This window comes from Pipistrellus kuhlii, unplaced genomic scaffold, assembly GCF_014108245.1.
Source record: "Pipistrellus kuhlii isolate mPipKuh1 unplaced genomic scaffold, mPipKuh1.p scaffold_m20_p_2, whole genome shotgun sequence".
NCBI classification, from domain to species: Eukaryota; Metazoa; Chordata; class Mammalia; order Chiroptera; family Vespertilionidae; genus Pipistrellus; species Pipistrellus kuhlii.
This window is the reverse complement of record NW_023425515.1, coordinates 149,145,994-149,290,172: the sequence shown is the minus strand read 5'-3', so window position 1 is coordinate 149,290,172 and position 144,179 is coordinate 149,145,994. Positions and strand designations below refer to the sequence as shown.

Sequence of the window (144,179 nt, the reverse complement as noted above, 5' to 3'; positions counted from 1 at the left end):
GCTGATTAGTACTCAGCTGAAGATGCAAGGGGCATCCTTTGCAGCTTCCTGGAGCTCCCTTCTGTGTGGCTCTCTTCCCCTTGGTACTCAATCCAGAAATTTTAGCTGCTTGGGCCACCCAGAGCTCCACACATTGTGTATTCAAATATCTGGGATCCGTTTGGTTCCTCCTCCCTCTGGTGCAGCCTTGAAACACTGCTGATAGTGTGCTGGAACATCCTAGGATTCACCTCTTTGTTTACCTTCTTGTAGGAATCACTGTCCTGATCTGCCTGTTGCTGAATGTCTAAAACTATTGTTTCACACATTTAGTAAATGTCTTAGTTGTTTTTTTTTCTTTTCCTCCATCATGGATGTAAGTAAAAGTCCTGCTTTATGAACCACACACAACTCTACTGCTCAGGAAACTCCAGGATCCACTGACTCTAAGCAAGTTACATAACCTCCTGATCTTTAATTCCTTCAGCTATCAAATGGAATGCTTAGGAGGTAGGGGTGAGGAAAGGGGCCGCATATACCAGGCCATACAAGGGTCTTCTCTGGAAGAGCTTGGGGTTCATGAGGTCATCCTAGACCAAACCTTCCTTGGGCCTTAACTGATCTCTTCATTTTGTTTAATAATAATAAAAAAAAATCCACTAAACAAGTGAATGTATTATAGAGTAGAATATAACATTCATACAAATTTTCATGCTAAAACATGAGACTTTAAAGAAATTTCTCATTTGATTTACACCAGTTGTTGGCAAACTCATTAGTCAACAGAGCCAAATATCAACAGTACAACGATTGAAATTTCTTTTGAGAGCCAATTTTTTTAAACTTAAACTTTTTCTAATGCCACTTCTTCAAAATAAACTCAGGCCATGATATTTTGTGGAAGAGCAGCACTCAAGAAGTCAAAGGGCCGCACGTGGCTTGTGAACCGCAGTTTGCTGAGCACAGATCCCAAGGGGAATGGCCTGCGGGATCGGGCTGAAACCAGCTCTCCAACAACCCCAGGTTGCAAGAGGGTACAGGCTAGGCTGAGGGACCCCACTGGTGCACAATCAGGCTATGGAGGGACTGGGAAAGGGCTCCAGGGCATGTCCCACTTATCTTGCTCAGTCCCAATTGGTAGGACCCCAGCAGCAAGCCAACCTACTAGACAGAGCGTCTGCCCCCTATTGGTCAGCGCAAGTCATAGTGGCCTGTCAACCAATTGACTGTTTGCCTCTGGTGGTCAGTTCATGTCATAGCTAGTGGTTGAACAGCCTTAGCATATCATTAGCATATTATGCTTTTGTTGTTCGATTGTTCTGCTGTTCAGTCTATTTGCACATTACCCTTTTATTATATAGGATTTTCCCACAATACAAAAGTAACAGTGGTAATAAAGTTTCATTTTAGAAAATTAGAAACTACAGAGGGTTATAAAGAAGAAAATAATCACTTGAATTTTTATCACTAGGGATAAAGGCTAAGAGTTTATTTATTGATCTTGTCCTTTTATGCAAGTGTACAAATTTTTAATGACTATGAAATCATGCTGTTTTGTGTTTTTATAATCAGGGATGGAAATGAACATTGACCTCTTCTATGTGCCACTGTCATTTTCAGAAAAACACTGTGAAATGAATAGGTTTTATATCTTCATCATATGGATGAGGAAACTTCGAAAAAAATTTTAGGGTCATGTAAATGGCAAGAACAGGATTTAAAGTAAGTCTGTGTGCTCACCAAGCCCATATTCTTTTCAGGATTCTATACTGCCTGTAGCATTGAGAGGCAGATCAAGTTGTTTAGAATTTACAAAGGAGAAAAGTGAGGATTGGAGAAATTATAGTGAGTTGTCCACACATTTAGACATTGCAAGTGCAAATTCAAAATTTATACATGTATTTCATGGGGCATGAGATACAATTTCTAAAAAAGCCAGGTTTCTCAGATTCTTCAGAGGGTGCCCCTGTGTTGGTTGGCATTACCTGTAGCTCTTTACAGGGACATCTACCATATGATAGACAGGCTGGAGAGATGTTAGCTGGGACCTCTCTCAGAATCCTAGTCCCTCCATTAAGCTTGAAGCAAGTCAAATATCTCCTTTGCACAAAAGCACTGGAGACCTTTGCTTCTCTTTCTCCTTTCACCTTCTAATAAGGCTGCACTCCAGGATCTTGGCTTCTACCAGGTAGGAATTTTATTTGTTTTGGTCCAAAGTCCCCAAGGCAAGTCCTTGTAGGGATGGGGAGTGGCCAACCAACCATGTAGCAATCCTGCCAGCTAGTGGCCATTCAAAGTATGGGCCTAAACCAAGGACACTTCAGCCTAGGTGCTAACTACTACCCAGGTTGACTCAGAGTCAGAGGGCATGGGCATCACCACTTTCCTTTAAACATGGTGGAGGCCTAGAGATGGATGAAAGGATGTGACCAAGGTGTTGATAGAGTGGGGATTAAAATCTGGTCTCTCTTGGATCCTTCTCATCTTAGACATTTATTAAGTACATTCTGCAACAATGACAAACAGGCTACCATATGCAAGATGATTTTTTTTTTCTCTCTCACAGCAATTCTTCAGAGAAGACATCTTTTGACCTATATTATTGATGATAAACTGAGACCAGAGAGATTACTTGTCCAAGATTTCACAGCTATTTGGTAATAAAGTTAGCATCTACCAATAATAAGTTGGATTCTCTGAGGCCAAAGTATCAAGTCCTTACAATATATTAGCAGATGCAAATTATTTTTATTCTTTGTCACAGTTTATTCCAAATACTAGATAGAAAATAAATATTTTTTAATAAATACATATTTATAAAACTATTGTTTTGACTATAACTAAGACCAACATAAGTTAAAAAAAAAGAGTCATCATGGTAGAGGTGATATTGGAGATGGACCTTGAAGGACTGATAGGTTTTCAAAAGGCTAATGGTCTGGTAATAAAAGGCATTTGGGGTATGGTACTTTTCATGTAAGACAGAAGAAGTAGAATGAACCAGAAGACAAAAAAGTTGGTTATCTATGTTAACATAAAAACATTCAAACCTGAAAAGAATTTTTGTGAGTTTATTTGAGCCAAACTGTCCACAATTGCTGGGAATCAGAACTTCAAAGGATTGAGATAATGCTCCCGGAGAATGGCAGGTTCTCCTCTATTTTTATACAGTGCACTCAAAGGAGGAATGTATGTGGGTTACATAAAATCCATTGGTGATAGACTTAGAGAGGTGGGAGAAAGCAAAGCCGGGGAAGGGAAACTTCTGGGATTGGATAAAAAGTAAAATGATAGACACATATATAGGTGGGTACAGGAACAATTAACATGATAACAATGAAGAAATTTGTGGTCTCTGTCCTGGGGTCCAAGCACATTAGGTTGTGCCCCAAGGGGTCTGGGAAAAAGGAAGTTACAAGTTACCCAGACATTTCAAGGATATGATATTATAGATGCAAAAAGACAGATAGGCTCAGTTAAGGTACAGGTTGACCTTGTTAGTGAAGATACCTGGCCTAGGACAGAACTACCCACCATAACTGCTTTTAGTTAAAGTTTAATTTCAGACCATTCTTTGTGGTTACTTTTATGTTTTCAAGACCACCATGCAGGCCTTCCCTGAGCTTGTCAGGTGAGCATGTGGCCCCTTTCATCCACACCTACAAGGGATTGTGGGAGGTAGGGATCTATGAGTTAGAAGGACTATAGAAGGGTATGACACTTTGCTGAGTATATCTTTTTGTATTGTCCTGATTTTTGTAAGCATTTTAAGACTCTAAAACAAATCATTAAGAAAGGGGAGGACTAAACTTGAAAGCAAATGGGAACATATTAAACAAATTATATTTTAAGTGAATGATGTAAGTCTTCTAGAAAGGAAATAAGAAAAGGAAAAGAAAAAAAAGAAAGAGGAGATTCAAGTTAATTAATGAACACAGTATTTGACCATATAACCTTAAGTGTGGACAGGGTAGGGTGTGTATGAATGTATGTGCTGGGGTGAGTGGGAGGGGGTGAGAACTGGAAATAAATCCTAAACTCTTTTTAGTGGTTTTGTTTGTTGTAGTAGTATTGATAAAGACATTCTGAGACTATTTTAGATATAAGACTGGGCAAATGAATAAATATGATATTTTTGGGAACCAGGATTTTCTCTTTGGGAGAAGGGACATAAAAACATGGAATATAAAAAAGCAAGAAAAAGCTCTGTAGGTGTGAGTTGGAAGTGGAAGAATGGCTTGATTTCTTAAAAATGCGTGTGTCCATTTTATATGCCCATGTGTTTTAATTTTTATATGTTTATGTACAATATATATACATATTTGTATGCAAGTACATCTATAGATTTCCTAGCTCTGCCAGAAAGAGGCAAGAAGCAAAGACCTCTCCCCTGACCATAGGAGTGAACATACATATAACTCAGATCTTGATCTCTACTACCATTCCCCTAAAAAGAAAGTAGGGCTCATTAGAAAAATGGCTGATTTCAGAATTGAAGCAGGGTAGGTAAAAAATGGACCTGCAACATCATGTTATATACATAGTAAGGAAATGCTTCAAAAAAATGTTACAAGGACACGGGAGCTAGATTTGAAGGGTTTTCACTTGTCAAATCTGGAGAATTTAAACAACAAAAGAATTAAATAGAGGAATAAATTCTAACCCATTGAAAATCATATTAATTTACCAGTCCATACTGATGATACTGGAGGTGGGGGAAGGAAGGATTCTTGCTTACAGTAGAATGCCAAAGACAGACTGTTCTGGAATTTTTAAAAAATCACAAATTTTGCAGCCATCTTAGTGAAGATTGGATTAGGCAAGTATCATCAATAGCTGCTAATCTTGAGGGAAATTTTGCTTAGGAGCAGGATGTATTTGTATGGTCTTTTAGTGTGTTCTTACAGATTGCTTATGAGTTGCAAAGAGGAATAAAAAGCAATAAAAACACAGAGGAGAATTCAGATAACACCCTGTCCAAGTGATGAAAGCTAACATCTCTCCAATGAGGGACAGACAGAAGTTATGGGGGTCAAAATATGATACCCTGAGGACATAACATCACCTATGCATATGCTGGCTGAGAATAAATTTAATCACACAGAAACATAAAAAAATCATAAAATGACAAACTTTCCGGTTTTTTTTTTTTTTTTTTTTTTTTTTTTTTAAGGGAGGTAGTACTGTTTTCTTCAAAAATGTTAATGTCATAAAACTATTCCAGAGTAAAGGAGGCTGAGGAGGCATGACGTCTAAATACAGTATGTGAACTTATACTGGATCCTGTATGGAGGGGGAAATGCTATAAAGACATTAGTAGATCAACTGATAATATTGAATATGGACAATAGATTATATAATTATTTGAGACACTATCTTTCTTTTCAAGTAAAACACATTGAAGCATTTAGGGGTAAAGGATTGTGCTGTATAGTTATAGACAACAAGGTAAAATGGTAACAATGGGCAGATCTGGTTAAAGACTATCTGAGTATTGATTTGTACTATTTTTTATTTTTGCAAATTTGAAATTATTTCTAAATAGAAAGTCAATTCAAAGTAGCATATTTTATACAAGTGTTAAAAGTAACAGAAGATGATTTAAAACAATATTATTTAGGGATGAAACAATGAATGCAAATTAGTATGGCAGTTAGAGAAATATTTCTATAATTTAGTAAGTAAATAGAAAACAAGCTTTTAGTGCTGTACACTAGTTGTTTAAAGACACAGCTTAAATGTCTTCTCTTCCTAGTCCATCTGTTTCTAATGCCACAGGAAAAGTTATAAATATTTTAAAATGAATTAACTTGAAAAAAAACAATTTAAAAGTTCTCAGTCTTAAATACAAATAGCACTGCTTATTCAATCAGTTATAATGTGGCATTTTTTTTGGCAAAAGTAAACAAGACTAATGCAGAAATTAATAACAAAACTAATTCCTTAGATGACTAGCAAGTCTAATGGAATCTATTTTCAAATACGAAATACCTAAAAATATACACAAGTAATTGTCTTAAGTTGGAAGTGATAATTAATGTTTAGTGTGAAGGGCAAACATCCTCCACCATTATGCCTTTGACAAGATATTTTTTCCCCTCTCAGTTGTGCATTGTTTGAGTGTTGTTCATGGCATCAGATGACTTTTGTGTGCTTCTTTCTCACTTGTTTCTGAAGCCTTTGGCCACTTGCTCCAGCCCCAGGTGCTGAGCTACCAGCTGTGCAAGAACTGGGACCAGTTCCAGAGCACAACCTGACATCACTTTGCCTTGTACCCTCTCTGCATAGTCTCACCTTCTATTATTAGATGCTAATAGGAGACCCCAAAGGCATGCTTAGTGTTCACACAGTGCAACTCAGACGGATGGAAAGATTTAATAACCTGCTGAGTGAAATTTGGACAATGGAAGATGGAGCCAATCTAGATGAACTGTTCTCAGAAAGAGCTTTTTACATGGCTTTTTGGTGGAAGGTACTATAAGATCTAGGAACTAATTAATTGCAAAAGGTGACCTGCTCAGCAATGCATCTTCTTGGATTGGCTCTCATGGTTTCCCTGCCTTCTTTTTATTTTTCCCCATTCTTGCTCCCTGGGATTACAGTCCATAATAAAGAGATAGCATGGGAGCCTCGCTTCAGGCTCTGATTTCTGGGGAATCCACGTTAATATACTTATTAGTTGCTCAATGAATATTTAAAAGTATGGAAAAATCCAAAGTACTTGGTTTATATTTTTATTTTGAGGCTTAGCACCCTCTAGTGGAAAGTATTTTTCAGTTTCAATCATACCAAGACAGCCCCCAAAAGGTTTTATTGTGTAGGGTTCAGCATTACAAGGAAGAAATACATCTGGCTGATACAAGAAATGAAGAATTGCATTGCTGCATTGGTCCATTCTAGTGCCAGGTTCTTTATTTCTATTGATACTTGGAATAGCACTTATACAATGGAAATAGTTAAGACTTACTGAACCCATATCACATGATGTGAATTAAATCTTTACCAAAAAATAGATTCTTTTGAAATTATCTTATGTTGCCTTTGTCCTATGTGGTCTGTGTTTTTGTATCAAGCCTGTTGTTACTGAAAGCCCATAGGCTTGACCTCCACCAACGTTCAGAACTAATTTTAAGTACCCTTTCTTTGCGAAACTTTGATTTTCTTAAATGTTTACCACATTCTTCATGTCATTAATCTCAGAAATTTTGTTCACCTGTAAGAGATAGTTATAATTTGTTTTCAGTCCCTTGTCCACTTATCCTTTTTTTGTGGCATGAAACATGATTTTATTTTTGGAATTAGTAATTCTCCTCCATTTTCAGCCATGAACTTTTTGAAGATGACTTAAGCCTTAGACTCCAGGATATAATTAGCATATTTTAGTAACAGCAATTGGTCCAGGATTGGGCATGTGCCCAAACCAAGTCCCATAAAGGCTAACGAGATTTAATTTTGAATTTTTTGTTGCATTTTGGGAAAAAAAATTTCTGTTGTATTGAACTAGTATTGTGATGGTATGAGCCTGAAGCCACCATGCAAAGTCTGAGAATATAGCCAATCCAGAGAAAGAGGAATTGAGAGATGGATCCTGGTGATATCATCTGGTTCTTAAATGAGGCCAGTGGTGAAGTCAGGCCTTCTTATAGATTTTACAATTATGCAAGCCAATATCTTCTCTCCTTTGTTTAAGCTAGATTAATTGGGCTTTTTAATTACTTAAAACAAAAAGATTCTTAATTGGTAAACGATTTAATTCTGAACTTACAGCCTGACCCTCCAACTTGATTCTCTTAATATTCATTATTCTAGCAAATGCCATTGTCATTCATCCAGTTGTGCTAGCTAGAAACTGGGGAGTCATCTTGACACCTTTCTCTTTCTCAAGCCCCATATCTAATTCATTAATGAGTTTTGGGTATTTTTCCATTTAAATATATTGTCTCTATTACTCTTTATTCAAGTTAGCCTTTGACTTGGGCTACTAAACAAATAAAAAAATAAAACAAACTCCTAAATATTTCATACATCCTTAAATCAGCTCTCCATACTTTATCCAGGGGGAATTTTTTTCCAAACTATGAATATGAACATATCACCCTCCTCCCATTCCAATCCTCTGATTAAGACGCTACTGTTACTGTTAGGATAATGAAAACTTATGGGAGAAAGTCTGGCTTTCACCCACCTGTTTAGTCTCATCCTATACCCCTACCTCAGGGCCACACTGTACATGTTGATTCGTCTGCCTGATGTTCTCTCCTCTTTTCAGTTCTTAATTCTGATCTATTTGTGCAAATTAACCTCCTCTGGTCCCTTTGATTAAGTTCTATAATACTATTATAGCCTTTCATATCACTATGTGTTTGAGGTCTGTCTCAAATTAGGGGTGATTCTTCTTTCTTGAGCACATTATTATTATTATTTTAAAAAATATTTTTATTGATGAGAGAGAGAGAGAGAGAGAGAGAGAGAGAGAGAGAGAGAGAGAGAGAGAGAGAGAGAGAGAGAGAGAGAGAGAGAGAGAGAGAGAGAGAGAGAGAGACAGATTCATTTGTTGGCTGCCTTCTGTATAGCCCTGCTGGGGATGAAGCCTGAAACTCGTGCATGTGTCATGATATCTTTTTTTTTTTTTAATATATTTTATTGATTTTATACAGAGAAGTAGGGAGAGAGATAGAGAGTTAGAAACATCGATGAGAGAGTGTCATTGATCAGCTGCCTCTTGCACACCCCTCACCAGGGATATGCCCGCAACCAAGGTACATGCCCTTGACCGGAATCGAACCCAGGACCCTTTAGTCCCCAAGCCAATGCTCTATCCATTGAGCCAAACTGGTCCCGGCCGAACTGTGACATCTTGATTCATAGGTTGACCTGGTTCATAGGTCACCAGCCAAGCTATTATTATTGTTGTTGTTTTTATTTTTAACAAGAATGAGATGTTAAGACAGAAACCAGTCAAAATTTTTTCCACATCCTTTTTATGAAGTATGAAAAGCTGTGTTCAAACTATTCTTAAATAGTACCTGTACTGTCATTTGTTTGAAGGTGGTCCTGATCCAGAGCAGGTACTGATAGGACAGACATATGGTTGAACTGTGAGAGGAAGCAGTGAGGTGGGAGAAGGTAAATGTGAAAAAGAGTTGGTGTAGATCAGATAGACCAGGTGTCCTAGTTGTTGAGTGTTTTTGTCTTTTTTTTTTTTTTTTTTAATGTAACCTGCAGAATTGGAAGAGGTTGATCTGATTAACCCTGGCTTGAAGCAAAAGCTTTGTGATTTCTCTCTAATGCCCAAGTATCACACCATCATTCTAGAACATACTTAATAGATCTTGTAGCAGCTAATGGAACGTGTTGCTCATATCTTCCTTAAAGTGAGAACACGATGCAAAGAGAATAGTTAACTGGAAGCCTCCAGATGCTGTACTTTTGGGATCCATTGATGTGTCCTTGAGAAAGAGGCTGTGAGCTCCCTGGGCTGCTCTAAGCCAATAACTGAGCATAGGAGATATACTTGAGTTGAGCCATGCTTGTCCAGCACAGGACTCTCCTAATGGGAATACTTTGCTCCCAGGTGCTCCATTGGCCTGGGATCTGATGAGATCTGCATGCAGTCTAGGGGGCCTCTGTCTACCCACTGATCCTTCCTTCCTCTCCTTCCAAGAGCACCATGGTCTGAATGCTTTTTCTATCTACTCTGGATCCTTCTCCTTCAGTTTTTACAGTTGTTACTTCTCAGTTAAACATTTGCATCTTTAATTCTATTTGGTCATGTGCTTCTTAGAAGATCTGTACTGACATACACATTCAGTTGGGAGCTGCTTGTACAAGAAGGGTGTGGAATGTTTTCCTCTCTCCTTTTACCATATCTGGAGGGAATAGAAAAGGAAAAATGTTGGGGGAGCAGATCCTTTCTCGACCATCTGGATGTTGGTGATGGCTGTATACTTCCCAATTGATCATCACTATTTATTACATTAATTCCAAATCTCCTGATGAGGGACACCAGTAGATCTAGATGGTGATGGACTTATCTCCGAGCAGCTGCCCAGGCAGCTGTGGTGTCTGTGAAGTTTTTGGCTGCGTTTTCTATCTGACAGCCATCTAACCAACAACTCTGAGTACGTGGTCCATTTGGCAAAAGCCTTTACTTCCATTCCTATCCATCTTTTGATGTCCCTGTCTTCCTGATCCTAAGATTGGTGGATATGGTTTTGATCCAGTTATTCATACCTTTCAGGAAACATGGTGGGTGTGTGTGGGGGGGAGGGGGGGGCACGCGAGGGCAGGTGGGAAAGTAGTATTGGGGCCTGAACCTTGCTCCCTTCTGCCTGACTTTGTCAATACTCATTCCTTCCTCCCAAAACTTCTTTCCCGAAGTTTTGGTAGCAAACCCTGAGTGAAGCTCAGCAGTCAAGGACTAAGTAAGCATGGTGAGCCTCCTCCTGTTGCAGTTCCACAACAACTATAAATCTCATAGAGCCCCAAGCCAGGAATGAGGAGTGGGAATTCACATAACAAACTCTAACACCCAGGAACTTGAATGTCACCAAAAAAACAAACAAAAACTTTTCCTATACTTTAGCTCGTTTTTTTTTTGTTTGTTTGTTTTTTTTCTCTCTCTCTCTCTTCCACTAGCAAAAATTTGCTCAGACATTTTTTTTTGGTTCACATGGTAAATTCTTCTTTGAGCTTAATCTCTTAATCTAGGACATTTTGGAGTGAGGATAGGAAGAGCCAGGAGAGGAAAGTACAATTGCTGTCTTAAGTGCCTGACACAGGTTAAATGTATGTCTTGCAAATTACATACAGTGCCAACTTTAGTTGAATTATGAGGATTAAATAAGATAATACATGTAGAGTGTTTAGAATAGTATCTACAAAGAATAAATAATCAGTAATATTACTTTTCATTGATAAGAAATTTAGCTGAAAATAGAAAATAATTTAATTGCGCTAGCCAGTTTTGCTCAGTGGATAGAGCATCAGCCCATGGACTGAAGGGTCCCAGGTTCAATTCTGGTCAAGGGCACCTTGGGGTTAGCAAATCACAGCCTACCACCTGTTATGGCAAGTAAAGTTTCATTGGAATACAGCCATTGTGATTGGTTCATTTATGCATTATCCATAGCTGCTTTTGCCTTACAGTGACAGAGTTTAGTAGTTGTGATACCAACCATATGGCCTTCAAGTTGAAAATATTTCTTATCAGGGCATTAATCTCGCTGAAACAACCCATTTCTTTAATTTTTTTTCATTTTGTACAACTCCTCAGAGAGCCACTCCTGTTGTTAGATGGGATGCTATCCAATTCAGGAATCACTTAATGAAGCCAATTGGATCTTAAAAAACAAAAACAAAGAAGTAAACAAATAAAATATTTTTTATCTGGCCCTTTACTGAAAAAAAGTTGTCTACTTCGTTCTTTAGTGTAATTATTTCTGCACAGGAATGTTCCCAACCAAAACACACAGGTGAACTTCTCAGACCTTCTCTTAGAAACTGATCTCTGGCCACTTCTGAAGCAAACGAATGGGGCATACATTTATTTTCTAGATTATTCTAGTTGGTTATAGAAGCAGGGAGAATGAGCAACAATCAACGCTGCTGCCCAAGAATCTACCATCTCCTATCCCTTCAGCCAACTACAAGTTTATTTGTAAATATGTGGGCTTTAGGACCCAGTTTCTATCTTCTTTTGAGAATCTTGCGAACCACAGGTTGAGAACCACTGCTGTTGAGCCTAAGGCCATCGGAAAACACAGATATTTACATTACGATTCATTAACAGTAGCAAAATTATAGTTATGAAGTAGCAACAAAAATAATTTTATGGTTGGAGGTCACCACAACATGAGGAACTGTATTAAAGGGTCGTGGCATTCAAAATGTTGAGAACCACTGGATTATATTAATGTGATACTACCAATTTGACCAGAAAGGAAGAGAAGGATGGTCAGATTTTTTCTTTCATCTATTTTTTTTAATTCCATTTGGTAGCTTTTTCTCTCAGCTTTGGGATTCAGCACTTTCTATGCTCCTTTAATATTAATACTCTACACAGCAGGGGGCATCTTTTGAAGTCTGCCTGAAATTTTGCAATTGCTACTGCTCACATTTGCTTCAGAGTTTCTTACCAGTGGATTGAGTATGACAGACTTTCTTACTGTCTCCCTCATAGGTCTTATTTTCAACTTCATATTTTCCTTTTGTCCTCTTAGCAGTGTTTTGTAAATTTCTAAAATCTCTATTTTCCAGTTCACTAAATCTCTCCAATGTGGAACCTAATCTGTTGCTTTTTAATTTGTTTCTTTTTTTCATGAATTTTTATTTGACTCTGTTATATTTCTAGGTGGCAAGTTCTAAGCTTATTGAGTATTTTTAATATTTTCAATATGCTATTTTTGAAGTATTTTAAATATAATTATTTAATACTTTGGGTCTGATTATCCCAATATCTATTCTTTGTTGTCTTATTCTGCTATTTATTCTATCTGCCAGCTTTTATTCATCGTGCTTTATTTCCTTCTCAGTTGTATCATTTTTATTCTAAATTTCATATCTTAGAAAATTATCTCTGAGAATATTCTTTGATTATGTGAGTAAAATTAATTCCTCTAGAGTGAATTTGATTTTTCTGCCAGGTTTCTGGAAGTACTCAAAATACCCTTGGCCTAGGTTTTTTAAATACATGGGTAGTCTGGCTTTTGGTTCTCAAATCATGAGAATGCAGATTTGTATGAGGACTTCTCTCTCTCTCTCCCTTTTGGTTAAGGTATTACTCTCTCCCTTTTGGTTAAGGTATTACATATGTGTCCTATCCTCCAATGCCCACCCACCCTCCCACTGGTGCTCTCACACCCCTGGTATCTGTGTTCATTGGTTAGGCTTATATGCATGTATGTTAAGTTTTGGGTTGAAAATATATCTTTTTTTTTTTTTTTTTTTTTTTTAATGCAGGTGCTGGTTCTGCAGGTCTAGGGTAGGGCCTGAGATTCCACTTTTTTTTTTTTTATAATATATTTTTTATTGATTTCAGAGAGGGAGAGAGAGAGAAACATCAATGATGAGATAGAATCATTGATTGGCTACCTCCTGCATGCCCCTACTGGGAATCAAGCCTGCAACCCAAGCTTGTGCCCTTGACTAGAATCGAGCCTGGGACCCTTCAGTCCGCAGGTTAATGCTCTATCCACTGAATCAAGCCAGATAGCACCAGGACTTCTCTCTAGAGATATTTATTTTTCTTCTGTTCTTCATATTTTTCCTTTTCATGCAAAGCTAAGGTTGAAAGTGTCTCTATATGTAGATGTAGTTTCTAGTTTAACCAGTGAGGCTATTCCCTTTAGTGGTCCTGACTTCCCAAAGAGGTCTTTGATCCAACCTCCCACTTTGCTTAGGCTCCTGTTTACTAAGACTAAACCCCTTTAAATTCAGGTTTTAGGCCCAGCCAGCATGTCTCAGTAGTTGAGCAGCGACCTGTTAACCAGGAGGTTATGGTTCAATTCCCAGTCAGGGCATATGCCCGGGTTGCGGGATTGATTCCTAGTAGAGGATTTGCAGGAATCAGCTGATCAACAAGTCTCTCTTATCATTGATGTTTCTATCTCTCTCTCCGTCTTCCTTCCTCACTGAAATCAATAAAAATATATTTAATTCAGATTTTAAACCACCAGGAGTCAGTAAGAATTTCCAAGGAAAATGTTGGCTCTGGCACTAACTTAAATTTTTGTGTATTGTGGGAGTCCTCTGAACAATTATGTTCCTTCCACCAGCTGTTATATATCCAAAATATTATTACATTAAGAATTTTTTTTTAGCATTTTCTGTTGTGCTGTGTGGAAGGAATTTCACTGTTCAGATTTATATAGACATATTGCCAGAAATGCTCATTTATTTAAAAAGACTCTTTTTATCTAATCTCATATGTTTATATCTTTCACCCTTCTCCCCCTACAACATCTCTTAATTTTTCCTTCAATAATTATGTTTTCTATTCTTATCCTCTTTCAAATCCTCTACATCTCATGCACAGACTGTTGCAAGGACCTCCAATAGAGATCCCAGCTCTGACATCACTTTCAAGTTTATGCTGCATGTCATAGCCAGAAAAATCTACTTATATAAACAAAATGCAAAATAACAACAGCATTTTATTTCAGCATCTTGGAAAACAGCTCAGAATAGATCATCAGCAATCCAAGAAAAGGAGATTATGCTGTTGGAGGAAACCTACAAGTGTGTGTGTGTGTGTGTGTGTGTGTGTGTGTGTGTGTGGCAATCAGATAAGTCAAGAGGCTGCCTCTAGGATCAGAGAGAAAGAAGAGATATAAGCTGACTGGATAAAGGAGTGGGATTCTCAATTGCTTTACAAAAAAAGATGATTTCTCAGTCAAGTCTTAAAATAGTTGTTATCCAGATGAAAAGGGGCAAGAGAAGGTATTATGGGAGCAGAAACAATATGTGCAAAGACACCACAACTTATGGTTTATTTGGAGACAGGAAAGTTGAATAAAGTGTTGAATAGAGGACACTCCAATGGTAGGAGATTTATTGCAATTTGGATTTCTATTCTGCAGAAATATAAAACAAGGATAACACTTCTCCAGTTCTTTACTATATTTTGTCATAATTCACCAACCCAACAGATTGATAGAGAGGTAGTCATTTAACATTAAAGAAAGTTAAATTGTCTTTACTGTATCTTTCTAGATGGGTTTTGAGTTTCTCCTTGAATGCCTTTAGTAATAGACATCATGGAGCAAATTGTCTGGGTTGAAATGCTAGCTCACTGCTATAGTAGACTGAGGCAGACCCATGGCTCTCATGACTCAAATGGGCACACTGGTCAAGCAAGAACCAACATATGGAACCAATTACATTCGGTAACAGTGGCTCAACCAGAAATTATGAATCTGGAACCTCCATACAAGGGCCTAAACAATATGATTCCTTGCCAACAGAAAAAAAGAAATAAAGGCCAAGTATGGGTTTGTAAATTCTTCCAAAGGGGAAGATTTGCACAACACATGATGTGCTGAAACTACTCTACTTTTTAAAAAATACATATTTTTTTATTGATTTCAGAAAGGAAGGGAGAGGGAGAGAGAGAGAGAGAGAAATATCAATGATGAGAGAATTGTTGATTGGCTGCCTCCTGCAAGTTCCACACTGGGGATTGAGCTCGCAAACTGGGAATGTGCCTTGACTGGGAATTGAGTCATGACCTCCTGGTTCATAGGTCAATGCTCAACCACTGAGCCAGGCCAGCTGGGTGAAACTATTCTACTTTTGGGATGCTTCCTGGAAAGTTTGCACTAGAGAGACTATTTCCTTCCAATTTTGTTCATAGGTATATTTTTTTGCATTGCTTACTAGTTGAAGCAATAGTAAAACAATAAGAAAGCTAACCCTAGTTCACTCAGGATAATCAGTCTCGTTAATCTGAACTCAAACTAGCCTTTGCATAGCTTAATCACTTACAAATTATGATGTGCTCATCTATAAAATGGGACCGATTTGTGGATTAAATGAGATAATGATTGCAAAGTGCCTGGATCATAGAGAATATGAACTAAGGCTGATATTATTATTAAGTCGCTATTTCACATGGTTACCCCTTCCATCTGCACCTGTTCTTTTTTTATCCAGAATCAGATAGCCATATCTATAAACTCTACAGCTTGGTTATGGTTTCAAGATTTTGTAGAATGAATCAAATTCATCCTTCACAGCTATTCTATTTTCCCATTGTATCATTCAATTTATGTATCTAAAATCTACTCCCTCAGTTTTCCACATGTTAGTCCCTGGCCCTCTAAATACATTTGTCACAAATGGGAGATACTACTAGCATCTAGTGGACAGAGGACATGGATACTGCTAAGCATCATACAATACACATAATAGCCTCCTATAACAAAAAATTATTAGGTCCAATATGTGCTGAGATTGAGAAACCCTCCTTTAGAATTTAGCTTTATTGATTTACGATCAGTTAAGAGAAGGTCTAAAAATGTACCAAAGCAAGCTGATTGTCTTTTCTCTCTGCTTTTTGTTGTTGTTGTTGTTTTGTTAATGGACCCAGCTTTTAAATAAAAGAGCACTTGAGCTGAAAACAACAACAACAACAACCCATGCACAAATAAAACCTTATAGCCCATCTCCTTTTAGTACCTGAGTTCCTTATACTTTTATTGACAGGTATTAGCCACCCTCCTCCTTAACTGGGATAAAGTTGTACTCATTACATATTCATGCCTGCAATGTCATTCTTCACTGAAGAAATTCAGGGCACATCATTAATTAAAGCAATGAATTCCCCAGAAACAACACTAATTAAACCTCACAATCAAAACAGCATAAAAAGCAGACCTCATTTTTCCATCCTATTTGAATAACTGAGAAAAATCATATGGCTTTATTAAGCCAAGTGGGGTATGGTAGGGTTTATCACAAAGGCAGACCAGTCACCTTCATTTATTATTTCTTCTTCTTGGTTCTTGCTCCTATTTCCAAAAATAAACTATAAGCAAACTGCCAAGAAGCAAATAGCTGGTTGATAGTGGCAGTGCTGTCATTTATATGGTATGTTTTATCTTCTGTGAAGAAGTGGTGGAATTCCAGAGCAGCAGGAGGGTTAGAGATTAAGGAAACAGAGATCCACTCTGCGAACCTAGACTACCTTGGGCCTCTGCTTTTCTATTCCATATTTGGTACTTGGGCAACCTCATAGTTTAACTCCCACATATTTGCTGATTACTTTCATGTCTGTATTTTTTTTCATTATGGGAACTGTGCTGAAAGCTCTGCATGCCTTACCTTTTTTAATCCTTCAATAGCCCAACATATTCATATTCACATTTTCTAGATTATGAAATGAATGTTTTGAGAAGTAAGTAATTTATCCAAGATTATATGTATAGTTGGTGCATTCTCAATCACACTGATTCAGGTTCCCATTGTTTCTTATCTGAATTATTGACCCAGTTTCCTAACTAGACTCCCTGGTCTTGTTTCCTTTCATGCCATCCTACACTCTGCAACCAAAATAATCTTTCTAAAATCCAGACCTAGTAACTCCCTTAGTCTAACTAAATGGTTGATGGTTCCCTGAATTCATCAGGATTCATGTCCTTACCATGTTGTTTCCCTAACTGACATTTATTTGCCGTACAAATTAACTGAAAGGGTTGGCTATATTGACTAGAAAGGTAGCCATACCTTTCTTAAAATGCAGAGTAAGTTACTCGCCTTAATAATATCTGTAAAAATAGAGGGAGAGAGAAAATTTAGATTTCTGAATAATCCAGGCATGTTTGTGAAATAATTTTCCATCCACAACATTGAAATACTGTTTTTACTTTTATCAATTATGCCATTAAGAGGACTTTACTAGGCCTTTCCACTTTAGCAATGGACTGTAATGAAGTTTACCACTTTTCCATTTACCTTGTCTCTAAGATGTCAAAATTTTAATTTTTTTAGTGTTCTGAAGGCACCTCAAAATCATATTTCATTCATCTTCTTTACCCTGAGAAATTAAACACATCTTCAGAGTACATGGATATCTGTCGGTATTCCAGTTGGTACCTCTCTCTTGTCTTCTCATTAGGTGGTATAAGTCCACTAACATTTTTACCTATTTAGTTTAATCCTTTGGGAGATGCTGCACTCAGGAAAGTCTAGCCCTTTTCAATCTGTCTTACTTGCCTCTCTTAAATGACAGACATCAGAGTGGAAAGTATATTCCATGGCAACTCATAAAATCCCTGTCTAACTTTCTGTAGTTCCCATAACCTTCCTCTAGTCTTTGCCATTCCATCCCTACACTCCCTGCTAATAGCCTCCTCAATTCTTTTTGCTCCCTGACCTCCTCTCCAGCCACATATTTCATCAGTTTGCAGGTCTCTCCAGATAATAACCCAGGCAGCTGTTGTACTTTCTTTACCTCCCATCTTCTGGGGACTCCATACATGAACTCAAAGTATTAGCCTGGAATATTGTGAGAACAGGAGGACAGGAGACAAAGAGGGCAAAACCAGGTCAATTAATATTTTAATAGCTCAATCCATCCCAATGACAATATTTTGCTTCTACTTGGTAATTATGACTTTGGTAATGTGAGGAACCTCAGACATCAGATTGCACACTTTTCTAATATATAGATGAGGAAACAACAGATACTCAAATAGGTGTAGCTTGCCCATGGTCACACCACAGGTTAATATCATAGATAAGCCAGATCTTCTGACTTGGAGGTGAGGATAGCTTCTAGTATTCTATGCTGTTTAAACGCCTCACTTAGTGCTAAGTGCAGTACCTTTTGCAAAATATGTACTAGGTGAATGTGGGAGCAAACGAAAAAGATACAATTTAATGACAGCAATTAAAGGAGGATCCTCCTCTTCAATGCACCAGGGCTGAGGAACCAGGTAGAGAAGCAAAATCAGGTCTGCCTGCCAGTCTGTTTAGGCTGTTTTAATTACAATATGTCATTATGGATTACCTGGGGGTTCTGCTATTGTATTTTAAAAATGTAGTGAGCCTTTAAAATGAAGGTAAACACATCCCACCTTACCCCAAATGTCCTTTTTAGTTTTCATTGGGTACGTTTTAATGTAATAAAAATTGTAACAACAATACTTAGTACCATTATTGATTGCATACTACATTCCAGGGCTCCCATTAAATATGTATATTCTCCCATTTAAGTTAATTTTCAAAATGACTCCATAAAGTATGAATATATGTATCTACAGATTAGGAAACTGAGGCCCAGAGAAATAAGGTAAGTTATATCACTCAGTAAATAGCAGAGCCAAAGTTTAAACCCAGGCCATCTGGTCTCCAGTAGTCTTCTCTTTTACTCCCTGCCAGACAGGCAGAAGATGACTCTACTGCCCTCATTTGCCTTGTCCTAGTGTAGTTCATCCTTTCATTCAAGGAGCTTTTATTTGTGAGCACTGGGACAGGTGATAGGAACACAAAGTTGAACAAAACACCTTTCTGCTTTAAAGGAGACTGTACAAGTCAGCAACTGAAGTGCAGCATAAGGAAGTGCTTTCCTAGAGGTACAGATGTGATACTCAGGGCACCAGGGGGACATCAAAACCAGAGGGAACAGGGATGGCCAGGCAGTGCTTGCAGGGAGAAGGCCTTTGGGCTAAATATTTCAGGAGAAAAATGTGTGAATTAGGGACCAGTGTGTGTGAGGACATGGAACATGGTGAACTTAAGGAGTGGTGAGTAATTCAGACTGGAGGAAGGAGGCCAAGTGGGGCTCAGCAGAGAGAGATGGAGAGGCAGTCTGGGTTGGTCCTGCACAGCTGTTTGAAGCATGTTGAGTGGTTTGGAATTGGTCCTGAGTATGACGAGAAGCCACAGCCAAGCTTTTATCAGAGAAATGAAGTAGGCAGAGATGGTGTAGGGAATGTATTTGTAATTGGGTGGGGTTGTGGAAGATAAAACCCTGGGATAAAGTGTTAGGTGGGGATGGGAGACTGGGGACTGGGCCACTATAGGAGATACTGCTGTAATCCAGGTTAAGGGGGAGGAGGCCCATGGAAAGGAAAATAAAAAGGAGAAAATGGGTTCCCAAGATCTGAAACAGCTTCTTTTGGCTGCCATGGAGACTGACCAGGTGTCCAAAGTTATTTGCTTCACTGACATTTGACCCTGCCCCTTGCTCAGGGAGACTTCCCTGCATGTGCTGTCTATTGAAAAAGAAGAAACAAGCCCAAATGTGAAATGAAGCACAAAAAACTATGACTAAAAAAGAGTCAGCCAAAGGACCCGAAGGAGCTCAGTCTTTTTCTTTTCACCATAAGCCTTGTGTCCCTGTTCCCTCTCCAGTCTTTCCCTTTGTCTCCTCACTCTTTACCTGCCTCCGTGAATTTAACACACAGTGCCCATGGTTAAAGATCTCAGGAGGGCAAGTAGCTGAAAGTACAGCCCAGCTTAACTCCAGAATGTGGGTATTGCAAAGCTTGGCCTTTGTAGAAGAGCTGCTGCTTGATCCAAATACACTGCGTGGGGGGAGGGGTGAATTAAGGGAAGCTCAGCTTTTGCTGCCATAATTTTCCTTCAACAAGCCTAAGTACCGCTTGAGAATACTATCTATGTTTTTCTATTGATATATGGCTATTAGTCTGGACCCAGGCCCGTGAAGTTGCTGGATACTAATGACCTTTTGTTTAGAAAACATCTAAAATAAGGTTCTCAAATTATGCAATCCCCATTGCCAAGAAGCTTTCTGTGGCCTTTTGAGCAAAATGAAGAAAAATGGCACATAAATTCACATCCATTTTTCAATGTAAATCTCCATTTTATTAAGAATGGAATCTACAACAAGGCAATCATAATTTAAATTAATGAACCATCAAGTAATGCTTGATGTTGCCAATTATTTTTTCATATAATATGAAATCTCTGGGTTCATAAATAACATTCTTTCCCTATTCAGGAAAAACCATGCTCAGCAATGTGTTATTCATGACTTAATTATTCTATAGATGCTTCATTCATATGCATGCAGATATATCTGGCAGCACTGCATTTTAATGAAGATGCTGAAAGGCAGCAGGCTATAATTTCTAACAGAGAATTCTGTCAGGATTGAACAATAGCAGCGCCTGGAGAGGGCTGGGAAGTAGCATGGTCCAGGAAGAAAATTAAAAACCCATTTAAATATTGTAATTATAATCTTCATTAGTGAAATTTTGAAATCCATTTGCAAATCCAGAGCTTCTATAGTTTAGGAGCTATTTTTGTTGGAGGAGAATAATTCTGAGGAAGAAAAATATTTTCAAGATTCCATGGATTGAGGTACAATCACTTCGTTGGGAGCACAGGACTAGGACCCTGCCTCTATCCCCTGTACCTCCTTAGTCTGACTTATTTTTATTGAAGTACTGGGGTTAAAATAACCAATTAGGTCAACCTCGCAAGGGACAATGAGAAGAAAAAAAAAAGGGGGGGGGTTATATCAGTGTGTGTGTGTGTGTGTGTGTGTGTGTGTGTGTGTGTGTGCTGAATACACATATATGAGGTGTAGTATTTTAGCACTAGTTAGATGCCCCTCAAATTCCCATTCTTTGACCCTTCATAAAGCTCAGTTTGACTAGAAACAATTAAGCCTTACTTCAATTATGAGGATTGCCAGAGTTTTTTGTTGTTGTTGCTGCTGTTATTGTTTTTTAATCCTCACTCCAGGATATTTTTTCCATTGATTTTTATTTTTATTTATTTATTTATTTATTTATTTTTAGAGAGAGTGGAAGTGGGGTGGGAGAGCAATAGAGAGAGAGAATTCTATTTTTCCCACTGACTTTTATTTATTTATTTATTTTTTTTAATAGTCTTTTTTAAATTATTTTTTAATATATTTTATTGATTTTTTTTGCCCCCCTCCTTCCCTCCCACACATCCCCTCCCTCCCCAGAGTTTTGTGTCCATTGGTTGTACTTATATGCATGTATAAAAGTCCTTTGGTTGATCTATTATCTCTCCCAGATCTTCCTCCCCTCCCTTCCCACTGACTTTTAGAGAGAGTGGAAGGGAGGGAGGAGAGAGAGAGAAAACCACTGCTGTGAGAGAGATGACTTAATTATTCTATAGATGCTTTGAATCCATTGATTGCCTCCCACCTATGCCCTGGCACATACTTGCAGATAAGTGCCCTTGACTTGGAATTGAATCCCCGACTCTTTGGTTTGTGGGCTGATGCTTTAACCAGTGAGTCACAATGGCCAGGGTAAGGATTGCCACAGTTTTGTTATGGTTTCTCTCTCTTTTTTCATAGGAATAAATATCAGAGAAAATGATAGCATTGTTAGAAGCACAGGAAAAAAACAGCTAAGTAAATTGTGAAATAGGTCATAATTCTACTTTTTCTTTTATAGACTAAAAGCAAAATAGAAACCTATCACTACCATGTTCAGGTATTTTAGGAGAACTATAAATATGCAAGTGACAGGGTATTTGGGGCATTTAGGAAGGTGTGGCATTTTCTAGGAGGGTGATGAATAAGAGGAGCAGTTGTCTATGCAATATGTGGGTTTCCTCCCACTCATTTGAAACTGCTCTTGTTCTGGTCACTAGTGTTCTTTATGTAGTCAAATCCAGTGCACACTTTGCTGTCTTCCTTCGACTTTACTTCTCTCCATCTAATTCAATATAAACGATAGCTTCCTTTCTTCAAACATGCTTCTCTTGACTATTGATGCAATGCATTTCTACTTTTTAGCCTCTACTAGTATTCCCCCCTCCTTTTTTCTCCCTTTTTTTATTGTTAACCTTTGGTAAATAGAATTTAACATTTCTTACATGCTTGAATTTTTCATCTTTTTTCTATAATTTTCATCTTTGATAAAGGAATTCCTTACATTTATAAGTTTCTATTTGCTTGTCATATTTTGAGGTAGAAACCCAACCTCTTTCCCCCCTATATGTATGACCAATTGTTCTAGAATTATTAATTGAATAGATCCTCTTTTCACCAATGGTCTATAAAGCCAGCTCTATTGTATATTGTATACCAACAATTTATGTAAGTATGGATCTATTTGTTTCCTATTGCTGTGTAACAAATGACCACAAATTTGCATTTTAAAACAACACCATTACTTACACCCAGTAGATCAGAAGTCTGGGCAGGCTTTATACCACTGTAAGGAGCTAGGTATTTATAATAGGAAAGGAGCAAAGAGGAAAGGCCAGACATTATAGGCATGTCATTTGGCCAGCTCAAATTTCATACTCCCCAGGGTACACCGGCCTATTCCATGCAAAAAGTTGGGGGGAAGGGACTCAACAAAGGGAAGATAGGTAGACACATGCCAAGTAAAGTTGGGGTGACATAGGGAAGATACTTGTATGTCAATCCCACTTGGGGACAGAAATGTTTGGCCAGAATGGGTGTAACCACTGCAAGCTCATGAAAATTTGGGAATACATAATCCCCTAAACACAGAACTTTGCTCTCTTAGTTCTCTTGGTTAGCTCCCTACTTCTGTTGTTTGTGTGACTTTTGGCTCTTGGTTCTCTTGCACTTATTTGTCCAATGACCCATGGCCATGTAGACTTCACATGTGATGATCTAATAGACTACAGTGAGAAACAGAAGTTAATCTAACCTGATGCTGGACTGAACCTGGTTCCAACATGGAATGGAAACTCTAAATACTGGCTTGGATTCTACTAGTAGCTTTACGGAAGCCCCAGTTACACTTATTTTATGGCTAGACAAAGGGAAATGGGACTTTGGAAACCCAGGGGCGCAATGCCATGGAAATAAAGCTTTCTACTATATCTCATCCTCCTGTGGGGAAATGCCTATTCCAGCAGAATCCCAATAATCACAACCCACCGGGGAGATGATTCCTTCTTCTCCCCTATAACAGGCTCATCTGGATTCTCATAAGTGTTGAAACTGGTGTTGGCTGGGCCATGCTTTCATCTGCAGGTTTTGGGGCATAACCTGCTTTCAAGTTCATCAGGAAGTTGGAAGAATTCAGTTCCTGGAGGCTATAAGATTGAGGTCCCTGATTCTTTGACTATGAACCTGGGGCTACTCTCAGCAACTCAAGGCCACCCATATTCCCTATGGCCCCTCCCATCTTCAAAGCCAGCGACGACTGTCAAATACTTCTCAAGCTTCCAATCTCTGAGTTCCTTTTCTTCCACCAATCAGAGAAAGATCTGTTTTTGAAGAGCTTATATGAATATATTAGCTATATTCAGGTAATCCTCATTTTTCCACATAGTGTAACATAATCATGGAAAGGATATTTTTTTTTATCATATTCTACCTTAATCAAAGGGGAGAGGATATTATACAAGGCAAGAATCATTGGGAGTAATTCTTAGAATTTTACCTATCACAATCTGTTTGTGGGCTTTCTCACCATTGGTTCATCCCTGTGCCAGTATCCACATTGTCTAATCAAGTTATATCAAGAATCCCACTGATATTTTAACTATGATTAGATTGGATTTATATGGTTCTGTCTTTTTGATATTGAATCTTTTTTCTTAAAAAGACTAGTGGCCTTGTGCATGAAATTTGTGCACATTAAAAGGGAATTAATTGGAAGATATATTTTAATATTGCTGTTTGCCCTTTCTCTATAATAGAAGTGTCAGAGATGAGAGAAAATTAGTAAAATGTATATGAAAATCTTCCTTTTGTCAGAGTCTGGGGCATGCCATGGGACCTAGAGTTAAGTCCCCACCCACCACCCACAGGCACTTTGAAAATGCAGGAGGCCCAGACCCGGCCAGCCCCACCCCCATCAAGCCCCTCAGGGCACGGGCGCAGCCTCAGATCCCTGGTCTAGCACCAGGTGGGGGGCGTGGCCTGAGGTCCCCCATCAAGCCCCACTGGGTGAGGAGTATGATCTGAGGTCCCCTGTCAAGCCCAGGCCCCACAACAGTGTCATGTCAGAGCTGAATTGGAATGCACACAGGCAGTGTCATGTCCCTAGCCTGGGATGCAGGCTGGCAGCTTCACCTCAGGGTTGGGCTGGGCTGGGACACACACAGGCAGCCTGATGTTAGTGCTGGGGGTGGAAGTCCCAGCCCCCATCCCTGTCCCCGCCCACAGACTGGTCATGACTGGGACACTGTAATAGACAAATTAGCATATTACCCTTTTATATGTATAGATATGATATATCCTGTTATTTATAATTTTGTCCATAAATCGTGCATACCTCCCTTTTTATATGTCATAATGAAACATTACATTGATTTCTGGCCCAAACAAAAATTTTGATTTGAAGTAGGACTTTTGGAATGGTTGAGTGAAGAGGTACACAAATCCTCTCCCTGCAAAACCAACTTCAAAACCAGACAAAACTCAAAAACAACCACTTTGGGGTTTTAGAAATTGGCCAAAGGCATCCATCTAATTGGCAAGAAATTATTCAAGTAAAATGAAGCATCAGTAATTACAGTGGGAGCCTGTGGCATTTTATCCCCAGGCTTCTGCCATTCCTGACCCCAACTCTGCTGTTCAGTCATTTTCCTAGGGCAGGGCAAGCTCTGAGCACTGAAAGCCTTTTTATCAGACATTTGTTTTATAGCACAGTTAGCCTAGGGCATTTTCAAAAATGATAGAAAAATCTAGGAAAAATCACAAACAATTTAAGAAAGCTGATATTCCTTCTTTGTGAGGTCACAATACTACTTGGGCAAGCAACAGACTGACAGATGCGCCAGGAAAATGAAAGGTAAATCCAGAGATTGACCTAGTGATAGGTCTTCATATGTGTTCACTTAGCCCTGGTAATTTAGAAGAGGATATGCTTGCTTAAAAATATGCTCACACAGAGGAAAGATCAAATATGGCTCGGCTATCTACTTTTCCCTGACAAATGGGAAATCTTGAGTAGGCAGAAAGAATAAGCTAGAGCAGACCTGTAAACTGCTTGAACTTTGATTATATTCCTTAAAAACACACAGCTCCATTGGCAAACAGTGGAAGTCTTCCTAGTTCAAAATGTTTTTCACAACATCTCATCAATCATTGGCTGACCATTAAGCTATGCTGACCTCTAGGGAACAGGCTTAAAAAGAAACCACAAATACATTTTAAAAATCCTGAGCAGAGATATGGCTGACTGTACAATGCTGGGAAGACAGGCTCTACAGAGTTAATCCAATAAAGTTATTAAAACAAAAATATTAGCAAAAACAACTACCCCTTGAGGAGATAAGAATCCAGAGTTGCTAATATAGTATATTATTTAAACTTTCCAATTTAAAAAATTACATGGAAAAATTAATACTCAGGAAAGTATGACCAGACACAGGAAGAAAACTGAAGGGATTCAGGACATGTCACCCCAAAATATGCCACCTTGGCATATTGATAATTTGAATTAAAGGCACTTAAATAACAGCAGATGCAAGAAAGGCACTTAACTCACTCTTTTCTTCCTAAAAAACTCCCTTGTGACAGCTTCCCTCCCTATACCAGGAGGAAGGGAACATTCTTATCACCAGATATGGGAGTCAAGGCCAAGAAATTTAGTTACATTTCCAAAATTACCACTCTTTGTTCAACATAGCATATAAGTATCTAGGTTCTATCACTTTTTGGATCTTCATTTCCTTATGAAGGCTCCCATGTCATATAAAGCTAATATGAAATAAATTTGTTTGCTTTTCTTGTTATTGTGTCTTAGATCAATTTAATTCTCAGGCCCAACTAGATTCTTTAAGAAGGTAGAGATAAGGGATTTGCCTCTCCTACAAAAGCAATCAGTAGAAACTATCTCTGAGGGGGCCACATATTAGATGTGGCAGAGGAATAAATCAAAGGAATTATTATAAACTAGAGGCCCGGTGAATGAAATTCATCCACAGGGTGGGGGGTTGTCCCTCAGCCCAGTCTGAACCATCTCCAATCTGGGCAGACCTTTCACAATCCAGGACTACTGGCTCCCAACCACTCACTTGCCTGATTGCCCCTAACTGCTTCTGCCTGCCAGCCTGATCAACCCCTAATCACTTCCCTGCTAGCCTGATCAATGCCTAACTGCTCCCCTGCTGGCCCGATTGCCCCTAGCTGCCCTCCCATGCTGGCCTGGTCACCCCTAACTGTCCTCTTCTGTAGGCCTGGTCACTCCAACTGTCCTCCCCTGCTGGCCTGGTCATCCCTAACTGCCCTCCCCTGCTGGCCTGGTCATCCCTAACTGCCCTCCCCTGCTGGCCTGGTTGCCCTTAACTGTCATACCCTGCAGGCCTGGTCACCCCCAACTTCCCTCCTCTGCTGACCTGATCACCCCCAACTGCCCCCCCCCCTTACAGGCCTGGTCACCCCTTACTGTCCTCCCCTACAGGCCTGGTTGCCCTTAACTGTCATACCCTACGGGCCTAATCACCCCCAATTGCCCTCCCCTGTTGGCCTGGTTACCCCTAACTGCTCTTTCCTACTGGCCTGATTGCCCACAACTACCCTCCCCTGCTGGCCATCTTGTGTGTTGGAGTGACGGTCAATTTACATATTACCTCTTTATTATATAGGATGCATTTAAATAAAAGTAGCAATATTTAAAGAGGTAAAGGAATTATAACAGCAACTCATTAAATAGAGAACATGGATATAGAGATAGATATTATTTTAAAAATCAAATAGAAATTTTAAAGATTGAAAGTAGAATAATTGAAATGAGAAATTTGCTACAGGAACTCAGAACAGATTTCAGCTGGCAGATTAAAATAAATCAGTGAAATTGAGGATGGATAAAAAGCTTTAAGAAATTATGAAAAAAGAAAAGAAAAGAAAAGAAAAGAAAAGAAAAAAGAAAAGAAAAGGAGAGCAAAGTCTGAGAGACCTGAGGAACACCATGAAATGACCAAACACAAGTGTTCCAGAATTAGAGGAGAAAAAGGAAGGGGAAGAAAAAAATATTCTAGAAATTGTGCTCTCCAAAATAAGTAAAATATAGATAGTAAATAGCATCTGCATTATTTTGTTTTGGTGACTTTGCATCTTCAGAAGGCTCCAGAGCCAGTGCACCCAGTGGACAGCTTCAGACCATGACAGGTTACAACTCTACACATCCATGAGTGACACCGCCAGGGAGCAGACTCAGTGAGCACCAAAGCCCCACTGAAGCAAGTCCTGCTCCATTAGGTGGTGTCCCCTGCACAACAGCTCTTCCACTATAGTCACAGCTGGTCCTCACAGCCAGTGGGTTTGGAGGTCAGTTCCTCCCAGAGATGCCAACAGCAATCAAGGCTCAAGTAAAACAAAACTGTGCAAACAACCCACACAGAGGCACACCTAGAGTGCCTAGCTCAAGTGACTGGGGAAGCTAAGCCAGTGGGCCACAAGGTGAGAAATATGAGTGACTCTTGAACTGAGACTGACCCTTGGCCAGTTACCCACAATAAGAAAATGGAGATCTTAGTCCTATAACCACATAAGAACTATTTCTGCCAGTAATCTAAATGGGCTTGGAAGCAGATTCTTCCTCAGAACCTCCTGATGAGAACATAGCTCAACTGATATCTTTATATTTTTCAACCTTTGAGATTCTCAACAGAGGACATAGGTAAAGTATATTGGACCCTTGGAAATGATGAGATAATAAATTTGTGTTGTTTACAGTTGTAAGTTTGTGTTAATCTGTTGTACAGCAATAGAAAATGTTTGTGTATGCATGTGTGTTTATAATTCAAAAAATTCCCCTTAAGCAAAAGAGATCACATTTTTTGTCAATAAAATAGGAAAAAAAAGAGATATAGAGTTTTTACTAAAACACATAAAAGCAGTCTAGCTAGACGTTTTAAAAATATGTAGGTCAGTGATTAAATGAATTTTATGGTACACATAGGATTCTAATATTTTTTTAAAAGCCCTTAATCAAGAGTGTTAGCTCTAGGTTCCAATAATTTTTTATAAGCCCTTAATCAATAGTGTTAGCTCTAGGTTTAAGCTTCTTATTGCTTTACCCTTTTCCAGGATTCTGCGAGTATAAACACCTATGTAGCATGTGCTCTTTGAGAGTTGAGATCTCGTTCAAACAAAATCACTTCAGCAAATAATCACTGAGCACCTTGTATGCACTACTAAACACTGGGCTTAGCCCTGGGGAATGAATTGTAAATATTTCTTGTTTCCTAGTGGCTTTATATTGGATAGGAGAAATAGTCAAGTAAATATACAATGGCAGTATAGTAAGTTTGTTAACTACTATAATTAGCTACTACAGGAGCACTTATAAAAATAAACTGAGTCAAGCTTGAGAGGGATGGTGATAGGAAAGTCCAAGATTTGAGGAGGAAGAAGGTGATAACCAAGTTGGCAGTATGTTGTGCATTAATGTACAGATGTGCAGGAGTGGTGTGTGTGTGTGTGTGTGTGTGTGTGTGTGTGTATATGTGTGTATGTGTGTGTGTGTGTGTGTGTACAAAGAGTGCTTTGAGCATAGGAAATCATATGAAACATGTCTGAAGCTTTGAGAGGATTTGACAGGTCTATAAATATTTCATTGTATCTAGAACTAGAATGCAAGGGGCAAGTGGCCAGAGGAAGATGAACAGGTAAATAGGAACCAGATATGAAGGGTCTTCCATGCTAATTTGAACTTTATCCTGAGGATAATAAGAAAAAAAAAACATGAAAAGCATTAAGAATAGGAGGGATTAACATTATCAAGCTATACCTTTAGAAAAATCTGTGTGCCTTTTGGTGGTGAACTCTAGGGAACAAGATTAAATGGCAAAGAGATTAAACCAAACTCTTCCAGATTAAAAATAGCTGACTGAGTGATGGAAGGAATGGGGAGGAAAGAAGGGTATATGGACTTGAGAGATAATAGGAATGAGATCAACATGTTTTTGTTTTGACCTGGGCTATGAAAAAGGGGAAGAAGAAAGGCTAATGTCCATGTTTCAGGCTTGTGAGTCTGGGTAACTGCAACAATCAAAAGATGGAAACTCAGAGGAGGGAAAGTTTGGGGTAAGAGATGAGCTTAGTTTTGAACATACTGGTTTGAGATGTATGTGGGATAGCCAAGGGGAAGTGTAAAGTAGAAGGTTGTTCTAAAAGTCAGAAGATAAATCTGGAGCAGATAAAGGTTTTGACAGATGGGTGCTATGAACTATTGAGGAAGGGAGTTGAAATTGTTGGCAAGGTAATGGCAAGTGATAAAATAGATGCTATTTATCTGTAAATGGGGATAATTTATCTGGACTAATCATGAAGACAGCATGGCCAGAGGCTTGGAAAACTTTGACACATAAATGTGTAGACATGTAAGAGCATTGGATACATTATAAGCAAAGGACATCCAGATTTCTCACCTAAGATATGTGAATTGAGTGTTGATTCTTAGGCTCCCCTATCTCTTCATAGAACAACTGCTATATTGGTGGTGATGGTGTTTCACCTGTGAGGATGAGGTCCTGCAAAGTTGATGGAAGCCTGAGTAGAAGCTGACCAAATCTCTTATATCCCCAAAGATGCCAAAGCCATATTCTAGGATAATTCCTTTATAAGTCTGAGAAAACTTCCTTTAGCAAGCTCCATTAACTGAGTCTAATCAGTATAAGTTCCAGGTACAACTCCTTACTAAGCCACTAGTTCCTTCTTGCTACATTGCCCTAAGTTTTAGAATGAGGATTAGGCATCTTGAGTATGCACTATAAAGGACTTAGCCTTAACTAAGACCCTCAGCATTTAGTTTACATAGTAGTCCCAAGAATTAAATAATGGAAGGCATAACAATGCTTAATACAGTGCTTGACATAAACTAAGAATATAGTAAACTAGAGGCCTGGTGCATGACATTTGTGCAGGGTGGGGGGGCTCAGCCTGACCTGGGCTCTTTTGCAGTCTGGGCACCCTCAGGGGATGACTGTTGGATGGCTTAAGCCCACTCCCCATGGGTCTAAACCCGTGGTTGGCACACTGCTGCTCTCAAGCCACATGCGGCTCTTTGGCCTCTTGAGTGTGGCTCTTTTACAAAATACCACAGCCTTGGTGAGTCATTTTGAAGAAGTGGCATTAAAAGAAGTTTAAGTTTAAAAAATTTGGCTCTCAAAAGAAATTTCAATCATTATACTGTTGATATTTGGCTCTGTTGACTGATGAGTTTGCCGACCACTGGCTTAAGCAATCTTGGAGGCAGGAGAGGCTCCTGCCAGCACTGCTGTGGGTTCAGGGCTTCTGGCTGAGCAGTGCACTTCCACAGTGCACTCCTGCAATGAGCATCTGCCCCCTGGTGGTCAGTGCGTGTCATAGTGACTGGTCACCATTCGGTAGATTTGCATATTAGCCTTTTATTATATAGGATGTTAGCTGCTATTGCAGTTAATTCCTAGTATTTGCTATGCTTTACCACTGCTATACAGTAGTAGCTATTATTGTCAAAGAAGTAAAGACATTGGGGAGAGAGAAGGTATCTGGAAGTAATGATGAGGTTGAAGAAATAATAGAGTGGCAGGAAGCTTGCAGAGAGAGAAGTGTTTGACTATAAGCTTTAATAGAGGGAATAGTTCTGAGTAATGACAGGACTATCACACTCTCGGATGCACATAGTAGTATGAGTGATGTGAAATGAGAGATAGGAAAGGGAGATGTGAGATGACAGTCATTAGACTAAGGAGGTCAAAGAAATCAGAGTTTAGGAAGTTGATTAAGTCATCCATGGGATTATGGAGCTCTCCCATGATGACAGTATGACTTGAATTAGAAGAGTCAATTGTGAATAAATGCTAACATCTTTAATAAAAGAATGAAATACCTGAACTTCGTTGGTAGGATTCCCATTCCTCAGAGTGTCTCTGGATCCCATGGGTTCAACAGAGTCATTATGTGCCCTATTTATACTTTTGGCAGATTCTCCTCCTCTTCTAACTTCAGCAAGTGACTCTCCGAGGCCAGTCACCAGAGACCTACTAGGTATTCAGGCCTTACCTGGCTGTTCGGAATATATCCAGTGTACTGTGTACCCATTCTTCCAGTTCAGGCAAACTGCTCTGGTTCCAGGAAGAAAGATCCCTTAGAGCTATTTGACTGAACATCACGAAATCTGTTCTCATTCTAATTTAGAATGCAGAGACTTGTGTGGTGACTCACACATTTGAAAAGCTCAAATTAAGTAGTGGTGATCTCAACCATGATTCACTGATGAAAACTAGAAAGTGATTCATCTCTATATGCATGTCCTTGGAGTCATGGGGCTTAGAGGTCTTTTTCTGAACACACTGAAGTCAAGGAAAGATGGTGGGCCCTCCTGTGGTGATATTTTAGTAATTGCACAGAATCAGTCACTATGTTTTCTTACAAGGCCATTCTCTTTAGCCCATTTTATTCCCATCTGTAATCTGTAAGATGCTCTAGGGCTATCATGACTCATTGCTAATAAATCAGGGAAAGCAATGATGCTCTCAGGTCAGGGTGGGGATACACTTGGTAAATTTTTGGTGCAGATTCACAATTCTGTGATCTGTAGGGACCACTGCATCTTTCTTAGTATATACTAGTATTAGTTACAAGGAATAACTTATTTTCTTAGAAGAATAGTTAGGCTTAAATTAATTCATAAGATTCTAAGAGGAAATAAAAAGTACTAAAAAGTGAAGATGACTTATACCATAACAAATAAACTCAGAGATTAAAGGCTCTTGTATACCAGTAATAGCATTGTTCAGAATTAAAAATCAGTGTCCAAAAGATCCATTTGAAAAGGAAAGACCATATGATTTGACCACAATAAGCATTTATTTGTGCACTGCTCTGTGCCCAGTCCCTGTGCTGATGTCCCAGGACTAGGTAGGAGCTCCTCCTGGGAGCTTCCCTTGCACCTTACACCAATGCTCACTTATCAACGATCAATTCCAGTGTCATCTGATGTACCTGTGACCTCTTCTCTGGCCTATAATGTTTATAGTTAACACTTTCCTAAACTTATTTTGAGTCTGTTACTGAGTCTAAGCACTAAAAATGTCTTAACTTATTTAGTATTTATAGAAACCCAATCTTTATGTAGAAAGAAACTAAAGCACAGAGACATGAAGTATTTCCCAAGGTCACAGAGCATAAGATGGCTGACCCAGGGTCTGAAGCCAGGTAGAATTATTTGAGTTCATGTTGTTCATCTCTCTCCTGTATGCCTCTCTTTAAGTCTCTTTCTTACACATTGTCACAAGAAAGACAATGATGCTAGTACTGGGCGTCATCATATCTGGCCACTCAGCTTTCCTGCTTATGTCCCTTTGTTTTTGTTTTTGTTTTTTTAGAGAGAGAGAGGAAGGGAGGAAGGAAGAAGGGAGGGAGAGAGGGAGAAAGGGAGGATGAGAGAGAGAGAGAGAGAGAGAGAGAGAGAGAGAGAGAGAGAGAGAGAGAGAGAGAGATTGGCTGCCTCTGGTATGCATCCTGATAGGGGATTCAACGTGAAACCTGGTATGTGTCATAACCAGAAATCTGTGACCCTTTGGTGTGTGGGGCAACCAACTGAGCCACACTGGCCAGGGCCCACAGTAATATTTAAAAACCATTAGATCAAGTTACTATCTGTGCCAAACCCCCCAGTGGTTCCCCATCTCACTTAGAATAAAATTCAAACTCCTATGAGGTCCTACATAATCTGTCCACTGCCTGCATAATAACCTCATCTTTACCATTTACTTTCTTGTTCACACCACTCTACCTACATCATTCTTCTTGCTGTCCCTGGGAGAGAGCAACTCCTTCCTGCCTCAGGGGATGGAAAATTGCTCTTGTCTCTACCAGTGAAATTGTTTCCCTAGCATTTCTTTTGTTTCATTGGTGTCTCTTCCTAAACATGATCTTTTCAAAAAAGCCTTTTCTGACCACGCTGTCTAGTACAGTTCAGCCATTCCCAGTCTCTGACTTGCCCCTACTTCACTTCATAGCAATTAATCATTAGCTGAAATTTTAGGTGGCAATGCCACCTTCATGATGATGGGCAATTTATTGTCTTGTTCACAGCTGTATCTTGAACACTGAGAACAAGTGCCTGGTTCCTAGTAGGCACTCAATAAATATATGTTGAATGAATACCTATCTAGTTATAGATCTAAACTTTTTTTAAATGAGTGAATAAATGTATGCAGTCTTATAGATGAAACACAGATCATTTTAACATAGTGTGAAATGTTTGTGAGTGCATTGAAGAGGAATTATTAAGTATTTCAAAGTACAAAGAGTAATAAAAATTAAAAGTAAATGAAAAGTACGACAGTAGAGTTAGGGTAAGGGCATAAAAAAGAATCAGCAATGAGGCTATAAAAGACACATACAACAGTATATTGATATAGTTCCAATCACTGAGACACAAACCTGATTCTAACCTTCCTAACTGCCAGCAGCAAAATGAACTTCAATCAATTTTATAAGTCATATTAGAGAAAAATAGTCCAATTGTTTAAGGAAAGGTCAGTCCAGGTAGAATTGTTTTCTTGATGGAAAATATGTACAAAATATGCAATAGGTATGTAAGAATAAAATTACTTGATAATATATGGACTTAGATTTTCATCTGTAATCTGATGTTTTGAATTTTATTTTTTTTGTGCTCAGACTCTAATTTGTTTCTAGTTAGAGTCGTCTTAGTGTTGACTATTTTGTGTCTACTGAAGAGGAAGCCTACAGCCAGGTAAAAAACATTTTTCTCACATTAAATGATGGATATCAACCTGTGGAATATGATGATCCTTTATGTAGCCCAGAAAAAAGCTAAGTGGACAATTTCCTCAAGATTTTGCGTCTCATCTAGATGTTAAGTTGATAAGAGAGAAAAAAAGTAAATTTGTTTCTAAATGGATTGCAGTCATTTCCACTAAAAATTGTGATGCATTTATGCCAAGTATTTAGATGAATTATAAAATGTGGCAACAGAAGTTAGCATTTAGCAATAGAGAATAATTATCCTTTTTATAAAGACATGATATAAATAAATTTTTATTCTTGACTAATCAACTGGAGACTAACGTGAATTATAAGTCAGATGCATTTTCAAGCTCATTATAACTTCAGGAAATTTGATGACTCCTGTGGAAATGTGATTTTTGTCTTCAAACTCGGTTAGTACATTTTAAATACCCGGACAAAAGAAAATGTTAGAAAGTTTTGAGGATCTGAGACTGCGAAGCCCCACAATCTTATGGAAGTAGAGAAATAATTAATGTCAAGAAAGAGATCTATGAATTATAGAAGTTCTGAAAGGGCTTTCAAGCATGGATGAATTATTTTGAAACAGAAAAGCCATGGTGATCATAAAATAGCCTCTGGAGTTCAGTGGATCCTGACTTTGGATCCCCTTTCAACTTCTTGTAACCATGTGACCTTCAGCAAGTTATTTACTCTCCATGCCTGTTTCTTTATCAATAAAATGAGTACAATGATAGCAATCTATTTCATAAGGTTATTGTAAGAATTTAACCAACTGTTCATGTGAATGGTCTGGCACATGATGAAAAATGATTGCTATTATGATTAGTGCTTATGTAGGTGCCAAAACTTTTGGCAGGCAAAGAATTGCTATTGTTTGATAAAACAAGAAAGCAAATGGACTGGCCATTAGGTTAATGTTTTACCAAGATTTGTATCTTTTAGATTGACTAGCACATATTTATTGAATGAATAAATGAATAAATATCTAGATACAATCTGTTTTTAAGCTCCTCATTCATTTACTAATTTATTCAGCAAATAATCATTGAGTACCAACTATAGAGAAGGATGTAATATGAATATTAATCCCATTCCCAGTGGCTGAGAGGGTGCTGCAGAGATAAATTTGTTTCAGTATCCAAATCTTCAGCAGCTCAAAGTGAAGTGTAGACTGAACTGAATGCTCTGCTATTTGCTTTAAAATACTTTGCCTATGCCAGGCAAATTAATTTCTCTGGGGAAGGCTCATTGTTTAGTGCATGAGTTAAAATTTTTCATGGTAATTAAAAAGAAAATTATACTGTATCATGTATCATCACAGATATTTAATGAATATCTGCTGGGTATGATTACATGTGTTGGGCACGTCATGAATTTTGAGTGTATATATATATATATATATATATATATATATATATATATAATTGATGTTTTTTTTTTTTTACAGAGAGAAAGAGAGAGGGATAGAGAGTTAGAAACATAGATGAGAAAGAATCATAGATCAGCTGCCTCTTGCATACCCCCTACTGGGGATGTGCCCTCAATCAAGGTACAGAATCGAACCCAGGACCTTTTAGTCTGCAGGCCGATGCTCTGTCCGCTGAGCCAAACTGGTTTCAGCGAATTTTGAGTTTCTAGAGATGTGTGACAACAACTAGCTTACTAAATCCAGTGTTCTTATTAAATCTTTTATTGGGAGGGATACAAAAAAGATGGCGGCTTGTCCCTGTTTCGCCACAGTTCCCAGCTTGTGAGCCTGATCTCCTTATGCTGGTAAGACTGGAACAGGAGGCCTGGAAAAACCACCGCAGAGGAGACCATCGAGCAGCTGAGACACCCCAATTGGCGCAAACGTGTGGATTCAAGGGAGATCTTCAATCATCCATGGAAAGGTCAGAGTTTGCGGGGATAGCGTGAGGGATCCGGGCCCTGCTCCGCCGGCAGCAACTGCAGCCACTGCGCCCCCCGCCCAGCGGCGCCGAAAGAAGGCTTGGCTGCAGCGAATATCCTGCCTGGGGAGACCCAGTGCCGGGTCTGGGTCTGGTGTAATCTTCCCCAGAAGCGGGACTCTTTTAAAACGCCAAGGGACGCGGAACAGATTGTTAAGAATCAGGGCAGTCCGACCTGAGTGGACAGGCGGATTCCACAGAAAGATTGGATTTTGCAGGGACAGCGCGGGGTGTCTGTGTCGCGAAAACGAAAGTGAAAGCAGCAGCAGCTGCAGCACCCACAACAGAGGCAGCCACTGGGGCGGCAGAGAAAAAAAAAAGCGCGTGCTGGGACCCCGGAAATCTGCGTCCACAGAAGCCCCCCACTGTTGGGGCTGGCGTGATTCGAGAGAGTGGATGGGGGTCCCCAAGGTTGCTACTAGTGGGGTTCTCTAGGGAGCAACCCATTCTGATCCCACACGGAGGGAGAACATAGGAGTTGGAAAGCAGTCTGTTTGTAAGTGCGCACAGACTCGCCCATCACGCACCTGGGCTGGTTCCCCTGCAACACTTTGCTTCTGATTACAAAGGAGAGATCACCCAGATTGGCTGACCCTAAGAGACAGCAGGTGGAATCTGCTTTTCTGGAAACTGAGAAGCAGAGCAGGGAGAAATCACCCAGGATTCAGCTCCGAGGCAAAAAATAAATAAATAAATAAATAAATAAATAAATAAAAATAAACAAATAAAATAAAAAAAACTGGTATTGAGGGCCACAGAAAAAGAAAGCTAAAGCAACCAAAAAGAAGGGACATCAATCCACATACACTGCCACCTAGGGTCTGGAGTACAATCTGACTGTGTTTATTATTAGTTTTATTTGATCAAAAACCAAGAAACTAAGGAATCGCCACTGAGGTGCAGTAGAACACAGGGAACTGCAATACGGGCTGGACTAAGAAACAGGCATGTCAAATAGAATAACAGAAGTGAATGGCCTTCACAACTGGACATTTTTTTTTTTCTAATTTTTTTTCTTCATTTTTTGCATCTTTTACTTAAGAAACAATTTTTTTTCCTTTTTTCCTCACTAGATTTTAACTTTTTAATTATTACATTTTTAGGCTCAATAAGCATTTTTAACACTGCTATTTTAATTTTTTTAAGTGCCATTTTATTTTCTCTTTATTTTACAATTGGAATTAGCGTTCTTCATTTTATTTTCATTTCTCCTTTAACATTGTTTAACCCTAACTCAACACAACCTTTACACCATCATTCTCTTTCTACCCCTCCCCCTTTTTTGTTATCCTGTTTATCTTAACCCTTTCCTGCTTTAGATTTCTTTACTCTCTCTGTATCCCCCCTGCTAAAATTTTTACCCTACTTATATATCTTATCTCCCATTCCTAGTGCCAAGTGCATACAGACCCCTCTCTGAGCTATATTAACTAGCAAAAAAAAAAAAAAAAAAAAAAAAAAAAAAAAATTGTTTTCCTCACGGTTCTTTCAATGCTGCTTGGGGGAATGATGATTATATTATATTTTTATGCTTTTTAAGTGAGAATATTTTGCTTAATCTTTTGTTGTTGCTGGTGCTCAGTATTTTCTTATTTGATTGGTTTTTGTTAGTTGTTATTTTATTACTTCTGTTTTCCCTTACTGTGTTGGAAATTAGGGGATGTTGTAGATTGTATTATTCTCCAGGTACTGCTGACACCATTTGTTGGGGTTAGTGGTTGTTCAATTGAAATTCTCTCCCCCTATATATAGTTTGTTCCCCTTCTCCCTCTCTCTCTCTCTCTCTCTCTCTCTCTCTCTCTCTCTCTCTCTCTCTCTCTCTCTCCTCCCTGTTTCCCAAATTCATTTTGACACTCTTTTTCCTATCTTTTTCTTTTGCTCCCTCCCTCCTCTCTTTTTACTCTTCCTCTTTCTCCCCTATTCCCTAATTTGCCTTTCCCTAGTGGTTACCTTTATTGGAAGTTATTAATATTGCAAACACATTTCTGTTTTGTGCCTTGTGTATTGTACCTGGTTGTGTTGTATTTTGTGCCTTTAAATCAACGCAGGAGAGATAAATCAACACAGGAGAGAGACATCCTGAAGAGAGACCATGGGGAGACAAAGAAACAGCCCACAAATGAAAGAAAAGCAGGCATCACCAGAAAAGGAAGTAAACGAGTTAGAGGCAAGCAACCTATCTGAGCAAGAATTCAGAGTAACGATCTTAAGATGGCTAAAAAGCAGGGGTCCTCAAACTTTTTAAAGCGGGGGCCAGATCACGGTCCCTCAGAGAGCTGGAGGGCCAGACTATATGAACTACTAATTCCTACTGTAACACCTCGGCTGCGCTCACTGCCCAAAAAACCTGGCGGGCCAGATCAGACTCCTCTGCGGGCCGCATGTGGCCCGCGGGCCGTAGTTTGAAGACCCCTGCTAAAAAGAATGGAAGACAAATTTGACAATATGAGTAAGACCCAAGAGGAAATGAAAAAAAAAAAAAAAAAACAAGAGGAAATGAAGATGACTCAAGATGAAATGAAAAATGACATCGCTACTATGAAGAACTCAATAGAAAGCATCAAGAGCAGACTAGAAGAAGCAGAGGATCGCATCAGTGAGCTAGAAGACAAGATGGAAAAAAAAATACCCAATTAGAGCAGCTTCTAGAAAAAAAAAAAATTAAAAAGCAGGAGGAGAGCCTACGGGAGCTTTGGGACAATGCAAAACAAAACAATATTCGAATAATAGGGGTTCTGGAAGGAAAGAAAACCGAGGTAGACATGGAAAACGTATTTCAAGAAATAATGACAGAAAACTTTCCTGAGATAGAGAAGAAAAAACCCACACAAATCCAAGATGCTCGCAGAGTCCCAAGCAAAATGGATCCCAGAAGACTGACACCAAGACATATTATAATTAAATTGGCAAACACCAATGACAAAGTAAGAATCTTAAAAGCAGCCAGAGAAAGACAGAAAGTTACATATAAAGGAACCCCCATCAGACTAACAACTGATTTCTCAGCAGAAACTTATCAGGCCAGAAGGGAATGGGATGAAATATACAAAGTCATGCAAAGAAAGGGTCTGAATCCAAGAATACTGTACCCAGCAAGACTATCAATCAAAATTGAAGGGGAAATCAGGAGCTTCACAGACAAAAAAAGACTGAAGGAATTTATCTCCACGAAACCAGCAATGCAAGAAATGCTAAAGGGTCTACTGTAAAAATAAAGAAATAGGAAGCGAAGAAAAAACACAGGGGTATAGAATAAAAATGGCATCAAATGAGTACCTATCATTAATAACATTAAATGTAAATGGTTTAAATGCTCCAATCAAAATACATAGGGTAACAGATTGGGTAAGAAAACAAGACACATACATCTGTTGTCTACAAGAAACCCACCTCAGAAAAAGAGATGCACACAGACTGAGGGTGAAGGGATGGAAAAAGGTTTTCCAGGCAAATGGAAATGAAAAGAAAGCTGGGGTAGCAATACTCATATCTGACAAATTAGATCTCAGAGTGAAGGACATAACAAGAGATAATGAAGGCCACTTCATAATACTAAAGGGAGCAATCAAACAAGAAGAAATAACCCTGGTAAATATATATGCACCCAATACGGGAGCACCCAAATACATAAAAAAACTACTGGAGGACATTAAGGGAGAGATTAATAGCAATACAATCATAGTAGGAGATTTTAATACCCCACTGTCACCCTTCGACAAATCATCTAAACAAAAAATCAGCAAAGAAATATCAATCCTAAATGACTCACTAGACCAGATGGAATTAACTGACATCTTCAGAACATTCCACCCCAAAGCCACAGAATATACATTCTTCTCAAATGCACATGGGACATTCTCAAAGATAGACCACATTTTGGGACATAGGCAAAGTCTCTTCAAATTCAAGAAGATAGAAATCATATCAAGCATTTTCTCAGACCATAATGGCATAAAACTGGAAATTAACTACAATAAAAATAATCCAAAGAAATCATACACATGGAGACTAAACAGCATGCTATTAAACAAGGACTGGGTTACCAGAGAAATCAAGGAAGAAATTAAAAACATCCTGGAAACAAATGACAATGAAAACACAACAATCCAAAATCTATGGGACACAGCAAAAGCAGTTTTGAGAGGGAAGTTCATATCCTTACAAGCCTATTGCAAAAAACTAGAAAAAAAGGGTAACAAATGATCTAACTCTACAACTCAAAGAGTTAGAAAAAGAGCATCAAGAAAAGCCCAGTGTAAACAGAAGGAAGGAAATAACAAAAATCAGAGCACAGATAAACGACATAGAGACCAAAGAAACAATACATAAGATCAACAAAACCAAGAGCTGGTTCTTTGAAAGGATAAACAAGATAGATGGACCTCTAGCTAGGCTAACCAAGAAACAAAGAGAGAGGACCCAAATAAACAAAATCAGAAATGAAAGAGGTGAAATAACAACAGACCCCACCGAAATACAACGGATTGTTACAAAATACTACGAACAACTCTATTCCAGCAAACTGAACAACCTGGAGGAAATGGACATATTCCTAGAAAAATACAAACTTCCAAAACTCAATCAGGAAGAATCTAAAAATCTCAATAAACCAGTGACTAGGGAAGAAATTGAAACAGTTATCAAAAAGCTTCCAGCAAACAAAAGCCCAGGGCCAGATGGCTTCACAGGAGAGTTTTACCAAACATTCAAGGAAGAACTAACACCTATCCTCCTCAGACTATTCCAAAAAATCCAAGAGGAAGGAACACTTCCAAACTCCTTCTTTGAAGCCAGCATCACCCTAATACCAAAGCCAGATAAAGACAACTCAATGAAAGAGAATTACAGGCCAATATCCCTCATGAACATATTGATAGATGCCAAAATCCTCAACAAAATTCTAGCAAATAGAATCCAGAAGAACATCACAAAGATCATACACCACGATCAAGTAAGATTTATTCCAGGAATTCAAGGATGGTACAATATCCACAAATCAATAAACGTGATACATCACATTAACAAATTGAAAGATAAAAATCATATAGTCATATCAATTGATGCAGAAAAAGCATTCGATAAAATCCAACACCCTTTTCTGATAAAAACTCTTAACAAGGTGGGAGTACAAGGATCATACCTCAACATAATAAAAGCTATATATGATAAACCCTCAGCCAACATTATACTCAATGGGCAAAAACTAAAACCATTCCCTCTAAGAACAGGAACAAGACAGGGATGCCCACTCTCACCACTCCTGTTTGACATAGTACTGGAAGTACTAGCCATTGCAATTAGAAAAGAGGAGAAAATAAAAGGCATCCAAATTGGAAAAGAAGAAGTAAAGTTATCCTTATTTGCAGATGACATGATATTGTACATAAAAAACCCAAAAGACTCCATTAAAAAACTAATTGACTTAATAAATAAATTTGGCAATGTAGCAGGATACAAAATTAATGCCAAGAAATCCATGGCATTTCTATACACCAACAGTGAAACTGCAGAAACAGAGACTACAAAAGCAATTCCATTTACCATTGCACCAAAAAAATTAAGATACCTAGGAATAAATTTAACTAAGCAAGTAAAGGACCTATATGGAGAAAACTACACGACACTGAAAAAAGAGATAGAGGAAGATGTAAGGAGATGGAAGAACATACCATGTTCATGGATTGGTAGAATCAACATCATCAAAATGTCCATACTTCCTAAAGCAATCTATATGTTCAATGCACTCCGCATTAATATACCAATGACATATTTCACCGTCCTAGAAAGAACTCTCCAAAAGTTCATTTGGAACAATAAAAGAACACGAATAGCCACAGCAATCCTGAGAAAGAAGAGTAAAGTAGGAGGGATCTCAATACCAGACTTCAAACTATATTACAAAGCCACTGTTCTCAAAACAGCCTGGTACTGGCACAAGAACAGACATATAGATCAATGGAATAGAATCGAGAACCCAGATATCAACCCAAATCACTATGCTCAATTAATATTCGACAAAGGAGGCACGAATATACAATGGAGTCAAGACAGTTTCTTCAATAAATGGTGTTGGGAAAATTGGACAGACACATGCAAAAGAATGAAACTAGATCACCAACTTACACCATTCACAAAAATAAACTCAAAATGGATACAGGACTTAAACATCAGACGGGAAACCATAAAAATACTAGAAGCATCCACAGGCAGCAAAATCTCAGACGTATGCCAAAAGAACTTTTTCACTGATACTACCCCTAGGGCAATGGAAGCTAAAGAGAAAATAAACAAATGGGACTACTTCAAAATAAAAAGCTTTTTTACAGCAAAAGAAACCATCAATAAAACAACAAGAAAGCCCACTGTGTGGGAGAACATATTTGCAAATGATACCACTGATAAAGGTTTAATCTCCAACATCTACAGACAGCTTATACAACTAAATAAAAGGAAGATGAATAATCCAATTAAAAAATGGGCAATGGACCTAAATAGAATATTTTCAAAAGAAGACAGAAGGAAGGCCAAAAGGCACATGAAAACATGCTTGAAGTCACTAATTGTCCGAGAGAGCAAATCAAAACAACAATTCGGTACCATCTCACACCTGTCAGAATGGCCAACATCAACAAGTCAACAAACGACAAGTGCTGGCGAGGTTGCGGAGAAAAAGGAACCCTTGTGCACTGCTGGTGGGAATGCAGACTAGTGCAACCACTGTGGAGAACAGTGTGGAGTTTCCTCAAAAAACTGAAAATGGAACTCCCATTTGACCCAGTAATCCCACTAGAAACACCAATCAGAAAGGATATATGCACCCCTATGTTCATAGCAGCACAATCTACAATAGCCAGAATTTGGAAACAGCCTAGGTGCCCGTCAGCAGATGATTGGATCAAAAAACCATGGTACATCTACACAATGGAATACTATGCTGCCATAAAAAAGAAGGAATTCTCATCATTTGCAGCAACCTGGATGGAATTGGAGAACATCATGCTGAGTGAAATAAGCCAATCAATGAAAGAGAAACACCACATGACCTCACTCATTTGTGGATGATAAAGAACATTATAAACTGATGAACCAAAAGATAGATATAGAGACAGTATATCAACAAGTAGACTGTCAAATTACAGCAGGGAGGGGAGTATGATCTGGGGGAGATAATAGATCAACCGAAGGACTTTTATACATGCATGTAAGTACAACCAATTGACACAAAACTCTGGGGAGGGAGGGGATGTGTGGGAGGGAGGGGGGCAAAAAAATCAATAAAATATATTAAAAAGTAAATGAAAAAAAAATCTTTCATTGGTTTTATCATTTTGGAGTAACACCTGAGCCTGTTGGATCAGGAACCAATGGTTCTCCTTAATCAAGTGTTTTCAGAAACAGTTGAAACAGAAGCTATTAAAATAAACTACAAACTTTAGGTGACTATATGAATTGCCCCAATAAAGCTGAGATAGTAACAAAATACCATATTTTGAGCTCTTATATTGTGCCAGGACCTGTTTTAAATGATTTACATATATTACTTTATATAACAATCAGAATAATCCTATGAAGTAGATACCATAACCACCCTAATTTTACAGAATAGTTAAGAAACCCTGCTGATCAGTACTAGTAAGTGGTGATACTGGACTATACACATGGACAATCTGCCCTCAGAAACTGTCCTCTTGACCAGTATGATGTAATAGTACTAGCAGAATAAATTAGCAGTAGAATTAGTAATGTAGTAGCAGCATCTTAATACTGAGAAGAGTGTGGCTGATGGTTGAGTGTAAAGATCCGGAGCCTTACTGCCTTGGTTCAAATCCTAGCTCCAATTCTAATAATAAGTGAGACCTTGGGCAAGTCACATAATCTCTTTGGGCCTCAGGTTTCTCATTTATGAAATAGGTATTGGGGAAGAATTAGATGATATAATACATGTACTCAGAATAGATCCTGGTACATGATAAGTGCTCAATAAGTGTTAGCTGTTAATATTTATATTATTGCTATCTGTTCCGCACCCTTAAGGAGATTAGGAAAGACCTGCATGAGGAGTCCCTTTTAATTTTTCTCTTCACCCATCTTTAACATCCTCTATATTATCCTTTGTTTGTTTTTCATGTTTCGTGGACAACTCAGAAGAACAGGATTAAGTCTCCAGCAAAGAGAGTGGCGTTGGGGTTGTGCGTTGATCCTTGAGAAAAAAGGGTGGGGGTCGAGAGAAGAGATACTGGTGAAAGCAGGTAATATGCTTGTTGAGATTGGGTTGCCTTGCTTATAAAAAAAGCCAATGAAAAACTCAGTTCCTCAGTTACACTAACCCCACTTAAAGCGTTCAATAGGCACATGTGGGTAGTAATTACAGTATTGGACAATACAGTGTAGAACATTCCATCTTCACAGAAGGTTCTACTAGTCCAGACAGTACTTGGAATACAGTGGTTGCTCAATAAATATTAGCTGACTGGAAGAGTTGATGGAACAAAAGCTCTTCTCAGTTGGTGAGTGATCTGGGTTTATTGGAGAGCTTCCATTTTCATGATGGCTTCTAAACAAATACTTCTGTGGAGGACCATTTGTTCTAAGGGTGCACAATGCATTTTTATTGTTGGTCATGTTATAGGAATTTGTGTTTCCTAGTGGCCACTGTTCCTGCAATTAAGTAAATTTTTATTTTTGACCACAGCAAATAGTGTGAACTTTATATAACTCTATGGACCTGTTTGTTCTTCTTTCTTTTTCCAACAGGCACCTCAACTTTTAATATTTTTTTTAAAAAGTATATTTTATTGATTTTTTACAGAGAAGAAGGGAGAGAGATAGAGAACCAGAAACGTCGATGAGAGAGAAACATCGACCAGCTGCCTCCTGCACACCCACCACCAGCTGCCTCCTGCACACCCCCTACCAGCTGCCTCCTGCACACCCCCCACCGGGGATGTGCCGCAACTGTACATGCCCTTGACCGGAATTGAACCCAGGACCTTTCAGTCCGCAAACCAACGCTCTACCACTGAGCCAAACCGGTGTCGGCCAGGCCCCTCAACTTTTAATTTCCTATCCAAAACCCCTTTGGGACCACACCTATGAACATTTTGTGAAATGAGTTTGTGTTAGGGAAACAATGTGAGGGGTGTGTATGTGTGTTGGTTATGAACAGATTTGGCAATCAAGAGATTTGTAGTCCATTTACAATGGTTTCCCCCCAAGCAACCTGTGTGGATGACAAAAAGCTGCTTTTAATAATAGGAGTAAAAATCACTTTTCTTCCTTTTTTTTTTTTTTTTGTATTTGCCTTTAGTTTGTATATTGTGTTTTTTATTTTTAAACTTCACTGATAATTGATTCATTTATTGGTCTCTAAACTAATAATCACATTATTTAAATCAATGCCTTACATTGGAATCCTTCTCAGGTTACCAACAGTGTTTATAGATGTTTATTTGTGTCATCTCACATGCCTTACAACATTCTCAGAGGGCTGATAGGACAGATATTATTCTGCTGACTTCATGGGAAAACTTCAGAGAAGAGTATTTTGTGTGAGTGGCTCACTTCCAGTTACATAGCTTATAAGTAGGAAAGTAGTGCTAGAACACAGGGCTTCTGAATGACTCCTTTACACTGCTGCCTAATTTTCTTTGAAGGGAGATAAGATCAATAGGTAGTAGCAGATATAAACATCAATAAAAGCCAGTTTCCCCAATAGCCTTAACAACTAGGTCATGAAGACTTATAAGAACATTAATATCATGATCTGTGATCTAATATATACTTTTTGCAGCTTACAGAACATGGCTCTGCTCCTAAGACTTAGAAACTGCCTGGGGAATGAACATTTTCTCTGTGCTGTTTGATTTCTATTGATAAGTAACCCAAAGCTATTGTTCTATAAGCCTAGACTGGAACTAGGGCTTTCATAAATGCCTAGTCGTAGGTCACCCATTGTTCTTGTATCACAGCCCTACTTGCTGATCACTGAGTCAGCCTACCATTGCTGAATTTTTCAGTTGTGCCCATCAATCAGAAATTGTATTTTTATTCCTATGGCCCAATGCAAAGGTTGCTCTTATAAACGAAAAGTACCCATTTGCTTACTTTCTGGAAGGAGATATGTCTATGGATAAATCCATGTTAAAGGAACGTGAGAAACAGTGAATTTTGATATTTGTGTTGCTATCCTCTTAAATATATTTTATCATTCAACTAGTATAATATTATGAATGTATTCAAATAAGAAATACTCACAGACTAATCACCAATATATTAGATATGATTCCTTTATCTTATTTTTTTCTTTTTCTTAAGTAAAGCTCTTTCATGTAACTTTAATGTAATAATTGAAATATAATTATTTGCTCTCAAAAGGTACATTTATGAAGTTACTTAAATCACAAAACTCTAGACTAGGTCCTATGAGGTTAGAGCTTTACTTACTAAGTTAAAACCCAGTTTTGCATAGAGATTTTCAAATGTTCTTGCTTCACAAAACTCTTAGTGTCTCAGTAACTTTTTTTTTTATGGCACTCCAAAATAAATACCTAGCATTCTGTTCATTACATAATTAAATACAAATGACATAATACATATATTTGTTCTAACAGTCTAGTGTCCTTGGACATTACAGAACTTTTTAAACTTTGTAGTCAGATTGGACACAGCCAATATAATTTTGTGTTCTACATTAATTTTTGCAGGATACTTGCATTTTAACAACTACTAATAAAACTTAGCTTTTTAAGATGTCATGGAAAGAAATGTAGTAAGCTAAGGCTGAAGTTGTGAACTACCTCAAAGTAGTATTCACAATGTCCAACAGATACAAATGTCATTTGGAATCTGATCCCCATTCTCATGTAAACTTGGCATTATTTAACATTATCATTTTCCTCACCTACAAAAGAGGATAATCATCTCTACTCATAGAATATTGTAGGGACTAATTAATGGAATCACTTGCATAATAAAAATTTGATCCATGGTCAGTATTATTCAGTAAACATTTTGGCCTACTAATTAATAGTAAGAGTTACTGAGTAGTTAAATATTTTGTTTGCACTCATCCTCGATGACTAAGTAGCATGACCGTGGTTGTATTTGAAATAAAAGTTTAGTCAGAATATTTCAGAAGTTATCAGAAACCATAATCTAAGTGAAGGAACTATTAGGTGTAGATTTCAGTTTAAGTTTTACTACTCACTAGAAAAGTAACTTGGCCTTCTTTTCCTCATTTTCAAAATGGTGCAAATATTATCATGATAGGTGTAATATTAGATGTAATTTCCACTTTTCTGTTAAAGTAAAGGACACTCAATAAATGCAAGTTTTCCTTTTTCCTGTGTGTCAGAGATTGTTTTCCCAATGAGATTGAATTTTATGAGATACTAAACCATTGAGCCACACTCGCTGGGCCAATCAACTTATTTTAAAAATAAGTACTTATTAACAGTTTTATTTGTTTTAATACAATTAAATTCTTTTCTTGAAACAGATTTATTTGTCTATAGATGGTACACAGCTTTGTTGATTCCCCGAATGGGTAGCTCTGGTTCTTAGAAAATAGGTTCCTTAATTTTTTCAATAAGAATTTTTTTTCAATATGAATTACTTCCTCTTGCCAGACTCAGATCTCCTTTGTTTTAAGTTTTTAAATCTCACATTCCATCCTTGGACTTGAAAAGCAGCTCTTAAGCCTTCTTGGTATAATCTTAGCAATGACTGTATAAAGTGTGTCAATCTTGGTATAATGGTATTGGTGGAATGTTGTTTTCATCAGATCTGCCTCTCTCTCTTCTTAATACTGTATTGTTCTCTGAGTACAGTGCTCAGAATGGGACTCTGCAACAGGAAGTGAGGTGGGCACACCAAATGACAAGACTACTAATGGAAAATAAATGGAAAGTAGGCAAGGAGAGGTTGGCAAAGATAGGAAACAAGTATTTTAGGAATTCTCTTAAATTGGGACTCTTAAAATAAGTCTAAAACTTAGTACTTGTTCAGTAATTTATTTTCTGCATTTTTAAAAGAAATAGATAACTAGCTTTCTTTGTGGAATCATGTTCATGTCCCATGCCTAAAGATAAAAAACAATGGACTAATGTTTATCTGCAGTCACATATTCCATGTTATTCTCAGCATTTTTGTCTCTCTATCTTGATATTTCTACTTCTAATTAGGGATTATCCACAAATAAATAATGATTTCATTAAAATCCACAGGGTAAGTGGGGAAGGAATGATAGAAAAGACAAATATACATATCTTAATAGTAGTTGAACTTAGATGACTTCTGTATGACTTTTACTTTAAAATTTCCACTCTTCTGTAGTTTTAGATTTTCTTTGAAAAGCAAATGAGTATTTGCAATTCAAAACATGAGTTTGCATTTTACATAAATAAAGAAATCAAATGGATGCATCAAGTACTATGGTTAGTCTGTTTCTTCAAACTATTTTTATTTAGTCAAACACAATGCTGATCATCTTAATACAATGATATGTAATACTCCTGAGCACAAAATAGATACCTTAATAAAGATATAGAATAAAATATTTTGTTAATCTCATTTTTTCCCAATATGCAGCACAGAAGATAATAATAAAAGCAACAATAACAAAAGTGCTTAAAATGTATTACTATGTGAATGCTAGTCATTTAATATTTTCTCTTCAGTCAGGTGATTGCAAAGTATTTAAATATAATTAAGAAGAAGAGACGACAAACAGTATCCACACTTTGATTTTAAGCAGAAATTGTATTTTGTGCTTTGTTTTTCAAAAAATTACAATCAATACTATATATGATTGCTTTATTGTTATATAAGCTTTTAATAGATAATCTCTAACATATTATTGGGTGGCATACCCTCAGTTGAGTAAAGATAGGTATCCTCATTGTAAAACCAGAAGTAGTTGTAATTGCTTGTGCTAAGTGGAAATGCTAAAGTTCATAAAGCTTGAAAATCTTTTAGCAATAACATATATGCAATTACAATGATTACTCTTACATCATTGTCCCTGGTTTGAAAAAGAGTTTGGTTTGACATTTAATAACAAAGCCTTTTTGCACAATACTGCCTTGACTCAGCAGAACTGCAATCAGATGTAGAACACTTTGGCTTTTAAATATTAAAGTATATTAGAGCAGATAGATGCCTAAAATATATTTTTATAATAGGAATAAAAAACAGGTTAATAAATCCACGTTCATTTTATATTTGATTGCTAACTATAAAAAAGAGATTTTTAGTTATGGTCTGTCTCACATAGAAAGTCTTATTTTCTAAATATAGACTTGATTTTAGAAGTAATTGCTTGCTCATCTCTGTTCTTTCTGGAAAACAGTGCAAATAGTGTGTGTCTGCAAATGTTGTATATAATATATATATATATATATATATATATATATATATATATATATATATACACCAAATTATATAGCAGGCTAAAACTGAACAGAATTTGATTGCAGACCTGACTATATTTTTCTTGGTTTTGTCATCAGAAACATATCTTGCTAGAACGTAGTTAGGATTTTTTGAACAGTCCATGAAAAGTGACAGGGATGTTAATCTCCACTTCAGCCCTGGCAACTTCACTCAAGTCCTTGGCATTCAGAATCAGGAGATAAGCGGGCTTTTGTCCTATTCCAGGGCTCACCACCACACTCAGAACTACACCTGTTAATCAGAAGTAAATAAAATAATGTTGAATTTGTAAAAAATGCCCAGGGATATAGATTAGATGTAACTGAAGTAATATAGGAGGTATTAATTGACATATAAAAAGAAAATGATAGCCTGGCTGGTATGGGTCAGTTGTTGAGCATCAACCTATGAACCAGGAGATCCTGGTTCAATTCCCCAGTCACGGCACATGCCCTGGTTGCAGGCTCAATACTTGGTAGGGGGTGCGGAGGAGGCAGCCAATCAATGATTCTCTCTCATCATTGATGTTTCTATCCCTTTCTCCCTCTCCCTTTCTCTCTCTCTGAAATCCATAAAAATATATTTTTTAATAAAGAAAGAAAATGATAATATTTTGTTTTGATTCTTCCACCACCTCACTATGTGTTCACCCTGAATGGGTCTTTTACTCGTAAAGTCTTCATGATTTCTAGATTATAAACTTTAGAAAGGGAGTGACCATGTTTGTCTTGCCTACTGTCATATCCTGATAGCCTTTTACAATGATTAGAATATAGAAAGTGTTCATTAAATTTTTATTGAATGAATTGATCTGTATGCTTATTTGTAATATAAGATGTACCATCTGTTCTACCTACTGCAAAAAACAGTGTTGTGTCAAAAGATGTGTACTGAAAGACTTTGACAACAGTAACATATATTATTTCTATAATTTCCAAGACATAACCGGGAACTTATGTCCTTCAAACAAAACAGAGCAAACCTTTTGCAGTTCACATGGAATGGCTCCACAGTTCTTTATTTTTTCATTTCTCTGTGGTTTTCCATAATTTAATTCTAGCTAACTAATAGTTAACTAAGACTGATGCTTTATAGTTGAGTTGCTATTTTATAGGCTGTATATCTGGTCTCTTTCTAGCCCCAGCTTACTAAAAGAAATAAACAAAACTAGAGCCATAAAGCCACAGTCTCATTCTCTTTGATCTGTTAGAATACTCAATTTCCCTTCTCAGCACTTCTTTTCTTTTTTATAAATGTATGTAGGCCTAGAATCCATGCTGTTCTTTCCTCCTCCTCCCCTCCCTCATCTAGAGCAGCATTGGTGTCCCCATCAGGACACCAGATGGTACTTTAGCATTTTTTCCACTAGTAATCAAGGCAAACTGACCACATGATTACTCTTATTTTCAAAGAAGTTTACCAGTAGTATTAAGGATCATTTCTGAACATTAGAAAAAAATTACTATGATTCCCCTCCTAGTGAACTAACTACATGAACTCCAGTAAGAAGAGAATGTTCAGACACATCCATTGCTTTCATTACCATCATCTTCCTCCAAGGCATCTGGGTGAGAAACAAAGATGGGTTCTGATGGGTAGGAATCAGGCTCTTGCCATACCCAAGTTTCTTTAGTTTTGACATTCAACTTACAAAGCTGTTCATTAAGAAAGAAAAAAAAATCAATCAGTCAGTCAGTATTCTTTACTTGACTAGCATGTGACTTAAAGTACTGCTCTAATACCAGTAAGATGGATTCATTACCCTATCTGGAACAAAGTGGTTCAAGCCAAGTCCATATGTGTAAGTATAAGGTTTCCCACCATACTTCTGGTAATTGATTTGAGGAAACTCAAACGCTACAAAATAAAGCACATGCTTAAGAAAACCCAGTTAATCTCTGAATGGAACATTTGTTCTCTCTCATGTGAGGTGTTCTTCTACATTATCTCACCTTGGCGAGGCCCTGCAAAGAGAACCTCAGGTTCCAGCCAGATGGTCTCGTCACTGCACAGAATTGCCGAGGCAGTGGTGTTGGGGAGTGTGACTAAATTCTTGCCTGTGTCAGCCTAAGAAAGAGGATAACAGAAACCTCAGCAAGCAAGAAAGAAAAACCAATGAGCCATAAATCATGGAAGGAGTCGTCCTGAGTTTTGTCTCCTGAGCTCTTAAGTTAACATGTAGGGAGGTGCAGAAATTCTATAAGGGGAGCCCAGGAACATGACTGAGAAAGCTGTTTGGGCCTGTGTAAATTGGAAAGTCACATGACCTCTTAGGTCTTTGATCTTCTCAACTGTGAAATGAGACTGTTCTCAAAGAAAAGGGCCTCTGAGGAAGGGCTTCTGGGGCGGGGGGGGGGGAGGAAAGCAAGTATTTCTCTGCAGAACAACAAAGACTTCACTTCTTAGGGAACCATTTATAATGTTCATCTCATTTATAGTTAGGGCATATTTTTATTTTGTTTGAAAAATATTGTGCATTTATGTTGTTAAAAAGAAGAAAATAGGAAAATTACTAGACTAGATGTTTTCTACAATTTCTTTTCACTCCCCAATCCTCAATATATGTGATATTTATGAAAAGAATGGATATCACAAGCCTTTTCTAAGAATATATTCATTTAGTAATACCTGTATCAAATACTTGAGTACATGTATTGTGCTAGGTTCTATTCTAGGCATTCGGGATATTTCAGAAAATTAAGTCCCTGTCCTCATGAAGCTTACATTCCAGTTTGGGGATCTAGATAATAAATATAATTAATAGACAAAGTGGATAATATGTCATAAATATGGGGAGAAAAAAATAGAGCAGAGTAAGGGGGGAATCAGAAGTGTGAAAGGCAGGTGAGTTGTAATTTTAATAGGTAGTCAGGATGGGCCTCATTGAAAAGGTGACATTTGAGACAAAATTGGCTGTTCTGTTGAGGCTTGGAAGGAAGGGGAATGCAAGAGTAGACTCGGAAACCAGTTTGTTTTGTGGTAGTCTGGTCAAAAAGGAAATAATGATTCAAGCTAGACTAGTAACACCGGAGTCAGTGAGAAATGGAAGGTTAAGCCTAGAGGATTTCCTAATATATGGGAGATGGGGTGGAAGAGGCATGAAATTAACAGAGGAGTCAAGCATGCCTCCAACATATTTGGCCTGAACAATGAAAGGTTGTCACAAAAGGACGGGCTTCTGAAAGTGGGGTGAATATTTTGGTGGGGAAGAGGAGAAATTTAGGTTTTATCTTATTATGTTTGCTATATCTGTTGGACATCCAAATGGAAACATGGAATTGGCAGTAGCATATATAAGTTGAAAGGAAAGTTGAGTTGAAAGGAAAGTTAAAAAAGTAATTTTGAGCTGCTAAAAAGGGAGTGAATGTACAAATAAAAGGTAGAACAAAAGGCTGAGTTCTGGTGCCCTGCAACATTAAAAGGTTTAAAAAAGAGAAATGAGGAGCTAGCTGGTGGGGACAAGAGGAATCAAGAGAAATTTTTGTAAGAGGGCAAAATCATAGCATGATATATGAGGGATCCAATGAAGAGGGGAGAAGAGTGATGCTATAGGAAAGAGGGAGAGTGATGTCCTTGAGTTGGTGAGGGAGGATGGGAGCAATTAGTTTGTGATAAGATGATGGATAACTTCAGTATGAATACAGATGCTGGTGGGTGGGTAGACGTGGTGGCAGAAGTCTACGTTCTTTTCTGATTTATTTCACTCATTTCAGTGAAATAGGAAGCAGAGCCACCAGCTGAATATGAGTGTGGAGGTGGGAGGTGTTAGAAATTTGAGGGGAGTACGGTATGAAACATTTAACCAGGAAAGTGGGAGAGTAAATGAAGTTGGGAAATTTAGTGGTAAGACTTGTGGTCATGTATTTAAAAACGAACCAATAAACACGATTGTGTGTTTTCAACCCTTAATTTCAGCCTCAGAGGCATAAGCATGGAGTGGGTGGGATGCTTAATTTAACTAGAGTTGTGGTTCTGACAAATGAGTTTGATAAAATAAGAAACACAAGAAATAATGATCTACACAAGAGGATGCTTATAATTATTGACCATGGAATTTTAATTGAATGAGAACACTTGTCTTTCTCTGACTGCTTACTTCACTTAGCATAAGGATAAGTCCTCAAGGGAGTGAAGTATTATAAGAAGGTAGGAGATTGAAAGTTCCTGGTGAGAATTGCAGTAGAGCAAGTGATCTTGAAGGAGGTGGTAGTCAGAAGGTGTGATGCATGAATTTAAAATTATGGATGAAACACGCAGAAGTCGTAGGTAATGGCAATGTCAAAGCCATAAGAATGAGTGACTGAGACATAATGGAAGACAGGATCAGTGGAAGAGGTCAAGGAACTGAAAGGCCAGATTGTTGGAGGACTCACTTCTGATGTGTATCTTGAAATCCCTGAGAGTAAGGAGTAGATCTGTGAAGTGTGACATTCAATCAGAAGGAAGAGAGAGCGGTGGGTTAGTAGATGACAGCAATAATGAGAAGCGCATATATATATATATATATATATATATATATATATATATATATATACCACATAGTTATATAATGAGCTAAAATGAAATTAAAAATGGAGAGATTTTAGCCTGGCCAATGTTGCTCAGTGGTTGAGTGTGGACCTATGAACCAGAAGGTAACAGTTTGATAGTTTGATTCCCAGTCAGGAGCAGGGCACATGCCCGGCTCATCCCTGGTAGGGGGCATGCAGGAGGCAGATTCCCTCTCATTATTGATAGTTTCTGTATCTCTCCCCCTATCTCTTCCTCTCTGAAATCAATAAAAACATATATATTTTTTAAATAGGGAGATTTTAAGGTTAGATAGAGGAAACAATGGTCCGAAAGCAGCAAAGTGGAACAAAGAGGACCCACACCCCAATTTCAGACCCCATGGAGCAAGGGTTGAAGGAGAAACCACCTCCCTTGGAAATTGATGCTGAGGAGAACAGCGTCCTTGGGAATCAGATCTTTGCAAAGATAGTAAGTGGAGGGAACATTTAGAAAAGGATTGTGATATATTATGAATTAAGAGGAAATAGTGGAGGATTTTCAGGATAGGGAAGGGGATGGGAGATGAGGAGCAAATAGGGAATGGATTTTTTTGTAATATTCTGGTTATATCTGAAATCTACATAGAGGATAGTTACCTTGTCAATATTCAAAGGAAGTACATATCTTCTAACTTCAGGCTGGGGAGCCTTGCTGGCATTTTTCTTCACCTCTTCCCAGTTCTCACGTAGATTGGCTAAATATAAGTAATTATAAACAAATTCAAACCTGCAAAAATAAGAAGTCAAACATGAGCACACATAATTACAAATAATTTCTGAGAGACACTCAATCTATTTAAAAGTCAGCCTGTTCTTTATTTCCCAACCTGGATACTGCTAGTGACCCAGGTATATTAAAGCCATTTCTTTCTGCCCACACAGGATGGGGGGTGGGAAAGAAACTTGCTTCATGGATATTTTTAAATAACAGCAGCCTTTGATGCTTTCTGTTCTGCTTCTCAATTACCATCTGCCTGTGACTTTAGGGACTATTGTCCTTAGTGATCTGGCTAATTTGAAGAAGCATGCCTCTTTCTCCCAAACCTTGGATAGGTGGAGTTCAAGGTCCCCTAAGGAATCTTGTCATGTTTAAGTGAAGTTGAGTTTAAGTTCACTTATCAGTCTACAGAACCTTATCTTTTCAGGTCTGGTTCATGGACTTGATTCGTTTTAAATCATTAACCATGGTTTTGATGTTCACTTTGTGTTTCTGGCTACCTAAACTATCTACAGCTTTTTTCAATGATGTCTTGAAACTTAATGGTTAAGGTTAATGATTGAAAGGAGCGTCTCTGGGGGCAGGGGGTGGGGAAGGCCTCTAATTTCCAGGAGCAACTAGAGATGCACCATTTATCCACTGCCCTTTCTTACCCTTTCCAGCAACAGAGATCCACAATCAGAAACTCATTGTCTTCATAGGTATTGATGTGGTGGAAAAGGTTAAAAGGGGAGGTCCTGTACTTGTTATTGAGGTACTTTCTTCTTTTTTTGTCAGCGACATGAAGCCAAACCTTGAAAATTAGAAAAATATTTTGATGCACTTAAAAAGGAAAAAAAAAGTGTGCATTATGAAGCACACCTTTTTCAGCATCATAAACCTAACAAATAAATGTAAGACTTACACCCATGGTTTCATTGGACTCAAAACAATCCATGTAGTTGGCTCCCCAAAGACTCCATGAAGAGAGGAACTTGAACAGGTTAATTTTGACTGGTGTCTCCACAAAAACAATGTAGTTGGGAGTCAAGCCAAAACTGTTAAGAAACACAAATGGACCTGTGAGTGGGACAGGCATATCCTCAAACCACAAAGAAATGTGTATACATGAGTATGCTCAGTTACTGGAATAGACAGTGCCTATGTGAAATTATGTTTAAATTTAGGTTTCTTCAAGATAATGTAATCAGGGTTGGTATGAAAGATAGGCAAGACAGATATTTAAAATTAAGTTTTCCTGAAGATTCAGAGCAGCCCTTCAAGTTACCTATGGACGTAAGATGGCTTGAACCGTTCACTGCAGGGGAATTGTACAACGACCTCTGACTTGCTCATTGGATCTTCCTTGTCTGAAATAAAGTGGTTTTAAAAGGCTTTGGAACAGCCAGCCTTTCTTTTCTTTTCTTTCTTTCTTTCTTTCTTTCTTTCTTTCTTTCTTTCTTTCTTTCTTTCTTTCTTTCTTTCAACAAATACAAAGCAGGTAGAACATCTTATGCAAGCAAAGAAATACATTTTCAGACCTTGATTTTTCAGAGCTTATGTGCATTTTCTTAGTCATTGGCATTTCTTAGCAAAATTTCATGTGAAGCTGTAATTGCTCAGGAAAACCCAAATAGCAGTGGATTTGGGAAAGTGCACTTCCACAGTGTTGTGGCAGGCAGAGCACAGTGGAGTCACATCTTACACCTGGAGGTGGGTTCTAAGTCAGGGGACTAAGGCACAACGTTAGCATGGCCACAGCCTTTCACAGTACTGCCTACAGAGTGCACAATATCTCGGATTGTGTCAATTCCCTAGCGCAGTAATTCTTATGCCCATTAAAGTTCACTTACTACTAAGTCAGTAGTCTTCAAACCCTTACTGTATTCTAGAAAGGGCTTCTTAGAAGAGTTATGGGGGCCCCACTCCTAGAATTATTCAGTTGGTTTGAGTGGGACTCAAGACTCATATTTCTAACAGGTCCCAAGGTGGGACTATACTTTTAGAACTACTAGCCCATGGTCGGCAAACTGTGGCTCTCTGGCACCTTGAGTGTGGCTCTTCCATAAAATACCATGGCCTGGGAGAGTCTATTTTGAAGAAGTGGCATTAGAAGAGGTTTAAGTTTAAAAAATTTGGCTCTCAAAATAAATTTCAATCATTGTACTGTTGATATTTGGCTCTGTTGACTAATGGGTTTGCCAACCACTGATCTAAGCAATACCAAACAAAAATCCATATATTTTCAAATAATTCTGGCATCAAGATGGTTATCAAATTTCTGACCATGAATGAAAGATGAATGGAAAATTCTAAAGAGTACTCTCTCATCTCTTTTAATATTGTTTTAGCTGTTATATTAACACTAGTAGCCCTGCACACGAATCAGTGCACCCGTAGCTCACCAGTAGCTCACTGCTGCCCTTCAGTAGCTCTCTGCCTGCTGCCCCACCCTCCTGTAGCTCCCCTTCCTCCCCCTCATATCTTGCTGCCCTGCCTCCTCCTGGAGCTTTCTGCTGCCCACTTGTAGCTCGCTGTCCCACCCTCCTGCTGATCTGTGATCCAATCATTATACAGTCAGTTGTCACACTTCATGGAGTAACAATCATTTGCATGTTACATCTTTATTATATAGGATGAGTTAATAGGTTTGTTTGTAGTCTTGTACGTTAAACATACACAAAATAGTACATTCTCATATGTGGTGTAAGTTATCATACTATGCAGATGCATATGTCTGAATAAAATTTTAATTTCAGTTGGCACATGAATAAATGCCTAATAAATGTTTGCTACACTTGACTCCAAATCTTATGTAACCAAATCTGCATATACACTACATCTTTGACACACATTGCAGAAATAGAACTTGGCCATTTGCTTTCTGTATTTTCAAGTTGTCATTTCCTGCTAATGTGCCCTTTGCCATTGGTAAGGTAGGGGTGAGGACAGTTGTCCTGAAATCAGAGAGTAATTTAACTGCATATTGTGCTATTCTGACATTTTGATCTGGCATCCCGTATTTCTGGTAACTTTCATACAATACAGATACTTGTTTTAAGAAGAATCAAATTGGTAAACTGACCTGCTTGTAGTGGAGGGATCTTCACAATATTGTAGGCAATTGAAAAATTTTTCCCGAAGCAGTTACCAATGTTGTAAACAGTGCCGTCACTTTCAATGTGGGGGTGAGCTGTGGCTCCATTGACGGAGACATAGTTGCAAAGATCAACCTATGGAGAGAGAGCAAATGTCATCCATGTTAAGAGAAAGATTATGTTATACCTTTGGTCCCTAGTTCTTATCTCATCATTACTGCTTGCACCCTCACCCTAAGTGCACTTCCTCTATCCTCCTATCTCTCTGGGTCCTACTCTCTCTAAAGTCTGCTTGAATTCCCATCTTTGTGGAGAGCTCTGATCCCCATGCTGATCCCCCACCTCCCACAAACCTCTGGAATATTGGAGTTCTCCCTGACTGTGCTCTTTAATTGACGTATATCATACATGGCTCCAGTTAGTTCTTTTCCTTTTGCACATGCAGGTTGTCCTCAAACAATGATAAATGTGAATCCTGGGATTTCTTTATAGCCCCCTACATTGTATTAGATGAATTGTATGAAATTGCTGATTCTTAATAATTTTAATTTTATAAAAATAGCAATTTTGTATGGTACAATTTAAATCTCAAATCCAGGGTATTGCACAGAGTACGGAACTGGAATTGGAAGGAATCCCAGGATTCATCTAGTATAGAAAGTCTTAACCTAAATAGATTTTAGGGGAACCACGAACCTCTTGGAATTAAATGCAAATAGTTTTAGAGAGAAGATTTACACTTTAATTCAATTTGGAGTCTTATAAGAATTCAGGAGCCACAAATCCAGCACAAAACTCTCAATTTATAGGAGAGACTGAGGTCCAGGGAGGTCAAGTGACTTGTTCAAGGACACAGAGCCACATGTTGGCAAAATCAGCACTAGAATTTCTACCAGGGACCTGCTCAGTAAAGATTTATTGAATGAATAATTGATGGAGTATATATTTATCTAACATTTTTTTTTCTATTTGATTAGGAGAATATGTTTTAAAATATAGGGAGCTTTTAGCATAATTACTTCAATAATAGCCGAGACATTCATTCATTCTTTCACCATTCGTTAAATACTCTTTGAGTTTCTATTGTATATCAGGCACTGTGCCAGGATCTAGAAAAACAGAGATGGTCCATGCTTTCAAGGACTTCAGTCTAGACTTTTGCCGTTCAATATTGTAGCCACATGTAATAATTTAAATATAAATTAATTACAATTAGATAAAACTTCAAATTCAGTTCCTCAGTCACATTAGCCACATTTTATGTGTGCAATAGCACTTGGACAATGCAGACACAGAATTTGCTTTCACTGTAGAAAGTTCTATTTGATAGCACTGTGTTGGGATAATAAGCTGGCATACAGACAGTGCTGTACATGTAAAATGGTATCTGTAGGGAAAGGCCGTCTGGCCTAGCCAAACCAAATCACTTTTTATTCATCTTTCAATAATGTTTAAAAAATGAATAAAAGTGATTCAGGTGGACAAGCATGACAGTGTGTTCCAGGAAGCAAGAACCCAGACGGGCAGGCCCAGAGTGTGAAACAGCATGTGCCATTTGGGGACTACTAATCGCTCAACATGCAGCCAGGAAGGGCATGCATGGAGGAGGGGAATCAGCATGGGCCAGCCACAAAGGCCCTTGTTTGGATTTCATCTTGGAAACTATGGGTGCCCTAGATGGAGTAACACATTCATGCTTGCATTTTAGAAAAAAAAAAATTGCGTCTACTGAAGTAAGGATGTTGCATTTAAGAAATCAAGCAGGAAGAAAAGGCACTGATTAGGAAGCTATTTCAGTCATTAGTAAACAAAACTTCAACTTCTAAAACTTAAATTTTTATGTGAAGTCAGGATACAACACTATTCACAATGGAACCTGACCTCTAATAAAGTCTATTCTGAAGCCATAACATGAACTTTATATTTCCAGTTAAATGACCATGACAGTTAGAATACATACTGATTCACTATCATAGTCCCCTCCAATTCTTATCTAAGTGATCTACACTCAGGTTGTTATAAACATACATCAAAAACAAGAAAGAGCCATTGAGAGTCTGTTAAGCCTTAGTAAATAGTCAGTTGGGAGTTATTAATCATCTTGTGACATTGAGATACAGGGTTGGAACTATTATTTTTTTCTTCCTATTTTTACTATACTAAATTTGGTCTCCTACTCCCTTATCTCTCTTGCCCTCCCATATAGCTTATACATAGCAGATTAAATATCACAAAACACAGGTCTGCTTATATTACTTCTCTGTGCAAAAACTTTCAGCAGCTTCATAACTTACTACATATTTTTGTTCATTATTCAAATGTTTAGTTTTACCCTACCCTTGACATTGCATGCTCTTCACTAGTTCTTAAACCTGTTAACTGAACAGGACGTATAAATACGTCAAAAGTAAACAATATCGGGAACAAGTAGGACGTATGAATACGTTCTGGAAATATATGTTGCACCCCGAGAGGGACAGTATATATTTTTTGTAATCTTTATAATTGTTTGTAAAATTTATAATTTTTTAATTCAATGTTTCCATTTTTTTTTGTTGGTATTCTTTTCTGTTTGTTTGTAATTTTGTATTTTCCTTTGTGCTTTATATATAAATAAACAAAAAATATATATTTCATTTATTTTAATTAAGTATAAATTTAAAAAATAATAATATGAAATTACGTCCACCGGGCATGACGAACTGACACGTCTTAGTGAAAGATTATGCGCCCATTATATGTTGCATAATTAAAAAGGGAACTCCCCGGTTAACAGGTTAATTAATCTTCCCTGATCTGCACCACCTTATATCCTCCAACTACTGCTGGAAGTAATCTCTTTCTTCTCCCTGTTTTCATGGAAGGTTTTCCTTCTCCTAAAGGACTCATCACATTATGTGTCCTATTAGAGTTAAATAGCATATTTGTTTGATTTCTCCAACAAGATGTTAAACTTTCTAAAGACAAGAACAATGTCTTCAACTCATTACATCTTAATAAATATTGGTTGAAAATGTGGATCTATTTTATTGAATGCTGCATTGAGATTGTCTTAGTTGTCAGCAAAATTTGTCTCTACTATTGCTCATTTTTTTCCTCTATGCTATTTCATTCAAAATATAGCTTCATGCCGAAACCGGTTTGGCTCAATGGATAGAGCGTCGGCTTGGGGACTGAGAGGTCCCGGGTTCGATTCCGGTCAAGGGCATGTACCTTGGTTGCGGGCATATCCCCGGTAGGGGGTGTGCAAGAGGCAGCTGATCGATGACTCTCTCTCATCGATGTTTCTAGCTCTCTATCTCTCTCCCTTCCTCTCTGTACAAAATCAATAAAAATATATTTAAAAAAAATATATAGCTTCATTTCTAATAAGAAGAATCTATAAGGGACAAATAGATACAACATAATTGTCTATAATCATGAATAGCAGAGTTTTCAATATTAATAGGTATAATTTTTTGAACACCCAGTATATGCCAGGTCCATGATAGCCTATAAAAGCCAGTAAGGGCAGGGACCATGCTGTTTCACACATTGAAGTATCTGCACCTAGCACATGTTTTGGTACATATCAGGGACTGAAAAATAGTGTCCTATGAATAAATGAATGAATGTTAGGCATTTTATAGTTTTATTTCAACTCATATAATAAGTTTTTCAAATGACATAGATGAAGGAATAAACCTTTGCTCTATGTCACATAGCTAGTAGTTGATGACAAAGCAAGAATTTGAAAATTTGTCTGGCTTTCTTTCTTTAAAAATTATTTAAAAAAAATAAATTTTAGAAAGGAAGAGAGAAGGAGAGAGAGATAGAAACATCAATGATGAAAGAGAATCATTGATTGGCTGCATTCTGCACATCCCCTACTGGGGATCGAGCCTGAAGCCTGGGCATATGCTCTAACTAGGAACTGAACCATGACCTCCTGGTTCACAGGTCAACACTTAACCACTGAGCCACATCAGCCAGGCATGCGCTCATGTTCTTTCTACCAAATTGCACAGTTGATTTAATTTTAACTCTAAGCTGCAGTTCTAAATTCTCAAGCAGTGTCACCTGAGCACTGTATCCTACCTGCTTAATTGTCTCCAAGGTCTCAGGATTAATCTTTGTGATGAAGTTGGTCTCTGTGCAGGCATAGTAATCTTCCCCCACGGGATAGATATTAACAAGGGCATTGTCAGTAATCTCTACTCCTCGAAAGTAAGAAAAAAACCTGCAGAAGCAAATGGGTTTTTTTAGTCTAGTAACTTCTAAACCATGAGAGAAAAGGGGCCAGTGAAAATGCCTTTAATAACATGCAGTTAGGTTTCAGTAACCTGGAAAATATGTTCTTGCAGGGATCAGGGAAAGCACAGGTGCCAAATTCTGTTATGACGATCCTTTTCTCAGTCATTGCCCGGACGTAAGCATCTGTGCGGATGAACCTGAAGGACATTAAAACATGGGAAAGGGTCATAGACAGGGGCAATTAGCGTGGTCCAGGTGGATCTTAGAAGGGTCATTCTGTCCTTACAGAGTCAGAATTATAAGTCCACAGCATAAGGAATGGAGAGTATTGTCAGGTCACTTTCTCCTAGGGACCAAAGGAGAAAGAGACAGTATGTGCCACGTGCTTACATTTATGTCTTACAAATCTCATAGTGACAGATGCAGAACTCACAGCTCAGAGAAGTTAAGTGATTGGCATTTGTGGCAGAGCTGGGTTACAATTCAAGTTGGCCAGGTCTGGAAAACATGCATTTTCCTTATCACACCATGCAGCCCCTGTGGTAGCTAACATAAGATCTATGATGTCCTGTAGCCTATAACCCATCAACCTACACTTAGTGGGAAATACAGGGAATAGTATGCTGAATTATATTCCTTTATAACTATTTCTTGTCCCTCTTGAGTTTTTCTTCAATTTTAAATTTTATTTTGCTACTTTTAACATTTGGGATCTCTTCAATCCAGTGTCTTGCACAGGCAGACCTCCTGAACCATATCCCAGACAGGATGGCATACAGTGCCTAGGATTTCTCTTTTGGAGAGCCAATTAAAATCTAATTTTACCCTTTCTCTAATCCATTTAGTAAGTATTTAAAATTTCATAGATGAAGAAATAAAGTCATGAAAAGGGAAAAAAGACCAAAGTTTTTAGAAGGCACATGAAAGCTTTGACCTCCAAAGCATGCTAAATAGATAAATTTTGCTTAACCTGATCAGTTTCTCTTTTATTATAGTCCAAGTCATCCTGACTATTTAAAACCTCCATTTACTCTCCTTTTTTTAAAAAAAATATATATTTTATTGATTTTTCACAGAGAGAAAGGGAGAGGGAGAGATAATTAGAAACATTGATGAGAGAGAAACATCAATCAGATGCCTCCTGCACACCCCCACTGGGGATGTGCCCACAACCAAGGTACATGTCTCTGACTAGAATGGAACCTGGGACCCTTGAGTCCGCAGGCCGATACTCTATCCACTGAGCCAAACCGGCTATGACTTACTCTCCCTTTTGATGTCTCTTTAGAACGCCTGGTATCTGTGATTACCAATAAAGTCACTAACAGGTGAGAATATTAAAGCATAAGACAAATTATTTATTGTGGTGTTAATGGGTGCTTCCTGGAGTGATGGCTTAGCCAGTGGTCAGCAAACTCAGTCAGCAGAGCCAAATATCAACAGTACAATGATTGAAATTTCTTTTGAGAGCTAAATGTTTTAAACTTGAACTTTTTCTAACACCACTTCTTCAAAATAAACTCGCCCAGGCCACGGTATTTTGTGGAAGAGCCACACTCAAAGGGCCAAAGAGCCGCATGTGGCTAGTGAGCTGCGGTTTGCCGACCACAGGCTTAGGCAATGGGTGGGGAACATCTGGCCCATGGGCTATATAAGCCACACAAGATCATTTGGTCTGGCCCTGCCAAGGCATTAGGGATGACTTAATTAAATGTTTGACCAAATATAGCAGGTTAATTTTTTTAAATATAGTTTTTTAAATTGATTTCAGAGAGGAAAGGAGAGGGAGAGAGAGATAGAAACCTCAATGAGAATGAATTATTAATCAGGCTAATTTTTAAATTGATACTTATGTATAGCCTGCAAATGATGTTATAGATATCTAAATGGCCCTTGGCAGAAAAAAGGCTCCCCACCCCTGGCTTAGGCTGGCAAGCCTTTTAACAACAATCTCCTATTTATAGAAAACTTTTATTTTTTTTGTATCATCACCAGATATTTGATCCCTACCTTCTTTGTGAAACTTCTCTCTTTCCCTGTGGCCTCTTTGATGATAAATAAAAAGGGGGGAGGGGGAGTAAAGAGAGCCAATATTCTAATAATAATAACTATAATAATACTATTACTGAATACTCCTATGTGCTAGGCACAGTGTTCTTATTTATTCCTTGTAATTGAACCCTGAAGTAGATTCTATGCTCTCCCATTTTAGAGATGACAAAACTAAGAGTTAGATATTAACATCTTGCCAATGGTTGTAAGAGGTAGATACAGGATTTGAAGCCAGACATATTGAACCCCAAAGGCCTACTAGTTCTTAGTTTCTTCTTTATCCCATAGCACAGCTCCCAGGTGTCCATGCAGATGCATTGGCCCAAGTGGATTCTGAGAGAAAGTGAGTATGTAAGTCCCCTTTTGGGTTTGAAAAGCCCAAGGGAGGAGGAGGTGAGTACTAGGCCCCACCCTTAGTACAGGGAGTGGGGCCTAGCATTTCTTTACCTTCTGTGGTATGTGACGTGTCCTTCTTTAAAGTCAAACTTGTGCAGGAGGGCTTGTCCATCAAACAGGTGGTAAAATGGCTCAGATCCAACTTCAAAGAGTCCTGGCCCGCATCGGAGGAGGCTGCCTGTGAGCCAGAAGGGAATCCTGCCTGTGAGGGATGAATGGGAGACACAGAACATTGCTTCTTTCTCCTGCCCTTGGCTGGATCGTCCCAGGTCAGGCGCAGGGATTATATTAGCAGCCTCATTGGTCAGTGGTTCTTTATAAAGCTGGCAGCGATTTCCATTCCCAGCTCTCAGGCTGGGCAGCATTTAGGAGATGCCTGTGGGCCAATTCTCTTTTCTCTAGGAGACCAAGTAGGAGAGAATGTGGCAATGCCTCAGAGTTTGGGTAACTGGTTGGAAGGAGACAGGGAAAAGCATCTTGAGGGAAATGGGAATCTCTACCTAACACGTTTCCCCAGATACCAATACATGTACCTTTTCCCAACATTTCACTTTTAAGAATTTCACATTTATTGATATAATTTGATACAGTAGGGGTAGGGATGGATTAAGAGCAGAGATCAAAACACTAAAAAAGATGGGCCTATAGAAAAAAATAATTGAAATGGCTACAACAAGAATATTGGCCTTTTAAAATCTAGAGCTATATTCTTTCGAGGGTATAAGCTATTGTCCAGGTGAAGGCCAACCTGCTGTAGCAAAAACTGCACAGGGCTGGGGGTTAGGGACCTGGATTCGGGTTCGGGACTTGCCAGGTGACATCTCTGGGCCTCAGTGTCTCTCTCTGCACACCAGGGCCACACAAGAAAGACGTTAAGGTCTTTCAGTTTAACCAATTACACTTGTGCCCTTTTATCCCTTGAAAAGTGCAGTGTTTGGCAGTGTTTGCTTAATCCTTACCAATGTTTTTTTATTTTTATTTTTTATTTTTGGAACAAACTAATTATTTTCTGCAGCTCAATCTTAGCGACCTATTTGACAAAGATTTATATTTCTGGTAAAATTTTTAAGAAGGTGTGGCTCAACTAAAAGGCACAGCATTGATATAATTTCTAGCACCTAAATTGTTAGCATCAGCATCTAGTTTAGAGTATTTGGCTCATTTCTTCTAATTTACAGAAGAGGAAACTGGGAGAAAAGAGACTTGCCCAAGCTTTGGTCCTTCCCATGACACCATGTCCAAGCAAGTATGCTGTATGGGTTATATAATATCTTAGGTAATGATAACAACAGTACTAACTACCACCTGTTGATCACTCTGTTTCGGAGACTGGGTGAATCTTTCTATTTACACTAGCTCATTTCTTCTTTAAACATCCCCATGAAGTAAAATTTGGTCTTTGGTCAGTGAAAGAATCGAGGCTCAGAAAGTTTAAGTAATCTGTAGGATCCACAGCTACTAAAATGATAGAGCTGCCATTAGTGCCTACATTTGCCTGACTCCAGAACCATGACTCTTTTCCAATATAATGGATATAAAACCTACCACCTGTTAATGTATTTCCAGATGTTTGCCAGAGGGTCCTCATTCACCAAGACACTGACAGGGCCTTTACTATCTGTCAGGCACTAAGCTAGGCACTGATGATTGAAAAATGACAAAGATGTAGTCCTAATCCCCAAGGAATTCCAGTTAGATAGTATTTTTTTTCTACATTAGAGAAATAAATAAAAAGCAAGTGAGAAGACATGGATTCTGGGTATAGAATTCTTGAACCTCCAGGTTCCCTTCTATAGCCCATAGGAAAGCCAGTAAGGAGAGGTGTCAACGAATAAGAAAGGAGAGTAGAGAGATCTTGAAGAAAAAGAGAGGACCACGTTAAGATCAGTGAGACCCACCTGTAACATGAGCTGCGACTGGCGAGGAGAGTTCCTCCACAGTTTCATACAGTTTCTTGTAACCAGCAGCAGGATGCTCAACTCTGAAATGTGGAATCACAAGGAAGAAGCCCATGTGAATGCTCAAAGGAAGTCTATGGAGGCAGGAGCAGGGTTCAGGGACAAACGGTGCTCTCTGGCTCAAGGCCAACTCACCCTACCAGTCCAGCTTCTGCCAAGGGGAGCACACGGAGCTTGGGGGGTAAAAACATGCCCAGGTTTGCAAGAGGGGCCCAAGTCAGCGCTCCTTCTTTAATGTTAGGAGAAATGACCTCCTTTTTAATGTCACAGTGGACTTAGTCCTGCCCTCTGTAGTTTTCCCATCGCTCTGAAGGTAAACAAACCAAACATGCTGCTGTCACTTCTCTTCCTAACAGAGTCCTTCCCATGCAATTATGCTGCCCTATCGATGCTCTCAGCTTTCTCCATCTTGATTCTCCTGCCTCACAGTCTCATCTCTCTCCCTCCTATGTATTTAGAGAAGACAGCTGTTTGGGTCAGTACCTCATCCTTTGTTCTCTACCCCATATTATACCAACATCTTTTACTGTCATCTCAGGTCTTCACAAATCTCCAAGAGCTTTAAAAAAATTCTCCAAGTACTTTAAATAAATAGTCAAGTTTTATATTTTTGCTTATTTTCTGCCTCCTCACTTTGGCTTTACTGTATAACTTCTTATAGTAGGAGTTCTGACCAGCTCCCTAATAACTAATGATAGTTATCTTTTATTAAGCACTTACTATATGCCATGCACCATTAAAAACAACTTTGTATATTATCAGCACATTTAAATCTCACAACAATGCAACGGGGCAAGTACTATTGTTATATGCATTTTATATATGGAGAAACCTTGACTTTAAAATGTTAATTTGCCCTAAATCACCCAGCTAGGAAGTGGTTGAGTGAGACGTGGAGCCCAGGTCTGCCTTATTGAAATCCTCATGCTCACAGCTGCTTCCAAGGTCCATTCTAAGTCGCATAGATTCCACTTGAATTCCAGATATTGGCTTCAATATATAATTAGGAAGAAACTCCCTCAACAAGACCCAGGCTTTTCCTAAACAGGACATCAGTCCTCTTTAGGAGTTCCTGAAATAGCCTATTTACCATCAACCCACCAAGGCATTTAAAAGAAATCTCCCAGAGACACTCACTGGATGGACATTTTCTCTCAGTGGAGGATTGAGAGTTCTGGCACCAACTGTGGAATGAAGAAGCAAGTCCTCAGCCAGGGCCTTTTATATGCCTTCTCAATCCTCCTAAAGGGAGTTGTGGCTTTGAGAGCCCTTCCTTCCCCCACCCACATAGGAAGGGGAACAGAGGCGGCTTTCAGCACTCAGATCCTCCTAATGCTTGAGCATTATTTGGGCTGCTGTTCCCATAACAGTTTTTTGGGCTGTTTTCCAGAGACCTCAATCCTTCCCAAGAGAATGAGAAGTGGATTAGAAAGAAAGGAACTGGGTGGGAGTGGGAGTGGCTAGCATCAGGCCAGAGCTGATCCAGGTCACCCCAGTGGAACCTGGCACCATTCTTTGGTACCCAGCTTCCTCTACCACCTCTGTACTTCACCCTATTAGTGCTCCTTGTAGACATATGCTCCTGAAAGCTTTCAAGCACACTTACCTCTTCTCTGTGCCTTCAACCACAGTGTCATTCCTCTTCAAGGCAAATCAGACCACGTCCCTTCAATACTTAGGGTCTTTCAAGAGGTCTGCATTCCATACTGGATAAAGTGCACTTTGGCACAGCTGTAAGATGCTTACTTCTCAGTGTCATCATCTGCCACTCTGTCCTTTCATTTGGATGCCAGCAGTCCCAACCTGTTCACCACTTCCCATTGATTTCATAGCATTTCATGCTGCCCTTTCCTTACAGTCTAGGTCCTTTGCTTTCTTCTTTCCCTTGTCCATCTGGGAAATGCCCAGTTTCCATCACAAATCTGTGAAAACATCACTTTTCTATTATGCTCCAAACAAGATGCTCTCCTTTGTAATTTTTTGAAACATATATATCTATTTTTGTCTGTATCATATCATCTTGTCTGATTGGTTATCATGTCTCTCTTTACTTATTGTAGTGACATAAAATTAATCACCCTAGCACAATGGCGTTTGGCTAAATCTTTGAACACCTGTTAAGATGGAAACTGGCAACCACCCCAGCAGCTCCCCCAAGGTGGAAATCAGACTAGCAAAAGCTCTTCATTCACTTTTGGTCCATAATTACATGTGAGGTAACATCTCCAGCCCCTCTGTCCCTCTGTCTTCCCATTACCTCCAGAACTTAGTTTGCTGGGCATCATTCAAATACCATGGGAAAGAAGAAATATATGCCCAGGTATCCTCTCTCTCTTCTCCTGGTAGGACCCACTAGCAAGATGTCTTTCCCTTGTCCAGTGACATCTGCTAGTGGGTCCTACCTTTCACTCTGGGAATCCCCTTTGCTTTGTAAACACTGGTGTGTAACAAACATTTAAATTACTTGGGGTCTCAGATTTGGGTGTGATGTATTTTGACATCTGATATCTTTAAAAGCCAGAGCCTGGCAGCAACCTTACTGTAATACTTATGCATCATTATGCTCAGGGTTTCAGTAAAATCTCAGTAAAACTTATTTGTTAAGCCAAGTTAGTAGAAAACTCTAGAAAAACTGCCTTAACTGAGCACAAGAAAAATTCCAAATTTGCGCTTATAAATGAGTGTTTAAGGATTTGGGTTTGTTTTTTCCCCCCAAAGAATTTGAAATATTTTTCTTAAAATCTTGATTACACTCTTATTTTAATCAATCAGCTCTTGATTCAAAGAGAAAACCAACCAAACAAACAAAAAGGCACAAAAGAGGATTCTGGGCCAGCACTATTGGATTAATAATGCCTCAGCTATTGAGGGACTCAGTGTACTTTTAAGTTCTCAGCTTCTGCCAGTTGGTACAAATGCAGAGAGGATTGGGCAGCTGAAATCTTCTAGAACAGACATTTTACCCCCTCTTTGGGCCAGAGAACAGACAAATACAAATTAGGAATGACTTATCCTCTTAACAAGGCACATGAACATCAGGAAAAGTGCTATTCTGATAGCATTAGGAATCCTGCTTGTGCTGTTCTAGTTTACAGAATTTTTAGATTTATGAGTCATTCTCAGACAAGGGGAGAACAGGTTTCCAAACAGGATAAAGCTAATAATTGACTAAATATCCACATTTATCTCTGTTCCTATAGTTATCAGAGTGCATTATGTTGTTATGTTTGTTTCATGAAAGCAGTGGCTCTGTTTATCACTATAACTTAGAGCCCAACACCTATTAAGTAGTTATTAAATATTCTAGGCTATTGTGTATTGCATTGCTTTTCTAAAGATTTGAACCTCTGCTTGCTGGGTGCTAGTGTATATAAATAAATTTGATAGTTGTATATTGATCTTTTATCCTGCAATCTTTCTAAACTCATTTTATTCTAGTAGTCTTTTTATAGGTTCCATCATATATTCTGTTTACACAGACGATCTATTGTCTGTGATAAAGAGTTTACTTCTTCCTTTCCAATCTTTTATTTTCTTTCCTATTGCACTAGCTAGAACCTTCAGTGTAATGTTGAATGAAAGAAGACTTTGTGAGATATAAGTAGAGAGTATTGAGTTTTTCACTATTATGTTAGTAGTGAGTTTTTCACCATGATGTTAACCTGGTATTCCAGCGGCCTCTGTTTTACTCAGCCATGATCCCTGCTGGCTTTTACAACCTGAAGGTATGAAGACTTCACTTGCAGGCACAGAAACCCTGAACCTGGGGCCTTGTGTGAGCCTGGGACCCCTCACTCCTCAGAGGGGACCTCCAAGCCAAGATATCCACCACACATGAGTGTGAGACCTAGCCCATTCAGCATCCTTGCTCCTCCCACCAGTTTCAATGTGGCTTCTTTAATTCCCTAGTTATAGAACTTCTATTCAGCTTGGTTTTAAGTGTTTTTAAATGATGGTTGTTTTGTAGTTTAGTTGTAATTTTGATGTGGTTGTGGGAGGAGGCAAGTACCATAATATGTGTTTTTTATTGAAATATAGAGACATTTACATTTTATGTGATTATTGATGGATTAAACTTGAGTTTATCATCTTATTTGTTTTCTGTACATTTCTTCTGTTCTTTACTTCCTTTTCCTCTTTTTTTTCTGTCTTCTTTGGATTTGTTATTGTTGATCCTATCTAATACATTTTTCAGATCAGACTTTCTGGTTTTTATACCTAGAATTTCTATTTGCATTTTAAAATATTGCCCATATCTCTCTACTTCTTAAATGTTTTAATGTACCTGTCTGATAATTATAATATATGTGTTAGTTCTGGGTTAGTGTCCATTGATTGGTCTTAATTATATTTTTCTACTGCTTTACATGCCTTGTAATTTTTGATTGGATGCCAGAAATTTTAAATTTTATCTCATTGGTTGCTGGGGTTATTTGCATTCTTGAGCTTTGTTCTGGAACTCAGCATTGCCAGAAATAATTTGATCCTTTTGGAATTTGCTTTTAAGATTTGTTAGGTGGGATTGAAGCAGGGTTCAATGTAAGGCCAATTTTCCCCATCATTGTATTATGCAAGGACTAGATGGCCCTTGCAGAAAGATTCTTGCAATAGGGCTTCCTGCTGTGGTCTCTGCTGCCCTGCCAGCTTCTCTCCCTTCTCCCCCACCCATCTGCTTCCCTTTCTTCTCCACTGTCCTGCTTGCTTCTCTGCAGCTTCTCTCCCTTCTGCAGCAGTTGGCTTCTTACTACTCTGTCTTCAGTCTTCACTCTGGTCTGGATATGCAAATTAACCACCATCTTGGTTGGGTTAATTTGCATACACACTCTGATTGGATGGCAGGCTTAGTGAAGGTGCAATCAATTTGCATGTTTCTCTTTTATTAGAGAGGATTACTATTCAATACTGAGTTAAGATTCTTCAGTGTGTTCTACAAAATTTTTCATGAACCATGAAGTTTTCTATTAGTAGAATGTTTTGGGCAGTGGGGATAGGCACTAGTCTCAGCTCTGGGGATACCTAACACTGTTACTTCTAATCCATTTAGTTGTTCTCTTGGCCTTGGGTAATTTCCTCATACAGAAGAACTGTTAAGTATCTCAACTGAATAACTAAGGAGAACACTCTGCAAAGCTTTAGACTTATCTCTCTGTAGACTTCTCCCTCTATAAGACTCACTGTGAATGCTAGTCACTTCATTCTCAGCTCTATATCCTCAACTCAGGGAATCTTTCCAATTCTATCCAGGTTCATTTCCTAGGCATCACACTTATAAGCTTTTCATAAGATTAAGCTGGTGCAATCAGATGGCTTACCTTATTTAGGGATCATTATTCTTTAATGGCTGATGTCCAATATCTTAAACACTTTTTTAAATTATTTTTTATTATTATTATTATTATTATTATTATTATTTAATTATCTCAGACAAGAGGGTAAATATGATCCTGTGTGTTTAATTTAGGTTGAGGGCTGAAGTTCACTAGTTGATATGTTGTGAAGTAGATTTCAGAAAAACTTCCTGAGCATCATACAGAACAGTCCAGGGCACTTACATTGTGTGTCTTTGGAAGTTGAAACATGGAATTATGGAATTTCATGACTGAAAGCATTAGGTGTGATATGGTGGTTGGGTAAAGCAAGGAGAAGGAAACTTAAGAAAAACTACTGACGAAGAAATGAATAGTGTCATACACTATGTAAATGGAAGTAAATAAAAAGGGTTTCTTTCTTCAGCAAATTTCATCCAGTGGAGAGATAGGCAATATTAACCCATGAAAATACACAACATATGCATGTTACTTCATAGTTTTATAATTCTATCATAGCATTTATTACATTATAATTGGCAATTTACCCATCTTTCTCTAATGTGAGCTTCTCTACATCAGGAATAGAGTGTCTTATTTAGACTTTTATCCTCATTGTCTAGCACAATGCAGAGCACATAGCAAATATTACTGAGTAAATAAATAAATGGATGTATGAATGAATGCGTGATATAAAATTTTTGTACTAGGGTTGAGTTGTTAAAGGAGTTATTTTGGATAAATTGGTTTTTTAGTTACCTTTAGATCACTGCCCTGACACATATCAATTAAAATGATCAACATATTTATTCTCAAGCCCAACTGAAAGTTGTATATAATAATAATAGGTTAAGTGCTCAGTATATGTTTTGTAAAGTTTAAGTCCTAATCTATTGAGAACTTCAAGTTTTTTGCTTTCAAGTTAAAAAAAAAAAAGAGCAGTAGTACTTTTCTAAATTTAGAGTACTGAGATGTTAATTATGTGTCCACTTGAGCATTACTCAGTACTTCACAATATGGGAAAAGTAGCTTTGTGATTTTCCAATGTAAAGGGGGGGGAAAAGAGCAGTAGTAAATTCTGGACCATGTCCATGGAAGAAGAATCCTTGTATGTGTTTCTATTGTAGTATCTGGAATAATTCCTAGAAGTGAATGAATAAATAGATGAACAACTCATCCTCTCAAATTTAATTCACTATCAGCAAAATTATTCTGAGGTAATAGCTAAAAAAATGAAAAGATAAACCCATTTCCCAAAATAATATCTATATCTATGAAGATACTATTATGGCTTATGAAGAGAATTCCTATTTTCCAAAGGATTTATTCTAAAACTGTCTATTCAATAAAGTAGATATTTTATAACCAAATATACTTGGGCCTCTGCACAAATGGGAAAGCAGATTGTTTTTTTTATCATAGAATATCTGTGGAATCTAATGCTTTAGCTTAGGCCAAGCTATTCAAGCCACGATTCAATACCCTGAATTCCATTCAAGTTTGTAAAATGAGGTCAGATTGAAAATCTCTGTTAGAGTTAAATTGCTTCTCAGAAGGTCCTGCTATGTAATCAGCAGAATACGACAAGGGCACAAAGGGCAAGAGAAGGAGAAAAACCTCTCACAAAAGAAAACGTGGTACAGTTATGCATAAGTTATAATGCTTTAATGATATTTTATAATTAAATATTTGGCCAAACATTTGATAAGACAGCAAATATAATTATGAAAAGAAGATACATTAAAAAAGAAACCATTAAAAATGCCTAAATAAGACTTGTTGAATTACTGATTTCCAGTCTCTGCTTATCTTGCATATAGGGAAAACTAAAAAGCTGAGGGAGTCAAAATGCAGATGATTAGATTATAATAGCTTTTCTTGCAAACCTTGTCAATTTGTTTGCAACTGCTGATAATGGCACAAAATATGCATTAGAGTTGTGAGATATTCCATGAAGCTGCCATGATGTCTTTTCTTGCCATCAATCATAAATGCAGAAATCCACAGTCAGATTTGCTAGTGATTTCCCCCCCACTATAAATCTCTCCTAATCTTTCTTTAGCTAAGTGAGCCATATCTGCCACAGTTGTGTGTTGTTGAAACAATTACCTGGAGAATCTTGGTCTAAAAACTTTACTCTCTAATGTTTATAATTTTATTTTTATTTACTTTTTTATCTTTCCACAAGAGGCCCAGAGCACGAAATTCGTGCAAGGTGGAGGGGGTGGGAAGGGTGTCCCTCAGTCCAGCCTGTTCCCTCTCCAATCTGGGATCCCTCGAGGAATGTCCAACACAGTTCAGGCCTAAATAGACAGACATCCCTCTCACAATCCAGGACTGCTGGCTCCCAACTGCTCGCCTGCCTGCCTTCCTGATTGCCCCTAACTGCTTCTGCCTGCCAGCTTGATCACCCCCTAACCACTCCCCTTCCAGCCTGATTGATGCCTAACTGTTCCCCTGCCAGCCTATTTGCCCCTAACTGCCCTCCCCTGCAGGCCTGGTCCCCCAAACTGCTCTCCACTGCAGACCTGGTCCCTGCCAACTGCCCTTCCCTGCAGGCCTGGTTGCCCCTAACTTTCCTCCTCTGCCAGCTTGGTCACCCCTAATTGCTCTCCCCTGCAGGCTTGATCACCCTGAACTGCCCTCCCCTGATGGCCATCTTGTGGTGGCCATCTTGTGTTCACATGGGGGCAGGATCTTTGACCACATGGAGCAGCCATCTTGTGTGTTGAAGTGATGGTCAATCTGCATATTACTTTTTTATTAGATAGGATAGAGGCCTGGTGCATGGGTGAGGGCCAGCTAGTATGTCCTGAAAGATGTCCCAGATCAGGGTGGGGGTTCCCTTGGGGCATGGGGAGGCCTGGGTGAGGAACCTGTTGGTGGTTTGCAGGCCAACCACACCCCCTGGTGACCCAAGCGGAGGCCCTGGTATCTGAAATTTATTTACCTTCTACAATTTTAAACTTTGTAGCCTAGAGTGGTGCCAAGCCTTCTGCTTGCTCCCTAGTTGCCGTCATTTCTGTTTGGATTTGTTTACCTTTTATAATTGAAACTTTGTAGCCTTGAGTGGAGGCTTAGGTTGGCTAGGGAAGGCAAAAAAGCTTGGCTTCTTCCATTGCTTGGGAAACCCAAGCCTCCCTCTTGCTCTCTCTGGCCGCAGCTATCTTGGTTGGGGTTAATTTGCACATATGCTCTGATTGGCCGATGGGCGTGGCTTGTGGGTGTAGTGAAGGTGTGGTCAATTTGCATATTACTCTTTTATTAGATAAGAAATTTCTTGTGCTTTATTTTACATCCCTGTGACTATTCTATAACTACCAATTTGTACTTCTTGATCTCTTTACCTTTTTACCCATCCTCTCAAACCCTCTCCCATCTGAAAAACATCAAATTGTTTTCCGTATTTAAGAGTCTTTTTCAGTTCTTTTATTTGCTTGTTTTGATTTTTGGATTTCACATATAAATGAAGTCATTTGGCATTTGTCATTCTCTGTTTGACTTATTTCACTCAGCACAATTTTCTCTCTGTCTGTTCATGTTGTAGATGGTAAGATTTCATTCTTTTTTAAGGCTGATAGATATTCCCTTTTATTCATGCACCAATTCATTATCCATTCATCTATCAATGAACACTTAGGTTGCTTCCATATCTTGCTACAATGTACATATAAATGTATATGTCTTTTTCAATGTACTGTTTTGGGTATCTTCGGATAAATACCCGTAAGTGGACTTGCTGAGTCCTTCTTTGTCTCTTGCTATGTAGCCTTTGTTTTAAAGTCTATTTTGTCTAGTATAAGTATTGCTGTTTGGTCTGGTATAAGTATTGCTGTTCTGCTGTTTTTTGTTTGTTTGTTTACATTTTCATGAAATATCTTTTTCTGTTCCTTTACTTTCAGTCTGTGTGTGTCCTTTGGTCTGAAATGAGTCTCTTGTAGCCAGCATATGTTAGGGTCTTGTTTTGTTATCTACCAAGCCTGCATATGTCTTTTGATTGGAGCATTTAACCCATTTGCATTTGAATTGTTGATAAATATGTATTTATTGCCATTTTGTTATTCATATTTTAGTTCCTTTTTTCCCTTCTTCTTATAGAAGTCCCTTTAACATTTTTATAAACTTTTTTAGCTTTTTTTTTCTTCTCTAAAAAGAAATGCTCTTTATATGCCTTTTGAGTCTGAAGATAGCTTTGATAGGTAGAGTAATCTTAGTTGCAGCTCCTTGCTTTTCTTCACTTGGAATATTTCAATCCTTTCTATCCTGCAGAATTTCTGTTGAGAAACCAGTTCATAGTCTGATGTAGTTTAGCCTTGATAGTTGTTGGTATGTCCATGGGAAGGGTTTCCATCCAGGCCAATGGGCTGTGAGGATGGCTGTGACCACTGTGGAGGATCAGTTGTGCAGGAGTCCACCCTATGGAGCAGGACTTACTTCAATGGGGCTCTGGCACCATTGACTTCACCCCTTGAATGTGTCTCTTTTGGAGAGGTTGGGTGGTGTTTCAATGTGGTCTGAAGCTGTTTACTGAGTGCACTATCTCTGTGGCCTCCAGGAAGGTATAGGCCAAAGTCAGCTAACACCTGTGCTCTGCCAGAAGCCACCTGGCATTAGCTACAAAGTGATCTGTAGATGGTTGCTTCTTGTGCTGGGCTTGGAGGTACCCAGGAGATGCCAAGCTGAGAACAAAGGTGAATTCCTCAGACCACTTAGCAAGGGATATGAAACATACTAAGGCCAGATGCTGCTTGTTGAGAGATTTTAGGAAAGTCTGAAGCGTGGCCCAAGACAAGCTGTTTGTATCGAAAAGCCACTGGAAATGGCTTGGGTTGGGCCTGTAGCTGAGATGAGGCAGAGTTCAGAATCAACAGAGTGGGGTGAACAGTGTTAGCTAGGTTGATAGACACTCATATTTGGTAGCTGACTCTGTTGGGGGGATGCTCAGAAAAAAAATAATGGCTTCTGCCAGCACTTCTGTCTGGGAGAAAGCTGCCACTCTAGCTCTCACCACAATGCCAGACAACTCAGTTCCTCCCCATATGTCCCTGGTGCCCCAGGGCTGGAACTCACAGTGAGTGATTCCAAGTTAGTCCTTACACAGGCTATTTAAGATAAATGCAGCCCTCCGTCTTACTCAGCTATAATTCCCCCTGTTTTTTACAGCCAGAAGTTACGGTGACTTCTCTTCCTGACACTGAACCCCTGGATTGGGGGGCCTGGTGTGAGGCTGGGACTCCTTGTTTCTTAGGGAGGACTTCTGCAGCCAAAATATCCCTCCTGATTGTTATCCACCACATGTGGGTGTGGGACCAGCCCTTTCTGTGCCTCCTCCCAGTTCCAATGTGGATCTTCTTTTTATCCTTAGTTGTAGGGCTTTTGTCAAGCTTGATTTCAAGCAGTTTTGAATGATGGTTGTGCTGTAGTTTTAGTTGTAATTTTGATTTGTTTGTGGGAGGATTCCAGTACCATGTTGTTTACCTGCACCGCCATTTCGATTGGAACTCCCTGTCTAATGTTCATACTTTTAATGGAACACTTTTAATTTCTTTGTCTGAATCATCTATTATTGAGGCAAATTCCTGTTTTATTTTTTGCCTGAGGACAATTTTTTGAGTGCCTAACATATTATTTTTTTGCCTTCCTTAATTAGAGATGTTTAATTTAATTATAGTAGTTTATTTTAACAACCATATTTAGAAAGGTTCTAACTGGACTGAAATTACATTTTAATTGTCACAGTCAAAAGATCTATCTTATATGAATTAGGTAAAGTCCAAGTTCTTGAATGTGATTCAGGTAAATGAAAAGTGAACATGGGGCTACATGGGCAGGCAAAAGAGCTATCTCAGATGGTGGATAAAGAAAAATTGAATTTATTTAAGGAAAGAGGATAGGGGGTGGGATATCCAAAAGGAAGGGCTGCACAGCACTAAACCACGGGGACACTGGGTCAATGATAGCAGCCAAAATATACCTGGGACAGTGAAGTTAGAAAGGACATAGAAAAAAAAACTGGAAAGCCTAGACTGGGCTGCTCTAGCTCCTGAGAAGTCAGAGAAAAGAGGGCCTTGAAGACAGGTTCAAGGGTTAGCCCTGAACAAGCTGCCATGCCCATTGATTTCTTGGTTGCAAGTCTCATGGGGTCCCTTAGAGGTTGGGGTATACATGCCAGTGAGGGATTGGCAGGGGTGTGCTTCTTGGAGTCCAAAATACTGGGTACTTTGTCCTGAGTGTATGTATCACTCTCTTACAGTTAGAAATCTTGGGGGAGGTCTGAGGTGAGGGTTTTCATAGAATATTCATCAGCTTTCCAGGTGTGCTCTTTCAGGGTTGTGGTCTCCACTGATTGGTCACTGCTGGGGTAGGGGGTCATTGTTCAATATAGCTGGTCCTGAGACAGCCACAAATCACTTTTCTGGTTTTGCTGCTTTTCTGGGCCTGGAACTAAAATACAATTGAGGCCTAGATGTTATCTTCAGGGAGAAAAAGGTCAGGGAGTCTAACCTGCCTGGCCAGCAATATTCGGGGAGAGGAAATATTACCCTGGGGGCAAGGTTATTGTTTTCCCAGTTTTGCTCCTTGCTAGACATCCAGGGCTTTCTGCCCTGGTGAATTTCTGTACCTGGACTATCATCTTGCTCCTAACATTCTGGGGGCTGCCAAACAGTATCTATTTTTTCCTCAGCCAGAGCTTCAGTAATTCCTTGCCTCAAATACACAGTTCAGAAATCTTGATCTGCTACGATGATCCATCCCTCAAAAACACATATGCTGTTTCTTACCCCTGTGATTTGCCCCTATCTACAAGGGAATTACTTTACCACATTTCCTTTCCTACATCTCTGTACTCTGTCTAGCAAAATATTCAGCTGGGGCATTACCTGACCTGAGAAATGGTCCCCTTCTTTTTTACTCCCCAAAGACCCTGTGCCTACCTGTACCACCAACTATCCTATATAATCCTATATAATAAAAGCATAATACACAAATTGTCCCCTTGACTGGGAGTTTGACCAGGAGTTCAAACAGGGGGCAGGGCCAGCTTGCCAACCGAGGGAAGGGAGGCCCTGGAAGGTGGCAGGCAGCTGGGTGGAAGGGAGGTCCTAGCTGCTAGGGACACTACCCATGCACGAACTTCTTGCACTGGGCCTCTAGTATACTACCAGCATATTAGAACAATGTGTTTATGTGTTTGCTGTCTTTCAAGGTCCTTGAGAGTAGGGAGTGTGTGCCATTCATTTGTTCCTGCATAGTACCAAACACACAGGAAGGGCTTAAAAAATGTCAAATGAATGAGTATCACTGCAATTATTTGTCGATTAGCTAATTATAAGTGGGAGAAAGGAGGCAAGTGAATTTGAAGGAGCTTTTATCTTGAGTTGTTAAGAAAGTTTGGTAAAGAGCAGATTTCTCTGCTGAGCCTGGAGGAGGAACAGCAGACAGGGCAGAGATGCGATGAGATGTACAGGATGCACAGGCAGTGATGATAAGAAGAGCCGAAGGCACAGAGAGCTTCAGGGCTGCTCCTCCTGGTTGGGGTGCTTTTGATGTGTGCCTGCTTTGATCCCTGCTGCGTCGTTATGGCCCAGGATGTTCTGGAATGAAGAAAAACTACTTACTGCTTCCTGTTCCCAAGATTCTGGGTGTGTCAGAGAAGAACTTTTCCCCAAGTGTAATAAGCGCCTCCAGCATGTCAGAGAGTGGAGGCAGGAGGACAGAGGATGCAGAGAAAGAAAGACACTGCAGTGTGCGGGAGAGAAAAGCAGAATGCAAAGTGAAAGCAGAGACAAGAGAAATTGAAAAGTGCAGCAAGGCAGCAGCCATGGGTGAGGTCAGCGGAGTTGTATTGGGAGTAGCAGCAATGAGACACTGGGCCATGCATGGAGGGGTTTTGTCAGCCTCTTGGACCACACATGGGAACATAGGTAGTGGCATGTCAAGCATCCTCGCACTAGGAAAAGGACAACACTGTTGATAGATCATGACTGGGGAAAAGAGACACAGAAACACACTGCCACCCCTCCCTGGATGGAAAGCCAAGAGGAACTCCCATTGGTGTCATTTATTTTTAGAGGCATAAGTTCTCTCACGGATATGTCCAAGTTAAATCATCTTTACTAAAGTGACTTGAAATGTGGACTCAGCTCTTTCCCAAAACTGCTTTTTGAAACAGAGCTTCTGTTTTAGGAATTTCCTAAGTGTGAGCAATAGTCAGATCCTATTAACCACCGCAGACTATATATATGAGGGAAAGTGAACTATTATTAGTTGGGGCTCATTACATGCAGACTCTGTGCTTAGGCACGTTATACATGTTATCAAATTTGAGCTCTCAAAGATGCCATGAATTGAGTATTATCCCATTTTCTAAATAAGAACACTGCATCTCAGAGAGGTTAAGCAATTTTTGTTTAATGTCAAAGAGCTAATAAGTGACAAATTAGAACCCAGTTCTGCATGATTCCGGTATCCATGTTCATTCCATATATATTGTGCATCCTATACATTATGTTTAATATTTTGATTACAAATGTAGATATGACAGTAGATATTAGCTCAGTGGTTTAAAATTCCTTATGGGGATCTGTACTGGTGAATCCACCCTTAAAATTGTGTTTACTAGTATTGCATACCTGACATTATAAAGACATAAATATTCAGTAGATTCAAATCCCTTTTTTAAAATTGAATTTATTGGAGTGACATTGGCAAATACAATTAGATGGGTTTCCTGTGTACAATTTTATAATATGTCATCTGCATATTATATGCTGTATTCATACCCAAAGTCAAGTCTCCTCTATTTCAATCCCCTTTAAGAAGAAAACCTGAACACTAAAAGGAGCTGCATCACACGAGGCCTGCAGATGGCAGTGCTGCCCAGGAGTCACCCAGATCCAACTTCAGCTTTCTTACAAAATACACAGACAGCGTCACTTTAGGACTTACACAACACTGAACTCCAAAAGTTAATTTTCAACTAGCATTTGAGTTATTTTTTAATTGTGTAATAATTCCTTCCAATTTATGGTGTGATGTTAAAATTTAATTTTCAATTTAATTAACAATGAGTCTGTAATGCTTAATAGCATTCCAGCCTAGCCACAGGTGGAGTACAAATCTGGATGGAGAGGGCACATGACAATCAAGCTGGGGAAGAGAAAGAGATGTGGACTCTTTGCTCGAGCATAAGGTATTGCCTGACAAATCAGATCACTTAGGTCAGGAAATAGGTTGGGGATGCTAAAATCCAAGTAGTCTTTAGAATTTCCAAGTTGTAAATTTGAAAGCTAATGAAAACCCACAAATATCGAAGTCTGACACATTCTACATAATAAACAAAAATGCAGGTCTTTTCACTGTATTTTTAGCATCATTATACATTTTTAAGAAAAATTGGTGCTAATCTCTAATCCTAGCTAATCATACATGTTTTGGAAGACAAAACAAGAGCTACTTTTTCTTTGGTCTTTGAGAGGCATACAGTTCTGAAGACAGAATAGTCCAAGATTTTCATACGATTGTATGTGATTGATAAGATTATAGGTGATTTAAATGTTCAATTCCAAGTCATCTATAATTAGTAGACTTTATTTTTAATGAAGGTAAATCAATAAATACTAAAGTAAAAAATAATACAAAACATTCATGCTCATAAGGCTTCTCTCTCATATTAACACAAACCCTCTTTTTGTTTGATCTCTTTGGAGATGTTCTGCATAGATCCTGACTCAGTGCTGAGTAATACATTGTCCCAGCCATCACTAATATTGGCTGCATTCTTCTTTAGGAAATGTGCTTGGCCAAAGAGAGTTAACTCCCTCCAAGGTTACACCTCTTCCCTAGAATTAACCCATGACCAATGATAGTCTATGGGAAGTATTGAGACCCAGCCCTTCCCTCAATTTGAGACAATCCTGAGGGGCTATCTAGCCCGAGTTTCCTTGGGATCAGCTGTGGCCTTTGCTGCCATTGCATTACTAGTCAGCCTTTTGTTTTGCCCCATCCCAACTTCACCCCTTTCTTATAAGTATTGTTCCAAAGTGTATTTCCCACTAACCTCATACACACATAATTCTTACTTTTGTTCCTCTATATAAAATGTTTTTTCTCTGGATGCATTTAAATTTTTTTTTTCTTTTTTTCTTTTTCACTTGTTTTTAGCAACTTGATTATATTTGCCTTGGTGAGGTTGTATGGCATTTTTGCTGGATGATTACTTGAGCTTCTATGGGGTTTATGTTCTTTATCACATTTAGAAAAAAAATAAAACCAGCCATTATTTTTGGCCAATAATTTTTGTCTTTCCTTTTTCTTTTCTCATAGCTAGGCTCCTATTGCCCACAGTACTCAGTTTCATATTACCACACAGTTAACTGAAGGTCTAGTTTTTTTGTGTATGTGTTTTCTCCCCCCTTTTGTTTCTTCTATACTTTATTTTTGGTAGTTCCTTTTGCTGTTTTAAAGTTCATAGATACTTTCTTCTGCTGTTGGCTAATATTCTCCAAATTTCATTTCATATATTTTTAATCTCTAGAACTTCTATTTACATCTTTTTTTAAAAAAATATATTTTATTGATTTTGTACAGAGAGGAAGGGAGAGAGATAGAGAGTTAGAAACATCGATGAGAGAGAGTCATCGATCAGCTGCCTCTTGCACACCCCCTACTGGGGATATGCCCGCAACCAAGGTACATGCCCTTGACCGGAATCGAACCCGGGACCTTTCAGTCCCCAAGCCGACGCTCTATCCATTGAGCCAAACCGGTTTTGGCTACATCTTTTTTTTATATCTTCCATTTCTATTACTATAGTAATGATTTTCTTTATATCCTAGAATCCTATCTAATAAAGAGGTAATATGCAAATTGACCATCACTCCAATGTACAAGATGGCCAGCAGGGGAGGGCAGTTTAGAGGGACCAGGCCTGAAAGGGAGAACAGTTGGGGGCAATCAGGCCTATAGGGGAAAACAGTTGGGGGCAACTGGGTCAGCAGAGGAGGGAAGTTGGGGGTGACCAGGCATGCAGGGGAGGACATTTGGGGGCAATTGGGCCAGCAGGGGAGGGCAGATAGGGGCAATTGGGCTGGCAGGTGAGCAGTTAGGCATCAATAAGGCTGGCAGGGGTATGGTTAGGGGGTGACCAGGCTGGCAGGCAGAAGTGGTTAGGAGCAATCAGGGAGGCAGGCAGGCAAGTGGTTGGGAGCCAGCAGTCCTGGATTGTGAGGATGTCCCATATTGCAGAGGGTGCAGGCTGGGTGAAGGGACATACCCCTACCTCCCATCACAAATTTCGTGCACCAGTCCTTTAGTATTTTATAATAGAGGCCCGATGCATGAAATTTATGCAAGAATAGGCCTTCCTTCCTCTGGCTGCTGGCACTGGCTTCCCTCTGGCAACTGGGACCTGGGCTTTCCTCCAGCAGCCAGCAGGCACCTGGGACCCAGGCTTCTCACAGCCCCAGCTTCATCTGGAAGGACATCCAATTTAATGTCTGGTCTAATTAGGATATTATGTTTTTATTATTATAGATGTTAAAAATCCTGGGTCATATTTTTTCTTTGCATGTCTGGTAATTTTTGGTTGGATGTTTAACACTGTGCTTCTTACATTGTTGAATACTGGATCTTCTATTTCTTTCAAGTATTAGACTTTGTTCTGGAACACAGGAAGTTATAATATGAACATTTTCAGGCTTGTTTTTTAATATCTAGTAGGCTGAATCTATAAGAGCTTGTACTCTTTTTTCTCCCTTCTTTCTTTCTTTATAGATTAAGGTATACAGTTTGTACTCTTGTAGTGGGGCTAATTTGGCCCCACTACAAGAGTACAACACAACTCTTCTGAAGATTTGTGCCTCAATGCCTCAGCATTAGCTCTCTCAGTTCTGGTCAGTGGAAACATGAACTATTTCTAGCTCTGTGAGGTCCAGCAATTGTTTTGTTTTCTACTTTCCAGTCATTCTTTCCTTGGCCTTGCTGATTAGTACTTAACTGGACTTCCATACCCCTACCTCCAGTGCACAAATTTTGTGCACTGGGCCTCTAGTAGTTTAATAAGACGATTGTGAACCAATTGTTCACAATTATATTTTGATTCATTTCTGCCCAAAGTAATTGAGAGCATTATGTTTTAGTAAGACCTCATCTAGTGCTTTGATTCTAGGTGGTTTTAATACTAGTAATAAACTGCTAATATTTATAGGGTGCTTATTCTACACTAGATACTGTGCTAAACTCTAAACACTTCCCATGCATTATTCTATTTAATCCTCACATCCTCACAACAATCCTAAAAGAAAGGTACAATATCTTACAGATAAGAAAAAACTGGGACTTAGAAAGTAACTTGTCTGAGGTTACACAGTAATTGCACAAAAGGATTCCAACCTGACTTTAGAGCTCACAATATTAAAGTATTACACCATATTTATTTTGTAATCTCAACACTAATACAGATGAAAATTTACTGTGTCTTTAGAATATTTAATATCAATCAATAAATACGAAGACAAAAATTGTTACAAAACCCATAATTTTTACCTCAATATGCAACATTATTCACATTATTACACACTTTTAAACAGAAAAACTTTTAGCACACAAACATCTTGGAAAGAATTATAATGTGATCCAATATTTTTTATAGCTAATGTTTCTGGGCAAAAAATATTATTTTCTGTACAAATTTTTAATAAAAAGATAGCAATTTCAAATGGAACATTATCATTTTATAGTACAACATTACAATGAGAAATCAGAACAGTCATTGAACAATAAGTGTTTACTACATCCCAGGCATTATGTATATCTTTATATTTAAGATATGGATATTAAACAATCTTGGAATAAAATAGGGTAGGAAAACTTTGATTTTGAGCCAAGTCAAACCTACATTTGGAGAATTATGTGTTAAGATGAGAGGTATTTATACTGCTACTAGAGGCCTGATGCATGAAATTCGTACAAGGGGCTTGGCCCCTGCTGCTGCCATGCGGCTGCCACAGCTTCGGCCTCCACCCGCTGCAGCTTCGTCTGGAAGGTCCTTTGGACAGACATCTGATCTAATTAGCATACTATGCTTTTATTATTATAGATTTTCTTCTAATAAAAAGCCAGTGTGCCCCCAGCCTGACATTTATTTTACAAAGTGTTTTGGGCTCGGATTCTCAAAATTGGCTGAATACTGGAATCACATAGAAAGTTTGAAAAATACTGATACCTATACTATATACCACCGATTTTCAACTGGTATGCCACAAGAATTTTTAAAACATGCAATACCTGACTATTTAGCCAGGGGCACTGACCTCTCTTCCCTTAGGTTGTCAGAAAAAAAAAAAAAAAAAAAAAAAAAAAAAAAAAGCCAACACAGCAATAGCTGTCTAGAGTGACTGAATCAGTGTGATTTTTGTTAGACTGGCAAAAATATAAGATATTTTAGTGTGCCACAGAAATATTATAGTTAATGTGTGCCATGAGATGAAAAAGGTTTAAAATTGCTGCTGTATACCATCCCTCAAAATTTGGATTTAATTGTTATAAGGTAGGGCCTAAGGATATATTATTAAAAGATCTTCAGGTGATTCTAATATATAACAGTTTGAAAAATGCAAAATACTAGCTTAGAAAACTGTCTCATAATCAAAGGGGTCAGTCTTTCAGCTGAAGGACTCCCCATGACTTGATTTTGGAGGGTGGGTGTATTGTTATTTTTAAGTACCTGTTAGGCGTATCTCCCTTAATTAGAAATAGATACTTTAAGGGAAGAGGATTTATATTATTCATCATTGTCTCTCCATAGCTAAAATAATGAAAGGCTCATAGTAGTTGCCAAATAAATATCTTATGAATGAACACATGATTGTCTTATATATTTACTGAAAAAAATGAAAGACTGAAGCAACTAGGATACATTTTTAAGGCAAACCAGTCTTATATATACACATTTTAAAAACACATACATATATAAATAGGTCAAGAGTAGAAATAATGAGCTGAAACCGGTTTGGCTCAGTGGATAGGGCGTCAGCCTTCGGACTGAAAAGTCCCAGGTTCGATTCCGGTCAAGGGCATGTACCTTGGTTGTGGGCATATCCCCAGTAGGGATTGTGCAGGAGGCAGCTGATCAATGTTTCTCTCTCATCAATATTTCTAACTATCTCTCTCCCTTCCTCTCTGTAAAAAAAAAAAAAAAATCAATAAAATATATTTTAAAAAAAGAATAGAAATAATGAGTGCAATATTTAGCAGTTGAGAATTCATTGTTTTCAAATATTCTTCATATTCTTAACTTAAAAACAAAAGTGACACTACACAACTAATTCTTTAAGCTAATATACATATGTACACATGCTGAGTTTTCTTTTAAAAACAGAATTAGAGCTTCATCTTGCTGAACATGTCAGTTTCAAAATTCAAGTAAACACAATTTTAGTACACATGATAGTTTTTCCTGATAACTGTATAAAAAAACAAAGATTGATTTATGTTAAAATATCTGGAATCACCTATTATTATTTTCTCTCAGTTGGGATCCACTAGTTTCTTAGCAGTCTCACATTGATAAAAACTATTTTGGCACTTCCATGTACAATGAGGTTTAGAAAAAAATTAATTAATAAATAGACTTCCTTTTTAAATAGTAGCTGGATTCTGAGATATGGCTTTATTTACTTAAGTTCCACAAGTATTAAATAATTTGTAATTCAGTTAGTATCTCATACTACGAAACTTGGGTTTTCTTAAAATTAGCATTGGTTGCTTGATTGTAGGTTTGTCACCAAAAAGTGCTGCTTCACTTTCCGTGGTTGGAAATCTTTTCTGATATATCAGTGGATATTCCTTCTGAAACTTAAAATGACATAAGGATTTAGAGAGTATTCAACAATTATTATCCTAGCTGAAGCCAGTATATATTTTAAATTAATTCTGTGCCTTTTTCAAAGATGTACAGTGGAACCTCATTTTTCTAACTTAATTCAGTCAGGTTCCAGAGGCTATTTGAGAAGCAATTTGTTTGAAAACTGAATCATTTTGTCCCATTAGAAATAATGTGAATTGAATTAATCCATTCCAGACTCCCAAATGATTCCGTTTTAACCTTTCTTATATAGAGTACAGGTCTAAATCTAAAATACTGTTAATCTATAAATAAACACTTATTTTCTTAAACTTATGAAACCACACCTACTAGCCTTAAAAGAATTTGTCATATACCACAGCCTCTAAAATGCTACCACCTGCTAACTGCGTTTCCTTTTCCCACAACAACAGTTCTTATTTGCTTGTGGTTGTTTTGTGAGCACTTTCACACCCTTAGCAACATTAGCAGTCTTGATGGCCACTTTATTTTTAAAATTGTGCTAATCTTTGCAACAAAAGCATTCTCTCCTTTGTTTGCTGAGAGACACTTTTTATCATGCTGAGGTATCAGCATAAAAGCGCTGCCAGGTCAAAAACTGAAGTTTTGGTTGACAACAAAACAGTTTTCCTATGCACAACTTGGTCCAGAACAGAACTGCTGGAGATGGGAGACATTCAAGAAACAAGGTTTGATTGCATTACAGAGACTAGAGGCCCGGTGCACAAAATTCGTGCACGGGGGCGGGGCAAGGGTTGTCCCTCAGCCCAGACTGCACCCTCTCCAATCTGGGACTCCTTGAGGGAGGGGGCCTAAATGGACAGTCGGACATCCCTCTCACAATCCAGGACTGCTGGCTCCCAACTGCTTGCCTGCCTGCCCCTAACCACTTCTGCCTGCTGCCAGCATGATCACCCCCTAACCACTTCCATGCCAGCCTGATTGATGTCTAGATGCTCCCCTGACATCCCGTTTGCCCCCAACATCCCTCCTTCTGCTGGCCTGGTCACCCCTAACTGCCCTTCCCTACAGGACTGATCGCCTCCAACTGCCCTCCTTTGCAGGCCTGGTCCCTCTCAACTGCCCTCCCTTGCAGGCCTGGTACTTCCCAACTGCCCTCCCCTGCTGGCCATCTTGTGGTGGCCATCTTGTGTCCACATGGGGGCAGGATTGTTGACCACAGGGGGCAGCTATTGTATGTTGGAATGATGGTCAATCTGCATATTACTTTTTTATTAGATAGGATAGAGGCATGGTGCACAGGTGGAGGCCAGCTGGTTTGCCTTGAAGGGTGTCCAGGATCAGGGTGGGAGTTCCCTTGGGGCATGAGGAGGCCTGAGTGGGGGGCCTGTGGTGGATTACAGGCCAGCCATGCCCCCAAGCAACTCAAGCTGAGGCCCTGGTATCTGGGATATATTTACCTTCTACAATTGGAACTTTGTAGCCTGGAGCTGAGTCAAGCCTCCTGCTCACTCCATAGCAGCAGCAGTTTCTTGTTTACCTTCTATACTTGAAACTCTGTAGCCTTGAGTGGAGGCTTAGGCCTGCTAGGACAGTCGGAGAGCTTGGCTTCTTCTGTTGCCAGAGAAACCCAAGCCTCTGTGGCCGCAGCCATCTTGGTTGGGGTTAATTTGCATATGTGTTCTGATTGGCTTGTGGAGCGGAATGATGGTTAATTTGCATATCACTCTTTTAATAGATATGATGAATACCTTTCAAGTTATCCTTGTTCTCCCTCTGCTTTCTCATATATAAAAGGTACACTGTAAGATTTCTTAGATTTCAGTATTAACTTTCTAGGATTCTCCTCAGCTAAATATCCCCCTAATCTCCAGATCTTCTTCCTCCCCACCAATAAAGCCTAACAATGATACAGGGGTCTACTATATTTCAGAGACTTGAAATTGAACTAATCCAAATTATAATCATACAGAACACTAGAAGTAAAGGAGCATACATGTTATTATTATTAAAATTTAAGAGCAAAGAGTAATATCAGGCAGGGAGTCATTTGCAGCTTATATATCCAATTAAAATATTAAAATGAGAAATTAAATGTTAAGTGTTATTAATAATTAGCAATGGCATTTTAAAAATTACTTACATGATTGAGAACTTGTTCATCCTCTTACCTGTTTTAGTTTTTTCCTTTTCTCCTTTAAAGGCAAACTCTTGCTTTTAATAATATTCTCCAAAAGTTCTGTAATTGCATCTTGAGAGGTAGAAACTTTTTGTTCATCAAACTCCTGAGCACTAATCTGCTTACAGTATGAATATGTTGGCAAAGGAGCAATCAGTCCATCTCCAGGATTTTTAATCTGTAGTGAACAAAGTCTATTAATTCTGATAATGTCCCTATTTGGTAAAGTGTTCTTTTGATGGCTTTTAGTACCTATTATTTTGCCACCAAACATTCAATACTTTAAGGTTTAAATTTCAGCTCCATAACCCTCCAGCTTTGATTCAGTAAGTATTTAACTTTTCTTAGTCTGTAAAATGTCCCCTGATTACATGAAATAATATGTCAAAAATGGCTAGCACACAAAAAGTATTAAAAATAAAAGTAGCTATCATCATTGTAACTATTAATCATGGATTTTATTATCTTAACGACAAAAATAACAACTGAAGTGGTATTTTAATGCATCTTAAAACATGAATGTTCGACATAGTAACAGTTAAAAGTACTCTTCTGTTTTCGAGGTTCAATGACATGGGCTGAACCCATAATATCCTGTTTGGGGGAAAAAAGAAAAGTATAGGGGATAGTTGTAACTGTAAGCCAGGGCAATATTAGAATGGTACGTAAGAAATATGAATATATGTGTTGGGTAGCCAATGACGGAATGTAGTAGTCATCTGTTGTCTTTGGCTTCTCAGTACTCCTTCTCTCCTTCTTATAAACAATTCCTGCCATTGAACCCTCAGAATCCTGACCTTTTTTGAAGAACAAGATCCTCTCTCCAAGCTACTCACTCTCAGTCACCCAAAGGATATGCATTTAATCTAGACTGGGCCAGAGTCCATACTAAAAACTTTTCAAATTGGAGATAGAGGTTTGTTCTTTTTTCCTTTGGATTGCAAACGTAAGTTTGTAACTCAAGTATGGCTTTAATCAGCCATACTCTCATCATGTTAAAGGGCCATTTGTCAAATGCAGGACCAAAATGGAAATAAGAGATGGAAGGATGAAAAGAGAGTCCTATTGCTATTTGAGTCCCCAGATTCTGTCTATAGTCCTGACTTTTAGAGGTTAATAACGTGAGTTGATAAAGTGTTCCATTCTGACTAGGTTAGTTTAAGATGAGTTTGCCACTTGCAACTGACTTAACGCAGAGGATATTTTGTTTGTTTCAAACGATAATAGAATATTTATTTGAAAAACCAGAGGCAGAAGAAGTAATCTGTATATGAAGTGGGCTTAGGAAACAAGTTATAGAGGCAAAGGAGGAGCCCTTGGAGCTTAGAAGTCTGGAAGGTCAAGGTGAGGCACCTAGCAGGGAGGGAAGGGGTTGGAGGAAGGGAATGGCGTGGGGTGCGCATCCGGGAAGCAGAGCATCTAATGCAGATAATTTTGACTTATAATACATACAAGGCCCCTTTTTAAGTAGTCAAGATGTTTCTCCACTGCAGTCTGTAAGTAAGAGGGTACTTGAAGAATTTCCTGATGATGATCCATTAAGAATGAAACTAATCTTGCAGCAAGGAGCTCATCAAGATCCACTTCTTCAGCACAGCACAGCACACACCGAGAAAAAGTGTGTATCATCTAAAAACATATTAAGAGATGTGAATTTAAAAACCTAAGGTTTTTATATAAGTTAGAATATCAGTAATTTCTGGGTAGCACATAAGCAGGCTTCAGATTAAAAATGAGAAAAATAATTTTATTAGAAAGGTAAGCATGTCTACTTTTCTTTTAAAGTATTTGTTATGTGTTTCCTTAATATAATTCCATTATGAAAGGCTTAACTTTTAACTGTCATAATTTTGTCAGCAAACACCATAGGTCTCATTAATACCATATATATATATATATATATATATATATATATATATATATATATATATATATATATTTTTTTTTTTTTTTTTGCTTAAAGACTATTAGAGAGCAATGACTTATTACATTAATCTCACAAAAACACAAACCAGGAGACTATCTATAATAATAAAAGTGTAATATGCAAATTAGACCAGACAACCTTCCAGATGAAGCCAGGGCTATGAGGGAAGCCTGAGTCCCAGGTGCCAGAAGGAAGCTGCTGCTGGCAGCAGGGGAAGGAAGGCCTATTTTTGCACAAATTTTGTGCATCGGGCCTCTAGTATAACACTTAAATGTTAATGGTTACAAAGGGTCTTCAAATTCTGGAATACATTTTATATTTCAGGGCTCATTTGCTCTCATGCATATTCCTATACTAGGTGTACTGGTTAATAATGCGGATTTTTATCAATAGATGGAGTTAGACTTATGTTGATATATATGCCATTTGATATGTATGTTATTTTGTTGTTTTGACAGCAAATTTCAAAACTTTGTATGTCAAATTTGCTTAAGATGTTAACATTATAGTTCTTTTTATGCTTAAAAATGTTGAATTTTGTGCCAATAGAAGAGCATTTGCGGGAAGTATAATTCTCTATTTTGAAGAAAAGTGCTGCTAAAAGTTATCATATACTTCAGAAAGCTTATATTGAACATGCTCCAGCTCAAGATACTTGTGAACGCTGGTTTAAACACTTTAAAAATGATGATTTTGATGTGAAAGACAAAGGATGTCCAGGTCAACTGAAAAAGTTTGAAAACCAATAATTACAAGCATTATTGGATGAAGATGAGTGTTAAACTCAAAAGCAACCTGCAGAAATATTAAATGTTGCTCAGCAAACAATTTCCAATTGTTTACAAGCAATGGGAAAGATTTCAAAGGAAGAAAAATGGGTGCCACATCAACTGAACGAAAGACAAATGGAAAACTGAAAAGTCATCAGTAAAATGTTGTTACAACGGCATGAAAGAAAGTTTTTCTTGCATCAAATTGTGACTGGCGATGAAAAGTGGATTTTTTTGAAAATCCCAAATGCATAAAATCACGTGTTGATCCAGGTCAATCATCAACATTAACTGCAAGGCCAAATCGCTTCAGAAAGAAGACAATGCTCTGATTTTGTTGGGATCAGGAAATTGTGGTGTATTATGAACTTCTAAAACCTGGTGAAACCATTAATACTGATAGCTAATCTGAACCATGCTTTGATGGTGAAATGACCAGAATGTGCCAGAAGACACAGCAAAGTAATTCTGTTTCATGATGATGAACCATCACACACTTCAAAACCAGTTAAAGACACGTTAAAAGATCTTGCCTGGGTCAGTGGATAGAGCATTGGTCTGTGGGCTGAAGGGTCCCGGGTTTGGTTCCAGTAAAGGGCATATGCCCGAGTGGCAGGCTCAGTGTCCAGTAGGGGATGTGCAGAAAGCAGCTGATCAATGATTCTCTCTCATCATTGATATTTCTCTCTCTTTCCCTCTCCCTTCCTCTCTAAAATCAATAAAAATATATTAAAAAAAAAAAAAAAAAAAAAAAAGATCTTGCCTGGGAAGTTTTAACCCACCTGCCATATTCACCAGACCTTGCTCCTTCAGATTACCACTTGTTCAGATCTATGGCACACACACTTTCTAAGCAGCACTTCAAAACGTATAAAGAAGTGGAAAATTTTGTCTCTGAATGCTTTGCCTCAAAACAAGAAAAGTTCTGTTGGGACAATATCCACAAATTACCTAAAAGATGGAGGAAATGTGTAGCTAGCAATGGATGTAACTTTGAATAAAGCACTTTTAATGTTTCTCTTGAAATTATTATTTTTTTTTTAAATTATAAAAATCCGCATTGGAGAACATCATGCTGAGTGAAATAAGCCAGTCAATGAGAAAGAAACACAACATGACCTCACTCATTTATGGATAATAAACATTATAAACTGATGAACCAAAAGATAGATGTAGAGACAGTAAAACAACAAGCAGACTGTCAAAATACAGAGGGGAGGGAGATATGGAGTAGATAAGAGATCAACCGAAGGATTTTTATGCTTGCATATAAGTATAACCAATGGACACAAAACTCTGGGGAGGGAGGGCGGCATATATGAGAGAGGGGGAGGGCAATGGTAAGATATGTACACATATAATAATTTAATTAAAAAATTAAAAATAATTAAAAATCTGCATTATTAACTGGTACAGCAAGTAACTCACTAGCTTATATAAGTCACACACGCACACACACACTTCATTCTAAAATAATTAGAATATCAGAATTCTGTTTTAAGTATTTTTCACATAATATATGATGAGCATACTGAATTGAAACATTTTTGTTTTTATTCCTGCATGTGAGGCAGGTTTCCTTTTTCCTTACAAAGCTTAGCCCTCAGTGTTTTATTCTTCTTTCTCAGCTTTGTAGAGCTCATTTACTCTCATAGCTTCAACTACTACCTTTTCAAAAACTCTGCCTTTTGCCCAGAACTTTCTTAACCAGACTCACATTTCCAACATTCTGTTTCCTTCTCATGTTTCTCAAATTATTTTCATAAAACATCTTCTTTCAAAAGGTGGTGCTACAATTTCTCAAGAATAATTCTTCCTCCTTATATTAGGTCTATTATTGTAAAAGAACTGTCCCTAATGAGTGGAAAAATAGAGCTTAGGTCCAAATTCTTGATACAAAAACATCTTATAAATTGAAGCTCCATTGTGAGGAAGAGTTGGGGAGGGGAGGGGAGGGGAGGAAAGGGAAGGGGAGAAGAACGGAGGGAGGAGGGGAGGACTACATTCAGGAGTTTATACTACAACAATGTCTGCACATATATACCTCTGCCCTCATCTCATATACTAGTAGAACCTGAGACGGCTACACAGTAGTTTCGACTATGAAGTGATACAGGATGAGTGAGGACCAAAGATCAAGATGTGAAAGTGTAACAGATAGGGCACAAAGGGTTAATATGTCAACATTTTATTTCTAGGAAATGTTAGACTTTTAAGAGCATTTCTAACTTAAGAAACTAGGATGTCAAGACCATGACATCACTCAAGTAGTACTTTTAAATGGTCTGGTTTCCTTTTTTTTTTTTGTTTTTTTTTTTTGTTTATGAACCAGGACTTATTCTTTCCTTTAAAAAATATATATATATTTTATTGATTTTTTACAGAGAGGAAGAGAGAGGGATAGAGAGTTAGAAACATCGATGAGAGAGAATCATCGATCAGCTGCCTCTTGCACATCCCCCACTTGGGATGTGCCCGCAACGAGGTATGTTGCCCTTGACCGGAATCAAACCTGGAACCTTTCAGTCCGCAGGCTGACACTCTATCCACTGAGCCAAACCGGTTTCGGCTATTCTTTCCTTAAGGAATCTACTTACCAGTGATCTTGTACCCATTGCATCATGAAGTTGGGGCATATCAACATTTTGACTCATTCGAGAAATCATGCACATTAGAAGTTGAAGCTTTCTACGATTTGGTGGAGGAAGTAATAAGCAACATAACTGTAGTGCATTGATGGCAACCCTCTCTAAATGAGGTTGTAGCAAACCTAGAAAGCAAAGTCCCAACCCAGAAAAAAATAATCAATAACATTAGTTGCTTTCAGACTATTAGCATATGGAGTTATTTAAAGAAAATCAAATAATATTTCAATATTTCATTTTTTAACTATTCCTAGAAATTTCCACATTACTCAAAAGCATGATTAAGATTCCCATTAATTTCTTCAGAACTTAATTTCGTCAGAACTTATCCTACAGTTATTACAACTAAAGTGAGTCAGAATAAGTGAAATTGAAAAAAAGAAGGTGCTTTAGGTAAGTAGTATAAAGTCTTTTACAGTAAGAAACTTTACTTTTGGAGGGAGAAAAAAGCAATTTCAGAGAAGAAAAGCCAGGTAAGCAAAAATAGTTAGTAAACACTAAAAGTTAATATTATGTGCAATGAAAGCATCAGCCTTACTTTGTGTGCCAGTCAACATAGAAGAAGCTGAAGGTAAAGAATTTCCTGAAAGTTCTATTGTACTTTTGCAGAGTCTTTTATTGATTGTGGCGCTAGACTCTCCATGTTCACCTTCCATAGCTGTTTGCACACTTGTGCTGCCTTGTCCAAGATTTGGTTTCATGATAATTTCAGCCACTGGCATATTGATAGAACTATTCTTCCTCGTACTACCTCTTAAAAGTAAACTCTGAGATCTACAAAGCTGTTTTGACTTGCTTTTCCCATTATATGACTCCTCTTGGTCTTGAACAGTCATAGTAGAAGTTCTCTTAAAACCAACACAGAGTGGCTTTTGAATACTTTCCTCTGAATGAAGATTCATTGTGGATTCCTGTGTGATCTCAGACTCTAAAAATTGTCTATTTTGTCCTTCTCTGTTCAGAATAGGTTGATGGATGATATTGGAGACCTCTTTATGTGAACTCCCTGGCAAATCTATCATTCCTTCTAAAGAATAGCACCTTGGTTTGATGTTAGAGGATAGAGCATGCATACTACTTAAGCCTATTAAGTTATGACAGCTTCCTCCTATTATGTCATTAGCACTGGCACTTCTGTTTTTTAAATCAACTAACTGCATTTTCTTAACACATTTTTCTTGAAATCCGTGATCGCTTATCTGCAGTCTCTCAGTAGTATTTGATTCTTCTTCGTTTTTGTCTTTACGAAGCAGACTGAGAAGAAGACACTCAGTTGATTTGAAGGAATTCAAACTGTTTAAGTGAAGGATTTTTGAAGACTGTAGATCATCTTGGATTTTATGTATCCCACTGGGTCTATCTGAAAATGTGATGTAGCCACAAACAACTACCAGGAAATGAAACAAAAATTAAGATGCAACTGTATGACAGTGGACAAAAATAAAATAAAAACAACAGTAAAGTTAAAAAAAAAACAAGGCATCACTATAGTACATATTGTTAGTATAATACAAATAGCAGTTGCTGAATTCACAAGCCACTTAAACAGACACATGCAACATTCAGCTACAAAGTGCAAGACTGACCAGAGGTTTTCAATTTGTGATACCAATAACTAAAATTTATTTCAACAATTAAATTAAATGGATTGAGTCAAATACAGTACATTAAAATATCTGCTCACAGTCTACAAGTATTAGAATGCTCTTAATTATAACTAACATATAGTATAATAAAATAAATATTTGATCTTTGTTTCTGGTTCTTGGCAGAGAGCTCCTAAAATCCTTGGAATTTCTGGAGTGAAAGGAATCTCCTGTTATTCATATAAGCCTATTAGAGCAATCTGAATTTATGCTAATGAGGGGACTTAGGGCTGGCCTTGTTTAGAAGTTTGGAATCCTCAGCCCTAAGACCTCCTTGAGGGGGTTGGAGAAGTAATATATCCACCAATGACCAATGAATGAATTAATCAATCATGACTATGTAATGAAACCTCAGTTAAAACTCTGAAACAATAAGATTAAGGAAGCTTACGGGTTGGTGAGCACATGGATGTGCTTAGTAGGGTGGCACTCCTGGAGAGGGCATGGAGCTCTGCACACCCCATAACTTGCCCTCTCTCCTCCCATTTGGCTCTTTCAGACTTGCATCCTTTATAACACACGATAATCATTAAGTAAAGCACTTTCCAGAGTTCTGAGTTCCTGTAGTGAATTATTCAACCTGAGGGGTTTCATGCTAACCCCTGAATTGGTAGTTAGCCGGAGGGGGGGGAGGGTGGAGAGTGAGTAAGCCTGAGGACCTCATGTGCAGATAGTGCCTGAAGTTAGAGCAGCCTTGTGGAACTCAGCCCTTAATCTGTGGAGTCTATACTAACAATGGGTAGTCTGTATCAGACTTTTTCTTTAACTTGTGGGGTCTTGGCTAGTGTCAAAAATAAACTGAACTGTAGGATACCCGAATGATATAGAGAATTGGTGTTGGATTGATATATCTGAATTATTAGAAAACAACACAACAGAAATAGGTATTCCTGAATTTAAAAATAAGTTATAGCTTGCTGCCTTCATATTTACCTATACTATACTTTTTTGATATTTTAAATTATGGGAGACTTGAAAACTTTAATGAAATAAATTTAAACAATAAGTAAATTCCATACATACCCAAAATGTTCACAAATAATTCATAATATTCAAAGGTAAGTAGAGGTTCGGGGAGATCTAGAAAATAATCTGCAATTGTTCTAAATACATCTCGTTCAAATCCAACATAAGTTGGATTAGTCATATCATTACTTCTTGGCCCTAAGAAAAGGCAAAAAAAAAAAGAGAGTAATATTTATAAAAATATTTTTAAATATACTTATAAAAATATGAAACCTGTATTTCATGAAGAAACTATGTTTAATAACAAATTATGTCACAGTTCAAACATTTTAAGGTTTGTGCACATCTCCTTCCCTCTCATTGTCTTTTCAGCAGAAGTTACTGCAATTATTACCATTTTAAAAAATATCTATAAGCCTGGAAAACTGCATATAAAACAAAATTGGAAATATATTTTAAAAGCATTAGGGAAGTTTATTTTAATAAAATTTTACTACAATTCATTTTAAAAAGCAAAGAATATTTGGATACTGCAAATAATTTCTATAAATTGTCTTTGCAAATTTATATTTTCATGAATAAATTTTGCCTGACATGAAACATAACTTTAACAAGTTTAAACAATATATTTACATTCGTTTCATTAGTTAAACGTTATTTAAATAAGCATGCCTACTCAGAGTGTTTTCCTCAGAAATAAGATTTTATCTCATGTAATAGATGAGGAGAATGAACCTCAGAGTAACTTGATCCAGATGAAAGAGCCATTGGTGGCCAAGTTAGAATTAGACCTTAGAGCAAGCATGTCAAACTTGCCCACAGGCTGCCTGTGGCCCACAACGAATATTTCTGTGGCCTAGCCAATACAATGTTATGTAAGAAACTTTTCACTATATATTTTGTAACTTAATTTTTACAATATTCTGTTGTACATAATTAATAGTCACGAACTACAATGTTTGCTAATTACTACAATAGTGTTGCATTCATTTCATTCATGCGCACGTGCACCATTTCTCTCCAGTAATACCAGCAGCGAATATTTTAGCAGCCGATTGCCACGTCATTAGTGTTGGACTGACTGACTTAGTGTATGCAACAGGAAATATTTCACTTTCGGAGAACAAGAAAAGTAGGTTTATTTGCATTACCCTTATTATTCAGTGTCTGGTAAGTTAATGCTCAAGAAAAAAATATCAATTTTTATTAAAATTTCCTATTATTTTATGTTAATGATTGCTCATTTTTTCCAGCCGATTGTATTCAGCATGTCTCTATAGAAATAAACCTACATTTCTATGAAAATTGAAACTTTTGTTTTTTTGTGGCCCACATAAACTTAAACCTTGTTTATTTGGCCCATGTTAGCCTTTGAGTTTGACATGCTTGCCTTCGAGCAATGTAAAATGAAAGCAGCATCCAGGACCTTGAGATCCAACATTCCAAGTGTGGTCCATGAACTATATAATGAGAATCATCCAATGTGCCCATTAAAAATATAAACTCCTCTATACAGATGAGTATCTATGGAGGTAGAGCTTAGAATTACTGATCTAGAAATGTTTGCTTCTGCGTTACTAATCTACCGGTAGTAGTTTCTAAACACTGATCTGGGCTTCCCCTAAGGATTTGGAGGCATAGTTAAAAAAAAAAAAAAAAAAGATTCCAAACAGGTTGAATCAATTGAATCAGAATCTTTGGCAAATTTTCCCTAGTGAATGTGATATACATTCAAGTTTAAGAGTCAGCATGCTATCTTTCAAGTTAAAATCCTTCTCTTCCCAAATCCAAATTATTTCTTATTCTGATCCTAAACTTTTGTATGGCTCCACATGTGTGAGTATACAAACTAAAGAGAGATTAAAGAAAACAACTCATATATTGCACACACATTTAATAGCATAAAGGCTAATACGGGTTTTATGTAGAACAAAATCTTTTTCTAAGGAGGATATAAAAATATTCCTAATATGTAGAATAAAAAGTTAATAAGCAATAGAAAATTTTCTAAGATGAAATATTTTACTGGAATTAAAACTATACAATTTATAGTTAGAGAATCTATGCATTAGAAAACTTTTATAAGCTTTAGTTTTCTTTCTAGAAAAAAAATGTAATAGTATACTGACCACTAATTCTTATATGTGACAGAATAACTGAGGGGGATTAAATAACAAGTAAAAGTCTTAATACCTGGCTACATATACTGTCATTAAAGTGGAATTCAGTAAATTATATTTTTGGTATCATTTAGGTATAAATGGACTGGGAAGAAAGGGAAGACACAAAACTCTCAAGATGGAGCATTAGAGAATAGTATGCTTATCTGACCTGCAAACCATGAGCCAAGTTATGAGAGTGGAGGGCAGTGAGGTAGGGGGAAGGTAGAAAGGAAAACTCAAAAATCTTAGGATTATTACCAAGATCTTTACCTTGATTTAATAAATAAAACATTTCTATAACATATATTATTTACTTCATCGTTCTGTTATTTTGTCATATTGACACCCAGTGGACAATAAGGGAATATATACTTATATTGAAGCTTAATAAAATAATAATTTTATAAAGACTAGAAAAATACCTTTGTAACAAGAAATTAAAATATAACTTAACTTTTGATGATTTAGACTCACACACCTCTGTAAATTTTTAAAATTGCTCTTGAAAGCAATTAGGGTTTCGTACCTGATTGGAATCTTAAATTATAAAAATCAGTTATCACTGATCACTGTGAAAAAGCTTGATGATGTGTTAAAAATGATTTGCTGCCTAAACCAGTTTGGCTCAGTGGATAGAGCGTCGGCCTGCGGACTGAAAGGTCCCGGGTTCGATTTCAGCCAAGGGCATGTACCTTGGTAGCGGGCACATCCCCAGTAGGGGGCATGCAAGAGGCAGCTGATTGATGACTCTCATCGATGTTTCTAATTCTCTATATCTCTCTCCCTTCCTCTCTGTAAAAAATCAATAGAAATATATTTTCAAAAAATGATTTGCTGATTAGTAACAGGTCTTTTTTTCACAAAAGTCCCAATAGTATATCCTGGCAATTTTCAACCTGTTTCATCTACACATAAACTAATCATTAAAATTCTGTAGTATACCATAAACTTTTTGCTGAACTCACAAAAAATATAGGTATACTTTTGATTGATTTACAAAGAAAAATAATAATAATTACCAATCCTTTTTGTTCCAAAGTAACTTTTTTTCTTTTTCTCAAAGTAACTTTTTAAAAAATTAAGTATATAAATATTTCTGATACCAAGAATTAATCAATCAGACACAACCTTATTTTGAGATGTGTCCAATAAGATTCAACACTACTACATTTATGGTCCAAGAGAGAGCATTCACACCAAATGGCTATTCCTCTGTTGACTGTTATCATTTTTTTATTTGACAATTTAAGGGCAAAGAGGTCAGTGCCCCTGACAAAATAGTCAGGTATTGCATGTTTTAAAAATTCTTGCAGCATACCTGTTGACTATCCCTGGTATATCCTGTAGAGTAGAAGCTTGTTCATGGAACACCTGAATGTTAAAGCTGTGTACAATGGCAAGGGGTTTGAAGTGGATTTAATAAGACTTCATTTCTGATGGAAACTTTCCATTTATAAGCTGCTTTACTTACAAGTTGCTATTTGAACTCTGGTTATTACTGAGACAACTGATGTAGATTATACCAAAAAATCATTTGAGATCTTCTAGCCTATGATTTTATAATTTATGAAAATTGAGCCATAAATTATGAGCTTTAATTATAAAACACCACGTGCAAAGAAAAAATTAAGGGCTCTATAACATACTCCATACTGAAAGAAATGTAACCAGTTCTACTAGGTCTTCATTTAAACATCAAAATAAATTATATGCTTTAATTTTATCAGAAATTTAATACATTATTTAAAAATATTTTTCTGTTCTTATTAAATACTATCAATATACAATATACATATACATTTGTTTAACTTACAATTTGCTAGGCACTTCATGGCAGATAATACCCAATGAGGAAGATCATCTACACATAAAAAAATATAAACATTGTTTAGTTAATTCACAACATTTTTGATAGTATATTTAAAACTTAATACTTATCCTCAAATCAAGGATTAATTATTTTATAGGAGGTGGTTAGAAAATAAATTAACATTAATCTCTACCCATTACCACCATTTTTTCTTTATCCTCATTTCTGATCTGACTATAGCTATACTGTATTAATAATACTGATTGGAGAGACCTATAATTGAAACAAGGTATATTTGAATATTAGTGTGCTTTCACAGTGATGCGTGCTTCAAATGTTTTCAATGTCACTAATTGAAATATGCTGCATAAAATCTAGCAGTTTTTTTATACAAACATAAAAACCATACAAATACTTGACTTGAAAAGTTTATAGTTATAAAGAATAGAAAGCTTGGATGAGAACATATACTGTTACTTTACAGAATAAACCATTGTAATGGTCCAAAGCCAAATGCATAACTCTTAAGTTTTGACATTTACTATTTGCTCCTACAATTAAAACCTCAAAGTTCTTGCATACAAAAAAAACCCTCAAAGTAATGGCATTTCAATTAATTCCATAGATAGCACCTGATTATTAAAAAATTACTCAAGCCCTGGCTGGATGGCTCAGTTGATTGGAACACCATCCTGTGCACCACAAGATCATAGGTTTGGTTCTCCGATAATGGCACATACCTAAGTTTGGGTTGATTCCACATGAGGGTGCATATGGGAGGCAACTGATTGATGTTTCTCTCTCCTTTTCCTTTCCTCTCTCTCTAAAATCAATAAACGTATATTCCACTTAGGATGAAAAAAAAAAAGACATTTTGTGTACATTTATTGATATATTTTTTGTTTTCTAATGTCTCTGCCTTGAATTATCTCCCTGATTTTCCTATATCTTAAATCAATATATAAATATATATAATACCATAAAAATATACATAATACAAAGCCAGAGCTTCTTTAGAGTACTGGTGTTGAGAGATTGGGCTTATTTTATTGTGTTACTTCAGTTTTGTATGTCTTGACCCTTTTAAATTTATATGCTCATGTAAGCTCCAGGAAGGCATGGCCATTTCCCTCTTGTTCATCATTAAATCTTGGGGACAATGCCTGGCACATTATGTCTTCAACAAAATATGACTAATAAATGGTTTTAATTATATTTGTACTAGAGGTCTGACGCATAGATTTGTGTACTAGTCTGCACCCTCTTGCAATCCAGGACCCCTAGAGGATGTCAGAGAGCTGGTTTTGGCCCCATCCCCATAGGCCCAATCTAGACAGGAGGGAGCCCAATTGTGTGTGTTGAGCATTGTCCCCTGGTGGTCAGTACTCATCACAGTGACTGCCTGACGGGTTGTTCGGTCATTTAGGCTTTTATATAAAATTTTAAAATTTTATTTTTTAAAATTTTTAAATTTTAAAATTCTAAAATATAATTTTTTTTTATATTTTCCTGGAATTCTCTTTTCAGGAAAATACTGAAAACACAGTTCATGTTTTCAGTATTTTCCTGAAAAGAGAATTACTTTGGGTTAATATATTATGCTCAAATTATGGATATCTTGAACTAACACCATTTTTTTGATGTTTAACTGTGCCATTAAAAAAAAATCATTAATCTACCCTAAGCTAAAATAATATTATATGATATTCACTTAAAAAATATTCCATTGTGATTGCTAAAGCACCCATGATAAAGCAATAGTGTCCCTGATGCTCTTTCAATTAAACTATTCTGCTTCCTATATTGTGGTCTCTGTGCACCCCCACAATAGCTATCACCTTTGTTTGCAAGTTTAAAAAGAATCCAACTTCTTTTATTGATACGAACCTGACTTGTCTTGTAGTACAACTACTCCATGTTTACTTGTATTGGTCATGTTGTACATTATATATTGAGGAATTACTTGTTTTGGGTTTATGACTTCTTCTAGGGATGACACCCCTAAAATGGTTTGCAGGCTAAATAGAAGAAAGAACATAAACATTTTTTTCCCCTCCATAAAATAAGTACAATAGAATATAAATATGAAAGGGTTTGGTAAACAAATAAAGCCCTCAGAGTATACTGTTTTTATTTTTCCTGAAACCAAACTTTGAAGGCTTATATTTAGTATCCAATTTTAAAAACATTTATTTTTATAACTTTTTAAGGATTCCAATATAGACTCCAGTATACAGCTACGTACAATTAAAAAAACAACACACCAAATCATACTGAAAACATTCTATTTCTACTATACTAGAATTACAGCAAAAAAACACAACAAACAAATAAACAAAAACTAAACACATATACAGGTTAAGTTCTAAGCTTTGAGAACTAAACTGCTCTTTTGCATTAGCATACATTGATGAAAAATCGAAAATTAAAATTCTAAACATCTGTGGAACTTGGTTTATATTAGCTTACTAGTTCAGAATAATGTATCTCCAAACTTCTTCAACATCTTTCTGGCTAATTTCTCTACTATCAACTGAGTTTTCTTGATCTTCCTTGATTATGTCACAGTTCATGTTTTCAGTATTTTCCTGAAAAGAGAATTACTTTGGGTTAATATATTATGCTCAAATTATGGATATCTTGAACTAATACCACTCCATGAGGACTTATAGGTATTACCTGATGAAATAATATAACATAAAGCTTTTGGTTTTGCAGCTGAGCAAATCACCCTCAAATAAATTTAAAATAAAACATGCTTAAATCATACAACTACTATTTCAAGTATATCTCAATACCAGTTTTTATTACTGTTTCTATGAGTTCCATACATTTTTAAAGTATAATGAAAGTTAAAAGTGTCAAATACTGGCTACAAATATTAAAAAATCATTTACTTTTAATGATTCTATTATTAAGCACATAGTAGTTATATTAAAACTAGTGATTAGTAAAAAGAATGGTTTACCTGAGAGAACTGTAATCCATGCTTTTTAGGAGTTCTACGAGATAAGTTTCGTAATTTGAAAATACTGTCTTTATCTTTGGAAAAGTTCTCTATGCTGTTTTTTCTCAATTCTGGATGCCTTCGTGGAAGAGTTTTAAGTGGAGAATTTGCAGGAAATCTGATTCAAGAATAATAAACAAATTAAATAATGTACATCAGAAACAACTTACTGCTTATTTATCTTAAAAATCACATAAAAACTGATTTACGTTATCAAGGAATAAAAAGTCTACATAGATTTTCCCATTAAATCTTCAAAGTTACTTTAATATTTTCCTGCTTCTTTAGTACACTGGCTATTTTATTTCTGGATAATTCAAGGTTATTTTTAAATCAATTATGTTGAGGAGGTATCATTTACATATAAAACAATTTAAAATGTTACATTTTCTAATATTTTCCCCAAGTTATCTAATTTGTATATATTTTCTGCCCTTTGTGATTGGTCTAATTTCCAGAAGTTGGTCTCTGTTACTTTTTAAAAAATGTTTTTATTGATTTCATAGAGAGATGAAGGGAGAGATAGAAACATCAGTGAGAAAGAAACATTGCCTTCCTCCTGCACACCTCCTACTGGGGATTGTACCCAAAACCTGGGCATGTGACCCCACTGGGAAATGAACTGGGGACCTTTTGGCTCATGGGTTGACACTCAACCACACCAGCCAGGCCACTTTTTTAAAAAAAATTTATTATATAGCTTTTTCCTTTCATGTTAATATAAATACTTCAAAGAACTGTGTGTGTGTGTGTGTGTGTGTGTGTGTGTGTGTGTGTGTATATATATATATATATATATATATATATATATATATATAATATAAAACATCTATGTATGTAACCATCAACCAATGCAATTAACATTTAACCAAATACTTCATTAAGTGTTTTTTTAATCCTCACTTGAGGATATTTTTTCTATTGCTTTTCAGAGAGTAGAAGGTAGAACGGATGGAGGGAGAGGGAAAAGGATAAATATGACTTGAGAGAGACGTGACTGGTTGTCTCCTTAACAGGGGCAGGGAGTGAACCTGAAGTCTAGGTACTTGCCCTTGACGGGAATCAAATGCACAACCTTTAGGTGCATGGGCCCATGCTCTAACCATTTAGCAACACCAGCCAGGACATGTTTTTTTTTTAAATTAAAGAAATTATTTTATTCTATATTTCTCTTCCTAAGGGAAATCATTAACCTATAGTTAGTATATTTCTTTCTTGTTTATGTTTTTATACTTTTAATAAACATACAAAAACAGTATATGGTTTGGTATTTTTTCATTCAGTGGTATCTTTTGTTATACATTTAATTTATGTATAAGTTTTAAGTCACCTTAAAAGTTCTTTCTTATTCCTCCATCCTAAAATGTTTTCTTATATTATCTCACTAGAGTTGTATTTTCACGTAGTTATTTAATTCATATATGTTATTCCAGTTCTCATAAATGTATGGGTTTGTATTCTCAGTTCTTAATTGTTTTAATTTAAGCCCAGATACCAGGTTAAGACAATTCTTCCTTCCTTGTTTTTCAAAATTGCCTTGGACCTTACATTATTAAATAAACTTTAGAATCTGCTTGTCAAATTCAACAAAAACAATTACATAGAGGTCTTGAATAAAAATGCCCTGAATTTATCAATTTATGAAAAAGCAGGTCTTCTCATTCATGAAGAGGACATCCTTCTCCATTTATTATCTTCAATTTTATAATTTCTCCCAGGAAGGTCTTATACATTTTTGGAAAACTTTATTATATACTTTGTAGTTGCTATTGTAAAATACTAAGGCAGAGGGTCTAGTTGAAGAGTTATGTAGAATTCCAGTTAAGAGAGAATAATGGTCTAACAAAAAGAACATTCTTAGTGGAGAGAAAAGTGGACAGAAAAGAGAACTACTGAAGCAGCACAGTAGAAATCATTTTATAATTAAATCATATTTAAAGGGGAGAAAAATGGGAGTCGGGTATCTATAGGGAAGATAGTGCCATCCTTTCAGATATATATATAAAAAATTTAATATTTTGAGGTGATAGTGATTTCCTATTTGCTATATTTGAAGTGACTAATAGGGGAAAAAAATGGCTAAAACTCAGGAGAGATATTTTGGTTGGAGTTTTGCAAGTAAAGTAGGTGAAGGCATAGCATAAGATTACTCAGGAAGAGAAGTGAAGAAAAGTCGAGGACCTTCAAACCAGTAACAACCCGCAGGGGTCCTCAAATTTTTTAAAGTGGGGGCCAGATCACGGTCCCTCAGAGAGCTGGAGGGCCGGACTATATGAACTACTAATTCCTACTGTAACACCTCGGCTGCGCTCACTGCCCAAAAAACCTGGCGGGCAGGATCAGACTCCTCTGCAGGCTGCATGTGGCCCGCGGGCCATAGTTTGAAGAGGCCTGAACTAAAGGATGAGCAGCAGCAGCAAAGGAGCCCACCAAGGTGACTAAGGTGTACTTGAGAAGAAAGATTGCTAGAGTTATACAAAATGAACTGTTCATATGCCCCTTATTGCAGTTTATTTGTACGGCGTAAGTCATCTTTGATCACATAGGCAAGAAGCCATTTCTAAGATATTTCATTTGAAAAGTACCAATTCTGCAGAGAAAAAAAAAAAACAAACAAAACCAAAACACGTGGATATTAGAATCCAAGGACCTAATTTAAGGGAAATATAACAAAGAATCCTGGGTACATGAGAGAAAAAGCAATTATGTGGCCCGAGAGACTAGGCAAGGCTCCACAGAAACAGGCTACAATAGAGCTGACATGAGAAATGTATTTAAGTAGTTTGATAGATGGGTGCAGTGTTTCAAGGTGGAGGAACATATTCAGACAGAGGAACATGATTTGTTACAGCACGGCCTCAGCTTTCGCATCTGTAAAAAGGAGCTAACACCTACCATTCTTAACTATTACAGTGATTAAGTAAGAAAACATGTAAATCATAAAGCAGGGTCTCTGATACACAATACTTAATTATTCTCTTTAACCAGTGGTATATTTCTTCTGTTATTTATTAAAGTTTGCTAATATTTATCTTATCACATGCATTCTTAAGTTATATAAGATCACGGCACTTGAAGGCAAGGACCTGTGACAATTTGTCTTGTAATTCTTAAATCTATGGAGTTAAAGGTTAATAATGATCTGTCATTAAAATGGTATAGAGCTTTCAGAAGTGCTAATATTTCACTTTCCTCCCAATTCCCTATTTTATTATATATGCTATCTAGCATTTTAAAAGTTTGAATTGTGCAGCAATTAACTTTAACTTCTAAATGGTCTTAATCACTAGTAGATTACGCACAGTTCTCTACAGAAAATATAATTACTTCTAAAGAAGCCGCTGTTTTAATAAATGTATGCTAAAAGTGGAGTTAAACTTTAAGTAATTCAATTTTCCAGTTATTTCTTTATTCAGTACCTGAATAGCTGATTGTTGTCATAAAGATTTTCTGATCCCCATTTCCCTTTGATATCTTCAATTACGTGATTCTTAAGAAATTTTCTCAATAGTTGGATAGTCTGTTGCCTTGTTACTTCAGGACCAAAATTATTATTATTTCTTAATAGGTCATAAAGCCAATCCACTGCTTCTGCTGCTGTGAAACAATTGCCATATTTTTTAAAGTGTTGCCTGTGTTTTCTTAGAGGCATTCCTGCTCGAAAAGATGTGGTAACTTCATTCCACTGCAAAAGAAGTAAAATATTTTTAAAAATTAACAAAAAGGAAATCTCTTACTGATTTAAAATAAATTAGACAAAGTTAATTCTTTCATTAACATCTAATTACATCATAAAATTTCATGAAGAAATTATTCACCTTATTGGTGCTATAGAAAATTTGATACTGCATACAGATTTATCTTAATCCTAATGTTGTGATAATATTTTCAGATTTTTTTTTAATAAAAGCACTTCATTGGCTGATTGGCTTATTTAGGAAACCTAGGAATAATGAAGAGCTGCAATGAACCTATCCTTTAGTCCTCAATAGAGGATTTATTCCTGTGGGGTTTTTTTTTTTGTTTGTTTTTTGTTTTTAAATCTTCAGTTAGCCGAAACCGGTTTGGCTCAGTGGATAGAGCATTGGCCTCTGGTCTGAAGGGTCCGGGGTTCAATTACGGTCAAGGGCATGTACGTTGGTTGCTGGCACATCCCCAATGGAGGGGGTGCAGGAGGCAGCTGATCAATGTTTCTCTCTCATTGATGTTTCTAACTCTCTATCCCTCTCCCTTCCTCTCTGTAAAAAAATCAATAAAATATATTTTTAAAAAATCTTCAATTAATATTAATAGTATGGTGGTAGTATTTGTGTTGGACACTATGCTTTACATTAATCATTTCACTTTAATTCTTGCAAATCTATGAAGATTATTTTCCCCAATTTTAGATGAGAAGCACAGAGAGATTTAATAATTTGACCAATGTCACACAGCTCAGTGATGAACCCAGATATTCTAACCCAGGTTTGATTGACTCTAGCACCTGAGCTTGTAACTACTACTATGTTGGCCACAAACAGAACTCATGGCAGGCAGTAGTTTAATAGTAAAACACCTTTAATATTAAAATAGCTTATACAGTATATTTACTATATTATCTCTTATGTGAAGATTCCAATATTGAACATGAAACAGATGGGGTTGAATTAAGTAAATTTTAAGTCCATTGTGTATTTAATGACACTGTGACATATCTACATTTTTAAAAGACACATTTTCCAAATTGTCCTCAAATCACTCAAACTTTTAAATTTGTGACATGGCTAAGGTGGGGCATGAACGAGGTGATGGTGTAGACCACATGTGTCAAACACAAGGCCCGCGGGCCAAATCCGTCGCGCCAGGCCTTGCAATGTGGCCCGCACCGCGCTGTCATCACTGCACTCCGCTGCGTTTCCATCACAATGACAGTTTATGACTGTTCAGTAAACCATTTGGCCCGCAATTTAGGCTGGATTTTAGATTTTGGCCCCTTCTCTGATTGAGTTCGACACCCCTAGTGTAGACACACACTTAAAAATATTTTATTGATTTTTTTTTATTTTTTTTATTTATTTATTTTTTTTTTTACAGAGAGGAAGGGAGAGGGAAAGAGAGCTAGAAACATAGACGAGAGAAACATTGATCAGCTGCCTCTTGCACACTCACTACTGGGGATGTGTCCACAACCAAGGTACATGCCCTTGACGGGATTCAAACCTGGGACCCTTCAGTCCGCAGGCTGACACTCTAGCAAAACTCGTTAGGGCGACACACTTTTTATTTAGTAAACAATCTTAGAGAGGTCAAGAAATCTGATCCGTAAGCCCAGCCTAGCCCCTGCTCCCTGTGTGACCCTGTCTCTAACCTATGCGGCCCCAGCATCACATCGCAAAGTCTCACCGCTGAAAACACAGGGCCCGCATCCTTCTCTTCTTCCCACACCCCCACACGTCACTTATGTATCCAACACACAGCCACGAGCTGCAACCGACCCTCTCAGTAAGCTGTTTCTTATCCTACATACATCATCACACACCTCCACAGACCTGTCCTCTCCAGAAATATCCCAGGGTGGACCTGTATTATCAGCCTCACTTCACCGGGAAACGGAGGCTGCAGAAGTCAGGGGACTCTCCTACTGTCACACCCCCAGGGGCGGGCGCAGACCCAGCGACGCACCCGCTGTGCTCTCTGGCACCTCACACATCCCCGGTTTGCCAGTGTGGACGGGGCCAGCTGTGACCCACTGGCATCCATCCGGCTGGTCCGTCCAGCATTCAGTCCCCAAGAGCCAGCCACAGGCACTGCGGGGTCCGGACCGGCGCCCAGACGGACCCGCAGAGAATTCTCCGCGGAGCCCGCGGACCTGGGAAACCAGGCGCGGGGAGCGGCGGCGCTCGGACCCAGGGCCGCCCTCAGCGCCGGGGCCGGAGCCCCTACCGAGGCGGGAGTCGGCTGCGCCTTCGCGGGGTGCTCGTAGCACCGGAGGGGGGCAGACTCGCCCCGCAGCGGTTCTGCGATCCCCCTTAATGCCTTTTTTTTCTTTCTTTTTTTCTTTTTTTTCCCTTCAATCTCCTGCCAGCACACCCAGCCGCTCTGGGCGCCATCCCTCCGCCAAGGTAAAAAGCAGGAGCACTCTCCCGTAAAAATGGTGGCGGCCGTCACCCGGGCGGGCAGTGCTTACCAGCTTGGTGGCCCGGTAAGGCCCCGGAGGCACCCTCGGATGCTCCATGCCTCCCGCCCTCCGGCCCGGGGGTCTGTCAGCGCGGGGCGCGGCGCATGGCGGAGGAAGGTTCCACGGCGGACCAGGCGGCTGTGTGGCCAGGACACCCGCGGGCCGCGCCGCCGATTTGAATAACGCAGGCGCTGCGCCGATTGGCTGCGCCGCCGGTCACGTGACGCGCCGCGGACCGGGCGCCGCGGGCGTGAGCGGCGGAGGCTTTGGGACGTGGAGCGGCGCGGGTGCCTGGTGCCTGGTACCGACCGCTCTGCGGCGGGCCGGCTGTGCGGGGGGGGGACGGCTTCCCCGCCTCACCCGCCTTCCTTGGAGCCTTTCCCTTCTCCCGCTCCAGGTCCTGGGCGAGGCGGAGGCAAGTGCCCACACTCAGGAAGGGTGAGGCGGGTTTCCTCCCAGACCAGATTGTTTGAAGCCCAACCTTTGGTGTAAGGGAATTTGAAAATTGAAAAGAAAAAGCAAACCCTGGCTATTCAAGGATCTTGAGTCGTGGTTAACATGCAAAAACAACCGCCGCATCCCAGAGGCATAGTTTTCACCCGATAAAACCTCTTGGTTTTGCTTCTAAAAAAAAGCTCCTGCGGTATTTGTTGAAATACCTTCACCCTGGTACGTAAGCAAGTGCCAGTAATTCCATTCTCCCCAGGGGTAAAATGTAGGTTTACACCTTTGCTCCCATTATTTGGTGCATGAGGCAACTTTCATAAGTACACACAGGACTTTGGGAAAGTTATGTGAAACTTACCAAATTGCTTCCCCTAAGAAAATCTACTTACCACCTATAATAATCTATAATAATAAAAGCATACTATGCTAATTAAACTGGACATCCTTTGGGAGGAAGCCTGGTCTGCCAGGGAAGCCCAGGTCCCAAGTGTCAGAGGGAAGCTGGTGCCTGCAGGGAGGAAGGGGGAGGGAGGGTAGGAAGGCCTACTCTTGCATAAATTTCGTGCATCAGGCCTCTAGTCTTTTTCTATCTATATAAAAGGCTAATGTACTAAGTGTCCCTCCCTTCTTCCAGGTAATGATATCACATAGCAATGCCTGGCTTCCTCTCCCCAGCCACAACTAGCCTCCTTGCAGTTTCTTCAGCCCAGGAACACGACTTGCTTTATAGCTAGGTAGAAACACTTCATACTATAACCAAATGTCTGTGAATCATTTTCCCCAGCTTCTTCTCATTTGATCCTCACAGAAGTCCTGGAGTAGGTAGGTAGGAGACTTGGTAGAATCCTATTTTCTTTTCATTAGCCGGAATATTGAGAGTCAGAAAGCTTAGAAACTTGATCTGACTAAAAAGAAGAAATGGTGGACCTTGAAAGTGACTTCAGGCTTTCTCACTGTGCAGAATATATTTTCCTTTTGTTCTTCCTGTGTGAGCTACAATCATAATGTGTTTTGTGTTGATATTTACTGCTGTGTTTCTGACAATTATCTGAAAGAGAAGTTGGGGCACTTCACTGGGCTGGAAAAAGTTTAGTTAAATCAGAAAAAAGTCTAATTAAGCAAGTTTATTCTCTCTATATAAAAGGCTAAGTTGACTTGCCGATGCATGATACATATAAAGCTCTTGCTGGTGCCAATCTCATGCATATGTTTTGATCTGTCATTGTCAATAATGAATTTGGTTGACACTTCTATTATAGAGAAAGGGCGAATAGAGATATTAAAACATTCCTTCTAATTCATTTCTTTTCAATGTGTAGGAATTTGTGCACCAGGTCACTAGTATCTTTATAAGAATCCACTCATCTACTGATGGGTAATTGAGCTGTTTCCAAATCTAGGCTATTGTAAATAATGTTGCTATGAACATAGGGGTGCATATATTCTTTCTGATTGGTATTACAGGTTTCTTAGGATATATTTCTAGAAATGGGATCACTGGGTCAAATGGCAGTTCCATTTTTAATATTTTGAGGGAACTCCACAATGTTTTCCATATTGACTGCACCAGTCTGCATTAGGGTTCCCTTTTCTCCACATCCTTGCCAGCATTTGTCATTTGTTGATGGTAGCCATTTTGACAGGGGTGAGGTGATACTTCGTTGTCATTTTAATTTGCATCTCTTTGATGATTAGTGATGTTGAGCATTTTTTTTCATATGTCTCTTGGCCATTTGTATGGAGAAATGTCCTCTTTGGAGAAGTGTCTATTCCTGTCTGCCCATTTTTTAATTTGATTTTTTGTCTTCCCTTTCTTGAGTTGTATGAGTACTTTATATATTTTGCTTATATATTTCGAGTAATTTATATATTTATCACTGGCAAATATGTTCTCCCAAACAATGGGTTTCCTTTTTCTTTCTGATGTTGGTTTCTTTTACTGTGCAGCAGCTTTCTATTTTGATATAGCCCCATTTGTTTATTTTTTCCTTTGTTTTCCTTGCCCTAAGAGATGTATCAGCAAACATATTGCTACGAGAGATGTCTTGAGATTTTGCTGCCTACATTTTCTTTTAGAAATTTTATGATTTCACAACTTACATTTAAGGCTTTTATCCATTTTGAGCTTATTCTTCTGTATGGTGTAATTTGGTTATCTTGTTTCATTTTCTTTGCATGTACTTGTGCAATTATCCCAAAACCATTTATTGAAGAGACTGTCTTTACTTCACTATATGGTCTTGACTCATTTGTCAAATATTAATTTAGGTAATGTTTTGGGTCAATATCTGGGGTCTGTGTTCTGTTTCATTGATCTATATGTCTATTCTTGAGCCAGGACCAAGCTGTTTTAATTACAGTGACTTTATAGTATAGCTTAATATCCGGTATTGTGATCCCTCCAAGTTTGTTCTTGTTTCTCAAGATTGCTGCGGCTATTCAGGGTCTTTTTCCATATACATTTTTGGAGTATTTGTTCTAGATCTGTGAAATATGCTGTTGGTATTTTAGTAGGGATTACACTCAAGCTGTAGATTGTTTTGGATAGTATGGACATTTTAATTATGTTAATTCTTCCAATCTATGACCACAGTATATGTTTCTACATTTTTGTGTCTTCCTCTATTTCTTTTTTTAGTGTTCTATAGTTTTCTGGGTACAGATCTTTTACCTCCTTGGTTAAGTTTATTGCCAGGAATCTTAATTTTTTTGTTGTAGTGGTAAATGGAATTGCTTTTTAAGGTTCTCTTTCTGAGAGTTCATTATTGGTATATAGAAATGCCACCAATTTCTGGAAGTTAAATTTGTATCCTGCTACATTGCTGAATTCATTTATTAAATCTGGCTTTTTGGTGGAGGTTTTCTATGTACAATATCATGTCATCTGTGAATAATGACAGTTTTACTTCTTCCTTTTGAATTTGGATGCCTTTTATGTTTTCTTTATGTCTGATGGCTGTGGCTAGAACTTCTAGTACTTTGTTGAACAAAAGTGGGGAAAGTGGACCATCCTGTCTTGTTCCTGTTCTTATGGGAAAGGATTATAGTTTCTGACCGTTGAGTATGATGTGGGCTATAGGTTTGACAGATATGTTCTTTATTATGTTGTATGATCCTGTATTCTCACTTTGCTGAGAGTGGTACATTTATACAGTGGAATACTATGTAACTGTAAAAGGTAGGATCTCTTACCCTTTGAAATAATGTGTTGGGATCTGTTGAGCATTATGCTAAGTGAAATAAGCCAGTCAGAGAAAGACAAGTATCACATGATCTCACTCATATGTGGGATCTAGTGAACAAAATAAACTGACAAAAAAAATAGATCCAGGACTTGGAAGCATGCAACAGACAGAAGATTCTCAGAGAGAAGGGGTAGAGGACCAGAAGAGATAACAAAAGAACTAATATTCATATATATATATATATGGGTAACCTCTGGATAAAGACAATAATGTGATGAAGGTCTGGGAGGGGGCAGGAGTAGGTCAATGGGTGATAAAAAAAAGGGGGGGGGGCGCCTCTGTAATACTTAGAACTATAAAAAAGAATTCTAGATATGTTTAGATTATGGTTATACATTTATGGGATTTTAGAAATCAGCAGTAAATCTCATTTCTCAAATGACAAAAACTAAGATGCAAGCGTTAAAGGTCTTGTCCAAAGTCTTGGGTTGGCAGATTCTTAGAAGTAATTTTATTTCTCTAGGCAAATTTTTAGGAGTCACTTTATCCTCTTTTTTTCACATTCTTGGAGCATTTGTTCTACATCAGGATTTCTCAGATGGGTTATAGACCACCTGCATTAGAGTCACCTGATATACTTGTTAAAAATGCTGATTCTTTGGGTTCCCCAAACAATTTGGGGGGAGAGAGAGAGAGAAAGAGAGTGTGTGTGTGTGTGTGTATGGAGGGGCATGGCAGCATGTGTACACAGTATATTATTAGTGGAAAAGGCTGGGTCTCTGAAGACTTTGTGGAGTAGAGCTTCTAAAATGCCATGGACTGCTTGCCATGGACTTTTATAAGAGAAAAATATGAGCCTGTTAATTTACTCTTACAGTTGAGTCTAATCCTAATCAACAGAATGAATGTCAGAAAACGCAATGCAATGCATGGTTCATCTCTTAAATACGATGAAACAATTTTTTTTTCTACCTAGATAGAGATTGTCTATCTCAGGAAGCTTTCTCCTCTCTGCCCATGCAGTTTCACTTATTCCCACTAGAATGCAAGTTTCATGGCAGAGGCTGTATCTATAAGTTGGTCCCCTATCTCTAGCTCCTTAACAGCATGTGGTAGGAATCTAATAAATAGTTGGTGAATTGTTAAGTTTTTTTTTTCTAATCACTAAAAAGAAAGCTTATATGTGGGTGAAACAATCTAATTATTTTTCTTCCTCAGAAACATTTTATGGCCTTTCTGCATATATATAAGACTTACTTATCCTTGAAGTTCAGTCATTCTACCATGCTGTGCCTAGTTATTAGTCTTATTTCATGAATCTTGACTACTATTTGGTCTGAGAAAATTACTCCTTTTAAATTCTCCAGGCTGCTGTTTTCCTCCCTTCTTTAGAAGCTTTATTGATTATTTGACCTCCTGGATCTATCTTATTTTTTAATGTCCTTCTATAATTTTCATTTCTCTGTTTTCTTTCTTTCAAATTTCTGGGAGTATTCTTGCAACTTACCTTTAAACTCATTGGTTTAATTTCCGTTACTCACTTTATGTTTTATAGAAACTCACTACAAAGTGCTCAAAAAGGACCCTCTTTTTGAACTCCTGATTTTTTTTTTCATTGTGTGCACTGATTGTCTTTAATTTATGTATCCTTATAAGAAACTTAAAATTTTTACCATGAGTAACTGAACTGAATTCCAGTAAAGACTGGGTAAGTCCATGCATATATTCTTAAAATAACTACTTTTTACTTTTCGCAGATCCTGAATTCTTAATTATGTAGACAGCTGCTATAGTTTAGAGTTAGAAGTGTAGTACAGTCATTGTTTTATATGATAATTGACTCATTTCTTTAGGGAATACAGACCTCCTCATTTGGATAACTGCTTCTCCTATAGCGTGCACTCTGAATAGACTCTTCCATCTTCCTTGTTCCCAGGAATGAACACAGTATTCAATTGCTGAATTACAGCATTCTGCTCCCCTGACTCATTGAGGTAGTCCCATGGCCAAGATGAGTCAAACAGAGTCCTTTGAGATCTCTCTCTCTCTTTCTTTTACGCCCCCCCCCCCCAAAAAAAAACACACAACAACAACAAAACAAAACAAAACAACACCACAAAAAACTGGGTCAAGAGGAACAAGCCTTCTCTTTCTGGTGATTAAAGTGAGAAGATATGAGCCACAGCCAGTGGTGTCTATAGTTACAGCTGAATGGAGACTTCTAGTCTGATAAAATGCATTGATGCCTAACAGAAAGAAATAAGAGAAAGGATTAATTTTAGTCTTTCTAAGGATCCCTAGAATTTAATATATATTTATATGTATAATTTTTGTTTGTTTGTTTAGATTTTTGTCACTTACCATCCAAAGATCTCCAGGAAAAGAGAATTTTTAATATAAATGACAATGATATATCTCAGGGAAGATGCTATTAACTTCTTGGTAAGGTTTTATCATTGTAATGGAGTCCCATCCTATCTAACAAAAGAGTAATATGCAAATTGACCATACCTCCGCCATACCCACTAGCCATGCCCACCAGCCAATCAGAGCGAGTATGCAAATAAATCCAACCAAGATGACTACAGCCACAGAGAACAGGAGGGAGGCTTAGGTTTCCCGGCAATGGAGGAAGCCAAGCATTCTGCCTGCCCCTGCCAGCCTAAGCCTCCACTCAAGGATACAAAATTTTAATTTTGGAAGGTAAACAAATCCAAACAGAAATGGCGGCAATCACAGAGCAAGCAGAAGGCTTGACTCTGCTCCAGGCTACAAAGTTTCAGTTGTAGGAGATATATTAATCCCAGATAACAGGGCCTCTGTTTGGGTCACCAGGGGGTGTGGCTGGCCTGCAAACCACCACAGGCCCCTCACCCAGGCCAACCCATGCTCCAAGGGAAACCTCACCCTGATCTGGGACACCCTTCAGGGCAAAACAGCCAGCCCACACCTATACACTAGGCCTCTATTCTATCTAATAAAAGAATAATATGCAGATTGACCATCACTCCAACACACAAGATGGCTGCCCCCAGTGGTCAAAGATCCTGCCCCCATGTGGGCACAAAGTGGCCACCACAAGATTGCCAACAGGGGAGGGCAGTTGAATGGGACCAGGCCTGCAAAGGAGGGCAGGCAAGCAGGGGAGGGCACGTAGGGGTGGCGAGGCCTGAAGGGGAGGGCAATTAGGGGCAAACAGGCTGGCAGGGGAGGATTTAGGCATCAATCAAGCTGGCAGCAGAGTGGTTAGGGTGTGATCAGGCTGGCAGGCAGAAGCGGTTAGGGTAAGGTGACCAGATCATCCCGCTTTTGGTGGGACAGTCTCAATTTTAAACAATTTTTTCCGCATCCTGCAGCATTTTAGTAAAGTCCCAATTTTTTGAAAGATTAGAAATATTGGAAAGATTCTTTCCAAAAATTGGGAGTTTTGAAAAACACCATGGGATACGGGAAAAATTGTTAAAAATCAGGACTGTCTCACCAAAAGCGGAATGATCTGGTCACCTTAGTTAGGGGCAATCTGGAAGTCAGGCAGGTGAGCAGTTGGGAGCCAGCAGACCTGGATTATGAGAGGGATGTCTGACTGCCTATTTAGACCCGATCCCAAGGAACATCCCTCAAAGGATCCCAGATTGAAGAGGGTGCAGGCTGGGCTGAGGGACCTTCCCCTTCCCCCAATTTTGTGCACTGGGCCTCTAGTATCAATAATAAAGAGCCATATAACTACGTTGGTGAGGTTATCAGGATTACTCAGAATCACGTGCTGGCCTTTCTAATGAGCTTCTTAGATGTTTGCCAACTAAACTATTTTTGTCACGTATAACTTTTTATGTTTAGTGGTGAGTTTGGCCTCCTGAAAACCCTAGTGTATATGTGTGTGTTTAGTGCATAATAATAAAACTAATACAGTTTTATAAGTTATATTCTGGCATTAATGTATAACTTTATTTTTTTTTTCCTTATAGCCATTCAAGAAGTAGTTTTCTCTTATGTCTTTCTTCACTGTTTTTACTTTTTCCCCTTTATCTTTTGTCTCTTCTGATAGAGAGGTGGCAGAAAGGGAGGAGGCTGTAGGAAATTCTAGTTATCATATCATATGCCATTTTATAGATTTCTATTTTTCTTTAAACTTTAATGCCAATTCATTATCCTCTGCTTTGTCAGGGTTATACTACCCTTCAGGGAGTGAAGTTTATCAATGTACGTAGTTTATCAATTCTACGTACAATGTCTGTCAGTGTACGTAGAAAATGCTAATGTAATATGTTCCATTGGATGTCTGAGTTTGTCCTTTTTAATGTGATTTTTATGTGTTTTTTTTCCGATTAAAGATAGTTCAGTAAAAATCAGTTTGTTTTTAGCTATTTAATTATACATGTCTAAGACATGAATGTTTGTATGTATATACAGAGTGGGGCAAAATAGGCTTACAGTTGTTCATATGGAAACAATACAATAATTAATAAATATTATACATGAAAGCATTCTATTTTTTGTACTCACAACTGTAAACATATATGTATGTATGTATACCCAAATCAGAAAAAAAAAATCATTTGGTTAACTGCTCTGTAACTATCTGGTAAATTCAGTGTGTGACAATGGCATTAGTAGAAGGGGATTGATAGAAGAGGGGTCAATTTGTGAAATTTTCGGTGAGAAAGCCTGCATGAAGTCTATAAATGACTCTGCCTTGAAAAAAATTCATACATCATAGGAACATTATCTCCTATTATAATGGACATTTATTGATTGTTTCCCTTATCCACTTTCCATATATCATTCAGAATTTTCTTTGGCATTTCACCTCATTCATGCATAATCTATAAATTTAGGGAAATACACTACTGCCCATTCTGGTGATAGACCTGATTGCCTTAAGGTAATGAAGTGGCCCTAAATGCAGTTAGTGTGGTTGGATTTAAACCAAGGAAAATGTTGAATCTTCCATATTTTATAAAACTCCTCACAGCTCCTATAGGAAGGTTTTGGAATTAGCATGGCTGAGATAGCTAACAACTACAAAACATCTGGCAGATACCATTAATGAGGGACAATAATTCCAAAATATAATAAGAATTATTAGTGGTATGTTCCAGGAGCTTAACCTATAAGATTTAAGGACCTACCCATGAAAATATTTTTTCCTTTAACTTTTATTCTTCCCATTTTGAAGACTGTTAAATTGAAGGGCTATACATTCTTCAGAATATCTATATTTAATAATTCAACCCAATTTTAAAATTATTTCTAGGGAAAAAATTATTTCCCATTTCTAACCACAAGTAATTCATAAATATATTTTAAAAACAAAATCTATTCATTAATTTAGAATTTATCTATGAGAGGCTTGGTAGTATGTTAGAAAGAGCACTGCTCTGAGAAATGTTTCCAGTGGAAATAGGGTTCTTCCACGGAGTCCTGAAAAAAGCATTTCGGGGACCCATACATGGGAGAATAAGGTATACTGGTAAGATTTATTGAAGCAAAAAGAAGAGACTATCCATAGATGTCTTGTGTCTCATTCACAACCACATGCCGCAGCTCTGTCCTGCTGTGGAATAAGTCCAGTCTCTGGGGCTGTTAGCCTGCACTTGTCCTCACCAAGCCCAGGAGGGTCAGGTCCCAGAGATGCAGAACTTCTTTGTGTCTCATTTCCCCATCTGCACAGTTGTGCTTGGGCCATGACCAGTGCTGTGCTTGGGCCTGGGCAGCTGCTACAGAGAAAGAGGGCACAAAGGAAAGGGCGAAGAAGGAACAAATGTGTGTTAGCCAGACTGGCCTTTTATTATATTACCTTGGGCTTGGGCAAGAACAAGCTTTTATTCAAACTAGCCTGTCTCTTTCCTAATCCTTCCAGTGCTTATGCTGGGTCTTCCCCCTAGACCTGGACCTTCCAGGGTTCTGTGTCCCTCATCTCATTCCCTTTTCCAAGTTTTCCAGGCTAGACTCTGCCCCTTTATGTCATTACTAGAGGTCCGGTGCACGTGCACCAGTGGGGTCCCTCGGGTTGGCCTAGGGGGATTGGTACAAAACTGGCGGTCTGACATCCCTCTTGGGATGTAGTAGTGCGTGAAGCAGCAGGCAACCGGGGAGGAGCCGGAGCCCAGGCTGTATGCTGCACGGCTCCCGGTCATCCCTGCAGGCCCTCTGTGCCTGCTGCTGCTCTGCTGCGGTATCTGTGTGCCCATCCTAGGGCAATACTTATGCACTCATGACCAAGAAGTGGCTAAGGGCTCGTGCCAAGTCAGTCTGGATGCTAGTCCCCATTCTCGTCCAGATGGGGGAGGAGTGTGCAGGGGGAGTGTTCACGGGAGAAGCTTGCTGCCACAGCAGTGCTCCCTAGCCATGAGCTCAGTGTCTGGTGCTCATGGGTCAGCTAAGCAGTACCCCTGTTGTGGGAGCGTACTGACCACCATGGGGCAGTTCCTACATTGAACGTCTGCCCCCCTGATGGTCAGTGTGCGTCATAGCTATTCATTGAACAGTTGGAGGGACTATTAGCATATTAGGCTTTTACATATATAGATTTTGGCTCCTACCATGTATGCCAGAAAGAAGAAACACTCCTAAGCAGGATTAGCTTATACAGAGCCATGGAGGTATTGAGTATGGAATATTTGGGGAACTGCAAATAATTTTTATATGATTAGTGTATATATGTGGTACAAGGAAAAGAAGGGTGAGATGAAGCTGGAGAGGTAAACGTGGATTAGATCATGAGGATGCTTGTATGCTGTGAAAGGATTTCACATTACACCACTCCTCAATCTATTCCTGCTTGCTTCAATAACTTTTAGAATCAGAAGCAAGATTGATTCATATTATACAATTGTATTTTTGAAACATATATACTTTTATCACCCCAATAAATTCATTGTCCTGAAGACAGTTATATTGTAATTGGATAGTTACATATCCTATTGTCTCCCTATAGTTTATCCTCCATAAGTACCCAGCCATCTTTCCACAAATTTCCTTTGTTAGATCCCCTAATATTATAATTATCTCATGTTTTATGTCTACGTACATTGAGAATCCCATAAGATATGTTATAATTGCTTTCAAATATTAAACATTTTTAAAACAATACAGGATATGAATGGTAATTATATTTATCTAGATATTTACCATTTCTGTTGTCAATATTGCAGGCTTCTTTTGGGTATTATTTACCCTCTGTCTGAAGAAGTTCCTTCCATAATTCTTTGGGAACAAACCTACTGGCAGAAAATTCTCTTCGTTTACTTATCTTCATCTGAGAATATTTATATTTTGATTTCTAAAAGATACTTTCTCTGGATATGGAACTCTGGGTTAATAATTATTTTTCTTTCAGCATTTTATAAATGTTCCATTTTGTTCTGGCCTCCAGGAGACCAATGTAGTCATTATAATAAATGTTTCCCTGCAGGTAATGAATCATTACCAATTACTAACCACTTTATGTGTATACATCCTAATAAACCAAGTTTATTATAATGATTCCTGATGTCATCTGCTGGCAGCTTTCCTTTACTGTTTTCTAATCCGGTAGCAGATCCATATTTGCTTGTCTTGCAGTGTTATTTCCAGAGCACTTCCATTTATCTTATCCTTTGCAAATAGAGGATAAGAAATATCAATTGTAAAATGTCCTTGTGAAATGTCAATCCCACTTTTGTTAGATTCATCACCAGTTTTATCTTAAGTTTTCCAGACAAATCACCATGACTTTCAAAAATAGGGTGTAATAACTTAATGTCTTTACTGGCTTGTTCTCAAGCATCTTTTGATTCCTTTTATTATCTTGTCCTTGGGAGTTTTATTTCTGAGTTTATTCCTTCAAGTTTGTTTCAATACATTCCTACATAATAGACAAAAATAAATAATCTTGTTTGTCTGGACAACATGAATAAAAGGAGAGGAAAATAATCCATAGAGGCCAAAGCCTTCAGGAGAGAGAGTGACTGAAAGGTTATGTTAGGAATGAGTATTTCTATCATCATGGACAAGAGAGCTTTTGGAGGTCAAGAGAATTTATTCCTAGATGAACTTCAGACCTCCAGAAGAGTGACAGCACATGGAGACCTAGGGAATGGATGGAGAACCTGGGTATTACAAAATGTATAAGTAGATGGGTTTAGAGTAAAGTGACCAGATCGTCCAGGTGTTGGCAGGACAGTCCTGATTTCTAACAATTTTTCCTGCGTCCTATGGCATTTTAAAAAATTCCCGATTTTTGGAAAGAATCTTTCCAATATTTCCAATCTTTCCAAAAATCGGGTCTTTTTAAAAAAATGCTGTGGGACATGGGGAAAAATGGTTAGAAATCAGGACTGTCCCGCCAACACCTGAACGATCTGGTCACCTTAGTTTAGAGCAGGGGTCTTCAAACTACAGCCCGCGGGCCACATGTGGCCCGTAGAGGAGTCTGATCCGGCCCGCCAGGTTTTTTGGGCAGTGAGCGCAGCCGAGGTGTTACAGTAGGAATTAGTAGTTCATATAGTCCGGCCCTCCAGCTCTCTGAGGGACTGTGATCTGGCCCCCACTTTAAAAAGTTTGAGGACCCCTGGTTTAGAGAATAACTGAAGTTGTTTAGGTTGTACTTGACTGGCCAAAGTCTGAAGGCTGCATTGAGCTCAAATGTTGGGCTGTGCTTATTGGACTGGGTTTTCTGAAAGAATTGGCTGACATGCTGTGGGTATTCAAAACATGCTATGTTCTGATTTAAGCAACATAGCATAAACTGCTATAGTTGCCCAAAAGGCAATCTTGTTTGTCTCTTTAGAGAGAGCTAGGTTGCACTCTCATGTGAAATGAAATGATATTAGTACCTCTGGAGGTTGTCTATGTGTGTTTGTGGTTGAGTGGGTAGTTTGAAGCAAGGTTGGAGGGAGAAATACACTTGGTTAACATTTGGTCCCTCTGAACATGGCCAGTTTTACTTAATATAATCTAAAAAGGTTTGTCTATCCGAATTCGGGGATCACCAGGAATCACTACATAGGGCTGAATTTATGTTATTTTTTATTACTATAAGAATTTATTTTATTAATATAAAGCAACAAGTAAGAATACCCTCTGATTAACTCCCTAGATAGAAGGGAGAAGAGTTTAGTAGAAAATAGTAGCTAGAGGAGCTGCAGTCACAGTAGCCGAGGAAGTAAACAGGCTGATGTTGGGCTCTTTAACCTGCAAAGTTGATCTCACTGAAATGTTTGGGGATGCACTCGAAAGTGTACAATATGATTATGATGTATCCTAGGAAGGGTGGACTTGTGTGTTGGAAGCTTGTACCATGGCCCAGCTCCAGTCAGGTATTAGGTAAAGTTGGATGGAGAAACCCAGTCTTCTTAAGGCCAGATGGAGACATTCCTTTCATTTCTTCATTTTGAAATTTTGTCTTTTGTAGGGATTTTCCTGAAACTGGGAGGTTTTATTTTGCCATAAACAAACTCCAATTTACTGGAAATAATGCTATTGTACATCCTGGAAAATAATATTCTGAAAAGTTGACCAATTGTTGCTGGTGGTGAGAGATGATATGGTGGAATATTCTAGATGTATAACAAATTATTGAAGAGATTAACAAATTACATGGGAGCAGACATTTAGTTTTGTTTGAGCTAATGGGATAATAAACTTGACTTTGATATTTACCTTAAAAACCTTTTTATACATTTGTAAACTCTAGATTAGTTTCTCAAAATCAAGGGAGCTTGGCTCACCACTAAGTCTTTATTATGTGGCTATTGCCTTTGATAAGATACTACTCATGGGCTAATTAATGGATTGTGTGCCCAGCAGAGTACTACTACCATTTCACACATTATCATCATCCCCCAAAATTTTTTGGTAGGATTTAAAATTTTGAAATCTCTCTTTAATCATAGCCTCCTCTTCCCTCTAACATCATTGCTTCTTCTGAACTTGCACTTCATATTTGGCTTTTAACCTTGTCCATATGTTTTAATCTACACTAATAAAAGAGGACTATGCAAATTGACCATACCTCTGCCACACCCACCAGCCAATCAGAAGTGAGTATGCAAATTAACAAAACAAATATGGTGGGTTAATTTGCATACATAGGCTTGGAGCAAAGACTGAAGGCTCCGGCCCAAGCAAAGACTGAAGACTGAAGAGGCTTGGCTTCTCCGCTGTGGCCAGAGCAGTGAAGCCTAGCCTTGAGGGTAGGCTTCTCCACTGTGGCTGGAGTGAAGGCCTGGGTCCCGGGTGCCAGAGGAAAACCAGTGCCAGCATCCAGGGGAAGGAAGGCCTATTGCACGAATCTTTGTGCAGTGGGCCTCTAGTTATTAAATAACGAAGCCTCTGCTTTTGGAAATGTAAGGGCAAAAGATACAGTTTTATTTCTCAAGGTGCTCATAGTCTAGTATGATAGGCAAAAAAGGACCTGGGTAATGAGAGTATTATGTGGCAAAAGTTGAGTCAGAGATTGTTTATTTTTAGTAGTGTGTCTTGGTCCAACACGTGAAACATAAGCAGAGATTTGAGACACAATGGGAAAAGCCCCAGTATATCACCTTTCTATTGCTGTGTAACAAATTATCCCAGAACTTAATGGCTTAACACAACACTTGTTATGTGGAAGTTTCTGTGGGTCAGTAGCCTGGGGCTGGCCTCGTGGGTTCTCTGACTCAGGACCAATCAAGGTTGAGCTCTAATTATGACCAGATTTGTCCTGGTCAATCAGCTTCTAGGCACCCTGCTGTGGTTGTTGGCAGGATTCAGTTCCTTGTGAGTTATTGCATTGAAGGCCTCAGTTCTCTGTTGCTATTTGCCTGGAGGCCACCTTCAGTTTCTCACCGGGTGTACCTCCCCATAGGGCAGCCCACAGTATGTCCACTGGCTTTGTTAAATTGAGCATGTGAGAGGGTGAGAGGGGGGTGCAAGCAAGATAGGAGTCATTAAATTATAATGTAATATCAGAAGTGGTAGCCATCACATTTGCCCTGTCCTATTTGTTAGAAGCAAGTCACTAATTAGCCCTTCTCAAGGGAAATAGATTATACAACTGCCTAAATATCAGGAGGTGGTGATGGATCATTGGGGATCATGTTAGAAACTGCCTGCCACACCCAATGTTAAAGTATCTGTCAACAAGTCATGAACCTTTCCCAGTAAGAGGTAAACACATATTATTTAGACCAGAAAGTGGCTTAGCATTAATTATTGAATTGACAAGGTATTTCATTCCTCATTAGGCTCATGGTGTACCATATTAAATGCAACCAAAAAGGGCTAAATAAACTGAAGCATAGAGAGGTGACAAACCATTACCATTTAGTGAAAGGTTGTCTCTAAACTTTCATGTAACCTTCAAAAACTGTTGCATGAGAGAGGAGGCAGCCTTAGTGGCAGGACTGCTTTACAGAGCTGTGCAGATCTCTCGGCCTTAGATTCATCATTTTCAAAATTAGGAATCATCATATTAAGTACCTCTCAGGATTTCTACGAGGATTAAATGAGTTCTCATCACCATCACTTACTAGTATTCAGTGTTTCCTAGGATCCAGATACTCTAAGTATTCTGAATATATTAACTTCTACAGTAACACTATAAAAACTATTTTTATGACCTTATTTTTACTTATAAGGAAACTAAGGCATGGAGGGGTTAAGTAGCTTGCCTACTATCTAAAGCAGAGCTAGAAATGGTTTTGCTCCAGAATCCGTGCATTTAATAGCTGTACAAGATATACTACATCTCATTCTGGAGTCAAAAACAATAGCACTGCGGCCAGCACTTCTTACATACTCAATGTTAGCTCGTATTTTACCTCCATTTTGCTAATAGGAAAAGAAAGGCTCATAAGTGGTTAAAAGCTTGCCTAACGAACCCAACTCTTAAATGGGACAGCCAAGGTTTTAATCTATAAATGGCCGGATACAAGGCACATGGTGTTATTTGTTGTGCTTTGTTTTATTCAAAATATTATATCAGCTCTGAAGTGGTCTTAGTCCAAAGGAAAACTACCTGAATATCCTCCGGGCATTGACAGGTTATAGCATAGTACAAATACTGATATTTATAATGATAATTCTAGATCATAAAGAAATGAATACATTTTATACAATCTGTAAGAAGGACTGGAAATATGTAATATATTTTAGGTTCCTATTAAATTCAGTAAAATAGAATCAGTTTGATATAACACTGGGTAAGCTTCAGCTACCTGAAAATTGATTTATGTTGCATACCTCATTCCTGAGCAGTGTCAGTTAAGTTGGGTATGACAATTTAAAATAAAAGGGATATTGAATGCAATAGTTTTGGACTACAGTCTTTGTTCAGTTGCCTGCATGGTACTGTAAATATAGATTATGCTGTAACCCATGAAACTAACCAGGCTAAAAGAATGTGATCTGTACAGTAAACTTTTATTTTTGAAAAACTATATATGCCCTTCAGTTGTCACATCTTTTCCATAAAGGGGTATGTGTTTACAAAGTTATTAATTAGGTATTTTATTTTTTTGCTGCTATTAATGAATAGAGACGAACTGAGAGATGAAGTATTATTTCTTAAAGGAAATAAGCATTTTTACTTGTGAAGATATATCTTATAATAGCAAAGTATGCTATTATAAATGCATGTTTTCCATCCTAAATTGGCTTTCAAGACTGGTTGTGGTATAAACACACACACACACACACACACACACACACACACAGAAAGAAACCCTTGTATTTCTGTAATCATCTCACTGTCTTCATCTTACAAAATATCTAAATTAATCACTTATTTTTTAAATATATTTTTCTGGTTTGTCTGATTTAAGTGTTTTTCAGAATTCTCCTTCATTATGTATCTCTAAAGGATAACATCGACTTTTATACTGTTGAAATGTTTAGAGGGCAATTTAATGAATTCAGTTAAGCAAGTGATCACTGGAGTCAGAACTATTTTAGTTTGGATACCTATTTTATTGTTTAGTAGCTGGGAAACTGGGACAAATTTGTTAAATTCTCTTTTATCCTTCTATATAAAATGGACAAAAAAGTGGTATCCTTTTTCATTAAGATGTCCTAATTATCAAATTATATAACCCATATAAAAACCTTAGTATTGTGTCTGGAAAATAGTTAAGAGTTCAATAAATGTTCTTAATTTTTATTGCTAATATTATTATTGATATTATATTTTTGTTAATACTATGTGTAGTTCTATCATTTTATTTATTTTTATATATGTTGTTATTGATTTCAGAGGAGAAGGGAGAGGGAGAGAGAGTGATAGAAACATCAATGATGAGAGAGTCATTGATCAGCTGGTTCCTGCACTGGGGGTCAAGCTCACATCCCTAGGCATATACCCTGACTGGGAATTGAATTGGGATCTTCTGGTTCATAGGTCGATGCTTGACCACTGAGCCATACCAGCTGGGCGGTGCTATCATTTTAAAGTACTGAGGGCTTCCAAATTTGTATCTTCAGTTAAGATATCATTTCTTGGATTCAGCCTGCTTAAATTAAACCTCACATCCAGCTTTCAACACATCTACTTAACTCCATTTCTGTTGCTGATAGCCTTGCTCATGACTTGGGCCAAATACTGGGGAGAGCAAGCCATTCACATTGCCTAATGGAATTGTGAACAGTCTGCTTAATATTCTAGGCACTTTCAGTTGTTAGAAGAGTACTATTTCATCATTTAACATCCACCCTCATATATTTTGAGACTGCTGTCTCAAACTCTATTCAAAGCTCTCCTTTCTCTTCAAAGCACAGCTAGGATGATCTATCTTCAGCAGTTAGAGCAGATTTTTCCTTCTGCTAGATGCTGCTGTGGTTCCTTTTGCAAGAAGCTCCTGCGAGATAGCTTAAATCCAGCTACTACGGAGGTGTTCACTGCTCCAGCCCTCACAGTGTGGGTGTGGTTTCACTGCTTTCCTCTCTTAGCTCCACTTCCTTCTCTCTTCCAGCTCATGGTGACCCATGAGAGCAGGTTAGTGACTCTGCTGGTTACACAAGTGTATAACTAGGGAACAAAATGCTTTTCTCCTTTTCCTGTAGAAATTCCACTACTGTATAAGTGATTTTCATGAAGCTCCCCATTTCTATCAATAGTTGATTGTGGAAAGAGAAGCATTCCTGTAGACTTGTGTTGGGAAAGAAAGAAAATAGTCTTTCTCCTTGATACCATGTATCTGAAAAGGCAATTTACTCTCTTACTTCTAGTCTTGTATATATTTTAATTGTCAGAGATGATGGGCAGTGGGTATGGTGGAGAGGATTCTTGGATTCTTGCCTCTCATTAGACCTTGAAAATAAAAGTGTCTTGCCAGAACTACTGGTAAATCTGAGTTTAGAATGCAAAACTTTGCATGTATTGTGTATAATTTTGAGCCTCTGCAGTAATTTCTAGAAAACAGGACAAAAATCTCATATGAAACTGTTACACTTCACTAAAAATTGCCAATACCACCGAAATGGGGCCATTAGTCTTTGTTCTCATTTTATATCCCAGTGTTGAATATCCTATCTAATAAAAAAGAAACATGCAAATTGACCAAACCTCTGCTACCCCCATAAGCCATGCCCACTAGCCAATAAGGAGTGAGTATGCAAATTAACCCAACAAATATATTGTCGGCCACATAGCTAGAGAGAGCAGGAGGCTTGGGTTGTCCCCAGTGATGGAGGAACACAGTTTTCTGCCAGCACTGACTTGACCTGGCCTCCGCTCAAGGCTACAAAGTTTCAATTATAGAAGATAAATAACTCCCAGATACCAGGACCTCCACTTGGATCACCTGGGACATGGCTGGCCTGCAAATCACCACAAGCCCCTCTCCCAGGCTGCCCTATGCCACAAGGGAACCACTACCCTGATCTGGGACACCTTCCAGGGCAAACCAGCTGGCCCCCACCGTGCATCAGGCTTCTATCCTATCTAATAAAAGAGCAATATGCAAATTGACCATTACTCCAACACACAAGATGGCTGCCCCCATGTGGACACAAGATGGCCAGCAGGGAAAGGCAATTGGGAGGGACCAGGCCTGCAAGGGGGGGAAGTTGGGGGTGATCAAGCCTTCAGAGGAGGGCAGTTGGGGATGACCAGGTCAGCAGAGGAGGGAAATTGGGGGCAACTGAGCCTGCAGGGAAGGGCAGTTGTGGGGGGACCAGTCTGGCAAAGGAGGGCCATTAGTGGCAATCAGGCTGGCAGAGGAGCAGTTAGGCATCAAAAAGGCTGCCAGGGGAGTGGTTAGGGGGTGATCAGGCTGGCAGGCAGAAGCGGTTAGGGGCAATCAGGAAGGCAGACTGGTGAGCAGTTGGGAGTCAGCAGTCCTGGATTGTGAGAGGGATGTCTGACTGCCTGTTTAGGCCTGATCCCAGTAGGGCAGTCAGACATTCCTTGAGGGGTCCCAGATTGAAGAGGGTGCAGGCTGGGTTGAGGGACATTCCCCCCTCTTCCCCCCTCCCCCCCTCCTGTGCACAAATTTCGTGCACTGGTCCTCTAGTATTATTATAAAATTAAAATACATGGAAAAACCAACCCTAAGCTTTATAACACACAATAGACAGAGAAGACACAATCCTGGAAATAGGTACACAGAGATTGCTATCATCACCTTAATACTTTATAACACTTAATGTTCTTAAATTGGTCCCTTTGATACCATTGTATTCATTGTTTAGATTTTCATATGTTTTGGTTTCACTTTCTACAAATTAGTTAAGTAATTACTTTATGAGAACTAAAAATTTAAATCTTTATTGTGTTTGTGCAGAGAGTTCTGCTATAAGAAAATGACATGAAATGATCTCAGGTTTACTCAGGATTATGAAAAGGTACAGTCCAAGAAATATTTTTATTTTTTGTTCATTTTTAAAAAATCACAGTAAAATAGTCCCTTTTGCACTTAAGTGCTTTTGTAAGGGTTCTATACTTAGTTAAAAATGGCTGATTATTTTCCTAGATTTAAAATTTTCTTTTCTGAAAATTTGCATTCTAAGCAAAGAATTTAAGAGAAAATTTAAATCCAAATTTAGTGTGCTAGGTACATTTGATTAAAATTACTGAATGACATGTATTATTCCTTAGAAATTTTGAGAATATTACTGGGTTCCCAAGTACATTTTCCTTAGAGATAAGCCATGAGTCATCTTGAAATCTATTAGTTTGATCACTTGGTAAGAGCAAATTCCTACATTTCTTTATTAAAAACACAAATAAGCCAAAACTGGTTTGGCTCAGTGGATAGAGCATAGGCCTGCGGACTGAGAGGTCCCAGGTTCAATTCCGGGGTCAAGGGCATGTACCTTGGCTGTGGGCACATCTCCAGTAGGGGGTGTGCAAGAAGAGGTGGCTGATCGATGATTCTCTCTCATCGATGTTTCTAACTTTCTATCCCTCTCTCTTCCTCGCTGTAAAAAATCAATAAAATATATATATATATATATATAAATAAGAATCATAAGGTTCTGTTCCAGTGCATTTAAATAATATTTAAAAAGAGAAAAACATAAAATCTTTTGAAGAAGTCTGTTAAAAAAAAATGGCTAGGAATTTATAGAAATTGCTAAAAAAAAAAAATAACTTGTATTCTCAACCAGTTTGCTTGTCTATTTCAGGTACCTATAAGAAGTGGGCTTAGTAAGGCAAGTTACCAGGGAAACCTTTTTCTCCCTGGAAAAGAATAATTGTGTGCTGTGTGTCCATGCATAGCAAGGCTGTAATCTGGCTATGCTTTCATTTCATCTAGGCTAGCCACAGAGGAGCAAACATCATAGAAACTGGATGCTAGAAATACAGAAGGGCAAAAGCAATTTTATAACCTTAAGTTTATTATTCATACTAACAATATTGCTAACAGTAGCACTGATATGATTGAGAAAAATAATTATAATCATTTATAAAATATTCTATAGTGTAAAAACTGCACTCACTTAAAACTATGTCTTTTGGGAGACATTTATTGTCATGTCTCTCATATTGGAAATAAGGAAACTAAAGTGAAGTACATGGCCTGTGGCCATTAGGGTTTAAGTAGGAACTTGTAAGTTGTTCCCAGCTTCCTTGATTCTAGAGCATTTACATTTTATACATCACCATTTTTTCTAAAATAATCATAATTCTTGGTCTTTCTTATGAGATGATGCAGAGGTAGATTTAGCATGAATTAAGGAAAACATAGTTTCAGGATCTCTAACTTTGCATGGGCTCGCTCCAAATTCTTGGGAGAGGCCCTAACAATGTTCATATATATTTGTAAATTTTGGAAATATTTTTAAAAGCAATTTTTTTTTCAATCTATAATCAGTATTTCTACTGCATCTTTCTTTACCTCTTACTTTCTTACTTTCCCTTGTATTAAGTTGTCATTCATGTAGTTGTGGTCAGTTTTGGGATCTGGCTTAGAGGAAATGATTTGGCAATATATTTGATGCAATGAAATTTATTTATGTGGTTGGATGCACTCCTCTACACAATTAAATTACTGCTAGTCATGTTATTGCAAAAATCTTTTCTAAGAATGTTACTGTAATTTGCTCTGTTGACATTATCTGGGTCAAGACATAAAAGTGCATCATAGGTAGTTTATGCTATGAATTCATTCTATAGCCTCAGTACAAAAAATATGTAGAAAGAGAACAAAGTTGGAAATGTTCAGAAGCAGAAGCTAATTTTAGTAAAATGAAAGTAGAAAAATGGATTCTACAAAGACTTAATCAAAAATACTCTTTTCCAGACTGAAGTTTTCACAAATATGACAACAGCCCTAAATTTTTGCAAGGTTCTACCAGTAACTAATTGTAAAATTGAAAGTAAATTTAGTAATGGAAGCTAATTAATAGAAATATTCCATCTTTAGACTTTATATTTTAGGTATTTTATAAAATTTGTAATTTGTGGTGATTTATTTTCTTATTCTAAATAAATATTTTCCTAGGTGATTCTGGTAAAAGAAGACCCTTTTTCTCCCAAATTGTATGAGAGTAAGATATCATAAAGCCAGATTCACCACTGAGATATGAATGCCCAATGAATATTTGTTGGATGAATAATATCTTCAGGAATTGATTTTGATACTCTGAAATTCTGACCTTAAGAACTTGTTGGTATTTTTTTCTTCAAGACTGGGACATATACCCTGTACTTTATGAAGCTTGTGCTTAGCACGGATTTATTTGCTATCTACTTCAGTACTTGCCAAAAATTAACTATCTGCATTCAGAGATTTTAACTTCTCCTTCTCCTTCAGTGACTTAGCCTCCTGACTTCACAGGATATCAAGTTGACTTTTTTTTTTTTTTTAAATCTAGGCCCATTAGGGTAATGGAAATTGATTATTTGGGGCTGGGAAGGATTCCAAGGAAGTGGTCCATCCCAGAAGAGACAATGTTAGAGCCTTTGAGTGTGGATGTTACTGATGGTGGAAGGTTGTATGATGAGAGCATCTTGTTCTCATCATACCTATAATTCTTGGAAGTTTTTCTGTAATACTGAGTTGATTGTGGCACTAGAAGTCATTGGTTGAGACACATTAATAGTTCTGTAGTCCTAAGTTATCACAGAGTGGATAGAAACACCACCATACAAAGGGGTGCTTGGATGATTGGATAATTGATATCACAGGGATAATTCATATCACATCTAGAATTGAAGACTCTCTAATTTGTTGAACTATATAATCGCCCCATTCCATGACTCCAACCCAGTGTATATATGATCCTAGGATAGTAATTCTTAAAGTGTGGTCCCCTTTTCACATATCAGAATCACCTGTAAACATTTTATAAATACAAATTATCAGGTCTACAAATCAGAAACTCTAGGGAGTAGTGTTGCAGAACAAATTTATATGTACTATATATGGATTGATCATATTTCACATAAGTTGGGAATAGGATGGTCATTTGGGCCTCATGAGGGATAGGAAACAGAACAGAAAAGCTATCAGGAGGGGAGATCCAAGATGGTGGCAGAGTATGTGGAAGATACATTCACATCCTCCCTGGATCAAATTGAAATTACAATTAAATTATAGAATAATCACCCAGAATAACAAACAGAAGACTAGCTGAAGAGAAAGAAGTCTTATAACCAAGAATTCACAGAAAAAGCCACATTGAGACAAATAGGAAGGGCAGAGATGCAAAAAAGAGCTGGCTCCACTCCCACAGGCTGGCAGCTGAGGTTCTAGAGGGCTATCTCAACTGTGGGGGTTTCCTCTGAGAAGCAGCGGGTCTCAAAGTAGCTGAGCTCCCTAGTCCAGATCACCAGAGCCAGGAAGAGGTGCCCGCATAACTTTTGGCTGTGAAAAGTAGCAGGGTTTCTGTCCACCAGGGAGAGACATAGTCCAGTAGAGACACAGGCACCCTCAAGGGCCAACACAGCATTTTGCTCACAGACACTCATCCTGGACTCCAGCAGAGGGAGGGTAGAGTGTACTAGAGTTTCCTGAGAAATCTGTAGTTTGTGACTCTGGGGAAAGACCTAAAGGGTCAGCTGCCAGGATCCCTGCGCTAAGTCACTCTGTCATACTACAGATGCCATCTTTCTTGGGTGGAGCACTCTCCTCCATGTGGCATCAGCCTGGGAGAAAGCAAGAGCCCCACCCTCTGGGCTCCCTGTTGACCCCCTACAGAACTTATGCGCTGTTGGAATTACAGCCAAAGAGGCCCACACCAAGACACACTGTAACTAAAATGACAAAGGTTAAAGTCAGAGATAATCTTAAAAGCCATAAAAGAAAAAGTTACCTACAATGGAGCTCCCATGGGACTGTCAGCTGATGTCTCAACAAACGTTTCAGACCAGAAGGGATTGACATGAAATATTCAAAGTGATGAAAAGCAAGGTCCTGTAATCAAGACTACTTTACCCATCAAAGATATCACTTAACATAGAGGAAGAAATAGAGCTTCCCCAACAAGAAAAAGCTAAAGGAGTTCATTACCACCAACTAGTATTACAAAAAATGTTAAAGGACCTGCTTGAACAAGAAGGAGAAGCAGAAGAAGAAAAAACAGAGAACATAGGTAAAAAGAATAAAATGGCAATAAATGTGTATCTATCAATAATCACTTTGAATGTAAATGGCCTGGTCTGTCCTGGCCTTGCTCTGAATCTTCTGAATTTTTCCTTGTTAAAATATGTTTCTTTCTGCTTCCCTATAATAGTCAAGTGACCTTGTCTCAGCTTCACAAATGCTAATGACTGTGGAACCTAATTTTAGGAGAAAAATTGGTTTGTTTAACTTTGGGTGGCCAGGCTGACAGGATCATTTGGGACAAGCAGGGCTATAGGAGGCTCAGACTTTTGTGTTGCTATTTTCCAAAAAAGGGGCTCATATATCTGTCTACACAATGAATATCAGGACTCATACACCAAAGGTCGGTAATATAGTGGGTTAACTTTCTAATTTTTATTAAATTTCTTGCCCACAGTTTGATTCTTTCATATTTGAATAAATTATAAGCTTATTTCTATATGCCTGGATATGTGAAAATAAATTGGGTTTGGCAAGAAAGTTAAATTTCTGTTGGATTTAGAGGTCATTGGAAGTTTGACTTTCATGCTGGGGTTTTAATTGACTGCTTAAGATATAAATTGTATTTCCTCCAAAGCTCTAAAATAGCTCAATAAATAACTAATAATATTGCTGTTCAGGCATTTTGATCAAGCATCTTTAACTTTCAGTACCATAATATTTAAATACTGTATGATACAATCAGCCTCTTTGGTTGCAAAACTGGAAGCTCTACAATAATTTAAGCAACAATTCAAATGAATTTAATTTTGACTCTAGGTAACTAAGAATTATTTTTTCTAATATCTAAAAATAATCACAGATTTTTATACCTTCAATCTTCTTTTGTTTTTTATTGTTAATAAACATAGTTATTTCCAAGTCCAGGTTTTTATTTATTATTTCTGTACAGCTAATTATGCTGAATTCCCAGTGCCATAAAATAAAAAGAGATCTTCAATCATAAAGACTTTAGGATATAGTCTAGAAATTGGCAAACATTTTCATTTAAGGGCCAACAGTAAATATTTTAGGCATAGAGGCCTCATAATCTGTCACATCTCCTCTTCCTCATCCTTCTCACTTCTCTCTCTCTCTCTCTCTCTCTCTCTCTCTCTCTCTCTCTCTCTCTCTCTCTCTCTTTCTCTTCCTTCTCCTGCTTCTTTTGCTACTTGTTCTCTTTCTTCTTTTTTGTAACCTATTCTTATCTCATGGGCCATTCATAAATAAGCTTCAAGGGAGAGTTTTCCTACCCATGATTTCAACTGTTTTTTAAAAATATTTTTTATTGATTTCAGCGAGAGGAAGGGAAAGGGAGAGAGATAGAAACATCAATGATGAGAGAATCATTGATTAGCTTCCTCCTGCATGTCCTCCTACTGGGGATTGAGCTCACAGCCTGCTCATGTACCCTGACCTGGATTTGAATTGTGACCTCCTGGTTCATACCCACAGCTTTTTTTATCCACTCATCTACTGATGGGCACTTGAGTTGCTTCCAAACCTTGGCTATTGCAAATAATGGACATAGGTGTTTATATATTCTTTCAAATTAGTGTTTTTATTTATTTATTTTTTTGCATACATCTGAGAGGTGGAATCACTGGGTTATAAGAAATTTTAATTTTTTTAGGTAGCTCCTGTGTTCCACAGTGGACTGTACAAATCTGCAACCCCACCAACAGTGCACAAGAATTCCCTTTTCTCTACCTCATCACCAACACTTGTTGTTTGTTGATTTATTGATGATAGTCATTCTTGCAGATATGAGGTGCTATCTCATTGTTGTTTTGATTTGCATTTCTCTGATGATTAGTGATGTGGAGAAACTTTTCATATATCTATTAGCTATTTGTATGTCTTCCTTGCAGAAGTGTCAATTCAGGTCTTTGGCCCACTTTTTAATCGGGTTGTTTGTTTTTCTGGTGTTAGGTTAAACAGAGGAATCTTTTACTAATTTCTCTCCTGTAAGACAATTCTTCCATCATTTCCCCCCCATCTTTTATTACACTGACCATTAAATCTTCCTTTCTACTTGGTATTAATGAAATGCTAACACTAAGTATATGCAAATGAATTCCATTGTTATAAACTCTGAACTATGTAATTCTCATTTACTAGTAAGAAATTATATATTAGTTCATCATAAAACCATTTTCCCTCCTTGGCCTTAAATCCTAAGATAAATTTATTATTAAAAATATCATAATAGGAAGTGAAATTGAGATCAAGTTTAAAGCAAATTCAATGGTGTTTCTCTAATTTTTTTTTTTTATAGTGGCCTTCAATGAAAGTCAGTGAAATAATGAGAAAGCACAGGTATATGCAGAAGTGGTTATTAACTGGTGAATGGGTGGGGTAAAATGAAACAAGAGAATGTAGTGATTCAGTAATGCTATGTTTAATAAAGCTTTGACTAATATATGGATAAAATTTTAGGAATCTTATAAAAAATTAGAAACTAATGTAGTCCTTAAAGTATATCTCTTATATCACATCTCTGACATTTTGGCTTTTTAAGAGCAGGGAAATAAAAAAGAAAAGAAGAGAAAATAAACAGAGTACCATTTTCCAAAATTGGTGCCATGAAAATGCAAGTAAATATACCAATAATTCCCTTTAAACGAGGAGTGGGACTGTTGGGCTAATTAAAGAAACTTTCCTGGGTTCAGGTTAGCACAGAGAAGAATCACATGAGCTGAAAGAGGGATCATACAAATGTTTTAAGGAAACAGTAAGTAGATGAAGCAAAGGGAGAGACAGTATTGTCAACAACTCTGGTGCAATGGTATTGGCAATGGTCTGGATTTCAGATGCTGGCTCTTCATTTTATTGTTATATTTCCTAACTTACAGTATGTTACATGTATGTATTAGTATTTTATTGCTCCATAACAAATTATTCCAAAACTGAGTGACTTAAAAAACATTGTCCTTAGAGTTGCTAAGTCAGGAATACAGGAACAATTTAGGTCTCTTGAGATCTATCAAGAAGTTGCAGTTAAATTATCAGTCAGAGCTACAGTCATCTGAAGGTAGCCTACTCAAATGGCTATGTTAAGTGAAATAAGCCACACAAGAAAAGAAAAATACCACATGGCCTCACTCATTTATGAAAAAATAAAGTACATTATAACCTGATAAACAAAAAGATAAATACAGAGGCAGTAAGGCACTGGATAGACTGTCAAATTACAGAGGGAAGGCTGGGGAGTTTTGGGGAGGGGGTAAAGAGATCAACCAAAGGACTTGTATGCATGCATATAAGCACAACAAATGGACACAGGGCACTGGTGGGGAGGTGGAATGAGGGCATGTGTCAGGGGGTAGAGGAGGCTGGGGGAAGGTCAATGGGGGGAAAAAGGAGACATATGTACTACTACATGTAATACTTTAAACAATAAAAATATTAAAAAAAAAAAAGAAAATACAGTAAGAGTTGGAGAAGCTACCAAAATGAATGGGAAATGAATAAGTAATTAAAGAGGATTTGTAGTATTGAATAATGGCCCCAAAGTGATCCAGATTCTAATCCTTGAAGCCTACGCATGTTACCCATGTGGCAAAGGTGACTTTGCAGATGTGATTAAGCATCTTGTAGTGGGGAGGTTATCCTTGTGATTGTCACAAGTGTCCTTATAAAAAGAAGATAGCAGGAGATTTTACTACAAAGACATAAAAGGAGAAGATAGTGTAATGACAAAGGAGAGGTAGATTTAAAGATATGTTGATGACTGTGAAGATGGAAGAAGGGACTGGAAAAATGAGAAAACAAATTGTCTTTTAGAACTTCCAGAGGGAGCACAGCCCCACCTATACCTCGGTTTTAAATCAGGTTTGTGGTAATTTATAGCAGTAGCCATAGGAAAATAGTGAAAGGCTGGAGAGACATGTATAGGCATGGAAGAGATACAAAAGAGATCTAATTACTCATAATTATTTTGACTGAAGAACAGAACTGAAGATATACATGGAGAGAATTATTTCTAACATTGTTTTTCTGCCTAAGAAGGGTTGCCTCTTAGTCAGAATTATCTTAATTAAATCCTACCTACTTATCACTTTTGATATGCTTGATCTTCCTTATGAGCAAATGATTTTTAAATATGTGAAACCAGTTCTCAGATATGTCATTGAAAAACTTAGTTTTGGTATGCCCTTTACTTTGGAATTTCATATCTATTATATGTTAAAACCACACCAAAAGACTTTTGTATAAATTGCCTGCTACTTACTAGTAAATGTAATACAAGGTATTACTAGTGAAAAACAGTATACCTTGATAAAAATTTCTATTCAATATAAAAATATAAAATTGTAAACTTGCATGTACCTAATCTTTTAATACAAAACCAAATGAGAAAAAATAAGAACATATATAATACATTTCACACAGAAACATAAAACAAAAATAAATATTAGAGAACAGAATTCATTGGAAGCTAATGCATCATTATGAAATTACATTTATTCTAGGAATGTTGGTTTAGAATTAGAAATTCAATGTTTTTCACTCTAATAAAAACTTCAAAGACAAGAATAATATAGTCATCTCAAGATATAAAATATAACTGAAAAAAATGTAATACTAATTCAATATTAAAATAAAAAATTCTTAGAAAACAAATTATGGAAGAGAATTTTCTTAGCCTGACAAAGATACCCACAAAAATTCACACCAAACATCACTCCCTAGAGAAATTCTTTAAATTTGAAAGGAAACTCAGGTGCCTGATATTACCACTTTAGTTCAACATTTTTCTATCAGCCTTTTTTTTTTTTTTAAATAAATCAATTAGAATAACCTTTGAAATACATAGGAAAAATTAAATTATTTTCAGCTACTATAATTGCCTACTTGAAATTTAGGAATTTCAGAGGAATTTATAGAGAAATTATTGTTAGTATATAATATTGATAATTAAATCAATTTTATTTTTATATTCTATCACAACTAATTAGAAAATGTAATTGAAGAAGATATCATTTGCAAAAGCCACACAATTTTTTTTTAAATATATTTTTATTGATTTCAGAGAGGAAGGGAAAAGGCTAGAGAGAGAGGAACATCAATGAAGAGAGAGAATCATTGACTGACTGCCTCCCCCAAATTCCACCCTGGGGATATGCTGCAACCTGGGCATATGCCCTGACTGGAATGGAACCATGACCTCCTGGTTCATAGTTGACTCTCAATCACTGAGCCATGCCGGCTGGGCTGTTTTTTTGAATATAACAAAAAAAGTTTAAGACATCTTATTGAAAGATATTATTAAATTAGAGGCTCCAGTGCATGAAAATCATGCACAGGTAGGGTCCCTAGGCCTAGCTGGTGATTAGGGCTGATTGGGGCCTTATGGCTGCCAGGCCAGGGGCTTCCTTCATTCTGTGCCACCCTCTGGTAGGTGACATAACAAATAGTCAAACTCCCAGTCTGTAGAACTCCCAAGGGAACAATTTACATATTAGTCTTTTATTATATAGGATTCTACCTAAATATATAAAAAGACATATCAAATTTATGGATTGAAAACTTAATATTATAAAGAAAACTCAGTATGATATTTCAAAATGACAAATTAGTGAGGATTGCTAGTTAGAGACACGATTCCTTATGTCCTATGTGAACCTCTTATGTCTGTGGTGATTATGATTTAAAAGAGGTAACTAAACATGAAGACAAATTTAAAAAACATAGCAGAGTAAATAGCACCAACATTCCAATGCTAAATTTTTGTTTATTTTTCTCTAATTCTCCATTTCCCCCCCTTAGTTTTCAGGCATTAAAAGCAATCCCAAACATCGGCCCCTACTGGACCAAAAGTCTCCTTCCTCCAGTTGTTGATGGATCACAGGTCAGTCCTTCTCTAGAAATTACCCTTAAAGAAGGGAATTGTCTTGCCTAAGGTTATACTCCTCATTGGGGACAGCTTGCATTCAGCGGTTGATGTGGGAATCCAAAGTCTCTGATCTCAGCACTGAAGGGCTCAGAGTTCCTCGTAAAATGTGTTGAGGCCTTTGTTGCAACGCCATTACCCTGTTATAGGTGTTGTTCCAGAATGAGGAAACTATTATCTTAGTTTCCCTAAGTAAGTAAAACGGGGTATTAATAATTATATTAGGGTTGTCGTCAAGAACAATTAAGATAACACATGTGAACGTACCTCATAAAAAATCTAGCTTGGCTTGATTGATTATCTTTGTAGAGTTCTTTGCTTCTTTGTTTGTTTCAGCATCTATTGTATAATGCAGTAAAATCAGCAATACTTTTCTGGGCTGTCCATTTTTTCTTTGTTTTACTGATAATGCACAAGGAAACAGGAAGGCACTACTAACAGTCTAACTTAAGTGAGAAAAGCTAATTATAGTTTCCTAACTCATATAAATTTTACCTTTATTATAAGTTGCAACTTATTTAGTGAGAGACAGATGTTTTATGTAAATGATGTAAGAATGAAGATGCATTTGGATAGAATTTTTATTTGTGTATTTAAATTTCATTTCTGACTAGAACTTTTTCTTTAAAAAAATAAATTTAATCTCTTTGCCACATGATGGTAGTATTGCTTCTCTTGTTAAGCTACAAAAATAGATTTCAGATGCCAGTTAAAATCATAAAAAATTATATTTCTCTAAGGAAACCTAACAAACATTAGTTTCATAAAGAAAGAAAAAAAAAGACTCTTACACACTTACGTTATTTTTAAAGAGCAGGAAACATCAATGCCAGCGTTTCCTGAGGAGAATTGCCATTTCTTTTTTTAGGAAACAATTTTATTTTGCATATCAGGAACATTCTCATCATCTCTCTTCATAAGGGAATCTTGTTTGAGGCATTGTATTTCAAATTACTGCTTACTGCCCCTTTTAATTGGGTTGACCAACATAATTTGTTATTTTGTGTGTGTGTGTGTGTGTGTGTGTGTGTATACATATATATATATATATATATATATATATATATATATATATATATAATCTTGAATAAGAGAAATTTTAAATGTTACTCATACTGATTGTATTCTACATAATCTTTTGTAGCACATTTAGAATTAGAAGTCAACTTGGAAATTGTCTAGAGTGACCTTCTATTTGCATGCAGTAATTTCTTCTGCATCATCCAGAACAGATGGCCATGCAGTTTTTCAAGTGTCTCTAAGGATGTCCTTCAAGGCAGCCTCTATTCATTGCAGGACCCCTAGAAAAAGAACTGGTTTGCTATTATGCAGAAGATAGTGTGTGGTTTTTTGGAAGCTGGGAAGCTTCTGTTCGCTCAAATTCAAAGCCATTTCATTTGTCTGAAGGCAACCATCTTGTTGAGCGAATGAGTCATAGGATAAAATTATGAAATGTTGTTTGATGCATACTATAGTCAGTCACAATCTGTCCCACAGATAAAAAAAACACACAACACCGAAGCAATATAACAAGCTACATTTTGTACTCTGAGAGATTTGGATTTAACATGTCAGAAAATTACTTATTTTCCTCATGACCATTGTGGATTTACTGAAATATTCTGGTATCTAGGATTTTTGGTTGCCCTGTTCCCAGAAGTACAGTTTCTATTAATAGTAAATTTTATAATAAACAGGTTTAGTGGAGGAAATAAATTCCTTTGCCACCTTGTCAAATGGGGTAATGGTGTGTTGAGAAGACAATCCTGCTTCTGCAGGGTTGTTGCTATTTTCTCAGAGGATGCTTTTCTCCTTGCCCAATAACCCAGTGACTCTTTGCTCTATTGAAGATAAGATGAGAAGAGAGAGAGGCTTGTGGAAAGATTTAGACAGAGCTTACAGAGTCTGAATGATGGTGGAACCATCATGCATCCACGATGCATTCCTCAGCTTTGTAGATTTAAAAACATCCTCATCAGTTCAGCAAGGGGCTGATATACTCTGGGGGAATCCCACAATGCTAACTTATCTCAGAAGAGAATTCAACACAAACCTGAATCGTTACATTTCCCATGAGAAGTTTACCTGGCAGATAGTCTCTAGTGTTCATTGCCCATGTCACACCATTTTAGTGGGTATATTAATGTCAACTCCCTGAGAGGCATTATGCCAGGTATACAGATGAATCAGAACCCCATGGGATATGGTACTTCTGCAGATGGTTAATTATTTCCATTTTGTATTCATTATTGTTGGTTATAATTTTAGAAATATTCCTAGTGATGAATAGCAGGGACCTACAACCAAGATTATTCTACCCAGCAAAGCTATCATTTAGAATTGAAGATTAGATAAAAAGGATGTTCTTCAATTTTGGATTTTTCTATTTACCTTTCTCCATTCACTGCCAAAGTACTTGGAAAAGTGGTTTATATTAGTGCTTTCATTTTCCTTGTTTAATATTAATCCCTTACTCCAATTGAACCTGTCTGCTGCCCAGTCACTCTATTGAAACTGCTATCAGTAAGGAAACTAATGCTCTTCCAGTTATCACAACCAAAATCTTTCTATCTTGGGTATTGGTATGGGTTCATAGATATAAGCATTAGATACTATCTCTTGTTGACATAAACAAACAAAAAAATTATAAGAAGAATCTTGGGTAGCTCAAAGAACCAACAGGAATGCTAAAGAACTGGGGCTAGACAATGGGCAAGAAGCAAAGGAAACTGAGCAACAGATCTCATGGCCAAATCGTATTTCAGTTAAATTCTGGGTAATACTGGACACTTTCACAGCCACTGTGTATGAATTATAACTTGTCACTATACATTTGAATCCTCATTTGAGACTGAAAAACCCTGGGTGATATCCAATTGCCTGAATCTGGGTTACTTATCTCAATAAATGTTGGCTACTCTACTTTCTCTAGTGGAGACCTGGCCCTTGGCTCTTCACTTAAAGCAGAATTTCCCCCCAAATAAAAATAAGTGCCTTAGATGTTGAGCAGCAAAATACAAAGTTACCCCCATGATCACTCTGTGGCCTTTGGTACCATTGTCTACTCCCTTTTTAAAATATTTTCTTTATCTGATGTCTAGAAATCTCTCTTCTTTTTTAAAATCTTGGTGTCTCCCTATTACCAATTGGGTAGATATAAAATCTTGAACTTGGCATTCAATGCCCTTCATAAAAAATGCCTGTTGGATTTTGGGCATTATATTCCCCTTATTATTTCAGCTCCCCATTCTGCGTAAGCTATCCTAATTACTTTTATTTTTAAAAATATATTTTATTAATTTTTTTTTTTTACAGAAAGGAAGGGAGAGGGAGAGAGAGTTAGAAGCATCGATGAGAGAGAAACATCAATCAGCTGCCTCCTGCACTCCCCCTACTGGGGATGTGTCTGCAACCAAGGTACATACCCTTGACCAGAATTAAACCTGGGACCCTTGAGTCCATAGGTCGAAACTCTATCCACTGAGCCAAATCGGTTAGGGCTACCCTAAATATTTTTTTTAATATATTTTATTGATTTTTTACAGAGAAGAAGGGAGAGAGAGAGAGAGAGCTAGAAACATCGATGAGAGAGAAACATCGACCAGCTGCCTCTTGCACAACCCCTACTGGGGATGTGCCCGCAACCAAGGTACATGCCCTTCACCGGAATCGAACCTGGGACCTTTCAGTCCGCAGACCAATGCTCTACCACTGAGCCAAACCAGTTTCGGCTACCCTAAATATTTTTAATTGATGAAACTACTCATATTTCCTCAACATACCCTATACTTGCAGATATCTGGCAAAGCCTTTCTTTTTCTTTCTCTTTGTATTCATCCTTCAGGAGTCAGATCAATTTTGTGAAATCCTCTGAGATCATTTAATCTCTCCCTTCTCTGCCTTACCCTGATACTTTATCTAGTTTATTTATGGCTCTGTCTTCCAAATAGATTCTTCAAAGGAAGACCATATCATAATTATATTCAGCACAATCTTGGTTGAATAAATTTTGAATAATCTTAAATCCTTTTGGACATATTCTGGATATAAATTATATGGTGATAAAAATAATGTTACAGTAGCTGTTATTTATTATCATCCAGGTCTTCAATTATTCAAAGTCCCATTGTTTCCATGCATAATCAAAACACTCTTGAGGTATCTTTCTCCCAAAGCTCTGGACACACTTCAACAAATAAAGCTGATGTCTTCTGTTGTGCTGAGGAGGTGAAATGGGGGAGGAGACTCTTTTTATTGTGTTTCTGTTATTTTCTAGGACAACAAAATAATCCTTATGTTTCGAATAGACTAATGTGATTGCTGGCATAAAGTTTGGCAGTGTCTTTTCAAAATGAGCTTAGCAAAATTCTACATGGGCAACACCCTACCAGCTGCTATAAAAGCACCTAAATTGCTACTCATGCATAACTCAATGTTGTGCTGACATGTGCTAGCTATGGTTTGCCCCTTTCCAGACTGTATGAGAAGCTGCAAATGAATAAAAGTTTCTTCCATCGTTCTGGAATTCTCTTCTACTTACACAATTCCAGCATCTCAAGTAGGAGGCAGGATTAGACCCACTATAGCAGGTAGTGGTGAATGCCATTCCATACTTAACCAGGTTCTATGTCTATCAGATAAGTCCTGAACTCAGGGGAGGCATTTTATGATGTTCATAATCATTCTCAGATCTTACATTGCTAAATAGTTTTGAATGATATGATGCACTATATATAGTGTATAATGTTCACTATTGGAAAGGAAATAC

General features: G+C 37.8%; 2 protein-coding genes and 1 long non-coding RNA gene across 5 annotated transcripts; all 3 read right to left on the bottom strand.

Moving 5' to 3' along the window:
- Window positions 1-49,509: 49,509 nt before the first annotated feature.
- RPE65 (retinoid isomerohydrolase RPE65) lies at window positions 49,510-67,758 on the bottom strand. Its single transcript, XM_036447528.1, has 14 exons — window positions 67,634-67,758; window positions 66,437-66,519; window positions 64,590-64,740; window positions 62,180-62,287; window positions 61,935-62,076; window positions 57,845-57,992; window positions 56,048-56,129; window positions 55,685-55,817; window positions 55,434-55,573; window positions 54,660-54,789; window positions 51,465-51,579; window positions 51,275-51,369; window positions 51,056-51,167; window positions 49,510-49,764 (listed from the first exon to the last, which is right to left on the bottom strand). Exons 1-14 carry the CDS (start codon window positions 67,642-67,644, stop codon window positions 49,613-49,615), a joined length of 1,602 nt encoding a protein of 533 aa, XP_036303421.1. The 5' UTR covers window positions 67,645-67,758; the 3' UTR covers window positions 49,510-49,612.
- An 18,630-nt stretch (window positions 67,759-86,388) lies between these two features.
- Window positions 86,389-110,081, bottom strand: DEPDC1 (DEP domain containing 1). Of its 3 annotated transcripts, XM_036446385.2 has the most exons (12): window positions 109,908-110,081; window positions 107,161-107,426; window positions 103,703-103,859; window positions 103,204-103,322; window positions 102,622-102,752; window positions 100,738-100,785; window positions 96,820-96,960; window positions 94,689-95,537; window positions 94,103-94,275; window positions 90,261-90,437; window positions 88,801-88,986; window positions 86,389-86,658 (listed from the first exon to the last, which is right to left on the bottom strand). In XM_036446385.2, exons 1-12 carry the CDS (start codon window positions 109,953-109,955, stop codon window positions 86,518-86,520), a joined length of 2,436 nt encoding a protein of 811 aa, XP_036302278.1. In that variant the 5' UTR covers window positions 109,956-110,081; the 3' UTR covers window positions 86,389-86,517. The 3 variants fall into 3 exon arrangements, with proteins under 3 accessions (XP_036302278.1, XP_036302280.1, XP_045440438.1); XM_036446387.2 differs by lacking the exon at window positions 94,689-95,537 and having other exon boundaries at window positions 109,908-110,077; XM_045584482.1 differs by lacking the exon at window positions 107,161-107,426 and having other exon boundaries at window positions 109,908-110,029.
- Window positions 110,082-127,218: 17,137 nt separating this feature from the next.
- LOC123652795 lies at window positions 127,219-133,467 on the bottom strand. Its single transcript, XR_006742287.1, has 3 exons — window positions 133,155-133,467; window positions 128,185-128,190; window positions 127,219-127,230 (listed from the first exon to the last, which is right to left on the bottom strand). It is a non-coding gene; the product is annotated as an uncharacterized LOC123652795 (long non-coding RNA).
- Window positions 133,468-144,179: the final 10,712 nt, after the last annotated feature.

What these genes read in the sequence shown, in the direction of transcription:
- RPE65 (XM_036447528.1), bottom strand. An exon ending in GATCCCTCCACTACAAGCAG is followed by an intron (nt 56,130 to 57,844) that starts GTCAGTTTACCA and finishes ACTTTATTTCAG; the next exon opens with ACAAGGAAGATCCAATGAGC. An exon ending in CTTTGCAGGGCCTCGCCAAG is followed by an intron (nt 51,370 to 51,464) that starts GTGAGATAATGT and finishes TTTATTTTGTAG; the next exon opens with CGTTTGAGTTTCCTCAAATC.
- DEPDC1 (XM_036446385.2), bottom strand. Translation starts at nt 109,955, where the DNA reads ATGGAGCATCCGAGGGTGCCTCCGGGGCCTTACCGGGCCACCAAGCTG. An exon ending in TATGTTGACTGGCACACAAA is followed by an intron (nt 94,276 to 94,688) that starts GTAAGGCTGATG and finishes TTTGCTTTCTAG; the next exon opens with GTTTGCTACAACCTCATTTA. An exon ending in AAAGGAAAAAACTAAAACAG is followed by an intron (nt 86,659 to 88,800) that starts GTAAGAGGATGA and finishes TGTCATTTTAAG; the next exon opens with TTTCAGAAGGAATATCCACT.